The sequence below is a fragment of the Channa argus genome, chromosome 1, assembly GCF_033026475.1.
Source record: "Channa argus isolate prfri chromosome 1, Channa argus male v1.0, whole genome shotgun sequence".
Lineage (NCBI taxonomy): Eukaryota > Metazoa > Chordata > Actinopteri > Anabantiformes > Channidae > Channa > Channa argus.
The window spans coordinates 26,792,269-26,936,447 of NC_090197.1; the positions used below are offsets into that span (position 1 = coordinate 26,792,269).

Sequence of the window (144,179 nt, forward strand, 5' to 3'; positions counted from 1 at the left end):
TTGACGTATAATATCCAATACCTTAATTAAAGATGTTTTATTTGAAGGCATTCTTGTCTTAGTTATTCATCACTTGGAAACACAAATGTCAGTGTCATTGCAATACTGTACATGTTTGATAATTCATATGAGGACCGGTGAAGTTTTACTCACATTTATCCAATACCTGTGGATAAATTTAACTTACTATAAAATAAATGTCAAACTGATGGGGGCACTACATGTCTGAGGATACCAGCCATTATGAGTCATGATGTGGGGTTTACAAATATACATTTATGTGGATGCGTCCAGTAGTTAGGACCTTTAAAGTAATTAGAGAAGTTAAACGTGAGCTTTTCACTTAGAAATATCAAATAGATATCAACATTGTGATGCACTGATAGTGCCTTACATACAGTAAACCTAAACTTCCTGCTTTCAAGATGTGTGTTGGGGAACACTGAAAAGCTCATTTAAAAAAAAAAAATCTAAATAGAAACTAAAGTAGGAAAAATGCCTTAAATACAGCAGAAAGATCCTCATCTGTAGATTAGGAGAAATAAACTCATCACATGATAAAGGCATCAAAGTGTAAACACAAGAAAACACAAGGAAATTATTTCATTAATATTACTAGATATAACAGGATTTACATAGATGACAGTGATACTGCCCGACTGAGAGCAGACATTAAAACAAAGCAGCACTACCCAAATTGAACGATAAAAGACTTGTAAACGTGCAGTTTAAATACAGAATCTGTGAAACAGCTGTGCTTGATACAGTTAGAAGTGTTTGCACTACATTTGCAGCCCCAGCATCATCAAGCACACCCTCACACATGTTCTGTGATGGTGCAGACGTAATGTGGACAACATGAACACATATGACCATTGTTTCCTTTGTTGCTGTGAGAGCTGGTTGTTAAGCACCGCTCTTGCTCGCTGTATTATTCTCATCATCAGGAGCTGTTTAGTATGCTGCGGGCATAAATGGAAGATTGGCGGGGCACTGGGTGGCAGAGCAGGCCACTCTATCATTAATGTGCCCATCGCTGTTATCATACGCCTAATGACATCGCTCTCAGATGGCATGCTGGGAGCTCGACCGCAGGGAGCCTGGCTCAAACGTCTGCAGGCACCAATGCCTCCCATCATCAATTCTACATGTCTCTTCACCAAAATCTGAGGCCTCCACATAATGTCTTTCACGGTTCAGCAGTCTTACAGGGCTTTCCCTCCTGCCTGGCCCTGAAATGGGCAAATTAATAGTTCCTTTGAAACAAATTGGAATTACACCCCTCGATGCCTTAATGTCAGAATGCGAGAGAGTTGACGTCCCAGGTCTGACCGCTGATGGAATATGAAGATCTGAGAAACACTGGAGGGGAGGACAACGTGAGGGGGTGTAAAGATATTCAGAACCCCTCCATACACAAATGTTACTCGTTCCCTGCTCAGCATGAACCTGTACAGTAGTGTATAGCCCATGTCAGTGGAAAGCTGGAAGTGTTTAAACCTCAGAATAAAAAGGGGAAACCCTTCAGCCTGTGAGACTGAGTAATCTCAGGACAAATTAAGACAGTACATTAAGTCTGCATGGCTTTTGCTCTCATTAGTAGCTCTCATTTATATCGCAACAAAGCAGTTAAAAATATAGCAAAGTTTCACTCTTTTGTTTAGGCATTTTGACAGGCCGTTAGTCAACTGGGATGACTCGTTTTAGTTAATAAGCATTTTGGAAGCATAAAGCATTTTAGGCTGTATTTCCTGTCCTGTTGCAATTCCTGTAGGGTGGCTGTAGCTCAGTTGGTAAGGCATTCATCCATGGATCAAAGGGTCAGTGGTTTGACTCCCAATCCCTCCCGGGTATATGTCCAAGTGTCATTGGGCCAGATGTTAAAACCCCACTTGCTCCTGGTGGGTCAAGTGAGCGCCTTGCATGGGAGCCACCATTATCGGTGTGTGAGTGTTTGTGTGTGATTGAATAAATTATAAGCAACATTGTATAGGCAGAGCATTTTCCATTTCCATTTGATATTTACCTGTAGCCGTTGCTACACAAGCTTAATGCTGAGAGTGGATGTTACTGTTTGATTAGTCATGTCTTTTTCATTTACATGTGGATGTGGTGCAGGAGGTAGAGCAGTCATCCAGCCAACCCCAGGGGTGTTGTTGGTTTGATCCTCAGCTCCCCCATGGGTGTGTGTGTGATTGTGAGTGTGAGTGTGAATGAGAAGCAGTGTAAAGTGTTTTGGGTACCAATACGTAGAAAATAGCAATATTAGTGCAGAGCGTTTATCTAAAATATATTCAAAATATATTTTTCATCCAAACACAATGTATAGAAACCTATCATTTATAGAAATTTATAGAAACCTTAATGAATCTTACTCAAATGGTGTTGTTTGTTTGGAGATCAGATTCCCAAGGCCATGGCTGTCAGCACTCTTTTCATTTGAAACATAGGAACATCTTTCGAATCAAACCTACAGGGACAAGATTAATGTGTAGGGGCGACTGTTGTGCAGGAAGGTAGAGCAGTCATCAACCAATCCCACAGTTGTTGGTTTGATCACTGGTGCCTCCGGTCACATGTTGAAGTGTCCTTGCATAAGACACTGAACCCAAAGTTGCTCCCAGTGAGTGTTGGCCAGCTGCATAGCAGCTACCCCATCGGTGTGTGTGAGATTGTTGTGATGACTTTGCTATATAAATAAAGTTGACTTGAATTGTGAGTGCAAATGGATGAATAGTGTAAAGAACTTTTCAATTCAATTCAATTCAACTTTATTTATATAGCGCCAATTCACAACAAAGTCATCTCAGGGCACTTTACAGAATAAAGTCAAGATTATAAAGATATATAAAGAGAACCCAACAATTCCCCCTGGAGCAAGCCATAGGCAACAGTGGAGAGGAAAAACTCCCTTTAACGGAAGAAACCTCCAGCAGAACCAGGCTCAGGGTGGACGGCCATCTACCTCGACCGGTTGGGGTGAGTGGAAAGGGGAGAGAGAAAAGAACAGAGCAACAAAAGCAACAACAAAACATCGGGCAGATTGGTAGGATCAGTAGCTTCACGCTGGAAGACACACAGCTTCAAAGCCGGGGGACACCTGCAGAAAGGGACAGAGAGAGGGGGACAGAGGAGGACAAAGACAACTACGGGAGAGAACACACAGAGTTAATGACATAGTTAATGACATTTGAGTGCCAATAGGTAGAAAATGCAGACAGTTTACCATTTACTGGACCTTGATTGTTGTAAGCCTGTATAAGACATGAACTCTATAGAATGTCAGGAGGATCAGGTCGTGACACTGTCAGTTTCCATTTCACACTTGTAGACAACATTGGCCTTGTAATCCGTTCGTATACCATAGAATCTCGCGCTGTTCCGTGTATTTCTTTGATGATTTTCAGGTCTGCTCTTACTGACAGAAGTTCACGAATTTCACTTGACATTGTTGTGTTCGTCTGAATGAATGAATTTGCCCAGTTTTGCAGCAGTCACAGTAAATGGACGTCATCAACCTTTAAAATGAACCGGATGATCTTCAGGCTTCTGTTTTTTGGCCTGTAGAAGAAGTGTGCTTGAGAGCTCCTCTTCTCTCAGCTGTTGGCTCCCACACTTGTATGGAGACAAAATAAAAAATCCTGCAGCTTGTCTTGACTTTCTAAATAGTACTAGACCACATGAATCAAATTGATAAAAAATCAATTTGCAAGATTTTTGATTCTCAGAAAAATCTATTTAGCGTATCATAGCTGCTTCTTTTCTAGCGATTCTCTGGAAAAAAAATCCTTTTTGAGCCTGTGTGTGTCATGTGATCAAATGAGTGCATTACCACCGCTGGCCACTGCGGCTAAATAGTTTCACAGCCCAGCACTGATCCTATGGCTTTGGTCTGTCAAGGCACAAAAGGACTTGGTTAGGTTTACTGAGAGGACGTGGTTTAAGATCTTCACTGAGAAGATGGTCCACAAGTCAAATGGTTTGTATGTAAAGTCACCAACTAAAGTTGTAGAGGAAGGCTTTTGCTCGTGTCCAGAGGTCCAAAAATCATCCATTCCATAAATCGCTGTAAGACAAAACTGAACATAAGACAGAACAAAAAATAGATTTTTTTCCGTCCCACGTTAAAATTGAGCGAACAACAAAGTAATTTCACAGAAAACATTTCTTAAATAATTCCACAGAACATGATAAGAAACCATGTACCTCATGTACCTCAACTTTCCATTACTACCTTGTTCCGCTCCCCCACTACCTTGTACTTCGTTCTTTTGCTTAAGTAACTGTAAACAAACTTTGTTTCCTTAACAACTGGTTAGGCAAACTTCTAAGGCAAATACTTTAAAGACAACCATGTGATGTCATTGATGACATCACAGCATACTTAGACATACACTTCTTAATCTAAATAACCTTTTTCAGACACAATGACCTTAAAAACAAACAAAACAGAACAAACAAAGAGAAAACTCCTGTTGGCTCATACAACAGTAGTATGAACTGTGGGGCAGAAGTATATTGTAGCATCAAAGGGACATTAGCAAGTGAAGTGCCAAAATATAAAACTGCCACCAAGGGACCAATCTCCCTATGGCTTGACTGAGCATTGTTTATTACTTTAAGCCTTTCTGTTAAAGCTAAGCCAGTGTCAGTCTTTATAAAAGTTATTCCTAAAATGCCTACTGTACCTAATTTACCACATTAAAAAGCTTTCTGTACATTGTATACAAAATATATATTTAAAATAGTTACTACAGGCCAATTTGTCTCTAGATTCAGACAACTCCCTTACTGAGTGAATCCAAACATTTCCTTTGCATTGAGTGTCAGTAATAGTGAAGCAATATTTTGTCCAGTTAAGATTTATTGGCACTTGAAGGGACAATTCCAGATTTACTGTGAGAGTCTGACAGAGCTCTGGCCTAACAGTAGTGTCTGTTTACACTGACTGACCTGTTAGCACTCTAATAACACTGAGAGGTCAAATGTTTAGCAAGTATTATATTTAGCAAAGGACATATAGAATTTGACTTGAGCTAATTGGATGATCAAAAATTTGCTGCCTATCAATGGGTTCAAATATTCTTCAGTTGCTAAACTTTGCTGACAAGTGAGAGATGATTTCCCGTGAGCTTAGAGATACGGTCTGGACCAAGGATTACAAGCAGGTCAAACAACCATCTGGTTAAGAGACAGAAAAAAGAAAAACCCAAGACCCCCAAACTAATTCTACTTTACAAATTATGTACATAGAACCTCTGAGTAGACTCATTTCCTAAACATGGAAGATTTTATTACAAATCCAAAGGCAAAATACATTGGTATGTAGCACTTAAAGATACTGAAATTTAAAGATAAAAACTTTAAACATACAAACAAAACTTAATACTTCATATAAGTGTAAACAGGTGAGAAAATATGTAGGTTATATTTTAATGAGGGAAGTAGAAGATATGCAGAAAATATCAAACTTCTTCAGTCAAATGTCAAGTGAAATGCATTTGAATGTGATAGAGAGCACATGACTGCTCCTGTCAGACTGCTGGGAGCTCACTTCACAGGGGAAGAATTGGGACTTCCTGTGGCTCAAAGAGAAAAGCTCAGCCCCACTTGTAAACGGGACACTGGGGACACTGAGAATCACACTATGATGATCGTCAGTTTGTGAAAACAGACTGCATGGAAAGTGTCATCAGTACATCAGAAGGCTGGGTGTTAACAGTCACACACACATTTTTATGCTGTAGAAGCACAGTGGTGTGTGTGCCCCTGTGGCTCAATGCTCTACTGTCCTGTTTCATAAAGATGTCCAAAATTTGCCAGTCTCTCCAGGCCTGTCAGTAAAAAGAATAAAGTCTACTCTGGGATTTAAAGTTTTCACCACTGAATTAGTGTTTTCTAAAAGACCTCTGCCGGCTGTCTATAAACTTTGGAAGGCTAGTAGAAAGTTTAATGTGCTAAAGACTAAAGGTTTAGTCCTAGTGGTGTGTTTGTGTCCTCGGGCAGGTTCAGTTTGGAATCTCCAGCTCTGCTGTTTCCTCTTTAACAGAGTCATCTTCTTCTGGCTTCTCCTCCTCCTCCTAAAAGAAGAAGACACATCACACTGTCATTAAACACTGGTGATTGCAAAGATGCATAGACACAATAAATGTAAGCAGCACATATAGTAAAGTAGTGTCTCTGACACTTAAAGTGGCTCAAGCAGTGGAAACCTAAATTACTTCCCATACTCTTGTGGGCCAAGAAAAGACAGCCAGAAGACTCCTTTGTTTAGAATCTTTAAAACACTGAATTAGAAGATCAAGAAAATCCCCACCCAAATTATTAACTTTTATTGGAATAAACACTTTGGACTCTGAGCTTAAAAAGTTCTTGAATTACTTTTTAAGAAGGACCTTGCAGCAGCAGAGTAACCTGATTTCTCCTCCACCTTGGAATTATTTGGAAAGCCTGGCTCACAGATTTTAACCGTATAATCACAGAAAACACTGCTTTCTGACTTTTATTTTGTGTGTGTTTGTGTGTATTTGTGTCTCATCAGGGTGACAGTGCAGAGGGAGAACAATAAAAAAAAGGAGACACTCACACATTTGATTCACAACACGAAAATCCACAGTGATTTAGATGAAGCACTTTGTGTTAGTAAAATTTTCTGTGAGACTTAGCAGAGCTTAAAAATGGGGTGGCATCTCCCTGTTCAAAATTGTAGCTATTAGAGAACGAATTCACCAGATCCTCCCCCCAAAAATTACAGATAGATCTTCATGTACAGCAGTGCTAGAGTCATCGATAAGGCCCCAATCCCTGTTAGACTGCTTTTTACCCATAGATCTCTCTGAGCTAACTTCAATTATTACCTCATCTAAACCAACAACCTGTCTGCTAGACCCTATTCCAACTAAGCTGCTCAAGGAAGCTTTACCCTTAATAGATACATTCATATTAGATATCATAAATCTATCTTTAGAAACAGGCTATGTACCACAGGCCTATAAGGTAGCTGTAATTAAACCATTACTTAAAAAACCCTGTCTTGACCCAGGTGTTTTAGCCAATTACAGACCAATATCTAATCTCCCCTTTATTTCTAAAATAATTGAAAAAGTAGTCGCAAAACAATTATGTGATCACCTTCATAGGAATAATTTGTATGAAGACTTTCAGTCAGGATTTAGAGTTCATCATAGTACAGAAACAGCACTGGTAAAAGTCACCAACCATCTTCTCATGGCCTCAGATACTGGACTCATCTCTATACTTGTTCTGTTAGATCTTAGTGCTGCATTTGATACCATTGATCATAACATTTTATTGCAGAGACTGGAACATGAAATTGGAATTACAGGAACTGCACTAGGTTGGTTTAAATCTTATCTATCTGATAGATTTCAATTTGTTCATGTTAATGATGAATCCTCCATGCACACAAAGGTTAGCTATGGAGTTCCACAAGGCTCTGTGTTAGGACCAATACTTTTTACTTTATATATGTCTCCTTTAGGCAACATTATTAGAAAACACTCCATACATTTCCACTGTTATGCTGATGATACCCAGCTATATTTATCTATGGAACCAGATGAAAATAATCAGTTAATAAAGCTTCAAGCATGCCTACAAGACATAAAGGCCTGGATGTCCCACAATTTTTTACTTTTAAACTCAGACAAAACTGAAGTCATAGTATTTGGGCCCAAAAATCTCAGAGATATGATGTCCAACCATATTGTTACACTAGATGGCATAAGTCTGGCCTCCAGTACTACTGCAAGGAACCTTGGAGTTATGTTTGATCAGGATCTGTCCTTTAACTCACATATAAAACAAATCTCTAGAACAGCCTTCTTCCACCTACGGAACATTGCCAAAATTAGGAGCATCCTGTCTCAAAGTGATGCCGAAAAACTGGTCCATGCATTTGTTACCTCTAGGTTGGACTACTGTAATTCCCTACTTTCAGGATGCCCCAGTAACTCCCTAAAGAGCCTGCAATTAATCCAAAATGCTGCAGCAAGAGTGCTGACTGGAACTAGCAAGAGAGATCATATTTCACCTTCACTAGCTTCTCTCCATTGGCTTCCAATTAAATGTAGAATAGAATTTAAAACCCTGCTTCTTACATATAAAGCTCTGAATGGTCAGGCTCCATCATATATAGAAGACCTCATAGCACCATATCATCCCAGTAGACCACTCCGCTCTCAGAATGCAGGCCTACTTGTGGTTCCCAGAATTTCCAAAAGTAGAATGGGAGGTAGAGCCTTTAGCTATCAAGCTCCTCTCTTGTGGAACCAGCTCCCAGTTCACATTCGGGAAACAGACACCCTCTCTACTTTTAAGTCTAGGCTTAAAACCTTCCTTTTTAATAAAGCATATAGTTAGTTATAGTTATGCTGCCATAGGCTTAGACTGCTGGGGGACCCACCCCCCAATGCACTGAGCTCCTTTCCTCCTCTTGACCTCTCTCCTCTCCTCTCATCCCGCAATTCTCACCACTGTATGTCATTAACTCTGTGTGTTCTCTCCCGTAGTTGTCTTTGTCCTCCTCTGTCCCCTTCTCTCTGTCCCTTTCTGCAGGTGTCCCCCGGCTTTGAAGCTGTGTGTCTTCCAGCGTGAAGCTACTGGTCCTACCAATCTGCCCGATGTTTTGTTGATGCTTTTTGTTGCTCTGTTCTTTTCTCTCTCCCCTTTCCACTCACCCCAACCGGTCGAGGCAGATGGCCGTCCACCCTGAGCCTGGTTCTGCTGGAGGTTTCTTCCGTTAAAGGGAGTTTTTCCTCTCCACTGTTGCCTATGGCTTGCTCCAGGGGGAATTGTTGGGTTCTCTTTATATATCTTTATAATCTTGACTTTATTCTGTAAAGTGCCCTGAGATGACTTTGTTGTGAATTGGCGCTATATAAATAAAGTTGAATTGAAAATTGAATTGAATTGAATGATCTCTGCTTTTATTCATTCTTTCACAGAGCTGCATCCTGGTTACTTAAGTCCATGTAAAGCAGTCCTGGCAGTGCTCAGACTAAGCAAAACTTGATTTGCTAATGAGAATCATATTTTTAAGACAATATGCAAATGTTTTTAATGAAACTACTTTTCTTGGAGTTAGGATCTAGTTTAAAGACACCTTTAAACTACATAAATGTAAGCATCAGCTCAGCTGGACGCATCAAAATTCAAAGACTAAACAAAGGAGCAGAGAATGATGGTTTGACTGCACAGCTATAAATACACTGTTTAATGGAAAGCCATACATTTTCATTTAATACGTTTCTAACGGAAGCCCTTCCAGTAAGCCCCACATTCCCTCTTAGCTGCTGTAACTTCTTTTTTACGGGAGTTTGTAACTTTAGCAGTTTCTTGGTTTTCCTGAAACATGAAATTGTATGTACATTTTAACACAAATGGGCTGTATTGAAAATAAAATTAAACATTCTATAAATGATTACATTTTTTAGTCCACAAAAGTCCATCTGGAAAGTTATGTTGTTTATCAATTTCTAAAATTTATGACATAAAAAGTAACTTTACAATAATATGTGCTTTAAATATTGTTTTATTTTCCATATCTGGAGAGGCTGCAGTTGCAACTATTTGCTAAAAACCTAAACAAAAAAAGCTATTTGTGGTATTTTCCAAGGTTGCCTAAACTTGCATAGAGCTGTATACATTTACAGTGAATTAGTCTTAATTTAAAAAAGGTCCACAGTGTTTGATTACATTTAATCAAATTGAGGCTGATGATTTTCAATATATAATAACTGAAAATGTAATGCTCTCCTTTTATTAATGGACCAAACAGGTTTTAACCATTCTTCCGGTCTTTGAAATTACTTAGACAGACTTAACAGCACTAAGTAAAACACAGGGAGTAGGGAAGCTCAGCCAGGAGCTGTTTGATTTAGTAAAGCAGACACAGTGAAAGTGTCAGAGGTGAGAGCTGCAGTGGTGATTAAACAATTCTGACTGATACAATTATCGTCCCTCCAGAGGTTAATAAACACATCTTCACACCAGAATGTGTGAGTACCAGGTTAGATCTGGTGCTTTAATCTTCATTTATATTCATGTGTCAAATCTAAGCCTTAAAAATGCTGCGTACTCACAGAAACTACACAAACTTCTATACTGTAACCTGACGTGCACGTCCCCAGAAATGTAGCTACATGTTATGGCAATGTACTCACAATACCATAGGTTACTTGCATAGACTCTGTATAGATGCAACCCCTCATGAATCCACACTCTGCAGCTGGCTGAGAGTAGACATTAGTCAAACTACATTTCATTCCCAAGTTTTAACTACTTCTATTATACAATTATGATTGATGCTCTTTAAGGACAGGGGCCTACTGGCTTAGTGGAACAGCATTGGGTTGGAATGCAGAAGGTTGTGGGTTTGAATCCCACCCAACCAGGTGTGGCACCACCCAGCCACCATGAGCCACCCTGGTGCCAGTCCTGAGCGAAAAAAAAAACAAAAAACGAGAGGGCTGAGGCTTGAACGGAACGGTAAAAATTAATGCTAAATCAACGTGCGGAAAATGTTTCACTGTGATGATCACAAAAGGGACAAGTCGAAAAGCATTGATCTTGTTCCTGTTTAAGGAACAAATGACTATACATCATTTTTAAAACAAAGATTTATAGAATTATAATAAGTGAAACTTTTGTTGCAAAGATTTTTAAAGTTGTAATAAAATTACAACTAGAAAACTATCTTTAATGCAAATGTTTAATAAGTGTACAACAACATCAGCAGCTTTGGTGATGTGGTTTTAGAACTGTTTCTGTAGATGTGGTTTCTTAATAACAACGAACATTTTTAACCAAACATACAGATTCTTTGCAGATACGCTTGTTGTGCTTTGCTGTCTTAGTTTTGTGTCCTAGTCTGATAATGTTTGCTCAGCAGCAATACAGGATCAAGTCAAGAGATCCCCAAAGTTATTACAAAATCACGAATGCCCATATTTCGTTTCATGTTGAAATATTTTCTACTGGCTTAGTTATCCAGTTACATTTCTATTCAGAAGCCCAATGAAGCTTTGTTATTCAAGCCCTTCATCAGTCTGTTAAAGTGATGGTTTTCTGCCATTCTGACACTGATCACTTTTGTGTTCACAGTCCTCACGCCTTCTTTCAGAATTGTCCATGACTGCGATGGAGAGAGACACAGTATGTGTGCAATATCTGCCATAAAAGCAAAATTATATTAGTTTCTGTTTTAGTTTTAGTCATTTAAGTTAAGGATAAAGGTTCATGGCTGATCATGGAGATTCAATATTTTAACACTAAACGTGATTAACAATACATTGGTTTCAGAGTGGCAAAGCCTCTTGTTACAAAGACTGAAAAAACACAGTGATTGAATACTGAAACAGTTTGCTTCAGGGCAGGTATCAACATTATACAACATTTTAAACTCAATTCTTATTTCTATGTCACATACTCTGAAGCACTATAGTAAGAAACAGACAGATATGTGGTCCAAGCTAAACTGAAAACACTTTTTTTCTGATTAATGATTTTGCCTCAGTTTTACTATTAGTTTTTTTTTTGTTGTTGTTGTACCATATGCCAATAAGGTGCCTATCTATTAATACGGCTGTGTGCAGTGCAAATTTACTATGTGTTACAAATGACAACCTACTGCTATCAAAAAATGACCATTGAGACATGAATCTGACATGTTCAGATCCCACTTTGTAAGAAATCCGGTCTATTGCAGCCTTAAGCCTGAAAGTGGATCCCTGCTCTACATACAGCACCATCAGATCTGTAACACCTTATAGAGTAACACTCCAGGCACATTTTGTAGAGTGATGATGAACAATGATACCAGAGTGTTGCTATGAGTCATCACAGAGTTATAAAGTTTCTGATGCCTTATATACTGTGTGCTTTCTGCTGCATGAAGATGGGACAAATGTATAGTTTGTTGCACATAGATATATGCAGCCTATAATCTGCTGTTATCAAATGATATTTTTAGCATTTATACATGTTGTGTATTCAAACAGCCACAATTCAATCGGTAAATGGATCTCTGATGTGAACCACTATTTGATAATTGTGTTGTAAATTACTGAGTATTGTGTAGGGCTATTTGCAGCACTTGTTAAGGCATGAGAAGAAGCAGTGAATTAAGGTTAGTGTTAATGTGAAGGACGGAGCATGCATCATCTCTTTGCTAACAGGAACCTTGTCAGAGCTTCTGGAGCAATCCTGATATGCTGTCTCCCCTGGAGAAATATTAGGTACTTTTTCCTGAACTCTGGATCTTTCTAATGCTAGTCCATAGAGCTCATATAAATCTAGCTGTGGGGTGACACCTCATGAACTCCACCACCGTATGCACAGTGACATCCACCAAATCTCCCTGACAAACCTGCCAATTTTCCAATTACCTGTGGCACCATTCGTTATTGGCAGACCAGTCAGCTCTTAAATGGGAAAGGAGGGAAGGAGGGGCCACCACATGCTAAATATCTCGTAAAGCCAGATATGCACCTCCATCTCCACTCATTTAGCATGTGTCCCTGAGGAAAGTGGTGACACCAGTCATCCTCTCAGGGCCTCTCCGGGCCTTCACAGGATTTCTCATGCGCTCTTCAAAGACCCCCCCCTCCCAACTGCAACCCCTCAGCTACCTGTCACTCTATCTCTGCCTGAGGGGAAGCAAACAGGTGAAAGTGCCCCATAGCGCCTCCTGTGTGACTGCAGAGCCTCCTTCTCCAGCCTGGATAAAACGGCAGCAGAGAAAAACATGGCCCAATATTAATTTGAATTAATGTTTCTTTGAATTTCAGTTAAATGCTATGCTGGAAGTGATACTACACTCGAAGAGTGCCTTCACCTAGAGCTTGCTACCCATTTATCTGCTCTTACAATTAAGTTTGTGCAGAGAGTCTACAGAAATAGCCTCTGAACTGTCAAGACAGATGCAGAAGATGTGCTGTTAATCATATTTTAAATGCACCTATCACCTGAGAGGTATCTAGTGAGTTGTTTGGGGAGGGGTGTAATTGCTACAGAGCATGCACCTGACAGTTATGCCCTAATTGTTTCAGCTCCTTGGATGTATGTGTCATTGAATTCTTGAGCTGCACTGAAATATATTCTGAAATACTTTTGATATAATTTTGGCATCTGATTTTGATTTAGTTATATTTTTTTAAATAAAATAAAGTACTCAATAATTTTGAAAATATATTTTATATTAATACATTTGTCTAGAATCTGTGAGACTTCAGAATACATTTCTCTGTAATGTTTGAAGCTTTATATTTCTGTTATATTTACATAGTATTTTTGAGCTGTCATCATCGTGTTATATACAGTTATCATGACTGCCAGTATTAATCTTATCTATCACAACATTAATGAAAAATACAGTTTATTTGTTCACACAGCCTCTGTAAAACACTGAATTAGAAGATCAAGAATATCCCCACACAAATTATTAACTTTTATTGGAATAAACACTAAAAAGTTCTTGGTCTCACATTTGGATTAAATGGTCTGCACTTATATAGCACTTTTCTACCTATTGGCAACGCAAAGCGCTTCGTGACCGGAGGAGCTGGGGATTGAACCAACAGCTGCGAGATTGGTGGACGACCGCTCTACCTTCCTGAACCACAGTCGCTCCAGATTAAAACAATGGATTTAACTTGAAGGGGCAAGCTACATTGTTTGGTTGAGATGTATAAATTTATTAATAATAATCATAATACATTTTATTTCTACAGTGCTTTTAAAGAACCTCAAAGATACTTTTTAGAGATAAATTATTAATATGGTTTTAACACACAAACCAGTACATGCACATTTAAGTCACATCGGATTAAATAAAAGCAAGAATATGATAAGGAACAAAATTATTATTATTTCTTTGTCCGTTTGGCTAACCCAATGAGTTCAGGGTCACCACAGCTGATCATTGTCTGCATGTTGATTTGGCACAATTTTTACCCCAGATGCCCTTCTTTGCACAACCCTCCCCAGTCCTCCCCAATGTCTACCGGGCTTGGTACCAGCACTTCGCTGCTTGGGATGGGAAAGGGCCATTGGGGGTTCAGTGTCTTGGCCAGAGACACTTTGACATATAGCTGGGACCTGGGATTGAACCACTGATTCTGTAGTCCGTGGACGACTGCCTTACATGAGCTACAGTCGCCCCCTGATGATAAGGAACAAAATACAGTACGTAAAAGAAACAAAAAAACCCATGAAAAATTAAAAGCAGTTTCAAATATATGAGTTTCGAGTGTTTTGTTAAAGCTGTGGAGGGGGGCAGAATGTTCATGGGGACAGAGTTCCAGAGGGTGGAGCCAACAATGGAGAAATCTTTGTCAGCCTAGGTTTGATACGTAGTCCTATGGTAGATAGAAAGTAGGTCAGCATCAGCACATCAAAGTGAAAGAGTTCGAAAAGGTAAGGAGGAGACATATTGCGGAGGGCTTTGTATGTGATGAGGAGGGTCTTGAATTGGATGTGTTGAGCATAGGAAGCCAGTGAAGGCCATGAGTGGTGTGCTTGAATCAATTGAAACTCAACAGAGTGAAAAGATATGGGGCAAACTTTTGGACATAGTGGAATTTACTGGGAAGATTTGAAGGCAAGACAGTGAGGATGCTGTTGCACTTAATGAGCCATGGATAAGTGTTTCTGCAGCTAAAAAAGACAGAGAAGGTACAAGATGAACAATATTTAGTAAATGTAAAAAAGCAGATTTGAAGATTTGCAAATTGTGATTTGTGGACATTATGCATTTAGTGGTTATGCAAAGTCATCATCAGCATAGCAGAAGAGGCTAAGACCTTGTTGTGGGGGACGAATTAGAGGGGGTCCATAAACCAAACCTTAAGGATGGCTCGTTTGAGAGGTGCAGTCGATGAATTACAGCCGTTGATACATATGTGTTGAAGTCAGTCCAAGCGATATGATGTGAATGAGGAGAGGGCAAATGTCCATGATGTTCAGTGGGGATTCCAGGCAAGAAAATTAGTGATGAAGTGGTGGATGTTATCAAATGCAAAGATGAGTTTGAGGTTGGGGTATCAGGGGATACTGAGGTGTCCAGCATCAGGAGAAAGCAGGAGGCTATTTGTAACTGTTTCAGTACAGTGGTTTTTGGTTTGAGATGGATCTGAAATTGACGGATGTTTCAGGGTTTAGCACAAGATTTTTGAGGATAGGGGTTAAAAAGGCAAGTCTGAGGGCAGAGGGGACTCGGCCAGAACAGAGAGAGATGTCCAGGGGGCTAATGGTAATCTTTATTATAGTTAAAATGTGAGAAAGTTCAGCAAATATAGTGTAAACTATTCTAGCTAAATGCTAAATTATCTTTCATGTTAATTTTCATATTTTTAAATGTGGCCATGCTGCTGTATTTTGTCTGAGCTCTTTTTTGCCTTGTTAAGTCTAATTCTGGATTAGTTTCGTTCACAGATAAGTCACAATTTACTAAAATTAAGAAGCCTATTTTAACAGTAGTCAATCCCTCCAGAAATTTCTGAAATAATTTAGAAATTTAAGAGACATTTTTTTCAGAAATCATAAGGCAGTACAATCACTGGAGGGAAGTAAATGTCCAATTGTAGTAGTATGGTGAGTACGGTCCTTCAACACCCGTCTTTTGTACTTTTTTCCCAGCCCAGATCAACATGAGGCTTAAAAATCAGACGACTCACTCTATTACTCTCCTGTCTGGTTTCCTAGGTTACTCTACTACTACTATTACTCCTACTCTGACTCATTACTTCCACCTCATAAATTAATTTTCTGCTCTGGGAAAAATGCTCATGAGTTTTTATGTATTTATTTTTTATTTTCCTGGCAACTCTTCTATTCTCAAAGCCATAGCTCTCATAGCTGTTGTAAAAATATATATATATATTATTTAGAGTATTCGAAATTTTGAATTGGTAAGAATAAAAATTGCATCTGTTGCAGGTGTACAAGACGGGATATTCAAGTGCAACAAAGAACATTTGGGTAGTCAAAATGAGTTATAATGTTGAGTGTTTGTATTGTTGTGAGAAGGACCACTGGCCGTTCTTACATTTGACTGAATGTTCAGAATACCAGTCTGCCTATGCTAAGACTTAAAGCCATGTGCTGCATCTTCTCATTCTGTCACTGTTGACTACAGAGGCTGAGATATGCAAAGCTGTGCATTACTGGCCTGCTAGAGACATTTGCTTTGTGCCGAGTGATGGTCCCCCCTCCCCCAACTGGACAGCAGGAGCTGATGGGCTCTGGTATGGTGGGATATCTCCATCAATTCCCTCTGGGGAGACGAGAGAGGAGAGAGGAGGGAGGATTTGTTCCCCCACTCACTTTCCGTAGGCTGGCAGGCCCTTTGGCAATAACATATACATATATGTTAATGAAATGCCACATTTTTCATTCAAGTGGAGGTCGACATTTTAAAGGGCAGGAGTAGAGTGTCTTCTCTGTCATGTGATGTAGAGAAACAGGAGAGCTCAGGTTGAGCCCTAGGTGGCAACAAAGACCAATCCAGCTTTAATGCTGTTTAGCGTTGCAGCCCTGCTTGCTTCTCACACTAGTAATTGAAACACACACACATACACAGAAAGATATCTGTCAATCACACACACATCTAATCAACCTTAAACATTTGGGTTAAATTCCACTTTAAAGGACTCTTACTGTACAGGACAAAGCTTTAAGAAGCTCTGTCTTTCTTTATCAGGCACATAAGGTCCTCAAAAGATCCAGGGCAGGAGTAGCTGTTAGTTTTACTTAAATAAGTGGTTTCTTCGCACAAGAATTAATACTTAGTCGTAACATACGCTTGTATTACACAAGCACCTGCTTTTGCAAAACATAACCAGCTAAAGTTTACAAATTCCACATTTCACTTATATTAGCTTCGTTAGCTTAGCGGTTATCCATTAGCAATGGCTTCTCTGTCTCCCTCTGTTTCTCCTTCTCTCACTTGCTCGGTGTGTCTCATGTTCAGTTTTTCCTCTGCCTCCTTTAGTGATAATGGTATATGTAATAAGTGTAAGGTTTTTGCAGCTTTGGAGGCGAGGCTCACGGAATTGGAAGCACGGCTCCGCACCATGGAAAACAACTCAGCTAGTCAGGCCCCGGTAGCTGGTGCGGGCCGACCTAGCGTAGCCCCTGCTAGCTGTCCCCCGGCAGTTCCCGAGCAGCCGGGAAGCCAGTCCGGCTGGGTGACGGTTCGTAAGAGATCTAATGCTAAACAGACGCCCGAGGTTCACCACCAGTCGGTTCACGTTTCTAACCGATTTTCCCCACTCAGCGACACACCCGCTGAGAAATCAACTCTGGTAATTGGCAGCTCCATAGTCAGAAACGTGAAGTTAGAGACTCCAGCGGCCGTAGTCAAATGTCTTCCTGGGGCCAGAGCGGGCGACGTTGAATCATATTTGAAACTCCTGGCTAAGGATAAACGTAAATACAGTAATATTATTATTCACGTGGGAGTTAATGACGCCCGATTACGCAAATCGGAGGTCACTAAAATGAACGTTGAATCGGTGTGTAACTTTGCCAAAACAATGTCGGACTCCGTAATTTTCTCTGGCCCCCTGCCAAATCTGACCAGTGACGACATGTACACCCGCATGTCGTCATTCAACCGCTGGCTGTCTAGGTGGTGTCCAGCAAACGATGTGGGCTACATAGACAATTGGAAACGTTTTTGGGGAAAACCTAGGCTGATTAGGAGAGATGGCATCCATCCTACTTTAGATGGTGCAGCTTTCTTATCCAGAAATATGGCTGGTTTTATTAAACAACCAAAAGTATGACAATCCAGAGTTGAGCCTAGGATGCAGAGATCCAGTCCTTCACGCCTCTCTGCAGTGTCCTTACAACCGTCACCCCCCCACAACTCCCACATACCTATAGAGACTGTGTCTGTTCCCCGACCTAAATTACATAAAGTAAATATGACAACAAGAGGAGTTAATCATAATAACCTAATAAAAGTTAAGACTACTCCTCTTACAGAACAAAACCCCAAAACTATTAAATGTGGATTATTAAATATCAGATCTCTCTCTTCTAAATCTCTGTTAGTAAATGACTTAATAAGTGATCATCAATTCGATTTATTTTGTCTCACTGAAACTTGGTTGCAGCAGGAAGAATATGTCAGTTTAAATGAGTCAACCCCCCCAAGTCATATTAATTATCATGTTCCTAGAAGCACAGGCCGAAGTGGAGGTGTTGCAGCAATCTTCCATTGTAGCTTATCAATAAACCTTAGACCTAAACATAGTTATAACTCATTTGAGAGCCTTACTCTTAGCCTTTCACACCCAAACTGGAAAACTCAAAAACCACTATTATTTGTTATCGTGTACCGTCCTCCAGTCCCTTATTCAGAGTTTTTGATTGAATTTTCTGATTTTCTATCTGATTTAGTGCTTAGTACAGATAAAGTCATTATAGTGGGTGACTTTAACATTCATGTAGATGCTGACACTAACTGCCTGAGCACTGCGTTTAATTCATTATTAGATTCAATTGGTTTTTCCCAAAATGTAAATAAACCCACTCACTGTTTTAGTCACACGTTAGACCTTGTCCTTACCTATGGAATTGAAGCGGATAATTTAAACATATTTCCTCACAACTCTCTTCTGTCTGACCATTTTCTAATAACATTTGAATTTACAATGACAGACTATATAGCAGTTAGGGAAAAATTCCACTATAGCAGATGCTTAAGTGAAAAAGCTGTCAACAAATTTAAAGAAATTATTTCTTCATCATTTGCTTCACCATATGTTAATACAATGGAAAGTAGTCTCCTTAATGTTACTCCTGCACAAGTAGATTATCTTGTTGACAATTCTGCAGCCTCACTACGTACAATACTCGATAGTGTTGCCCCTCTAAAAAAGAAGGCAGTAAACCAGCAGAGGCGATCTCCATGGTATAGTTCACAAACACGCAACTTAAAACAGGAAACACGAAAGTTAGAAAGGAAGTGGCGTTCCAGAAAGTTAGAAGAATCTCATTTAGCCTGGAAAAATAGTTTAAAAATGTACAAAAAAGCTCTCAGTGATGCCAGAACAGCATATTATTCATCATTAATAGAAGAAAACAAGAACAACCCCCGGTTTCTGTTCAGCACTGTAGCCAGGCTGACTAAGAGCCATAGTTCTGTTGAGCCTACTATTCCCTTAACTTTGAGCAGCAATGACTTCATGAACTTCTATATGAATAAAATTGTAGCTATTAGAGAACGAATTCACCAGATCCTCCCCCCAAAAATTACAGATAGATCTTCATGTACAGCAGTGCTAGAGTCATCGATAAGGCCCCAATCCCTGTTAGACTGCTTTTTACCCATAGATCTCTCTGAGCTAACTTCAATTATTACCTCATCTAAACCAACAACCTGTCTGCTAGACCCTATTCCAACTAAGCTGCTCAAGGAAGTTTTACCCTTAATAGATACATTCATATTAGATATCATAAATCTATCTTTAGAAACAGGCTATGTACCACAGGCCTATAAGGTAGCTGTAATTAAACCATTACTTAAAAAACCCTGTCTTGACCCAGGTGTTTTAGCCAATTACAGACCAATATCTAATCTCCCCTTTATTTCTAAAATAATTGAAAAAGTAGTCGCAAAACAATTATGTGATCACCTTCATAGGAATAATTTGTATGAAGACTTTCAGTCAGGATTTAGAGTTCATCATAGTACAGAAACAGCACTGGTAAAAGTCACCAACCATCTTCTCATGGCCTCAGATACTGGACTCATCTCTATACTTGTTCTGTTAGATCTTAGTGCTGCATTTGATACCATTGATCATAACATTTTATTGCAGAGACTGGAACATGAAATTGGAATTACAGGAACTGCACTAGGTTGGTTTAAATCTTATCTATCTGATAGATTTCAATTTGTTCATGTTAATGATGAATCCTCCATGCACACAAAGGTTAGCTATGGTGTTCCACAAGGCTCTGTGTTAGGACCAATACTTTTTACTTTATATATGTCTCCTTTAGGCAACATTATTAGAAAACACTCCATACATTTCCACTGTTATGCTGATGATACCCAGCTATATTTATCTATGGAACCAGATGAAAATAATCAGTTAATAAAGCTTCAAGCATGCCTACAAGACATAAAGGCCTGGATGTCCCACAATTTTTTACTTTTAAACTCAGACAAAACTGAAGTCATAGTATTTGGGCCCAAAAATCTCAGAGATATGATGTCCAACCATATTGTTACACTAGATGGCATAAGTCTGGCCTCCAGTGCTACTGCAAGGAACCTTGGAGTTATTTTTGATCAGGATCTATCCTTTAACTCACATATAACACAAATCTCTAGAACAGCCTTCTTCCACCTACGGAACATTGCCAAAATTAGGAGCATCCTGTCTCAAAGTGATGCCGAAAAACTGGTCCATGCATTTGTTACCTCTAGGTTGGACTACTGTAATTCCCTACTTTCAGGATGCCCCAGTAACTCCCTAAAGAGCCTGCAATTAATCCAAAATGCTGCAGCAAGAGTGCTGACTGGAACTAGCAAGAGAGATCATATTTCATCTTCATTAGCTTCTCTCCATTGGCTTCCCATTAAATGTAGAATAGAATTTAAACCCTGCTTCTTACATATAAAGCTCTGAATGGTCAGGCTCCATCATATATAGAAGACCTCATAGCACCATATCATCCCAGTAGACCACTTCGCTCTCAGAATGCAGGCCTACTTGTGGTTCCCAGAATTTCCAAAAGTAGAATGGGAGGTAGAGCCTTTAGCTATCAAGCTCCTCTCTTGTGGAACCAGCTCCCAGTTCAGATTCGGGAAGCAGACACCCTCTCTACTTTTAAGTCTAGGCTTAAAACCTTCCTTTTTAATAAAGCATATAGTTAGTTATAGTTATGCTGCCATAGGCTTAGACTGCTGGGGGACCCACCCCCCAATGCACTGAGCTCCTTTCCTCCTCTTGACCATCTCTCCTCTCCTCTCATCCCGCAATTGTCACCACTGTATGTCATTAACTCTGTGTTCTCTCCCGTAGTTGTCTTTGTCCTCCTCTGTCCCCCTCTCTCTGTCCCTTTCTGCAGGTGTCCCCCAGCTTTGAAGCTGTGTGTCTTCCAGCGTGAAGCTACTGATCCTACCAATCTGCCTGATGTTTTGTTGTTGCTTTTGTTGCTCTGTTCTTTTCTCTCTCCCCTTTCCACTCACCCCAACCGGTCGAGGCAGATGGCCGTCCACCCTGAGCCTGGTTCTGCTGGAGGTTTCTTCCGTTAAAGGGAGTTTTTCCTCTCCACTGTTGCCTATGGCTTGCTCCAGGGGGAATTCTTGGGTTCTCTTTATATATCTTTATAATCTTGACTTTATTCTGTAAAGTGCCCTGAGATGACTTTGTTGTGAATTGGCGCTATATAAATAAAGTTGAATTGAATTGAATTGAATATGTTAATGAAATGCCACATTTTTCATTCAAGTGGAGGTCGACATTTTAAAGGGCAGGAGTAGAGTGTCTTCTCTGTCATGTGATGTAGAGAAACAGGAGAGCTCAGGCTGAGCCCTAGGTGGCAACAAAGACCAATCCAGCTTTAATGCTGTTTAGCGTTGCAGCCCTGCTTGCTTCTCACACTAGTAATTGAAACACACACACATACACAGAAAGATATCTGTCAATCACACACACATCTAATCAACCTTAAACATTTGGATTAAATTCCACTTTAAAGGACTCTTACTGTGCAGGACAAAGCTTTAAGAAGCTCTGTCTTTCTTTATCAGACACATAAGGTCCTCAAAAGAATTAGCAGGTAATTAGCATGACTGATTTTCTCATCATCTTTTCTGCTTTCACAGTATTTGTTTATGCGTGTCATACACACACTGATGGGGGAGCTGGGCAAGGATCACTGGTAGCAACTAAGTTGGGGTTCAGTGTCTTGCTCAAGGACACTTCAACACATGACCGGAGGAGCCGGGGATTGAACCAACAACTGCGAGATTGGTGGATAACTGCTCTACCTTCCTGCACCAACAATAAGGATAAGTCAACAACAATAAAGATAAGAGAAACTGTGAAGCAGTGCTTAACTGATCCCAATTTTAATTAAATATCAATTTAAATGCTATTGTTATTTTAGAAATGAATTCATTACAATTATTTTACTTAAAAAGGTGTAATAGTGAAGTGTTATACTTATATGCATTGTTGGATATTTGAATAGTTTTTTATTTTCTTTTGTGTATTTCCTTCAATTTATGTAAAGTTATTAGGATCTGATACAGTACTATATCTTGCTGTACAGTAATGAGTTGTACGGTAACATACTGCATGTATGTGGCCTCTTCACTGAAAATGAATGTCACCCATTTTCCTTCTAAAGCATTAAGACAATAATAAAATGTCTAAAGACATTCAGTGGGTAGAAACACATTGTGGAGTGTGTGTGTAGGTATGTGTGTTTCAGTGCTTCTATTTGTGCACATCTTGTTGCCATTCAAGAGATGACACAATTGCAGTGGGTCATAAACAGCAGCTTCATTAGCCTGTTCAGGCAGTGTGTGTTACTCGCTACATTTAACCACCTCTGCCCCCAGCGCTTCTCCTATACTTCTGCTCCTCAGCACCCACAAACCAGTCACCAGAGAGCACAATTAAATTTCATGACTGCACATATTTGCAATTTCCATTTCATTTATTACAAAGGGCATTCTTTAATGTCCAAATTTTTTCCAAGAAACGTACTTCCATTTTAGTGAGGCATGACTGATATGGAGGTGAACTTACCAGTACCTAATTTAATCAGAGGTAAAATACACAAGCAGGTTTTCCCCTTTATCACCTTGTCAGATAACTACAGGTGCTTCCAACCTGGGGATATATAGTCAGAAACGAATTTACTTTATCCCTGTTTCATATTTAAATGCGTTTAGAACAAAGCAAAGAATCAACAAATAGGTGCCAATCTTTAGGCATCTTGAAGAAATGAATTGTGTACTGGCCTTAATTTTGGACAAAGCTGAGAACACACAAGATATCAATGAGAAAATGGCAAAGTGACAACAAAAAGAGGATATTTCTGACCAAGTAGGAAATGTGTTTTTACTGTATATTGTATAATGACAATGACAATGATGAGCTTCTGTGTAATCCATTCACTGTTCTCTGTGTCTGTAACCCTCACTTAATCTGGCACATTGTAATTTGACACATAATATCCATGAAGATACATGTATAAGCTTAAGCCAGCCACAGCTGGAGATCATACAGAAGCTAGGGTGGTATTTTTTTAATTAGGATTTTAATAATCATCACATTAAAGCTTTAATACTAAATAATACAATTGATTAAAGACTTTATTATCATCTATCAGTTACAATAAAATGCTTTCTCTGCATTTACCCTATCGCCCTGGGGGAGCAGTAGGCTGCCACAGGAAGCTGCCAGGGAGGTAATGCTGTGTGTCTTGCTCAAGGACACACCTGGTGCGTCAGCTGGGATTTGATCCCAGAGACGTCCACATCCTTGTCTGATGCGCTACCCATTTAGTCACCAGCCAGTTAAAACTAATGTCAGGCCACTAAATATAATGTTTACATTTACCATTAGTTACCTTTAACCTTTAGGTGACTGCTAATGGTGACTCAACATTGTCAGTTTATTTTAAATGTGTTTACTGCAGCCTTCGGTATATGTGCAACACATTAATCAGCTGGTAGATTCTTCTAAAACAGAGGTATAGAGTGGATGCACAGTTCAAGCCCACAAACAGTTATGTCTATATATATGTGATTAGTGTGTGATTTAAACAGATGAGATAAAACATTTAAATAGTATGTTTCAGATTTCTGAAACTTTGGAAGGTGTTTATACTGCTACAGAACGTATCCCAACCGTGATAGTGGCTGTGATCTTAGTGGAACCTTTTTTTTCCAACACCAAAAAATAAATAAATAACTTCTTTTCACATATAAATCGTTAAACTTAAATTAAGACTGTGGTGCAGCTGGTTTTGCATCTGTTGAGCTCCACAGGGGGCACAGGTAGAAATGTGTTGAGATAGTATTTTAGCAAAACTGAATTCTTTAATTGAGCATTTAAGATCCTTCACATTGCAATACCTAAATATATATTTACGCCATTTTGTGTAATAAACAATTATTATAAAATAAATTATTAATAACATCAATCATTGGTCATTTTGTTTGTAACCAATCTGCCAATCAGCCTAACAATGACACAGGACATTGTGGTCAGCTGTTGTAGGGCTTTTCTGGGTGTGTAAGACCACATACTGCTCTGTGACATTCAACTGCCCTGTACTGACTCATCCTGTTCTGCACTGGGGTTCTCTGCTGCAGCTAATAAACACAGTGAAGTAATCATTATTCTACTTTATGATTTGCCAAAAATATTTTAGCTGCAAAATGCTCCTAACATACTGTACACAGCAATACACACCACTACAGGAAATTTAAATTATGAGCACACACAAATAGTTTTAGCAAATAAAAATCTCTTTTGTGCCCAATAAATGTATTAGAATGTTTGCATTTATCAGTAAAAGTACATATTAGTTAACGTTTTTTACACCTAAAACTATTTACATTTCAAGTAAAATGCTTGAAAATAAATGGTAAAATAAAACAATAATAAAATCTACTTTCATATAGTAAAGGGAATAAATGTAATGTTACTTGACCCTTGATATATACAGTATATTCTAGAATTCTGGGGATAGCACATGTAAGAATCCTGAAACTCCCAGGCCTCTGCTAGAGGGCCCGTGATTGAAGAAGATGCACATATCCACAGCTGTAAGAATGTAAATTATACATAAAATATCTTTGACATCTTAACTTAAAAAATCTTTATCTCCACAGACGTCCTTCTTACACGAATGCTTCTTGGCATTTGCAAAGGACATAACTGTGTTATTGTTAGGGACCTCATTCAAATATATTAGAGTTTAAATAAAATCACAAAAATTTCAAGTCACAAATTTTCAGCTTTTCCAAGATCAAATAATCTGCATTCACATACTTTTGAAAAGTTCATTTTAAGACAAAGTGATGAAAAATGATCCAAGTATAGGTTCTTTTAATGGGGCAGCAGAATGAAGGAGTTGTTCAGCACCCAACAATGAAATACATACAGTACAGCAGCAATAAGAGCCAAACTGGTAGCAGTGGAAAGGAGACATTAGCAGGTTGTAGTCAATGAAGCCTTTCTGTTATAAACAGTCTTTCTGTGCATCCCCATTAGTGTGATTTATAGCACTGATGAGACTGTCCTGCACAGCAGCATTTTGTTAAATGTATGTGTCTGTACAGTACGAACTGGGATCAACACATAATTGTATGAACATGGCAATCCAAGCTATTCCAAATACATATTTATACATTTGCTCTTATTTAAAACAAGTGCCTCTGTAAGACAAAAATTTTAAGAAATTGGTATTTAATATTAATTCATATTTTGTATTACAGAAACAATGAAACAAACAATAAAATAAGTAATGTGGTTTGTTTCTTGTAGCTTATAAGGTAAAGAGCTGAATTAGCACAATGCTACACAGGGGCTAACTACTTTTTACTTCAGTTGTCCATGAAAATGATCAATGGCTTTTGGCTTGTCCCTTCAGGGGTCACCACATGCATTAGCTGATAATGATAGAGTTAAAAGCTGAGCCAAGATCAACTTTTTTTGCTGGACAATCCTGTGATTTTGCCATTTTGGATTTGCACTTGGATTTATTAGGCCCCAAAATCAATAAAGCGGTGACTAAACATTTTAGATGTTTCGCAATGCAAGACATTTTGGGAACAATAGCTGAATTGTTCCTTTCAGCTATCTTTGCTGTTTGCATTTACTGGTTTACAAAAAAAGAACAAAAGAAAATTTAACCACTTAGAATACCAGTATCAGTACCAATATCATTAAATAAACTGAGAAGGGGTGTGCATACAGGGCCCCCCCGTGCAGGGATCAAATAGACAGGTGCAAACAAGTCCTTAACAACAATAAGCCTCTCACAAACAAAACCAGAGGGCTCACTTTCTGGGAGCATAAAGGGAATCTGAACAGGTAAGGAAATAACAGACATTTAGGTTACCAGGGGAACAGATCAAAGAAATCAGAACTAACGACGTGAGTAAGCTGTAGGGATAAACCATGAAAACAGGAAGTGGAGCTAAAAGGCTACAAAATAAAAATCCAGGTCAGGAAGTAAAGTTAATGAAACAAAAAGAAACAAACTGGAGTCCATGATACACATGTTCTGTATTTCTGCCACCAACTTATGAGATTTAGGTAGAATGTTTCATTAATGTCTGTGAATAAAAATTTTCCACAAACAAAAAAATTGCTTTTACATGACACTTTTATGGTCACAAATTATTTTAATTATCAAATCTCATGAATGCACAGTGCCCGTCATGAGTCTGAAATTAGCAACTTACAACAAGTCTGTGCAACTAAGTTTGGTCCCTCTGACATGGAACATGGCATTAACAAACCACACAAAGAAAAGTCAGAGAAATATGTTTTTGTATGAGGCCCATGAAGGTGTACTGTATGGAATTCCCTAACATTCATTAAAGCCAAACATATATCCAATGTACAATTATATTCAACTCTGGTGGGATCACAAAAGGAAATTGTAAATGTTCTGCACTTATATAGCGCTTCTCTACCTATTGGCACTCAAAGTGCTTTACACTGCTTCTTATTCACCCATTCACACTCACAATCACACACACACTCATACACCGATGGGGGAGGTGCTATGCAGCTGGCCAACTCTCACCGGGAGCAACTAAGTTGGGGTTCAGTGTCTTGCTCAGAGACACCTCAACACAGTCGAATGGTAAACTTAAGTTTATTATGTATATTTACAGAAAGAAAGTGTTGTTTCTACATCCAGAATATCATTAGAAAAAAACCTTCTGCCCACACAGCAGGAGTCATAGACTTGTAACCATGTTATCTTAACAAAGATTGGCAGTATAGCTACTCAGTTTCTGGTAAACTGCTTAAGGCCATAAAATAGTAAGGGTGGCCTCATGTAAGCTCTTGCTAAGAGGGTTATTAGAATGGAGCCAGATCCAGAGAAATAGACTGCCCAGGCCCCTGGGGAAGAGGACAGCAATCACACACTCCTGTTTACTGCACAAATTGGCCCCTGCGAGGGGCATGGATGTCTTTAGCGCCCTAGTTATAGTGATTGAGGTGACTCCTAGCCATTGATTTTCCCTTCGTCTTCAGTGTCCCGCCTGGCCACCCTTGACCATGTCTCGTGCTCCCCGCAGGCTAGTTTAGCTGCCCCTGCTTGCCTTTAAATCACATTAAACTGTAGTTAAACTTTGGCCATGTCTAAAAGACAACCATCATTGATGAGGTTATCATACTTTAAGCACCTAATACGCTTGAGTAAGAGCTTTAAGCGTTGGGCTTATTGATCACACACTGCTCACAGCAGTAAGACTCAACTTGAAAACAAAAAAGGGAATGTACATAGCCACAAATTCAAATTACGCTGAAAGATATATCAGTCTATAAAGGTACTATTGAGACTGATTCAACATATCAGACTACACAGGTAAAAGCTTCGTTGAGAAAATAAAAACAGACTAAAGGTTAGATTTTTCCACTAAGATACACACCTACAGGATAAGGAGTTGATAAACATGCATTTCCTGTGCCTCATTCTAAATACTAGGCCTTGTGATGAGTAATGATGCCTAATTTCTATTCAATTTACTCTATTTAGTAAAGTCAGCCAAGTGTGACATTTCATTAACTTAATTAGGCTAACTTAATTAAAGCCTTTCACAGGTCAAGTGATGACAATTCTGATTGATGGCACAGCATGTAATAGTAATCTTTCTCTGAACTGAGAATGACATAAAGTATGGCTCCTACAAACCAAATCAAATGTTACAAACATTTGCTCTTATAGAGATATACTACACTTAAACGATAACTGGCATACTGTGCCTAAACAGAGTTGAATACTCAGTGATCAGAACTTCAAATACAAACTATTTGCTGAGTAGGAGTGGGCCTATGGCACTGAAAGAAGTGAAGAAAATGAAACTTTTACAAACTGTAATTTCAACAGTTGCAATACTTTTGATGACAACAAGTCTGAGTGCAGCTAAAGTAGTGCATCCCACACAAGTTCACAGCTGAGTGCTTTAAACGCTGCCTGAGCAACTTTAAGAGCTTTTGGCATTTCAAACCTTTTATCCAAATCTTCTGGTCTGATTCACCATGGAGCCCCAGTGTGCCAGGCAGTGCTGCAAGGGTGTAAATAAAGCCTTAAACAAGCCCCCCTTGGCACAGTAACAGGCTTGAAATAAAGGCCATCCATATATTACGGCAAGAATGTCACTTTATTACGGAAATCAATTCAGTGAGGGCCGGGGGCGACAGCGGGAGGAATGTGGCCTTGGTCAGAGTGAGGTTTATCTAAGCTGAGCAGGCTGAGAGAAACACAGCATCTATAATGAACTCAAGCCTGTCTAATAAAGCTTTTTACTGCCCTTTTGTACAACAGAAACACGTGCAGCAGCAGCAAATGTTCAGCTCCTGCATTTTCACACCACACTGTAAATCAGCAACTCCTCTGTAATTACTACTGCTCTACGAATACCTCAACAATACAAGCAAATTAAAGAGACAAAGCATCATCAAAAACATATTTTGTTATGAGTTGGGTCCTCGCTGACATAATCCTATTTACTGTGACCTTTTACAGGAGGCAATAGGAGAAATACCACAGTGACAAAAAGACAAAAACTATAGCAAGAATATTACCTTTGTTGTGTATTTGTACTTGATCTGGTCACAGAGCCAGCCAAATATACCAGGACTCTGGATTGCAATTAAGGCGTTTTGTAAATCTTTGACCAATAATTCAACATGTGATGACAGAATTTCGTAAAAAGTGTCTGGGATATGCCAGAAATGTTGTGATCATTAATGCATTGGTTCGAACCTGTGAATTTTACAGCTTAAACATTCCATAACTTACACAGATCTTATGTTGTGCTCAGTGACTCATGGTTGTGTCAGCAAGAGAAACCATCCACCTATCAGGTATTCGTAGGTGGATTTAGGAATGGGGATGTTATCTTTTTAGGTTACTTAGCTAGCTATCTTGGTGCATCAAAATGTTGGACAAACGTCCACAAAAAAAAAAAGGAAAAGTGGATCATCACTGCAGCGCAAATGTTTGTCTTAATTAACTTACATAACACTTACTAAACTGTACAATAAGTGAATTGTTCCTTGCTGACTGCTCAGATCTAACCCAACACATGAGAATATGCATTTACCAACCAAGTTACAACTTTACACCAGCTGTGGGTTTTAATGTTGTGGTGAATAGGGGGCAACATAACATAAAAAAAAAAAAAAAAACTGTGCTGATCACGATAGACAGCTGTCAGATCACACAAAGCATCACAGTTTTTTGTGTTTGAGGCTGCAATGCCACAGACATGTCAGAGTGCTCATGATTATCCCTGTCACCAAAACAATAAATCACCAGCTGGTGTTTATAATGCCCGATGCTATGACTGAGACCTTAATATAAAGTATGCCTTTCATACTACTTATACTTCAAGCAAACCTTTGGAATCTTTCGTGCAAAACAGGCACATGCTGTCTTTCAAACAAGCTTGAAGATATTCTGTGCTGCTTCCTGCCTACCTTTTCTTCAGATATACATCTTGCTCTCAGATAAGAGCAGTGGCTGTAGGGAGCTCTGACAAATCACTTCCTGTAACAGTCTTTGTAGCAGACTGTCAGGCTGAGGGGTCGACCGCCCACTATCTCTGCCAGCAGCTGAATTTCACTTGCAACGATCAGGTAATATTCTGCACTTAATGCTGGCATTTAAGAAACATACTCCCCCCACAGGTAAAAATGGTGCATGATTTGGCATTTGAAAGCAGATAATAAAACTTTCCTTAAATACAGCTCTCATCTCCGAGTGCTTTTTAGATGCCCTTAGTGGAGTCAATTATCTCCCCACACTCTGAGCACCTTGCGCTTAAAAGGTGTGTACACCATACTTTCTCAAAAATGTCACATTCTTAACTGCCTCTCTAAATGTAGACCTTGGAGTATTAGAAATAACATGTCTGCACTGGCTTCCTTTATCCATTTGTTGCTTAAACTTGCCTCTTCAATGTTCTTTATGAACTCCAAACGAATAATAAAAATCCTTTAGAATAAGAAAGCATTCACCTCTCATGTATATCTATGAAATACTTTCCAAAGAAAAACATAAACAAATTGGCTTAACCAGTACTTCAAACAGCCTTAGAGATGCTAAATGTGTGGGATCTTTGCTTGCCAAAGGAATAGGGAAAAAAAAAAAAATAAAGAACGAATTCATTTGACATGTCAAGACAGCAGATGCTATTCTCATCAGTCAAATGTTGCTCTGCTCTGGGGGAGAGAAAGCGAAAGTGTGAAGGTTTTCTCTTTTCATATAAACAAGTGGGAAGAGCTTGGGCGCAATTTCATAGGGACAAGATACTCCAGAGGGAATGAGTTACAATGTGGCCGTATAGATGATAGTGATTTTGGCTTTTTACGCCATAAACATGGATTTGAAATGAAACAATTAATGTATGTTTAAAATATTGACTGTCAGCTTTCCTTTAAGGAGTTTGGTAGAAATTATTGTATAAACTATGGGAATTACAGCCATTATTTTTGGCAGCTCATAAATGTTTAAACACACAAACAAAATTATGCATTTGTTTTGTTTTTTAATATGATATATGTCCTCTAAAAGTGGGTATGGTGTTTTCAATGCCATTGTATAGATTTGGGAGCTAATTATTTCATTGACTAATTACGTCAACAGCTGCCTGAGTTAGCCACTGGAGCTAATGGCAGAGAAAAAACACATACTTCCAAAAGTACCGATGATTTTCGATGATTTGAATAAAATCATCTGTTTGTGTGTGTGTGTGTGTGTGTGTGTGTGTGTGAAAAATGACATTTTGTAAAATTACTTCTTTTGCACTTACTTCCCACCACAATAGATATTAAAAAACATTGATATTTACGTCTGATAGAGGACCATGCCACCTGAACACATGCTTATATTGAGCTATTTGTCTGAATGTTATTCAGTGATCTCAATAACATGAGGCCAAATATGGCAAAGAGCCCAGATACAGTATGACCTTCTGTTTCTGAATCTGTTTCTTAACATATCACTAGATATGTGTTTTCTGGTTGTCTACTCTACTAAACATCAAAGACAAATAGAGAGCACTCAAAGTGAACATGCACACTAGTTCAAATGTAAAACTTATTTGGTTCTATTATGTTTTTATATGACAACTGATTAACATTTGAAGGGGAGTTTAACTTAATTGCTTTCTTCAAAACTGAATGCTTTGTTCCTGTGATTCAGGATATAGTTAGTTATAGTCATGCTTCTATAGGCTTAGACTGCTGGGGGAACCACCCCCCCAATGCACTGAGCTCCTTTCCTCGTCTTGATCCTCTCTCCTCTCCTCTAACCCCACGATTGTCACCACTGTATGACATTAACTTTATGTGTTTTCTTCTGTATTTGTCCTTCTCCTTCTCTGTCCCTTTCTGCAGGTGTCCCCAGCTTTGGAGCTGTGTGTTTTCCAGCTACTGGTCCTACCAACCTGCCCGATGTTTTGTTGTTGCTTTTTGTTCCTCTTTTCTTTTCTCTCTTCACTTTCCACTCACCCCAACCGATCAAGGCAGATGGCTGCCCACCCTGAGCCTGGGTCTGCTGGAAGTTTCTTCCATTAGAGGGAGTTTTTCCTCTCCACTGTTGCCTAGAGCTTGTTTAAGTGGGAATTGTTGGGTTTACTTTATTCTGAAAAGTGCTCTGATATAACTTTGTTGTGAATTGGCGCTATATAAATAAAGTTGAATTGAATTCAATATTTTATTCACAAAACAACATAAACTACATATCAGATGTTGAAAATTAGACATCTGCTGACATCAGCTGATTTTGAATTTGATGGCAGCAACACATCTCAAAAAAGTTGGAACAAGGTGATGTTTATCATTGTGTAGCATCCCCTCTTCTTTTAACAACTGTCTGTAAATGTTTTGGGTGTAAGGAGACCAGTTGCTGGAGTCTTAGGAGAGGAATGTTATCCCATTCTTAGCTGATGCAAGATTCTAGCTGCTCAACAGTCCTACGCCTTTGTTGCCGGATTTTTTGTTTTATAATGCACCAAATGTTTTCTATTGGTGAAAGGTCTGGACTGCAGGCAGGCCACTTCAGCACCTTGACTCTTCTGCTGTGAAGCAATGCTGTTGTGATGGATTAAGTGTGTGGTTTAGGATTGTCTTACTGAAATATGCAAGGTCACTGAAAGAGATGTTGTCTGGATGGGAGCATCGTTGATTTAAATCCTCTATATACGTTTCAGCATTGATGGAGCCTTTCCAGATGTGTAAGCTGCCCACACCATAGGCACTAATGCAGCCCCATTCCATCAGCGATGGAGGCTTCTGAACTGTCCACTGGTAACAAGCAGGATGGTCCGTCTCCTCTTTAGTTCACAGGGCACTGTCTCCATGGTTTCCAGAAAGAATTTCAATTTTTGATTTTCCCTCTGACCATTTTAAATGAGCTTTGGCCCAGAGAACATGGCTTCTGGATCATGTGCACATATGGCTTCTTTTTTGCATGATACAGCTCTATCTTACATTTGTGGATTGCACGGTGAACTGTGTTCATAGGCAGTGACTTCTGGAAGTGTTTCTGAGCCCATGCAGTGATGTCCAGTAGAGAATTCTGCCTGTTTTTAATGTAGTGCCGAAGATCACACACGTCCAGTTTTGACCTTACTGTATTTACTCTAGATGGCGTGCTCTTCAAAGTCTTCACAATTTTGTAATGAGGAACATTTGTCTGAAATTGTTCCACAATTTCTAGACAGAGTTTGTCACTGATTGGGGAACCTCTGCCCATTTTTACATTCAAGAGACTCCGCCTCTATGAAATGCTCATGGTACTGACCTGTTGCTAATTAACCTAATTAGTTGTCAAATGCTCCTCCATTTGCTTTTGATTTGCGGCAATTACTTTTCCAGCCTTCTGTTGCACCTGTTCTGACTTTTTTGAGATGTCTTGGTGCCATTAAATTCAAAATGAGCTAATATTTTCCAACAGTAAAATGTCTCACTTTCAACAGCTGATATGTTGTTTATGTTTTATGGTGAATATAATATGGGTTGATAAGATTTGCAAATCATTGCATTCTGTTTTTATTTAAGTTTTACATATGGCCCCAACTTCTTTGGAATCGGGGTTATATTTCTTGACAAGAGTCCACTTTGGGCCTCACACAAAATCATAACCATTTTACCTGTTTTCATAATCAGAAAGATGCACTTTGAAGTGTGATTAGATTAATAAATTTTTAACATAAACACATGGTGTTTTAGGAGAATTCTTGAGGCCTGGAAAGTATGTTATGAGCCACTTAGTGTAATTTCAATGCACCTCAATGCTCACGTTCACAGTTGTCTTTGTGCACAATCAAAAAGCTTAGTAAAAAGTCAAAAAACATGTGCATCCCTGTGTGTATTATTCAGCACAAGATACTGTACACAGCCCTTAGACCCACTGGACACAACACTGCACTGAAAAAACAGACAATACATTTAAAATGATGCCTAGATTGCATTTACGTTAGTGATATGCAAGGTGAATCACTTCCTGTGTGGACACAATGTTAGAATAACAGGAGACTCTCTTGTTCTTTAATTTCTGCACACACTCTGTAAGGCTGGAGTCACAGAACCCCAGGGTCAGGTGACAACATGCAGCCAAACGATGGGTACGAATGGGTAAATGAGAAGCAATATTTTACAGCACTTTGGAAAAAGCTGCTATATAAGCAGAACATTTATAAAAACACCAAGGTAGAGAGAGCTATTTTTCTTTATTTTTAATTGCAATTGTAACAAAATAATTACACCACAATTCTGATAGGAAGAGATGTCGAAACAGGTGGGGACTAAAATTATTTTCTTTTACATTCTGGGACTTAACATAAACACTAAGCACATACTCACCTTGGAGGAAGATGTGTCACACTCCTGGCAGATCCAACCATATCCTGTCTGCTTGGGAGATTTCTTCAATGGTGGGTCTAGACACCCAAAGTGATAGCAGAGCTGGCACTCGTCACACCTGAGGTACAGACAGGAAGGACGCATGTTATGTGTCGCATGCTATAAATATGTCAAAAGCCAACATCTTCCAACATTGATGCCAGTTCCTGTGTGATGGTGGATGGCGACGAAGCAGCTAGTTGTTAGTCATGAGACGTTGTTAATGCATTCCAATGTCCCACCAATCAGTTCACTGCCTTGACCTGATACAGCGACTGACTGTCCAATGGTTTGGGGCAGCAACCAGATAGTACAGGTCTTAGTGTTGGTTATTTTGTGTCGAGTCTCGTGAGGCTGCACTCCGAAAGAAACAATAATGGCCAGACCTCACCCCTGAAAGAAAATTCAGTTTAAAAGATAACAGATAACAGTTTGTTTTGAAATTAGAGGACTGTTAATTCATAAACCCCCAATTTTGTTGGCTCATAAATATCGGCACAGTTGGCTGGTCAGCTGTTTAATGATTAAATCAAAGAGCTCATGAATTAAAGTTTTGTTTTTCCTTTATTTGTTTTGCTTTGTGTATTTAGTTTACAATCCAAATTATACATTGATCTGAAAACACAGTTTTAGAAAACCAAACTCATCTTTCCAATTTTCTTTTGTTTAATAAAGTGTGATATCAACCATCTCTCTGACACTTATACAGTTGTTATTATGGTATTGCATTTCTCTTACTGTCTTCAAGTCTGTCTTCCGGTCAATATTTTGCCAGTAATGGAGATGAAGACAAGGTTCAGGTTGACCTCCCTGGCTGTTATCACTGTTATCAGATTTTCACTGAAGAATGTGAATCTCCTTCATTGATCTGGACATAATTGGGTGTAATTGTGCAGTGTGTTTGTGTGTGTGTGTTTCTCAGGCAGAGGAAGATTGTTGAAGGGCAGCCAGCCTCATAAATGATTAAAAGAAAAGTCTGCTAGAGTCACAGGTCAAACTCTTCTTTTTCAGATAAACAAATGCTTTAAATGCATTTTATTCTGTGTCAACAGAATTTAGCCAACATCCTGTTAAAGTCTGTTTTTTGAAATATGTCTCCAACTGCCTTGTTTTGTCAAATGAACAATAATGAAGAGCTGTAAATGACTTATCATTTATTTACATGGATAACAGTTATCTGTCAGTCAACTAATCATTCAAGTCCTTTGTTGTTTCAGCACAATCTAAGTGTGTTGCTACAATAATAATGTATTGTAGAGTTTTTTGGTAGCTTAAATCATCACTATGGGCGACTGTGGTCGTCCACCAATCCCGCAGTTGTTGGTTCGCTCAGTTCCTCTGGTCACATGTCAAAATGACCTTGAGCAAGACACTGAACACCAAATTAGTTACTCCTGGTAACCTCCTTCGATCCCCGGCTTCCCGGGTCACATGTGGTTGTGTGTTCGAATGGGTGAATAAAAAGCAGTGCATAGTCCTTTGAGTGCCAATAGGTAGAAAAGCGCTATATAAGTGCAGACGATCACACAACTTGATCTGATTAATAAAACTATGATGCTAAAATTTAAATTCCTAGTGGCATAATATCAGTGGAAATTTAAATGTATTTTAGTCAAATGTTTCTGTATTACATACAACCCCCTACCCAAAAGTAAATGCTTTCATGTTAGCATCAATGCGTACAATTTTCCATTTGCACTCACAATCACACACCGATGGGGGAGATGCTATGCAGCTGGCTAACATTCACCGGGAGTGGTTCAGTGTCTTGCTCAAGGACACATCAACATATGACCCAAGGAGCCGGGGATCAAACAACTCTGGGATTGATTGACATCAAGTCTAACTCCCAGACCATTTTTAATCATGAGTAATTGCAGACTGTCTATAGTTAATTGTGATTCATTACAAAATAAGCACACATTTTGTCTACTCAGAATTTAGTGTAAAGTTTTATGATTTAACACTCATATTGGATGGGACACTTGGTACTGATGCTACTGACTTGGTTAAGCTAACGAACTAACAACTGAGTGAAAATTCATTTATAATTTTTAACAAACAGCAAATTTGCATATAATATCTCCCTTATTATTCAATCTACATAAAATAAAAATGTGCTTATATTAATGACCAAACAAGGTTTAAAATGATGCTTTTTATCGTCTGGATCTGGTACAGCTGGAGTTAAGTTGTGTGGCAAATAAGGTTAGCAGAACATACAGACAGCTATTTTAGTTTTAGCATATCCATCACAACTAGAGATTAGACAAAGTCGCTGTATTTAACTCAAACATAAACACCACAGGCAGAGCTGACACTACTGTTTTGCATTTACGTATGTTTGGTAACGCTTGCATTTATCTGTTTTAATGAACTACTGTTATTGTCTTTTTATTCATGGATATGTATATGTAACAATAGAGTATAGATTTGTCCACCTGAGTGTGAAACTGCATCAGAAACACTACGACTTGACATCTGTTAATTACTCTCAGTGTACTTTTAAGACTATGTCAGCATTCCTACTTTAATACTCTTGCACTGTAGAGTTCTGCACAGGTGAGGCAACAACATATAATGAGTTGAGAAAAAGTAAAAAAAAGTAGTTGCATTAAAAGGAAATGACACATTATTGTCACATCAACAGCTACTATAGCATAAAGACCTAATAAAACCATCAGGTGGTTATTATGTTATGGCTGTTCAGTGCATGCCCAAAACTTACATTAGTAGTGGAACATTTTATTTCTATGCTTTTGAGTTTTAATTGTTTAATGCAAGAATATGCACTTATAACTTTGATCATGTCTCTTATTACAGCACTAAACAATATAAAAAAAAAACTTTTAAAATCAGCAATACTAGTAGAAGTGTACCCCCCTTGAGTATTGATGTGGTTTCATATAAAAAATATAATCAAAGCAAAAACTCCAAAAGGAGTTTCAGACAATTTGAGGTAACCTGTTAGATGTTGTGCAAACAGCTAATTTATTGACCTAGAGGTTACCGGATGTAAAAAATGCGAATTTATTTTTCCCCTTCTATGTCTGTGATAATGCCAATAGATCCATATATCAATTTATATATAATGTGGGCTCATCAGGGACAGTGTTTTTATATGAATTTGTCAAAGGGAATAATATCTTGCCTGTGTTCCTTTTAGGATGAATTCATGTGTCTTTGGGAAATAGTGTGATATAAACGTTGTTTTGAGAAAAAAAATGAAAGTATCTGCACGGAACATACCACTCAAAACCAAATACCAAAAAAGAGGATATTTTTTCTTCTGTAATTTGGGTGAAAAAACCCTGGAAAAGATAATACACATTGCTGCTCCTGATATACAGACTTAAGAAACTGTGTAGAGGCGAAGAACACAAAAGAGCAGCTTAAGTCATCATTTTTTAAATGGGGACACTTACTGTAGGCTAAATTAGTTTTACCTGTAACCATAAACTTGGTGGAAAGCATTACTGTAGTGCTGTTGCTATAGTTACCTGCTCTAACCATACATATACATATACACACACACATTTATATATATATATATATATATATATGTGTGTGTGTGTGTGTGTGTGTGTATGTATATACATACATTTATATATAGATTCAAGGTTTGAACTGAAAATACCTGAACACGCATAAGAGAGTAAACTGTATATACCTCACACAAATGTGGATGTACAATTGCACCTAAATTGTTTAAGAAAGTTAAATTTAAAATTACAGATATTCTAATTTTAAAGAAGCCAAATGTACCTCTTCTTAACACACATGGGACGCACTGATCCCCCTTCTCCTCTCTGGAGTCAATAAGGTGAACAGGATTTATTGAGAAATGAGTGAATGATGATTGGGCCTCAACAATGAATCTGATTCATCTTGTAGGGATTGTTTGGCCTTTTTTATGCTGTGGTTTTAGCACGAATATCAGGAAATCACATTGAAAATCACTTTGTCTTAGAAGCTGTCTGTTCATGATTTATAGCAGGCTGGGTTTGGAGATCTGTTGGTAGTCTTTAACAGTGAAGCCAACTTGGAAAGCATTGGATATGTTTGCTGAAAGAAATTAGGCAGTTTAATAGTATCCGACCTGATGTGCAATTGATGGATTGCAACAGTGTTGTTTTTGACTGAAGAAAAACATAAAGAGAAACTGATGTTCTGCACTAATAAAAAATACATATGTCAATAGCTTGTTGATGGTAGTTCTGCATTCTTTATTTGGATGAAATCAGTATCAGAGCAGGTAATGAGACTGAGCAATCCTCCATACACATTGACTTTGTCATGTCAACGTTTAAGAATTAACAACTAAAATATATGTATGTTCATTTATGCGTGTTTAGGTATTTTTTAATTTTAAGGACTTCTGATCTAATATTACTTTTCAACTTTCCCTTACTCGACCCTGTTCTTTTCAGCATTTGTAAAAAAGGAAAAACTTTCAGGAATGTGCAGCACCTTTGCGCATGATACACACTGCAAAAAAGTTTGAACTAGATCCAACTTTTTATTGAAATAAAGCTGAATCGGTTTGACAGATCCCCCTGTAGTGCTGGTCCCAGTTACATTAAATATTTTTCATCATTCATATTAATAAGAAAGGCTTCATTTCTTCACACTGTCAACCTCTGGACAGAGCCTCACAATTGGTGTTCTAATGGAAGTAATATGTATAAGAATGTTATAGACAACTGTAGGATCCAGTGTATTCACTCAGTCATAAGATTCATTTTCAAAATTATCAATGATTCTGTGCAGTTAGGTGAAAACTCATGAAAAGTTAGTAGGTATGTATTCAGGTTTATTGGTCTGATTTGTGGGGGCAAAACTGAAGTGAGCCACCTTATAAATATATAAAAATCTCTCATTGCACAAAAACCCTGTTCATGCTGCTTTCCATAGCAGGCATCCTGATCCAAGACCTCACTAATTAACTTAGTGGCTACCTGAACACTAATAAGGTTGGAGTTATGGAATGCCGCTCTCTGTCACTGGACTAAATATCTATGAAATAGTTGTAATAATACACCTGTAGTGTTTAAACGTTTAGCATGACAGATTTACTAAAATCATAGTTGAAGTTTAATTGGCATAAACAGCTCTTATGAGTTGTAGGGGCATAAGCTAACAGCTGCTGCACATTATCGCAAATATGCCAAAGCAGGTGGATCTCTCTCACTCACATTTACACACACATGCATGCACGCACACACGCACACACACACACAAATCCTGGATAGGCTGAGCATGCATATCTGCCTGGTAACAAGCAGAATTTAAAATACCCCCTGGCCACCTAGTGAACAGAAGACAAATGACCAATGTGTGTGCTGCACTAATGAGCACACTTCTATTGTTGAACAAACTGCCAATTGATTTTACATGAATCTCCAACTAAGGCAAACTGGAAAGAAAAAGCTCTTCTGTTCCACTGCTGGAACCTCTTGAAGACCTTCCAAACTCACCGGAGGGCTCTTTTCATTTAGCAAGACTGTGACAACAGCACATGTGCTTCCCTAATGAACCCTTTGTAATGTGTATCATGGGAAGATCTTTGAATTAAACCACTGCCCACTGATGCAGACGCAGGGTTTTCTGTGCATATGAGATAATGTGGTGTTTAATCTTCATTTATCTATAAATAGTGGACTACACTCCATCTTCGGTTTTGGGAAAATGCTTCTTTATGTTTTGGATGCTTCCCCACATTTATCAATCAAACAATTACTACTCTGTGACAGTTTAAACTTTACATTTGTAAAAGGAGCGGACTGAAATCAACTGTTTTTTTATCAGAGCACAAAGGAAAATATAGAGTATTCAATTTGGTAAACTTGAACATGCTAATTTGCATTTGCATGAGTTAAGTATAACTAAATATTCTTTTTTTCAAACCCGTCAAACCTATAGTGAAAGGATCAACATCAATTCATCTTCATATTTTCTGTACACTGACACATACAGGACACATTCGCTTTTGAGCAACCACAAATTAGTTACATTTTTTAGTGACAATGTTAAGATATTGATCTTTCAGGATGCTAGCATGCGAGGCAGCCTCTCAGCCTTTTCACATTTTGAGATACCTAAAATTTGAATAAAGATTATTAGGATATAAAATTCTAACTACAAAAGCTGTAAATCCTGTCATTGCAGTAGGATATTATGGGCTTTAGGGGGGCAGCACTGTCCCTGGATTGTCTGAACACCTCTCACAGAACCTCTTTCTGATGAAACACAGAGGACCTACGCTTTGTAGTGTTCGGCATAAACTAAACAATGCTTCTTTAATGCAAACACCATGTCCAATAGGAGATATTCCAGTTACAGTCCAGTTACAGGAAGAGAGGACATGTCCACTGTAACTATCATCCTAAGTTTAAGGTTCAGTGAAGAATTGAACCAGCTGTTTGATTAGCTTGCTGAATCTGTCACACAACATTCAACTTATAAGGTGCTCAGCATAGTGTCAGAAAAAAAGTCATCAAAGTCATGTCCCTGTTTTGTGCCATAAGTGGATTTAGGAGGCCTTAGGTCAATGGGTAGAGCAGCAGGAAAGGATGCAGAATTCAGCAAGATCAAAACCTAGCGTGTCCCTGAGCGGGACAGTCACTGGACACTGCTCCCCGCAAGGGGATGAGTTAAATGCAGAAAAAGAATTTCATTGTGACATAGATGAGCTCAATGACAATAAAGGTTGTTTTTCTAATTTTGTTACACCTTTTCTTTGCCACCACATATCTCCTCTGGGTTACATCTCCACCATATTCTTTACAGGGACATCTCATTTGCAGTGGTGTGTGTCACCAGTCGCTAGCATAGAAGCGCAAAGCAATCGACCAATCAGTAAACTCTGCTAGTAGTGCTCATTGTATTTATATTGTCATAGTTTCATTTAAATTATTTAAGTATTTATATAAAATTCAACCTGTAAAGTGGTATGTGGGAGTGACTGTGTTAAAGATGGTGGTAATTCCAAGCCCTAGTTGGCAACAGAATACACAATGATGGAAATATCATTAGCATCTATCCCTTAGCGTTCAAGACCCATTTTAAGTGACTTCAGAAGAAATGTAAAAGGATCACTAAGGTCTATAAGATAAACTGACCAATAAAATGTTCCACAGAATGTGTCAAAAGCCATTCAGCAGATTTTGAGCTATTTCCCAAGACAAATGAACACCAGCAGGACCACCAAGTCAGGGATTACCCAAAGTCATTTGGCATTCTTCTCTGGCGACTGCGAATGCCTGTGCATAATCTTATTGCAATCCATCTCCTGACTGTTGAGATATTACACTATAGATCAAAGGGGTGGACCGAGCAAGATTATCTTTTCTAGAGTGCAGTGTGGCTCTAGTGTGCGTAAAAATTAGGATTTCAAGAGAGTTTTTTTTTTAGGTGATTTTCGTTTATAATAAAAAAATAAAATAAAATATATATATTTCTTGGCCCAACATTCAATAATGTGGTGGGTGTTTCTTGTTTGTACCACATAAATTAATTTAATGCTCAAATTTGGACTAAATTTAGAAAGCAATTTTTAAGTAACTGCCAAGACTATGGTGCAAGATTGTAGAGCGGTCGTCCACCAATCCCACAGTTGTTGGTCCAACCCCCGGCTCCTCCGGTCACATGTGGTAGTGTGTTCGAATGTGTGAATGAGAAGCAGTGTAAAGTACTTTGAGTGCCAGTAAGTAGAACAGCACTATATAAGTGCAGGGCGTTTACTATTACAACCAGAATCTCATCAAACGTTCAAAATCCCAGTGGACTGGTGATCTTAAACACACATTGCCCATGTCAGAGGTTTAGTTAGCATCAAGACTGTTATCTACCCACATAGTAAGGAAATGTTCAACTTTAAAAAAAATAATTTTTCCATACCATACAGGATATTGAATTTGTTCTCTAGTGTACATACATATTGTTCTTCATCTTTGTTCTTAACTGTCCGTGTCACCTAATACCACAAGCTACCTCTATCTTCCACACCTCGCCCTTACACACCCAGCCACAGCAAGGTCCTTGATGTTATCAAAGGTATTCTGCTCTGCTTTAATCATTGGGAAAATTGAGCTGCGCCTCCTCCCGCCCCTTTGTACTTTAGAAGGAGACAAATTCCAATCACTCATAGAAGAGCATATTGATTGATGTAATCTTATTGGAGGTAAGGTGGTAGAGGGGACATGATTGATTGCTTTTGTCTGCTACATGTGTAGCTCTCAGTTGGCAATTCGTGTCCACTTTCATCTACTGTTTAATCTCTGTGTAAAGTTCTTAGATCCCCTCCCTCTCCCATAAGCGTCACCCCGGCCCCTATCCTGCCGGAGTGGGGTTGATGGACCACAAATCTAAACTGGGTTCGTTTGATCTGATTCACCTGTTCAAAATCACTGTCTTTTGACTCATTGCTTGAAGAACCCCAAAACCTCGATTAATTCACACAACCTGCAGAAATATTCGCTGACATAAATACTCAAGTAAATCATACTGATGAGGGCAAAGATGGCAATATATTAGATTGAAGCAGTTGCATAGAATTTAAAATTGTGTGCCTACATGTGTTCACTTTAGACCTGACAATGTAATAAAATAATTCAAACTAAGTGAACCATGCCGAAGTTATGAAACCAACAAATCTTGCTTGATTACTTTTACAAGTAGATTTTACAAGTACAAGTTGGAACTGACTTTTTTTCACAAATCTTGGGCGAAAATATTAAAATTACATCAATATTTTAACTTTAGGGTTATAGGGGTATGTCCCCAGCATGCTATAGTGGTCATCATGGCTTTATTTTGGTTTCGTTTGGCTTAAGTCAGAAAACACAGACTCCAGTTCACCAACAGACAAGCAGGGGAATCATCACAACATGGTGCATGAAAACAAAAATTCACAGTGTCATCAACTTCACATTCTCTATAGTAAAACCCTTATATATGAAAAACAGAATAACTATTTTGTTGACACATTGAACAAAAAGAGAGGACACGCTCACTTTTTGTATAAAGTATATGTATATAGTATAAAACAGTGGTCAACCAATTGATTGGTTGGCTGATTAATCAAGACGATCCTTGACATTTTCAATTAATCAGTGTCAGCAGATGTCTATTCTCATGCATTATTATTTGAGTGGATCAGTGCAAGTAAATCAACCATATGCATTTTATTGGCACTTGAAGTGAGCAGTGAGTGAGATTAGCAGACCTGAAAATATAGTTGTGTTAAGGGTGCAGTCTTTCCTCTCTGTCCACACTCTGTGACAGAGGGCAGAGCTGAGCTGTTCACATACACAGAGAAAGAAAGACAGAGGGAGCCTAGGTGAGGTGACTTCACTAACTTTAGTTTACAACTGTATGTTGCCATAAATGCAATAGAAGCAAGTAAATAGTTTATTAATGCACATGTTGAACAAGTAAAACCCTCACAATAATGGTAATATCAGTTCTGTCCGCCATCTTCCATTCACAATTGGGTTAATCACACCGAGCTTGATGGCTTCATTTCTAACATGCAAAGTGAAAGCTGACTGGATGTAGGATATTGTACAGTAACCATTTAGCCCACCTTACAAATAATTTTACAGCTAAGCAAGTTCTGGATGTTCTGGAAGTTCAGCAGACTGGGAGTGTGGGCTGCCCAGGCTATACAAGCTTTGTGGTGCCACCCCACCCACTCAGAACCTCTCAGTGTGATGTTTGCATATTCTCCCCATGCTAGCATGTCTCCAGGTACTCTACTTACATCACACAGTCCAAAGTAGGTTAAATAATTCCTGCCCTACCTACCAGGAGTGTGCCTGAGCGAGACACTCAGCTCTTCTGGTTCTAGTTCCTGTCATCTACGTACCAGTTATGCTGTAAAAATGGACTGGTGTTTACTGGACTCACCAGAAGTTGTGGTCCTCTGTTGTCTGCACACACCTTCGCTGAAGCATTTATGTTGCTAAACTTTTATATGAATGAGTCATCAACAGTCCACTGCTGCCTCATTGTAAATTGATACAAAAACATAACCAACATGTCTGTGGGTGGAGCCACAGGACTTATTCATGAACTGAATGGACTACGTGGAACCTGATCAGTTCTATATACATTTCTATCTTCCTTTCTGCCTCTTTCTATCTCTGTGAATATCTTTGACAATCTATTTTTATAGTGACTGGCCCAATTTGATGCCCCTGTAAGGCACTTTGCGCCTTATAGGCAGTGTAGGACTGGCCTGATGTAAAGAGGGTGTGGAGTAGATTTGAAGTTCTGTCAGTGATTCAGTATTTGTTATTCTTTCCACAACTGATCCCGTCACCTTTTGCACTGTAAGAGCAACCACAATAACATTAACATATTCCTAAGTCTGTCTTAAACCAGGTGTCTTACTCTGATTAAGCAATTCTCATGTCTTGCTGTCCATGACAGCAGGCCTTTTCAATACAACCACAAACACTGTGTGTTATATGTCAGCAACATGTCTGTTGACAGACACTAGAGATAGGAGTTCAACTTCAGAACCCGTCTGTTATTTAAACACGCATTGTGTTTGAAGGCAATGTTATTTTTTTCTTTGTTTCTTTGTTTATCCTACTGAATGGAGTACAAGCTTAAACAAAACCAGGAAAAAGTTAAACACAAGATCCGGGTTCTGGGAACATTTTACTGATGTAATCAGCATGAAGCATATTTGTAATTTAAATTTTTTTAAACTTTAACTACAACAAGTATCCTGATAATCTTAAATGTAAACCAAACTAAAGTCACATTCTTTACTAAAGAAATTTGTGTTCTTATAGAAACATAATTTCTGCAAGTGTTTTTGCTACTGAATGGAGTACAAGCTTAAACAAAACCAGGAAAAAGTTAAGCACAAGATCCGGGTTCTGGGAACATTTGACTGATGTATTCAGCATTAACATATTTCTAATTAAAATTTTTTAAAACTTTAACTACAACAAGTATCCTGATAATTTTAAATGTAAACCAAACTAAAGTCACATGCTTTACTAAAGAAATTTGTGGTCTTATAGAAACATAATTTCTGCAAGTGTTTTTGCTACCTGGTCAGGTGGGATTTGATCCCGTGGCCTTCTACATCCCAACCTGATTCTCTACCAATTGAGAACCAATTTCCAATTTCTTTTTAAACCTTATTAAGAGAAGGTCTTTCTTCTGTAATAAGTTGGAATTCATTTTAAAATATTCAGATAGTAATACACAACACTGTTTCATTTTTTGAGCAGAATAATTTTGCTTGCTTGAGTCCAAATTAAACACTATATATTGATGCATCCTTCCCCACTATTTTGTACCCAAAGTCTGGGGTTCATGTATTGATAGTAGGTTTGTGGCTTAAAAAACTTCCTTTCCCTCCAGCAGCCCTAGTGTCAGATCCCAAGTGGCTGAAAAAGGCATTGAATTTATCACAAGTGGCTAATGCAATTACCTTGGGAGTGTGGCCATGTGACAGAAATCAATATGACACAAAGCACTCAGCCATTGACTCTTATCCATGACAAAGTGTGCTGGTCTCTTTCAATAGAAAGGAGTGGATTATTGGACTTTGTTAGCTCCTTAGTTTTTGATTTAGTGTTGGGTGACTGCAACATTATAAAAGAACCATTGTTTTACAAGAGGTGGAAGTAATGAATGGACTGCTGAAGTTGCACCTATGGAAAAATGGAGAAGGGAAAGACAGTGACTGCTTTTATTAACTCATCTGGACACAACTCATTCAGATTCAAGATTGAGGAAAAGGGAGGGAAGGGGAACGATGTGTTCAACTCTCACTTGGTGCCTTGCCTGACAATCCACCTGTTTTCCAAAAGGGGGCTCCAGTTAACTGGGTAAAACACTGCAGAACAGTTGATTTTAGCAGCATGTCTGTCCCCTCACCTCTGTGGAGGCAAACACAAGCTTTGACCTGGCCAGAAATTCAGTTTACTCTCAGGTACTTTGCTACAGAGACACATCTTAGCACACTGCACTTCATAATCATTTTGGGAGTTACTGCTGCTGTTGAACTGTACTGCATTATCCAGAGATGTATCTCTATCGCTGTGTTGTATTGTCTAGCGCCCTTGAGGGTAGACTAAATAATCAAAACACATTAAGAACACTCCTGTTCTGTGTATTTAACTACATATGGAATGAGAGGCAGAAAGCAGAAAAAAGTGAATATGACAGAAGGGAGGGAAAAGCAGGAAGAGCGTGTACCTCCAGAACTATTTGAGCTCACAGTGTGGTAAAATAAGTGGGATAAAAAGACAGGGGAAGAAGCTGGGGAGTAATAGATTTTAGATGCTTGGCCACACTTCCCACATAGCCACAACCCCAGCTCTTGTGTTTTCTGTTTTAATAGGGGGAAAAGAGTGAAGTCAGCAAAAACAAAATGCCGCCATTAAATCATCTCTGCGGATCCTGTGTCAGAGCAGTAATGGGAAATGCACTCATCATCGGAAAGGTTACTGCTTTCCAGAACCTCCTTGCTAGCATTTCTCTTTTTATGCCTTACCCCCTCCTCTTTCTGCACCTCTTGGCCTAAGTCTCATCCCCTAACTGGAAACCAGCTGTATCTGAGTGGATCTTTGGTTTGCCAGCTGCTGCTCGGTCCCCAAAGACTTTGTGGTCAAGGATGAGGGATTAGGGCAGCTACAGTTTTCCACAGCCAGTCGCTTCAATCTCGCAGAGGTGTCAGTATGTTGAAAACCAAAACGTCTTTCTTTTTGTATTCTCCCACAATTGTTTGAAGAATAAAGGTTGGCCATCCATCTGCACACAATATGTCTAGCGTGTTAACCGTATTTGCTGTTGCTCTTTACATGACAAGGAATTACTACTCTGGCTCTTAAAACCTGAATTTCCAAAAATTTAAACTTAAACTGAAACGTATTATTAGGTGGAAAAGAATATTAGTAAAATAGGCAAGGACAGTAATGGAACTGCTGTGACGAAATTAGTCATAATCTTTGGTAAATTAAGAGAAATGAAAAAAAAAAAAAACAAGGATATAAAGATTTTAAGCTGACTAAAACATTATTTTTAAGTTTTAGTATCTGCTAAAGGGATTACTATGACTCTACTAAGGGTGCCCAAATTTCACCACATGCCACTCTTCTTACACACAATTGTGTAGTTATTCTATAACTACATGCTCTAAATCTAATTTTCAAAAATATTGTTATTCTTAAATCAATTCAAATTGAATCTATTGTAAATTCTGAAGTGTTTGTGCAGTGTGGCATAAAAATGACAAATGGAAATACTGATAATCATAGCTTTCCATATACTCACTTTTTTAATGTATCCTGACAAAACCTTATGAGTGACTGCAGCATGACACTCCAGCAGATCGATTCAGAGAATCCCCACACCCCCACTTCTCTGGTGATAAATCACAGATGACAGAGGGCATTACACGCACAAATGGACCACTGCTGCTGCACCTTTACAACAATTAATTAGCTGACTGACACTCATTTATCACTGCGGCAATAAGGTGAAAAAGTCAAGAGTTTATTAAAGCTCTGCTTAATTTTCAAGAGCTTTAGGCCAGAGTTTGAGACTTCACACACACAACAGCAGCAACATTCACATTCTTACTTCACACAGTATCACAGTACACAAATTGTAAGGAATATTCCCTTAAAAGCTTGTCTGTAAACAAATGTTGGACAATTAAAGGAAATACAGTAGTCACTTAAAGACTACATCACACAAGCTTATGATATATAATCAGGTATTTAGGCACAAAAAGAAAAAAACATGTTTGGCCTTTTCAGTGAATGATGTACACATTATCAAACTACATAGCTACCTGGTATTCCAATTCTACAAGACCACATCACTTATTTTCAGCTTTAAATTATTGTACAGATCTGAGTAAATAGATACAACCATGCACTGTAAAACTGACACACAGTGTTTGAGACTGAGTATGAGTGATCAAGAACTGGTCAGGAGTCAGCAAGTCATTCTGCACGCAAGATGCAAGAAGATCTTATCTCTAAGGAAGAACCCATTGCATTGTATTTGTGGACATGCTCCAGAGATGCCAAAAGCAGTGAATTATGTGGATTTGACTGTTCCCAAAAGCATGCATAAAGGGCACTGAATAAGAAACAGAGTGACATATAAGGGCAGAATATGACACTTCTTCACTTTTGAGCCTTGGCAGAGCAGCAAGCAGCTATTGTTTTGACAGCACTGACTATGGGCCACCAGGGACATGGAGACAGAGATGGGTTCTTTCTGAAGATGTGTCAGTTCAACTGTCACTTCAAGACATATGGAGACAGAGGAAGACATAAATGCTTAAAAACATTTGGATTTAATTACTAAGTGCTATCACCACTAACTACACTAGCTTGATTCAACTACAGATGCTTCACGGTAGTAGTATTTTGACCTACTGCTAGACAATTTTACCAGAAAGTGTTGGCTTTTCAATTTACAATACTGACTTTTCTTAATACTGCTGGTCCTCCACTAATTAAAAATACAAAATCACACTCACATCTGAGACAGACTGGGTTCAAGTGCCTGCAATTATTCACACTAGATTTTTCAGAGTGATGACTTCAATCAATAGCTCTGATTGGTACTGATGACAAGTCATGGAGGGAGGTCAAAAGTACAGAGCACCAGCCTAGACACTACAAATGACAAGAAAAAAAAGATTATGTAGATTTCAAATATACATAATCTTTTTTTTTTTTTTTTTTTTTTTTTTACAAGGGATGCAGGTGAGCACCTAAAGGCACAGAGAGGATTTATTCAGGCATCCAGAGTCAGAAGAAGCCTAAATCAGTTGGTTCCGAGGGTTTAATGGGTTGAGCACTTTTATAGCTCCTTGAACTTTTTTTCTGTCCTTCCACACTGTAAGCAACATGATCAACAAGCAAATAGTTTTTCACCCATTTCCTATACAGTGCAGCAGCCAAAGAAGGTATGTGAGCTTTCTAGATGCATGTCAGCTTTGGAGCTAAATGTGAATGCAGTCTTAAAGATTCCATGAAATGGCCACAGGGGCTTCCTAAGAAAATGGGACTAGATGAAAACCAGTCCCTCTTCAGCAGTGAAATATATGCAGCTGGGTTGATGCCTACCTTATCAGATTATACTATCAGCAAACTGACTTCATTCCATAGTTAAAACCAATACTTTATGCTTGACATTGATTCCCAACACCCCATTTTAAAACAAATACATAGGAAATAGTGATACCATTGGTAACTTAACAGTAAAATAACCGTTGCATCTATCAGGTTTACTGGCCAAACTGTTTTAGCACATAAACTGTGTAAATAGTTAACACTTCTTTCTTGGTCACAAATCTGTAGATGCTGACCTTTGCATAGATGCAAGTGGAGCTACAAATATCTAAAACACACACACACTCACACACAAAAAAACATCTACTAAGTTACTCATAGTGTGTTTAAGAATCCAACATTAACCAAAGATTAGTTCCATTTATGTTTTTGGACAGTTGTTGGTCCAGTTTGGATCAGAGGTGGTTGTAGAGCGGTGTGATGGTCTCGTTCTTCGGCCTGATTCGAGTGCCTTTTCTTCAAATGCCTCAATTTGCCTCTCTCTGTCTCTAAGCCAACGGTCATCTGTCCCAAGTTTTTATGGAAGGTTGAGGTGGCTGCCCCGGTTCTCACAACCTGTGCAATGCAAAGATAGAAAGAGTCAGGGCAGCACACCTCACACCCCAACCACCAACCCTCACAACTTCAACGCTGCTTCAAGACCAAGACAAGTAATACACAAATACTTTGGTATTCAAGAGTTCAGCTTTTTCTACGATATACTGCTATGACACTGGTCTTGCTCTGGATATAGTATCTTAAAAAAAAAAACAAAAAAAAAACAGAAGCTGTCACTTTATAAAATAAAATTAAATTTATCTTAAGTATTAATGTTTTTGTGCATGTCTGCATTTACCTTTTCCTTCATTTTTCTGTATAGAATTGCAAAATAAAATAAAAAATTAGTAAATAAAACAGATTTTTATGCCACTCAAAATCAAGGTTATAAAGCACTTTCATATGTGTTTCTTATATAACAGCAGTATTTGAAAATAACTACGAAAAAATATATAGTTAATGTATGTAATGTATGTAATTAATGTAATGTGGCAATGTAATGTACAGTTAATGTCAATGGCCAGGTAAACTGACTAAGGTTAAGTAAATCAGATCATACTCAAGTGCTGAGTAGTTTATGACGTAACTCTGATGTTGCAATAGATTAGTGCTGGAAAATGTACATTTTGAGAAATATATGAAGACTGGCATGCAATGAATAACAAGAAGTAAACAAGAAATGCTTGTTTTTAATAAACTGGGTATATTTAAAACTTTATACATTATACTTAAGCAAACAGCAAAATGGAAAAAGGTGCGCAAAAATATATAACACTCAAAATGGTTAGATTTGTTCAGCTAAAAATTAGCCAGTGACAGATTCAGGGAGACAATATTCACAAAGGGAATTCTGTTCACTCAAAGGTATGAAGAGAATGGAGAAATGTTTTATGTAGGAGATTCATCATGACAATGTGCTGAAAAGGTGCCTGCTCTAATCCAGATTTTTTTTTCTTCAGCAAAATTCCAATGTCAAGCAAGAATCCTGTTTATTAGATGCCTGACACCTGAAACCCCAAGAAAAAGAGCAGAATAAATTGTGCTATTCATTATGCCTTAATGAACTGTGCAAATGTATGTGGCAGGTCAATATAGGGGGCCTATGGAGAAGATACCCTCAGCCACCTCATTCTGCAGAGCCCAGGCGGCCAAAGCGTAATGAAGACTGAACTTTAATCATCAGGAGGATATCGCTGCCTCAAGAGACACACACACACACACACACACACACAGCATTTCTAATAACCTCAAACCTGTGTGTTCCATAAGACACACACACACACGCAAACACAGTAGTTCCCTCACCTCACTAGGTTTTCGTTATCACCTGGTCCTTTGCAGGTTGTACACTCAGTCCTTGTGTCATCAGCTTTGGGCTTTTTCTGCATAGCAGACTGTCGTTGTCGGCGTTCCCGTAGCAGTGGTTCCTATGGAAACAAGGCTGATTAGACTCTGTGGTGCTTATGATGTAAAAAGGAATTAAACGTTAACCTGGAAAAAGAAGGACAGTACACTGGAGCAGTATTTCTAAATAAAATTCATCAAGGTGCCTATTGAAATTAAATGTAAACATTTAAAGTGAATGATTCATAGGCAATTTTTCTGGACTTAACATGACCATGTAGATAAAGATTTGTATGTTATTTTAGTACTAATGGATTTAATTTGCTAGTAATCAGTTTATGCATCCATTGTCTGGGCTCTCCTTGGCAACATTCATGTAACCCTATGTAAGTGCAGGAATATACAATCACAGGATGAATCTGTCAGATTCATATCGTGGTTGTTGCACATCACGTTCTGTGGACATACTGCAAAATGTCTTTCATATTAGCTATGGGAATTTGAATACAATTAATTGATTTCAAAGGGTCACACATTACACATTTTAATACTTAAACTGAGACAGAAACTATGTTACAAAAGTCCACTGCACTAGTAAATGGAACCATGATATTCAACTCACATTCAAGTCAGCAGTATGGGAACATTTTGGTCATCCTGGAATGTAAGGGGTTAGTAAGTGTGTCTTTGTGACTATGTTTTATATTATTCTCTAGAAAATAATGTTGGAGTTGAGAGTGTAGCTGTTTCGGGGAGCCTTGCTTGGTGACTTAAGTATACTATTGATGCATTGATGTGTGTTCGTGGCAGTTTGAATTTTTACATCCATATTGCTTTTTATTGATTCCTGCTTTGGTCTTGATCTTTACTTGGCTCTAATTGCTTAAAGCCTTGGTCTCTAAATATACTTTGTTCTTAGTAAGGACTTTGTCTCTCCAAAACTGTCAGGGCTGTATGCTTTGAGAGGGGAACCTTAGTCTCAGGTCAAACACACACATTAGGCTTTCCTACATTCATCTCCATATTCCAAGCTGGGTGTCATAGCGTTGTTGAAATCACTCCATTCCAACAGTTGAAGCGAACTAAATTCAGTATTTATTTATTCAATTAGGTTGTCATGATCCTTGTCCTGGACTTTTGTTTATGGTGTGATCCCCTTCATTTTCTAAGGTCTGATTATAGTCTCATACATGGACATCCCTACTGCCATTCTGCCTCTCCTACACACACTCACTCTCATTAAGCTTCAGCCTGCTCCTTGGTTCTCACCTGAGTACCACATACCTGTTCTTAGCTGTATATAACAACACTGCCTGCAGTCACCAATGAGTCACTCATTAGTATTTAACCTCTGGATTTTTTTTCAAGGACTTTCCCTGTTCTCTACATTTTACCAATGTTTATTTAGGCTATTAACACTTATTTCAAATGATGTCCTAATTTTTAAGCAAGTATATGGGGGCATATAAGCAAGTATATGGTGGCATATGCCATATGCAAGGAATGCAAAAAAAAAGTGATATACTGCAGCAACACTACATACCTGCACCTCTACCTTACATGACCTCCAGTCAGCAACAGGTAGCCAGCAGGCAACTTCACAGTAAACACTGACAGATGCTTTCCACAGCAGTTACCCCCAAAATCACAACAGGCTCAGAAGATTACTCAAGCACTCTCATGCTTTTTATGTAAAGACTTCGAAAAATTCCAAAAACTGCTCCACGAGTGTGACCCACGCTACACAATACCCACACGCAGTTTAATCACAGAAAATGCTGATGTGAAGCAAAAAGTCACGGAGGCCATAGCATCTGCAAACAGAGTGGACATCACATGCGATGCCTGGACTACACGTGGACCTCAGTCCTATATCACTGTAACCTGCCACTGTATTTCTGCGGATTGGGAAATTCTTTCACATGTTCTGCAAACAAGAGCCAAGGTGGAATAACGTGTATTATATGCTGGGAGTCCTTGTGCCCTTGATGATCTGTTTGGAGAGACCTTTTGGCAACCAAAGCATCAGCCTCCATCCCAGAATGCCTGAGGATGAATACAGAAACTACAAGGAGAAAGTACCACTGACTCTTAGTGGAGATCAACTCAGTTAATGTAAAGAGAATAAATCTCTTTTCCCATTACTCTCCATTTTAGCTAAAAGCATTCTCTGCATCATAGTAACAACTGTAGCTGCAGAAAGAGTGTTTTCTACTGCTGATATAGTTACAGCCTAAGGGACTGCTCTCAAACCTGGCATGTTGATCAGCTTCTTGTTTTTACACAAAAATTTGAAAACAGAACACCGCTATCGTATTGTGATACGCATCATGATATGCATCATATTATGATACGCATTGTGTCGTGGGGTATGTGTTGTCATATGTAACGTATTGTGAAGTTATTGGCAATACCCGGCCCTAGGCCAGCTGCATAGGTACAACAGCTCTATATAAGTGCAGATAATTTACACAATTTTTGACTACACATTTTAGTAGGGTGTCAGGCTGATGTATTTTAAATAGTTATTGGACAAAAATGAATGTTTATGGCAGAGATGAGCAAGCTAATTCAGACTGTAGGCTGACAAGTGACCAAAAGTCAGTGAAGTAGGAAAGCTATCCTTTAAACAGTTTTTTCCTCAGTGTCTAGACTGTGTTCAGCTGAGCTCTTTTTGTTTGCTCCTTTCGTTATGTAGCTCCATGTTAGCAGTCGAGCTTGTCTTTTAGAGTTGCTACTAAATTAACTGTCCTGTGCTTCTGTGTTTAAATTTAACAGGCCACCTGCAGAATATTATCCACTTCACTTGTTATTTTTTGTCCCTGCCTTCATTATCGTTACTGGAAAGTTCAGACTTTACTGCAGCATGTTAGTGACCTTGCTAGTACTGAGATTAGGCTTGAGCTAAGCTTGATTTATATACTTGTGCACTGAATTTACACAGAAGCTAAGCTAAGCAAGGCAGGAAAGAGAACAAACCTAGGAGAAAATGGTACATTTGACCTCGGAACCGATTGAGGCAGAAGAAACTCTTTAGTTACTGACAACTACATTTTTATTTTTGTGTCTTTCTGTACTGAAATGAATTGGAAATAATAATACACACTGTAATAGAACAGGCTGAAGAAAATTCTATGAAGAGATGGAAACTCTTTACACATGACTGTCACTGCACTACTGCTCACACTGTTTTTATTCTTTATAATGTTTATTTGGTGATATTTTAAATTATCTATTTATGACCAGTTTTCTCTTTTTTAGGCATCTCAAGCGCTGCTAATCCCATGTTATTTTGTTATTTTGGACTTGGACCTTCGATCTTTTAACTTCAAGTTTCATTTCCAAAACAACTGAAATAAACATAAAAAAACCCATCTTAGTTAGTCCATGGTCTAGCAAGATCTGATTTGTCTATGGACAGTCCTGTTAAACTGGTAGGGCTTTTTTGTTATCTGTCCACCAACAATATGGGAGGATGAACAGATAAAAAGAGGCCGAAAGAAGGCAGTTCTAAACCCATAGGCAATCCTGCATGGTGGTCCAAACCCTGATGGAAAAAGATTTGTTACCCTTCAGTTGCAAAGCTCCAGCAACTAGTGTGTCACCTTCCTCTGCTGTTGCTCTACTGCCCAACCACTTCCATCTGGCAGTAAGGGTCAAGCAATTGCATTTAAGGTTCAAAGCCTCTTTTTTATAAACAGACCAGGCCATTATTGGAAAGACATTTATTGAAAGCCCAGCAGCATATGCTAAGGTTGTAGGAGAGACTGTTATGATTTTTTTTTGCCTCAGCAATGAGAGAGGCTTCCAATGTGGACTCAAATTCACCTCTGCAAAGCCTCACATACTAAATGTGTGTGAATACTACTACATACATGGCTCTCTTATGATGCTTAATGCCTTCATGTAGGTGCCTCTTTGTGTTCAAGAAATAGCTGCTGCTACCAACAATCTCATGTGCTGTTAGAGGGAAATCAATACATTCTTCTTGACATTCAATTTTTAAAGCCACTTGAGGTCTCAGAACTCAGAATATAACCACCCAATGTTTCATTTTATAAATATATACTTGTACTGAGAAACTTAGATTAAATGCTCCTCTCTTCTTAACTTTTTAAACTTGTTTTCACAATCCCTACCATCCCTACCGCTTGACACAAGAAATTACTTTTGATTCACTGAACGTAATTTTTCCTCCACAACTCTACCTCTTGATTTTAAAATGTCCTAATCTGTTTTTTTACTACAGCTGATACTCTCATTCACGCTGCGCAACTTATTGTACTGAATATGCTGTTGATTTTTATGTTGTGCAAAAGTGTGGTTTCCTTCCTGGCACCTTACCACAGGCTTGTTATTCATTTGCCATTGTCCATGACAAAGTACCAGTTTCCTCATTTCCTCCCTCTTATGTGGGTATTATCACCTGCTAAGTTCACATTGGTGGTTTGGATTTTGTTTCTCTAGAAAATAACATAACTGATAAAGCAGCCGAACTGTTTTCTCTTTTCTATTTTTTCTTTCGGCTTATTCCGTAAGTTCAGGGTTGCCACAGCTGATCATCATAATTTCTCTTTTCCCCGCTCCTGGTTCAATTACGTTAAAAAAAAAACTTTTCTTATACAATGACAATTATGATTTGGCATACACACACTGATGCTGAAAGACAGCTGTACTGATCTTAACGTCTCTCGTCTGACATCACTGGATTGTGGTCTCACCCAAGGACAAGCTCTGAATTTGTTTTCCAATTTGTAATTACTTGTTTTGAAATGACTGCTACCCATAATTTATCTAGGTTAGAGGAGGGATAGTTAAAAATAATATACCCATTTCACAGTGAAAATGATCAGTTGTTTTGTGTATTAATGATTTGCTGGTAAAAGTATATCCCTTGCCATCCAAAATCTTGTGGTCAGATCACAAATATAAACTTGATTTTGAAGCACGGCTTACCAACACATGCTAACATACAAGATGCTTCTGGCTAAACAATGCTACTGGCCTTCCAGATTTTGGTGTGCAGACCGATAAACAAACAAATACTGCAACCCACCACTTAATATGTACTGCCTTAATTTCCTGTCCCACCCCTGAGCTAAGGCTAAGGATGATTTGTGTGCAAACTTTAACATGCAATAACACATATAGAGGTACAAAAAAATCACCTAATGAGGTGGGAAACCTAACCTTGTCTGCTTTGTACTCTTTTTTTTTTAAACTTCCCATTTTCTACTGTGTACTGTGTACCACTGTGTATAGTAGAAATGACAATAAAAGCCACTTGACTTGACTTGATTTTGTTAGATTTTGTCAAAACAATGTCTATGTAACAAGAAACATATTAAAATGCATTCATTTCACTAGTTAAAACACATTTAGTGTGACCAGGGGAAGCTTACAGTATGACATTTAGATAAGGACTTTTTTACATTAGGGTCAACTCAGGTTTAGGCAGGTTGGTTATAAATTATGTAGGATTAAAGGTAAATTTCTTCTACAAAATCTGCAGTAACTACTGAGTCTATATTAAAAATGTTGGTTGTATAGATAAAATTGATAGATGAAAAACATTAATATATAAAAGGCACATTTTTGCAAGATATTTATAAATATTTAATTAGATAAGTTACAGAAATATGTAATTCTAAAGTAAAGGGGTCTAAAAAGCAAACATCAGTAAAAAACTGATTTGGGAGTGCCAATGACAAACCTCAATTCTATCCTCTCTGTCTTCACAGATGGGAACTCTCTTCCTCTTCTGTCCTCTGGTTCTCTGTAAAACAGAAATGTTTCACTTTTAAGTAGGGGTCAACATAATTGCGCTTAATACTTTATACTAACATGCACGCACACAGACACACACACACACACAACTAATAACAAAAGTGCTCCTTTTGTGTTCACTAACCTCCCTACTTCAACACTTGAAGGCAGCCTGACTTGCAGCACGACTTATCAACCACTTAGTCACTAGTCATGCGATAGCACCAACTATGATTACTGAACATGCCAGAACACCAAATGCATTCTTTCTGTGCAAGTAAAACAGCACTGGATGGACGCCTAGCTACTCTACCATGTACAGTACACACAGGTCTAACGTGTGCTTTCTCCTTGCAAGGGACTGAACAAAGTATGAAGGGAAATAAATCAAACATCTCCTTATTGTTGTTAGCAAGTGAGTGCTGGAGCTGCTGGGAGGGTTTAAACGGAGAAGAAAAATCTACAACATATTTAAACAGATTGTGAAAACAATTCCATCTGTCGCCCTTGGCTCGCCACCACTTGCCAGATGGAGCACTTATCATTAAAAATGCAAACTGCAAGAATGCTGCCAATTGGCTCCTTCAGACCATTTCTCCTGTGACTGCTGCACTAAACAAAAGACCTGACATTATTTAATAATTTCTACTTTAAAGTGGTGTAGTTTAAAGTAATCTATAAGGCCATGGAGCAAAGAGCAGTTAAGTAGCTGATATAGCTGAAAGCAGCTCGGCCACACAGCACATCTTAGCTTAGGCACTGCTCAGGTGAGGAAATTCAAACTGCAGGCAATTTATTAGTACCAGGCAAAATCAATCTTTTAATTAGGTACATCAGTGCATCTTTAACAAGCATGAATCATTTCACACGGGATTAGAGAAATTAACAGTGCAGTGAAAGTAGGAAGTAGGAGGAAGTAATTGTAACTTGATATATTTACTTAATTCTGCTAATTTCTAACTGATTAATAGCATATGTCCATATGGGAGATTTAATGTTGCACTGTGATGGGTTGCAGCAGCAGTAAATCATGCGCCATTAGGAGGAGATTTATGCCACCTTAGTTACTCACTTTCAACCCTAATTTGCTCAACATTAGAAAATGAAATGAAATTAAATCAATACAGAGTCCTTAATATGAGGCATTTAATGAATAAATAGAAATAATTATAAATGTTGGACATCAAAATCAAAGCCAAGACAAAATATCATCAATTCCATCATTCTCCACCTTATCTAAAAGTGGAATGCGTTTTTTGCTGTCATGTGTTTTTTTCCCCCATTTTAAATCTTTAATGTTGTACTGTTCTGTGGCCACCTGCTGCAACAAGTGGGTGGGTTTGTCAGAAAGTTACCATGAAAGTCTATCAACCTTTTCTCTACCTTTATTTACAGCACAGTCATGGCAAGTGTAAGGATGATATAAATCTTTATTTTTAGACGTATGACACTAAGAAAACACATCTGAAATTTCATAGGATTTTTCATCGGTTAGAATTTTTCCTACAAAATATTGTTGGCCCATAACATTCAGCAATAGGTTATATGAATGGACATGACAGAGTGTCAGTAAATTCTTGCCCACAGAGAAGACATGGTATGGACAGTTTGGCAGGAGAACAGCAGCAACAGCTCGAGTGCTCCATTTGTGTCTACAAAGGTGTTCAGGTATAGGATGGAGTAGTAAATGACCTGCATTACGTAAGATGCAGGAAAATAGATTGAAACTTAAAAATGTATATTTGATCACGTTATTCAACCCTTACATGGCTCGAGTATAAAGCTGTATTGATTAAATAAAAATGCTTCCATTTCATCAGAGACACAACACAAAGGAATGGAGAAAATGGCTGAAACAGTTTCAGGAAAGCCATGCAGTAAAATCTACGGACATTTGATCATTATCACATGCAATATGGTTATATGATTTTTAAGTGGATGCTTATCAATCATAGATATGGACCCTATGGCCAGTGACACTGCTATTATAAGCAAGCATGTGTTTTGCTGTATGCAATATATGCAGAGGGATTGAGTTTTAAGGAAACAACAAGAAATAATTTTCTCTCAAAATTGCAAACATCAATTCTTGGGGAGAAAAAAAGGCTATGATTCTTCTTCTGTACTGAAGAACAAGAAGCCCAGACTGAGATGGTCACTTTCTTTAGTGAGCCGGTGTAAAATCAAACAGAGAGCTATGGTGCATTAATTTTACAGCTGCGACATTACATACATACTAAATAAAACTCAGCTCACTGGTAGGCCTGACAGAATAACAACCACGAGACCCTGCCTTATTAAACTAGCCTTTTGCCATGTTAGACTAAATATGTTCGACTGTGCATGTGTATGTGTTTACACAGGCATATGTTTGTCCGCAAACACACACTCCTGATATGCAAACGTCCTGACACGCAAAACCCAGCCTTGGAGGGCAACAGGGGGTCGATTAGCCAGTTCTGATAAATTGAAACATGGCTTTAGAGAAGTGCCAGCACATGGCTACCCTGGTAAAAGCATTAAAAAATGCAAAGCAGGGCCCTTTTAGTGCCTGCCATTGCTCGCATTGCATTTGAAGATAAATACTGCACTGAAGTGCCTCGACCGAGTGGCTGTGACTCCGAGAAAAATCAGAAAGCTTCTTAATCCCCAAGAGCTCCAGCAGGGTCGTCGACATGTCTGGACCTGCATTTTCAAAACCTGAACAGAAAAACACATTAAGCTAGACTGCCACTGTGCTACAACACTCAGTTATTTCCTCTATAAGACAGATAGAGTACAGACTGCAAATAAGTGGCAGAGACAATCCCCCTTTGTAGATTTCTCTATTTGTAGCAGAGACCACAGTAAGGAGCAGTGTCAGTGGCATTGGCTTTGCTGTGAGCATCAACAGTCACAAGAGGAAAGTTTCACCAACTCCCAGGTGACTGTCACTGGGTCACATATTGACATTGTAAAAACAAAAAAGAAAAAATATAGAAGTGAAAGACAACCCACACCCATTACTCACTACCAAACTGTTATCTGATATCAATCTGAACATCTTGGTGAGGCAGCTCAGTATCGCGGAATCAGAGCATGGCTGGTATAGATAAGTAGGATCCAGTGACCGGGGAGGGCTCTGCTCTCACATACAGCTGACAACAATGTTTTACTACAATATCAAACAGTCCAAATTATGAGTAAAATAAATCGTTCGGGAAGAGCATGACTTATGGCATTAACACAATCTTAGCCTTTGCCAATTTCAAAACAGTCAACAACTGTTTTCAGCATAAGAACATAAGGAACAGAAACTCTTAAAAAAAAGTATTTTGTAAAGATTCATATGACCTGGATACATGTTATAATAATATAATATATAATAATATAATTACAATATATAAATATTTGTATAATAGAGCGCAGGGGACAAACTGTCACACTGAGCCACGACAACCTTAAATTGAGCATGAGACCAGAGTTACAGTTGTACAAAAAATTATTCAACTTTCTTTGCAAATTAGGTGCTTCAAATTTACAAACTCTCAGCTATTTACAATAATCACATCAAACAAGAAAATTTTAAATAGCTCAACAAACCTAACATTACAAATGGTTCTTCCAACTTCAACATAAAATGCTAATTTTAATAACAACTACAGCATAAAAAATGTGCAACAACAACAATGGTCAGTTTAAACCTGGTGCAAATGTGATGCATAACAAGACAGCACCGTCTGGCTGTGTTCCTGAGAAATCTTAGGCTATTAACTATTGGCAATGGCCTCCAGTTCACTTAAACGCATGGGTTTGTGATCTTCAACCACCTTCTTCAAATCCCACCAGAGATTTTCTATCAGGTACAAGTCTGGTGACAAAACAGAGTGTTCCAGAACTTCTTCTTTCACCAAGCCTTGGTGGAAAGTCCAATGACGCCTAAAAGTTTCAGCTTCCTCATAGTATAGTGTTTTCTCATAGGATGTCCGGATACTTGAAAAATCGTAATTCCTTTTCACATGCGGAACCAAGGCAGCTGCAGTGCATCACCAAGCCACCACCATGCTTCACTGTAGGTGTCTCTTTCAAAGTGCAGTCATGGTCAAAAATATCGGCATCTTTACAATTGCAACCCGTCTCTCAGAAGATTGTTCCAATTGCAAATGTTTTGGTGTTCAAAAAAATGATTATTGTTTTTGTTTGCACTGGAACAACACAAAAAAAGAGAGAAAAAAGTAAAACTTAAATAAAAACAATTCACACAGAACTCAAAAATGGACTGGACAAAATTATTGGCACCTTGTCAAAATTGTAAGAAATAATTGCTTTTCAAGCATGTGATGCTCCTGTAATTAGTATTTAGACACACCTGTGGCAAGTAACAGGTGTGAGCAATATAGTAATCACACTTGCATCCAGTTATAAAGGAGAACAGTTGACTCAACCTTTGTGTTGTGTGTCACACTGAGCATGGAGTAAAGAAAGAAGTGTAAAGAGGTGTCTGTGGATTTGAGAGAACAAATTACGGAAAAACACGGACAATCTCAGAGCTACGGGTCCATCTGCAGAGATCTAAATGTTCCTGTGTCCAAATGTGCAATATCATCAAGAGGTTTACAGCCCATGGCACTGTAGCTAACATCCCTGGACGTGGACGGAAGAGCAAAATTAATGATAAAATGACAAAGGATTGTTCGAATGTTGGATAAAGAACCCGATTAACTTCCAAACAAATTCAAGCTGATCTGCAGACACAGGGTACAACAGTGTCAGGTCGCACTATCCGTTGCCATCTAAATGTAAAGGGAAGCTATGGTAGGAGACCCACGAGGACACCACTGCTGACACAAACGCATAAAAAAGCAAGACTGGAGTTTGCCAAAACTTATATGACAAAACCACAATCCTTCTGGGAGAACGTACTGTGGACAGATGATACAAAAGTAAATCTTTTTGGACATCATGGCACTGTTTACAGAAAAAAAAAGAGGTCTTCAAATAAAAGAACACAGTCCCTACAGTTAAACATTGTGGAAGTTCACAGATGTTTTGATGTTGCTTTGCTGCTTCTGGCACTGGATGCCTCGACTTTCTGTGTGGAATTGTATCAAATTTGACAATTCTTCCCTGTTTTATTGTGATTTTCCAATGCAATCAAAAAAATAAAAAATAAATGTGAGTACCAAAACATTTGCAACTGCAACAATTTTTTGAGAGAAGGGTAGCATTTTTGACAGAATCACAAGGGTGCCGATATTTTTGGCCATGACTGTATGCTTCATTTACCATTGATTCATACAGATGTCGGCATTCAAAGTGACATTGTTTATCACTACGATATGATGCTCTCTGCGCCAGCAGGCATGCAATTGCTTGCGGCCCCAGGGCAGTAGGGGCCCCCCAAGGGCTGACAAAAGTTATTGTATGTACAGCACTAACTAAAGTTTGCAATGACGCTACCAGTGCCAGACTCTCACTTCGTTGAAAGTAGCGCACGGTTCAGTGTAAACAAACAGGTCTAATGAAACAAGGAAAACCAGCTGGTGAAAATGAAGAGGAGTTAATCCTTCTGGGAGTGAAAAATGAGGAACAAGAGAAAAAGCAAGACGAGAAGTAAGTTATTGTGCTATGTGCGCTTTGGTGTGGTGTGTATCTTATTGTATTTACCATATCTCAAGTATAATGGTTTTATGGTGCATGCATTTTTGCCTAGCGCACCAACAGGCTCTAGGATCACCACTGACATTATGTTCATGGTCGATAAGGTAGCACTGCATCAGGGATGCAATGTTTTTTGTCTTAAATTTCCAACCTGCAGTTCTCCTTTTACTCACCAGACATTGTAAAGTTTCTTCCACGTTTTCGGTCCACAGTACAGAATTATGTGGTGCATTAATAGCTTCTTGGTGAACTTTAGGTTTAAATCTGATTCATCACACAGCTGCTGTCATAATCCTGTGTTCATGTTGAGGGACATAAGAAATCCCATGGATCATGTCTGTCTCTTGTTTGTCATGATAAGATAACATTACTTTTTCATAAATGTTTAGTCACCCTGTCCCTTAAAAAGTTCCCAAGCAACTAAAGGGTACATTTGATGTTTGAGTTATAGACGACTGCAACTTGTTTTTGAATAATTCAATACATTTCACTACAGACATGTAGACAGGTGTATCACAGTAGTGTAGGGGCAAGCCTGCAGAGTGCAGTGCTTTAATACCAGAAATTTAATCGTGACTCCGGTGGTGTTCCATGAGGCACTGAAGTGTTTCGCTGCTAAGCCATAACCATCAATTGTTCAGCTTAAGTATTTAGTAGTTTCATTATTTATTTGATTAGTTATCCTCTCCTTTTCTAGCTGAGACAACAGGCCTACAGTTAATTAGTGTCTTGTTTGACAAACTACACAGATGCTCACAGGTGGAAATTGTGACATTGTGTGTAAATATTGTTAAATGTTATGTAAAATTCTTGGACTCATTGATTTTGAAGTTTTTAAAGTTAGTTTTTATTAATCATCCTGGCATGTTTTGTGCATCTAATTACTGTGCATGGTTTTGGTGTGCAATGACACATTTTTATAATACAAATTAATTATGCAGTTATTTTCCCTATAGCCTAATATTAGAATCCACTTAAAAAAGGTCTCACTTATGTCTCTAAAACTGCAGGCCTGACCTAAACGTGCTTTAAGTTTGAGTTGAGCTGTTTATCCAAACCAAGTCTATAATTTTGACCCAATGATTTGTTTTACAAAGTTTTTATATTTTGTCACAGAGAAAGTCCCCAATTAGATTTCGGAAAAATGGTCACTTATCCAGATTTATAAATTTGATCCAGTTCTCACAATGCAGATCTCCCCACTCTGTTAGAGAACGAACGTCCGATGTCCACCCTCAGTCCTAAGAGGGTCAAACATACTTATTTCGGCAGTTTTATCCAACATCAAACTCACATTCATACCATTTCAAATAATAATTTGAAAGTAACTGTATTTAGAAGACAAAAGCTTGTGTCACAGAAGAAAATGCTGCAATTCACTATAATACCTCACCCCCTACCACTGCTGTCAATGAACTTAGCATTCTCACACTATTTATAATTTGCACTGATTGGATGCACAACCCATCTCTGTATCTGCTGAATCATTTAATCATTATAAACTGGGCGATTGTGTGTAGGATGTATATATCACCTATTAGTAAACCAATCACCATTTTGCAAGAGCACAAAGAGTGGTAACATGAAAAAGACAATCACCATGAAGTGATGCCTGCTTGTTCTTTTTCTGCCCACATCTAACTAAAAGTGAAACTAACGCACAGTAAGAGCCTGTATTGTGTATTGTGTACAGCTGGAATCAGTTGAGAGTGGGTATGTGCCGATGCCAATACCAAGCATGATCCTGCCTTTGTGTATTTCTCCAATACTGCATCCAATACTACTATAGCCTCCACAAGAGGTGGTCTGTAGTTTAGAGCTATTTAAACTGACAAGGACAGAAGTAAAGCTGAATACAAACTCTGCTTGCTAAGCTGGTTACTAACAATCATACCCATGTTCGTCAAGAATTTTTTTTTTATGTTTATTTGCTACTGATATTGGCAACGAGGGCTATGTATAGCAACTAGAATATTACCTGTCTTGTGTAGTTTAGTGTACAACTGAGCGGCACCCTTTGTCACCCTTTTAGTGCACATTGGCATTGCATAGCATTGTTTCTTTGATTGACCAACCGACTTATTCACAAAAGATGGCGTAATGTGAACTATCTTTAGTATATTAAAAGACAGTTTACACTAGTGTAGTCTCTAAAAACAGGGATACAGACATGCAGTTGTTACACCTCCTTTATCATTTAAGATGGGATAAAAACAGTTTTTATGTGTTTGATGGGTCAGAAATTACTATAACTGTGATTCCACCCAGTCTCAATAAAGTCAAGACTATAAAGATGTAGTCTTTATAGTCTTTATAAACTTTGAATGCCCTGTAGGCCTGAAAAGGTCCTGTCTTGTTTTCATTTCTCCTCAGAACAGATTTTATGATTTTAAGCATATTGGAGGCTATTTTTCTTGTGCTTTTGGGTCAGTAGTTGTGTACATCTTGGAGTTCTGGCATCGAAACCTTCAGTATTAAGGTGCTGTGCAAACTGACTATTGTCACCAAATTTTGCTGTAGGTCTTTTTCACTGTAACTCTCACTTAAGGGTTTTTTTATACTCAATAGGATGAAAGCTATTTGGTCTATGCCACTAAAGAAAGTTTGATACCCAGCCCTAACTTCCTGTAGTCAATACCAAATCAGTTAAAAATCACATAAATTCCATATGTTTTCCAGTGTGTAAATACACACCGTGCCTCTCACTTGATGTTTCTTGGGCTCTGGTGACATCTCCTGTGGGATGAATTTGATTGGTCCTTTAATTTGTCTCCTGGACCTCTTAGTCCCATCAGGTAGCGTCTCCATGGCAATATCAGCTTCATCACTGCTGGCCTGGTCACACTCAGAGCATTGCCTGAAAAGAAGGAAAAGAGCTCATTTCACAGGTCCAAAGACATATGTGTTAGGTTAACTGGTGATGTTTAATGTTAATTGACAGGCATGAGTTGAGACTAATGCCTAAACAAAACAGCTAATTTTATCAATGCTAGATACATTTCAGTTTGACATTGCAAGCCAAAACTGAAGCATATTGACAGATATTGAATGGACTGGACAGAAAAAATGTTCTTTATAGCGTGATTTGTCTTAACTGTTACCTCACTATGCTGAAATAATCCCACTGATAACATTATACCAGAGAGGTTAATTTGCAAACAGTACTTTTGTTCAAATTTACAAAACTATTTTACCACATGCCACACATTGACAGACATCTGTTTTAAAGATTTAAAGATGTGCTAGAAATATCACTTTGAGATTATGGCTCAAATTGATATGATAGCATTACGCAGATCTTACATATTTGTTGGCTACACAGTCATGATATGAATGTCCTATTCCACAACACTCCAAAGATGCTCTATTGCATTGGGACTGACTGTGGAGGCCATTTGAGTACAGTCATGTTCAAGAAACTTGTTCAGGATTATTTTAGCTTTGTGACATGGTGCATTATACAGCTACAAGTAGTTATCAGAAGATGGGTACACTGTGGTTATAAAGGAACATGGTCAATACACAGGGAAGCAGTGGCATTTAAACGTTGCTCAACTTTGTACTAAGGGGCTCAAAGTGTGCCAAGAAAATATCCCCCACAACATTATACCACCATCACCAGTCTGAAATGTTGATGCAAGGCAGGATGGATCCATAATATTAATATTTTATGCATTAATTTCTAACCATACCATCCAGGTGTTGCAGCAGAAATCAAGACTCATCAGACCAGGCAAAGCTTTTCCAATCTTTTATTGTCCAAGCTCTTGCTAATTGCAGCCTCAGTTTCCTGTTCTTCGCTGACAGGAGGTGCATCCAGTGTCGTCTTTTACTGCTGCAGCCCACCTGCTTTAATATTCGAGGTGTTACGCATTCAGACATGCTTTTCTGCATATCTCAATTGTAACAAGTGGTTATTTAAGCTCCAACCAGTCAGGCCATTCTCCCCTGACCGCTTGCCAAAACAAGGCATTTTTCCCCAGAAAACTGCAGCTCACTGGATATTTTCTGTCTTTTAGACCATTCTCTGTGAATCCTAAAGCTGGTTGTACGAGAAAATCCCAGTATCAGCAGTTTCTGAAATACTCCTACCAGCCCATCTGGCACAGCCATGCAATGTTCAAAGGTGCTTAAATCACATCTTCCCAATTGTAAAGCTTGCTTTGAACTTTAGCAGACCATCTTGGCCAAGTCTACATCTCTAACTGCAGTAAGTTGTCATCATGTGATTTGTTGATTTTTTTTGTAAACGAGCCCTTCAGGTGTAAATAATAAAGTGGCTGGTGAGGGAGTATTTTCAAGATTTTTTCAAAGTTTTGAACACATCTGCTATTTAAAAGGTATATACACAGATCAGCCACAACATTAATACCACCTGGTGGTTTTAATATACTAACAACATACTGATTTTTTAAATAAAAAAAATTATGAACTAATAAATGCTGAGGTATCATTAAGGGTTCACCACATGTCAGCACACAAAATGGTTAAAATCAGCTCCACCTTTACCATCGATGATCTTTGCCCTTTATTTTTCATTAATCTATCTACAATTTGCCATAATTACCATTATCATTCTTTAAAACACAGTTTTTAGGGAGTCCTTTCACTTTTGTATTGTAAAGTAGATCTTCTGAAAAATCTTTGTGGTGTGTTCAAGTGTGCTTTTTTTTGTTCAGTTGCCGTATGTCACAGTAAGTTCTTTGATATTGGCTTTGTGTATCTACACTAAAATGGGGCAACTTAACCTCACAACTACTAAACTTGGAGTGGAGATGGAGGTCAAACTATGATTTTGTACAAATGATAGATCATCCATAAGTCACAGATCATATATTAGTTAGTATTTCAACCACAAGATGACAGGGGAAAAAAATCCTCTCAGCATCAGAAAAAGTTTAACCCTAACGTTATCAGCGGCCCTTGGCAATCCACAAACCTATCAGATAATAGTGATATCAATGTAGGACCTTTCAGTTTCAGCTTCTGCCTTGTTTGTTTTATTTTTTCATGTTAGAGCAAGGCCACTAAGCTGTGTGGCTGTTTGTGTAAACTACTTCCGAGCACTTTTACCCTCAAATGGTTTACATTTTGACTCAATGAAGCAAAAGATGTACATGCTCATTCTTTTATATTTGAGAATTTTAATAATTCCTATATCCACAGACATATTGTGCTTTACAAACACATCTCTAAATTTAACACGACATGCACAACATTTCTCCATTTCAATCCCCCTTGATTTAAAATTATCTTTTTGGCAAATATGACTTCTGTGTTGTGCTGTTCGTTAAGGGGATTTCTCTGCTGAGTTTTAGTCACCTTAAGAATAAAAAGTACTGGCCCTAAAAATGATATCCACATAAGAACAGGAAACATCACAAATATTTGGGAAGCTAATCCCAGTCAAAATAAAGTGTGATGTACATCCTTATACCTTAAGATTGGTTCTACTTATTCTACAATTGTGGATCCTGATATGGGCATGTTCCACGTATGCTCACTACAAACCATTGTATCCCTGGACAGTAGCAATAGTGAGAAGAAGCACTACTCTCTGTGTGTTTCAGTTTATTGAACAAGATGAAACAACGATTGAAAAAACATTATAAATACACACGAGGATGCAGAGAGTATTAATTGGTCCTTACAGCACCATACCATGAGAATGTGTATCATTGTCAAGTAGGCAATACCGTAATGTGAACAGGTAAACTATAAATATATACTGGTAGATATTGTTGATTTTTAAAGATGCTGAAGTTATCAATAAGAATGGGAAAAGTTGAAGTGCTGTCAAGAGTTTGCCTCTTGCGGAAAAAGCATATGAGAGTTAATTAACGATGAGAAATTTTTAATCTCTGAATGCTTGCCTAAAGGAGACCTTCAATTTAGAAGAGGAAAAAACTTGTAGAAAATACTAAGAGAATATCTTAGAATGGAAAAGCAGTTGCACCCTACTTCCATGAGTGATAACGAGCTACAGTAGTTAAGAAGAGAGCCTGAGATTTCCACCATCTCAGCATCTGTGATTTGATATTCTGCCTGGCCTCGAATGGCCTTAAATGTCAGGACTAATGTGATTAAACAAACTCTGGATTTTAATGTGCTACTGCAAGACTGAAAGAATATAAAAAGCAATACTGTTAATATTCACTAAATTAAGATGTTTTAAAATCATAAATTCAGCTACTTTATCTTTAGTTTAATTTCAGTATTTATGTGTGATACAGATCATACCAACATAGCCCCACTGTATTCCAGACGCTATCCTACCCTCATCTTTTAATTACTCAGCACAAAGGTCTTTTACCTGTGGGCACCTGTGTAAAAGGATGACTCTCTCTGTTTCCACAGCATACAATAGTTATTTTGAAGAAATCAGTGAATTGTTCGAAAAAAATATTTTTTCTTTTTTTACCAGGTCCAATATGCACCATAATTAACTTACAAAAGCATTAAATATTCTTGCTTATTTCTGTACTAATGACAATCACTGTTTGCAGGGTACTGACTTCCAGCAGAAAAGCTTAGCCAGCTTGGTATGAGCTCATCTTTCTGCAAATGGACATTGAACTAGACCACAGTCTGTTAGGTTAGACAACCCCTTATCTTCTGTTTTACCACCACATTATCAGGAGCATCATCACCAACTATCTTAGTGTTGTAATGCAACTTTCAGCAGGAGGTTAAAAGTGAGCAATCATCAGCACCTTTTTGCCTACCACTGAACATATTCATCAATCACAAGGTGAAGGGGGCTTTATCCTATTCATGGACTTTATTACTTCCATCTGGAAAGTATTAAAGCAGCCCGAGTTCTCACACCAGCAGCCAGAGGAAAAGCTTCTTTCTGAGGCTGTGACCCTGCTTAACAATATGTGGGGTGACTGTGGCTCAGGAAGGTAGAGTGGTCGTCCACCAATCTCGCAGTTGTTGGTTCGATCCCCAGCTCTTCCGGTCACATGTCTAAGTGTCCTTGAGCAAGACACAACTTAGTTGTTCTTGGTGAGCGTTGGCCAGCTCCCCCATCGGTGAGTGAGTGTGTGTGTGTGATTGTGAGTGTGAATGAGTGAATAAGAAGCAGTGTGAACCCAATAGGTAGAAAAGCGCTATATAAGTGCAGACTGTTACTTTAATCAGAGTGTAATTTGCACTGCTTTTAACACTGACTGAACCCCTCATGCTGTTTTTGTTATTTACTACATAATTATTTTTTAATTCTACTGTTTATTTACAGTCATTTTGGAGGCTCTCCCTCATTAGCAGGAATACCCTGATCACAAATTACACACTTACACACATTTACAAGTGGAAACAGCATGTAATAACCACCATCTAAATTGTTGAACACTGAGCACCTCTACTGGAGCAGTTGGGATAAAGGTTCTTGCTCTAGGTCACCACAGAGGCATTGATGTGGCTATGCAAGTGCTGCTTTTTCACTTGTCCCAACCAGATTCAATCTTTCACAGATTTGCCTCTCTAACCATTAGGTCATCACTGACCCATAAGTCGCTCTCCTCAACAGGGATCTGAACCCTGAGCTAATGTGCAACAGAAGGAGAAACAGTACTTTTCCCAGTACTTCTAGCTCCCTATGCATCAATCTATGTGAATAGAAGCTAAATAAACAGATGCTAAATGCCTATCTCATGATAGGTGACCACCCAGCTGACTAAGAAAGCACAACAGCGGTTGTACTTCCTTAGGAGACTGTTTGGCATGTCGCCTAATATCCTCAGCAACATCTATACCTGGACTGTTGAGAGCATCTTGACCAGTTGCATCACGATGTGGTATGGCTGCACTACTGTGATGGACCACAAAGGTGAAGATTGCTGAAAAGATCACTGCCCACTCTGCAGGCTATCTACCACACTCCACATGACAGCTGCATCAAGGACCCCACCCACCTCCAACATAAACTGTTCACACTCCTACCCTCAGACCGAAGGTACAGGAGTGTGAAATGCAGGACCTCCAAATTAAGGAACTCCTTCTCCTCAGCTATTAGATTCCTAAACAGTTAGCCAGAGGACACATGCTGGCCTCATCCATCCCACAGAACAGCTGGACTGAATGCTCTATCTCAATTTGCACATTTGACTCATTGCTTCATTTCAATTCGCACATCTGTTAATGTTACTGCTGCTATTATTATAATTATCATATGGTTTCTTTTTTTAATCAACTTGCACACTTGTAACTGTTGTTTTTTCTGCCACTAATTTACCGTTAACATGTGATCCCATTTCATTTGCAAGTCTTACAATTTGCACTGTAGTTAGAAGATTCATGTCTGTTGCCATTACTGCACACTTACTTTGGACATACTGTTGTACATAGTCCATATTTCTATTTCTGTTACTAATAGTATTATCTAGTTTATACTTAACGGCTTGGATTTGGCATTCACTGTGGATAGCAAAGGAAGAATTTCATTGTACAGGGAAACACGTTTTCCTCACTGTGTACATGAATGCTTTGATTGACTGATTGAATAACAACAAATATTTATCCATAGGTACTGTGGAGGTACACCATTCTTACTAATAAGTAAAAACGGTGAGTAAGTTCGGTGAGTAAGTACAGTAAGTTCGCTGTACTTACCCTGTAAGATTCTAATAGCATGCATAAAAGCATAATCTAATGTAGCAAATCGAAACGTGAAAATTGTAGCTTTACGCACCTCCTTCTCCGCCAAATTAAAAACATTGACAAGCAAGACAAAAGAAAAAGTATGCAGGTAACAACAATAGCAGACACAGATATCACAAGATGGCACCCACACTGCAGCCATTAATACAGCATTACTAATTTCACATTCTTTATTAAATATTAGTTTTTGCCTGGTTTATGCCTGTTTTACAACTGTTTACAGAGTTGATTCAAGACAATAGAGAGGTATTAAGACTTATACTGGAAAATTCTTAGCTACAAACAACTTTCACTTTCACGACATATATACTAGCACTGCACACTGGCATACTAGCGTCAATACTCTATTTGTCTTTTGGTAACAGATACTTAATTTTCCACTGCAGATATAGTACTACCTCAGTGGATCAAGTTGATATAGTGATGCCACATGAAACCGCTGTGACCTTAACTTCAATGGAACACACACAGGAACACTGGATAGTAAGGATATTAAGAATATTAAGGATTCTTGATTTTTGGTATGTGGTTATTGTCAAAGCAAGTAGGTAGCCAATTTAGTTTTAAAATAGGCTGAAGGCTAGATAAAATACTACTGATAATAATCAGGAGATATCAGGAAATAAGATAATGAGATGAAACTCAGCACACACAATCACCAATCAGTGCCATAATTGTATGGAACCTCCGCAAAAGTAATAAAATAACAAGTAATATCCATACATTTTGCCCAATGGAAAATCAAAAAAGGTGACAGTTGACTTTTCCCATCCCCGCATTTTTTTTCTCTTACCAGTAGCTGTTCTTGGTCTTCTTAGGCATGCGTGTTAGTGGAGGTTCCAGGCAACCCAGATGGTAGTAGAGCTTGCAGGTGTCACATAACACCAGCAGATGCTGGTCCTGATTCTTCTTACAAATGCCACAGCTGGAGGAAGAATACAGTCTTTTTTATTAACAGCATTAGTAATAATATTAATTATGAATGTTTCTGGTATAGAGATTATAAATGATGATAATTCAAACACTTGACCCCAAATGGTCTCAAAACAATAAAAATCGTGCAGAAAAGGGCACTGTCACCTGTAGAGGATTGCCGGCAGGCTGGATGACTTCCCTGGGGTTCCTCCCTCTTTCTTGCTGGGTTTCCTCTCTTTTGGGGCTTTCAGAACAGCTGGAGTATTTAGCTTCTACCATAACAAAAAAGAAATACTTTTTTCATGTAACAACCAACTCCTTCAATGTAGTTCTCCAGAAACAGTGGCACTGGTAGTGTGGCCAGCATCATCTACAGGGTATTACAAAGTTTTCATGGAAAATACATTTCTTTAAAAGAAACTATTGTGTTGAGTAATCAGGATGCTGTCTGTAAACATTTCTGTTGAAAGTTTTAGAATGCATTTTCTCAATGTTCTGAGTGAAAGCAACGTAATGTAATTAACCTCTATTGACTTCATTGACACAGCACGGTAGTTTTCTCATAAAAGTTAATTTCTTTATGTGGAGACTGGGTAAACTATCACTGCCAAGTGACATATAGGATCCACCAATATTACATCGCGACTGTGGTGCAGGAAGGTTGAGCAGTCGTCCACCAATCTCACTGTTGTTGGTTCGATCCCCGGCTCCTCTGGTCACATGTCTAAGTGTCCTTGAGCAAGAAACTGAACCCCAACTTAGTTGCTCCCTGCGAGCGTTGGCCAGCTGCTCCCCCATAGTTGTATGAGTGTGTGTGTGATTGTGAGTGCGAATGGGTGAATAAGAAGCAAAATGTTATACACCGTGTGCTAAAACTCAATACTCAGGTAAAAATATTGGCCTAAAAAGTTCTTCACTACAGGTACCACTTCAAATCAATTACACAAGTAAAAAATTGTACTCAAGTAAAAGATCTGAAGACAATGTTGATCATGGTAATTATGGCAAAACATGTACATTAATTTTAAAAAGGATTTAACCATATATATGTCCGTATTTGTTTTATAATAAAAAGGTGCATAATAAACACATAGAAAACCAGCATGCATCTTTATTCCACTACTTCCCACTACATCTTACAACTAAGCATGATCAATGACTGGTCTACCATTTGTCAAGCCAGCTACACACGACATATTGCAGTCATTCACAAACTGGGAGACGCATTGATTTAGAGCTCTGGAACATGGGTCCTTCGGCTCCCAATAAAACAGATTCCGGAAATTTAGCAGATGACCTCAAAACTGCGGATCTCCATGATCTTCATGTCCTCCATGTCCTCTGAACGCACAGAAATTGAGTGGATTTTCACACGTAAGGATGTTTCTTACTCGGGGATCTTCCTCTGTGTGTTACATCTCATTTGGCATGTCTAAAACACCACAATTTCAGAGAATCAATTCTCCTAATTTTGTCCAGAGTTCATATATATGAACTCCAGACACAACATACTTTATACCCAGTTAACCAGAACTTATGAACCCTTCCAAATGAGAGGTGAAACATGTTCTGTTACCACTGAACAACTCTTCTTTGATGATCTGTCAAAGAAAAAACTGTAACCCTACAGCTCCAAATATCTAGTTTAAAAGTTGACTTTAAAGTCCAAATGTCAGTGAAACCAGCTCTGAATAAGTCATTGCTCCACAGATCAGACAGATAATCATCTTGCACAAATTGGTGTTCCACTAATTGTGACATAGATAACAATGCATGTAACCATGGTATCTATATGCAACACAGATAACATTTGTTGGCACAGAAAGCCTAGACATTTATTTTATATAACTAGATAAATGTTAAGTATGGGTATTATTTTGTTAGCGTTGAATAACCTAGTCAATTGCTTGATTATTAGTGATTTTATCACCATCATATAGAATTAACATGAGAGTGTAGATTAAACAAATCATTTTTCATTGTGAAGCTTCTTTTTGCTTCTAAAGCTTAACATTTTCATGCAATAATGTAAATGACATGATGCTGGTAGAACCATGGAAAAATAACTTTATCCCATCTAATGAGCACTAAACTTTGCTGTCCCACTCTGGCTACCACCATACTTGGTTTCAAATATTTGTTGAGTCTGCGAACATAAACTACAGACAAATATAATTTTAAATTTTGTCCGTGATCTACGACTAAAACTAAATCAAAAATAAGGTTGCAAAAAAAGCTTGCTTTAGAATAGCTTGGGAGAAATGAATCAGAACCAGCTGACATTCTTTTTAAAAGGTAAAAATCAATCACAGCTCAGGAAATATTTTGCTTGTCAAGCAGTGTAAGGAAAAGTTGCTGAAATAACAAATCCGTTGACAATGTTGTCTCAAACTGAATACTGTACATCCATGGGTACCACACTGGATAGAAAAGTGAAATTGTAGGCTGGTGTTGCTAAGGTCAGAGTTAATCTTAGTTTTTCTATGCAACCAACAAGATAACAGGTGACCCTCGAAAATCCTTTGTGTTACCTGAGATTGAACACTGTTAGCCAAAGTAAAGCTGGAAAAGTTCCCTAACAGCATAGTTGTGAGGGTGCTGGTCCTCACAACTCTTCTGTTAGGGAACATGTTGTATGTGTCAGGTCAAAAGCAACAGCAGATATTCAGTTTATTCTCTGTGCATTTCAGGTACGCTGCTGCCATGGGGGTTAATTAGAAAACTTATCTTGTAGGGACCAAGTCTGACACTAAACAGACAAGGTTTTCCCTGAGGAAGCTCTAATCTAAGCACTTTTACTTTGCCTGCAGTGCAAAGGTAGCATCCCCAGTAGGGGCTGCTGATCTCTTCAACCTGGACTCTGGTCCTACATATGACCAAAGTTGTAGTGTTTATGTTGCTGATATGGAGAAGTTTCAACATTTTGTGACATGCTTTGTCAGACAGATGAAGTTAAAATGTGAAGACAGATAAAGATTATAGTAAATTGTAGTGAATAGAAACAGTCACAACACAAACCTTAGGCTGGCTTCTTGCAACACATTTGTTTCCTCACAGAACAAAATTTACATTTCTGTGCTGGAGCAAACTGCTGTGGCTAAGAGTATTGGCATCATATTCAACAAAGTACAATAATAATTATCAAGAGGTGGCACATAACATCACTCTTGAACTGTACGAATGCAATAGACTCCTTCATAGCCATCTCTGCAAGATTAACTTATGTGCTTCAGCAAAACAAATCCTCAGATTGGGTCCCAAAGCCTCTTGAATCTGAAACTCTCTTATCTAATATGATACGAAAATTTCTCTTGCCTCCTGAGGACACCTGTCTGGCAGTGGTACACAAGCCTTACATTTTTCTTTTATCTCTGACTTCTCTCAATTTCAAGGCTGCTTTGACTCCTATTATTTTGGTACTTTGGAAGATATTCATCACAGTTTTTTTTATATTTCTATATGAGCTAGTCAATAATAAAAATAAGACAAATTCATTAAAACTGAAAACAGCTGTTAATGTAACCACAAGCCAGTGTCTTCTTGTGCTAATCCCAAGTCTGGATAAATGCAAAGGGTTGTGTCAGGAAGGTCATCCGACGAAAAACACATGCCAAATTAAACATGCGAATCGTGACTTCCACACCAAATCGGACATCTATACTGGATCGATCAGGGCCCGGGTTAACAACAACCGCCAGAGAGTTAGTTGGCATGATGCAGAGAAAGAAGGTGGATATACTGTGTGTCCAGGAGACCAGGTGGAAAGGTAGCAAAGCTTGAAGCTTAGGAGCAGGGTTCAAATTGTTTTACCATAGGTCAGATAGGAAGAGAAATGGAGTAAGAGTTCGTTCCTGAAAGAGGAGTTTGTGAGGAACGTTCTGGAGGTGAAAAGAGTGTCAGACAGGTTGATGAGTCTGAAGCTGGAAATTGAAGGTGTGATGTTCAATGATGTTAGTGGTTATGCCCCACAGGTAGGATGTGAGTTAGAAGACAATGAGAAATTCTGGAGTGAGTTAGATGCAGAGCATCCCCAGAGGTGAGAGAGTTGTGATTGGTGCAGATTTCAATGGACATGTTGGTGAAGGGAACAGAGGTGATGAGAATGTGATGGGCAGGTTTGGTCTTCAGGACAGGAATGCAGAAGGACAGATGGTGGTAGACTTTGCAAAGTAGTGAACACTTTCTTCCAGAAGAGGCAGGAACATAGGGTGAAATATAAGAGTGGAGGAAGAGGCACTCAGGTGGACTACATTTTATGCTGATGTAGTCTGAAAGAGATCAGTGACTGTAAAGTATTGGTAGGGGAGAGTGTAGCCAGACAACACAGGATGGTCATGTGTAAAATGACTCTGGTGGTGAGGAAAATGACGAGGACTAACGCAGAGCAGATGACAAAGTGGTGGAAGTTAAGAAAGGAAGAATGTTGTGTACTTTTCAGGGAAGAGCTGAGACAGACTATTGGGGGTCAGGAGATGCTTCCAGACGACTGGCTCACTACAGCTAATGTGATCAGGGAGACAGGTAGGAGGGTACTCGGTGTGTCATCTGGAAAGATGAAAGTAGACAAGGAGACTTGGTGGTGGAACGAGGAAGTTCAGAAAAGTATACAGAGTAAGAGGTTAGCTAAGAAGAAGTGGGACACAGTAGGACTGAAAGAGAGTAGACAGGAGTACAGGGAGATACAGCGTAAGGTGAAGGTAGAGGTGGCAAAGGCCAAACAAAGAGCATATGACAACTTGTATGCTAAGTTGGACACTAAAGACGGAGAGATGGATTTGTACAGGTTGGCCAAAGAGATAGAGATGGGAAGGATGTGCAGCAGGTTAGTGTGATTAAAGATTGGAAGATGGAAGAAGTACTTTGAAGAGTTGATGAATGAAGAAAATGAAAGGGAAACATCAGCAAAGATTAGAAAGAGTGAAGTGAGGAGGACGTATGGAAGGTATGGAAGTTTCTGACTAGTTTGTTTAACAAGATCTTGGAGAGTGAGAGGATGCCCGAAGACTGGAGGAGAAGTGTACTGGTGCCCATTTTTAAGAACAAGGGAGATGTGCAGAGCTGTGGCAACTACAGAGGAATAAAGTTGATGAGCCACACAATGAAGTTGTGGGAAAGATTAGTGGAAGCTAGGCTAAGGGGAGGAGAGCATTTGTGAGCAGGAATTTGGTTTCATGCCTGGAAAGAGTACAAAAGATGCAGTATTTGCTTTGAGGATGCTAATGGAGAAGTACAGAGAAGGTCAAAAGGAGTTGGATTGTGTCCCTGTAGATTTAGAGAAAGTGTATGACAGGGTGTTGAAGGGGACCTGTGGTATTGTATGGGGAAGTCTGGAGTGGCACAGAAGTATATTAGAGTGGTGCAGGACATGTATGAGAGCTGTAAGACTGTGGTGAGGTGTGCTGTAGGTTTGACAGAGCGGAGTTCAATGTGGAGGTGGGTCTGCACCAAGAATCGGCTCTGAGACCCTTCTTGTTTGCTCTGGTGATGGACAGGCTGACAGATGAGGTTAGAAAGGAAACCCCATGGACTATGATGTTTACAGATGACTGGGAGCAGATAGAGGAAAATCTAGAGAGGTGGAGGTCTGCTCTGGAAAACAGGGGAATGAAGCTTAGCTGCAGTAAGACAGAATAGATGTGTGTGAATGAGAGGGAACCAAGTCGAACCGTGAGGTTACAGGGAGCAGAGGCGAAGAAGGTGCAGGACTTCAATTACTTAGGGTCAACGGTTCAGAGCAATGGAGAGTGTGGAAAAGAGGTGAAGAGGCGGGTGTAGGCAGGTTGGAACAGGTGGAGAAAAGTGTTGGGTGTGTTTTGTGATAAAAGAGTTCAGGAAGAAAGAAAGGAAAGGTGTTCAAGACCGTGGTGAGACCAGAGTTGTTGTTCGGCTTAGAGACAGTGGCACTGAAGAAAAGACAGGTGACAGAGCTGGAGGTAGCAGAGCTTAAGATGTTGAGGTTCTCTTTGGGAGTGACGAGGATGGACAGGATCAGGAATGAGGACATCAGAGGGGCAGCTCATGTTAGATGTTTCAGAGATAAAGTCAGAGGCCAGATTGAGGTGCTTTGGACATGTTCAGACTGTGAATATATCGCTAGAATGATGCTGAGGGTGGAGCTGCCAGGCAGTAGGTGTAGAGAAAGACCAAAGAGGAGATCTATGGATGTAGTGAAAAAGGACATGAAGTTAGTTGGTGTGAGAGAAGAGGATGCAGAGGACAGGGTTAGATGGAGGCACATCATTCACTGTGGCGACCCCCGAAAGGAAAAGAAGAACACTGAAAACAGCTGTTTAGCTGCACCCAAAGTGAAGTCCTTTTTCAAAATATCCAATACTGTGCTTTGTTATTTCTGCTGTTAGGAAAAGATTATTTTAATCAGGACATTAAATGGGAGTGGATTTCAGCAGTGGGTAGCACAGCTACTCCCACTAGCCACTTTTGTAAGTTGAATTATGTCTCAGAATTACATCTGAGATAACTGCAATGTGACACTATGACACCACAACTCTCATAAGTACTACCTGGACATAGTGTTTCCTCAGCAGTCCACTGTGAAGCCTATTGCCTTGCGATTCCACGCAGATGCTGAAAATACAAGACACAATCTTTACCTTAAACATGGGATGTTTTTTTCTCTTCTTCGTGGAACAGGATTGTGACTGGATCATCTCCCATTGTTTATGGGGTTTACATTAAAGAAACACTGTGTAGTGTCTGCCTCGGTTAAAAGCTGCGGGTCTACAGACGAAGTGCATTCAGGGAAACTATAAAGTGTAATGTCATGTGTCACCTTGCTCTTTGTTAAGGTGTTTGGGCTGTTCAGACATTAACCGCTCTTCCAATAATATCGTACTGCACCAATTGTAGGATGAGCGGTTGTGATCAGGTAAAGGGGGTCTTTTTTGGGGTTGGAATTTATTATCCTATTAATCTCTATCCAATTTTCAAACGTATCTGTGCCCAGTTAAAATGCTGAGTGGGTTGTACACTCGAAAAGTATTACCCACACTGGCTGATGAGCAAAAATGTTGATGTCATGCCCCGACTGTATGTTCCACGATTCTTCAGATTCACTATTATTTAATCTGCCGACTCAACTCAAATAATGGACTAATCAAATGCAACAAAATACAGCAAACAACTAGACCCTGGTCCACACATGACTTAGGTCCAATTTACTAAAACAGGCTTTAATGCAAGTACTGCAGTATCTCTATCATTCCTGTAACTCAAGACCAAGCAAATTTTGGTAGTATGCAGGAGGTAGTCTCAACCAAACAGTCAACTGTTTAAGCCACATCCAGAGATGGTCCTTCCTTCAATACTGAGTTGCATCAGATGCATGGACTCTTGCTTATGTGCTTACAGGTCTATCTGGCAATTTTTTTTTTGTCAACAGACACTAAAATGCACTGTAAGACATATGCCTGTTATAGTGTATGCTACCTTGAGCTTCAGGAACAAAACCATTGCCTGTGTACTTGAAGAGTGATGAGAGTTCCAAGTAGAGACATCAATAATTTCACAAAATGCAAAGGCAGGATGACAATTTTTAGATGAAAATAAGATAGCTAGATGACTCAAAAGGATGCATCACTGTGACTATTATTGCTAGTTAAACCGTGTATGTTCATAATTAGGGGATTTATGGTGGTCATTGCAGATATACTGCCACTCTCCTTTGCAGTCCTGTCGCTTTGCTGCTTCTCTATTATATTAACATCACTGAAACAAATGTACAATAATGCTCTTTCTTGATATAGCTGGTAAAACCATGCATAATAATAGTACAGTATATTCACAGCAATTGAAATAATATCAATTTTCATTAAATATTTTTTTATAAAGGCCAGAATTAGAAGCATATTCAGCAGCATGTCTTTAAAATTAAGACACAAGCAACTAGAAGGAAAACAAAATTATTGTTGCAAACTTGCAATTAAGATTAGCTGTCAGAAAAATTTGTTTTAACCTGTAACACCCCCAAACTAGTCAGTAAAATCTTGGAGGAACTAAACAATATTAAGGATGAAAAAAAAAAAAGAAATCTTATATTTGGCACTGTTTAGGTAAATCAATCATTTGCAGCAATTTTGTTATACATACAGCAGTGTCTCAAATCTCCAGCAATACAATGCTGACTCATTGTCATAATGGAGCATCTGAACTAAAGAAGCAGAGACAAAACTGTCCATCATGGATAGACAGTACATGCCAGTTTATGATAATAACCTAAGCATTAAGATCAGAACAGCTGAAAATGACAGGAAAGGGGGAGATGGTTTGTAAAGAGTCAGTGAGGAAGGAGATACCTGTCCAAGAATGCCACCCAGCAGAGTCCACATGGTCTGGCCTTCACTCCGCAACTTCCCATTCACATTTAGCAGGTCCTCCAGTGACTCACAGAGCTGTAGCAGGAGAAATAAGACATCGTCAGAGATGTGTGCCAACTTTGAAGCTTATATGTTAAATGTATATTTCTATTTACTGTGTAATGCTCTGGCATGTTTTATTAACTTTTATTAAGTTATCTATTTGCAAAGGTTTCTTCTTTTGTATCCTAATATCTCAAAATTATTCAAATAGGTTAGATTTTATATTACGTCACTAATATAATTCCTTTAAAAAAATAAAAGTGCACTGCAAGAAAATGTGGTTCTAGTGGCCAAAACATTATATCCACCTCTTATTATGACTCCATTACCCACTTTTAACTCAATAATAAACACATAGTAGAATTAACACCTTTCTGACAGCTTCAACCTAAAAACTGAGAAATTCTAACCTTGTTAAAGTAGAATTCATGGCACAGACACTGTATTGGATTGCATTAAATTGCAAAGGTGGTCATAGTGTTGTGTGCAAAGTCATTTGAATATGCACAATTGCAATTCCAATGCAGCAGGTGTCAGTGTGAGTGTTAAATGTTGACACTTCATTTGATGACAAGAAGTTAAGCCTCGTGTCATGAGAAAACCTTGTACTAGGCTCTAACACTACATATCAGTCACAGCCAGGATTGTAATGACATTCCTTCACTGGCATTTTCTCCAAGGCTACAGGAACATAAGAGCAGCTCAAGTGGTGTAATTAGCAACATACACTCCATTAATAACATTTAACATGCAGGGCACAAAACTGAACGCAACATTAACTCTCGTGAGTTTCACTCCAATATATTGGAGTGACACTTCCAATATATTCCCTTCTTCATGTTGACAAATGGGAGTGACAGTATCTTCACAGAGGTCACATCTGAGGAAGAGTGAGGAAGATACTGGCACAGGATTTGGTTTTTATCATGGACCAGAGTAAGGCTATATTTTATGTTAAGAAACAAGGTAAACTCAACCATCCGTAACATCTGATACTAAAACAAATTACATTACATTATAATTACAAAACATTAAAAGAAATGAAGACAGAAGGCAAGACTGTCCACTACTTAAATCATAAATGTAGTTTTATCTTAAAAACATTTGGCCAGTTGTTCAGTTTTTTAGACTTATCATCATCATTGAGGTGGTAACATCAGTGTGCTAACATGCTCACTGAAAATGTTAACATACTGATACTTGTATATAGTGTGTCAGCATGCTAACGTTTCTTGGGTAGCATAAAGACAAAGTATAGCAACAATTTGTTCAAATTTTCACTTTGTGTCATATTCTCATTTTGTAAATTTTCATTCTAACAAGTTAAATTAAAAGTAAAACATTATACCATGTAAACATCAAAACAAATTTTTGTAATGAGAATATAAGTACTGTGATTTCAGCATTTAGTTCAAAGCATTCACGACTAAGGCCTGTGACACAAGAAGATAGCTTAAATGACCTCACAGCACCAATAGCTAACTGTTAGGTCAGCTAATGTTGAGTTTTGTCTGGGCCAATAACTTGAACCCCCTGAAAAAATACATTCAGCAGCCAAATAGGATGAATGATCGGCACTTGCCTGAGATAAACAGCAACTAGAAGACCTGGACCTACGGATCTACAAACAATTTTTTTTCTATAACAGAAAAAAAGCTAAAATTTTCAGCTCACTCAGACAGTTAATGACCAATTCTAATTGGGGACATGCCTGACAATAAGTTACAATTGTACTGGGATTAATAATAGACAGGTATGTCTTCATACACTTATTTGCTAAGCTGAACATCCAATAAGAGTAACCTGTCTCACCAACAGGTCTAATACAGATTCAACATGCTTAAATGGCTGAAAATGGAGGCCAACAGAGGTCCAGCAACGCCAGCAGAGTGGGACACATCTTAAAAACTAGGACAACAGACACTCACAGTCGACACTGACACTGTGCATTGGCATCACAGCAGGGCTGGGTAATCTAGACAAATACTTATCTCTCTGTATTTTTACGCAGAATGGTGACAAACAATACATACATATATCAGCAACAATTAATAATGTTATGGAGGACAAGGGTCACCATGGCCACAGTCTGTGGCAACACAGTCCCATATGTAGTAAAATGTGAAACACTGTATGCAGAGGTGGTTGAAGTAAACAAACTCAGTACGCAAGTAAAATTGCAAGTATTGCCCTAAAAATGTCAACAATATCAAAACTTTAAACTAGTCAAAGTATTAAGCAGATTTTTTTTACCTACAGTACCAGGTCATTTTAATTGGCTGGTAAGTAAAAGCAACTTGTCAGATGTCACTAACACTTTTCTTAAACTGAATGCGATCCAGCTTTCATTTTGGCACCTGAATTTTGTTTCATTTTTGTCCTCAACTAAAATGTATAGCCTACTTTTCGTCAAATTCTTGTTATTTTAATTTTTCCAATAATAATCAGTGACCATTCATTCCTTTTTATTTTATTTTATATTTGTGTGAAATAGTTTAGATGAAAAGAATAATGGAGAGGCAACAGCTTTACCAAATTTGCTGTATAGTTTAACCATGGTTACAGGTGTTCTTATCTATTATCTCTTCTTAAATGTTTGCATTTACGTACATAGAATTTGTTAGAATTTAAATAAATAATATTAAATGTCTTTTATAAAAATAAGTAACTGAAAGTTATTGTTGACCATAAGTAATATATAACTTTTTTATTGCTTGATTCATGAATGACACACCTGTACCCGGTGTTTTCATTTTAAAGGAAAACTCTATTAATGTAGCTTGTTTTATGTTTGATTGTGACTGTTTAAATGTATCATAATATTAACACAATTGATTACCAACACAGTTCATCAGAATTTTCATGTAAGCAAGTTGTTACTCGGTTAAAGCTTGCATTGTTAAATGAACCAGGCCAAGGCTGGGAAACATGCACTTACCAGCGGGATCGGATTCTGGTGCTCACCTTGTTGTACTCCACGTGGAGTTTTTCTTGCTCACTCTCCAGCTTATCTTTTAAGTTCTTCTGTTCAGAGATGTTGTCCTGGATCTGGATCATTCGCATGTTTCGCTCTGAATATCAATGGGATAAAAATCAATAGCATGATCACAATCTATAAACAGGAAAATACACATGAGAGAGTGCACTGATGGCAGATAGCCCCTCTGCTGCAGACTAATGGATAATGCTCTCAAGGTTATTGCCACAGCATCTCCTCCATATCTAACATGATTATTTATTTGGGAAAAAATAAAAAGTAAGTTACTCACAGTAACTTAAAATACATACATTTTGCTTCCTTCAATTTATAGCCATAATTTAGTCATCATTCCTGTGCTTTGGGTCTACTAAATTTAAGGACTACAAGTTTCGTATAGACAACCATAAAAATGGCAGGCAATAACATGTAAATACATAAGCATCACAATTTTGGCTCAGTGATTTGTGATTAGTATAACTTCATTAGTTTTACAAGTGGACAATGACATAAATACACATCCAGGTTGGGAACGGATAATTCACTAATGAGGACAGTCAAAGACTGCTGTATTAGATGAACTGGTCTCCACAATGAACCAACCTAAACCCAGCTGAGATGGTTTAAGATTAGTTGGACCACAGTTAAGGAAAAGCAGTCAACAAGTTCCTAATGTGTGGAAACTCCTTCAATACTAGATAAAGTGATTAATAAGCTGCTAGATAAATTGCAGAGAAGCTGCTATCCCAGCAAAAGCTAGATCTCTAAATGTTTAAATAATAATAATTTTCTTTGCTTACTACATAATGTGCTTTATAGTCGGTCATGTCCTAAATATCAAACTACATTGTAGAAATAAAATTTAAATATAGAATTATTGAATGGACAAGCCAAAAGCTGTTGAGCTATAATCATCAAGTGAGAAAGTGTGTCCAAATGTTTGAGTGGTACGGTACATAGATGTCTATAAACACTGCTTATAAAGGATGATTTAAATATTTTAAATTAGTTCATAAACAGTTCAGTGTTTCCCCAATAATAACACAGGCATGGCAGGTAGACTCTGGTAAGAAAAACAAAAAAAAACGTATTGTATGAAAACATGAAAGTGCGATGATGAGACCCTATTAAAGTTATTTCGTTTCTATTAACGCTAACATGAGCATAGTACCACCTAAAAAGATTAAACTAGGGGAAAACACAGCTAAATAAATTAATTCTGGGGACGAATAAAGAGTTTAGAGTTACAAAGACAAGATGTGAAAGGGAAAGAAGAGCAGAGGGGCTCCAGAGTTCAAATAAATATCTGTGGCACTGCAGCTTATGTGTCAAACCCAAGCTGCAGGTGAACCAGCAGATAGAAGCACACATATTGAACTGGGACCCAGAAGAGTTACTAAGTTTTAAAGCATTCACTAAACAAAAACAAGGTGAAAATGGACCTTGAGAACAGGATGCACTTAGGATAGCGAGCACTTAGGATATTATAGGAGAATATCAATAAATGGGCATTTTGTTGGAGACTTTTTACAAAGTGATGCTATGGTAAACAAAAGAAAAAATAAGTACAGCAATGAGTCACGCACACTGTGTTCATTGTGAAAAAAAGAACAGTTTGTTTCAATGTGCTAAGGAGTTGAAATTGCAGTGTACACCAACTCAAGAGCTTCAGAGTTTTATTTTAAACATATTTCATTTTTGGGATATTTATCTTTTTATATTTTTTATAAATTTTTCCTTTTATTGTTTTAACTTCATTTATTGTGAAGTAATTGGTTTTACTTGACCTTTACATAGTAATTAACAGCTAATGTCTGTTGTAGGAGAAATAAATAACCGAATATTTTAGCGCATACAAACAAAGCCTTTATCATCCTCTTGCCACGGTGCTTGAACGTCTTTCTAGTTAGTGGTTAGTGCTGCTGTTTAAAGTCCCCGTTTGAGGAGGCTGGCATCCCCAGTTCTAGGCTGGATAGCAGGGACTTGCATGTTCTCCCTGTATTTGCAAAGGTTTTCTTTGGGATCTTCGATTTCTAAAGATACACAGTTCAGTTAATTGGGGTCACTAAAATCTGCAAGTTGGTTTGACCATGAATGGTTGTCAACCCTGTGCTAGACTGGTAACCTTTGCAGGCTGTACCCAGTATCTTTGTCTTCATTAAACAGGTATGAAAATCAAAACTACTTACATAAATACAGTTTGATTTTTAGGTAGTCAAAATGGCTTTTTTATAACTGCATAGGTTCACTACTACTAAATGTCCTCTACACTGTGCCTTCAGTTCAGCTATTAATTTCCACAGATTTTTAATATTTTCACCAATCTACACAAATCAATTTCTATACTAAAACCTTGTCTACTAGTTATCTTTATGTGCTCCAATTACCTTCTTGTTAAATTACAGACATCGAAGGCATTGAATACAATTTTCATTCATGGCAAGCAGTAAGTTTGGAAAGACTCCTGTTATTATTTCCAAGATGGAGGCATCTCTAACCACATTACACAAGAATAATTGTTCTTAAAAAACAAAAACGACTGAAAAATGTGCAAATAGGTTTTAGCTTACATTAACAATATCTGTAGACTTTGGGGATTATTTTTGTCATCCTAAAAAAAAAACATGAATTTACTCCTTGGGGTCTTTCAGGAATCTGTAAATTGACTTGAATATGAGCTTCCTCACCCAGGTAGTAATTGACAAAGTCTGCTGTGAGGGCAGGCTGCTTGTGTTTCCTGCGTCCATCCATGCTGGCATTGGCATCAGATGTGTCCACAGGGAAAATGTCAGTGCTGATGCCCATCAGCTCAGCCTTCCTCATCAGCTTGCGGATGGCTGAGGCACTAGAAGTGAGAGGTCGTGGCAGCTTCTCCCGGGGCACCCAAGCCTGCGGCCGGGTGTTCCTGGAAAGTTCGGCTTTTGCCCGATACTGCTGTAAGCGGGTTGTGATTCGGGCCTGTAGGTGGCACAAATACTTTAGACATACTTTCAATTCATAGTGTTAAAAAAACTTGATTAAAAATTGATATATTGTCACTTCGAAGCTAGAAGTAAAATATGATGCACAACAATGTTTCTTGAAGAACAGTTCTCAATCCCAGTGGATGCAACATATCCTGTATATTCCTAGAGATAATGTTTACATCTAGACATAACTAATAATCCAACAATCTAACAATAAAATAGTTTTTGATAAACTTTTCCATGAATATTTTTGGAAGAAGTTTTGAGATGTCTTTGAGAATGTTGAGCTATACTGCAATATATTGGTGATTTTATTATTAATTATCTAAACCCATTTACAACACAACTGTTTAGAGGTCTGGCTGGTGCATTTGGTAAGAATGAACATTACCTGGGCTTCAGGAGTAAGCTGTTTCTCTCTTTCTTGCAGAGAGACCTTACAATAGGACTGCAAGGCCAAATAATTCTTCCGTTTCCACTTCCTGTCAAAGCGGTCTGCATGTTGTTTGCAGTATGCAAAAAATGGATCTGCAATATCCTAAGACAGGAAAAAGTATAAACATGATAGTAAAACAATACAGAAAACCAGGACATAAGGTTGTGAAAGATGTATAAGAATAACATCTTACAATTCACATGTATGACTTATTTGGAAAAAAAAAATGAATTTCACCTTAAGGTGAAAGGTTTGCATGGCTGGGTTTCTACACTGATTTTTTTTTTATGATAAACAGTGATTGACTTTGGTGTATTTGGGCACCATTAAAGTTAATTTGCTTGCAGAAGTGGAGGAATCACACAAACTCTATACTCAACTAAAAGGGCAAGTACCTGCCTAAAATGTAATTCTATACAAGTAGATCTTACACAGTCTTACACAAATTATTTAATCTAGTAAATGTAAATGTAACATTTGATACAAATCACAAGTGTAGTAAAGTCCTTTCTCTGCTGTACTTTTTACCTTTAAAACATTTGTTGAACATATGAGAGTAATTAAGAAGAAACAAGTCAATCTCTAAAAGCCCTAAAGCAACTTGGTGTAGAACTAAACCAGAAGCCGGTAAAAGTGGAGCTCATTTTAACCCCCTTATGTGCTGGCAAGTGCTTTTTAGGTAACAATTGTACAGAATCTATTACTTCATTGTTCTTGATAAGAATCTGCAAAAACGGAGTAGCAAAAACTGTCAAATAAATAATGTACAATACCCGTAGTTCAAGTAAAAGTAATACAAAATAAAAAATATTTCAGTAAAGTACCTCAAAAGTGTGCATTACTTGTGTTAATGCATTTGCCTGTATTGCCTCTGCTTTTCGCTGTGCCCAAATTAATTTTTCAACATTAACACACAAATGTTTCGGGTAAACTTGAATATTTGATTTTTTAGATATTCATTCATTGGGTAGGTATGCAGTTTTCAACTTATATTTGTGTATTGGTTTTATTTGTTGCCAGTGAACAGTAACATTCTCTTTCCTTCTAGTGCACACATATAACGTATACACACGTACAAACACACGCGCACACACACACGCACACGCACACACACACATACACACTTGGCTCCCACTTTACTGTGAGGTAAGATGCTGCTTCCTGACAATTTGTTTCTTGTTCTGTGTGTAGTAGACAAATGACTGTGGGGTGAGGAAAATGTAGGCTGGTAGACACAACAATAACTCTTTACAACACAAACAGCCTTCAGTTTTAGTCACACATAGCACAAACTGATTAAAAAATTAGAAGTATTGCTATGTGTTATGTGTTATATCTCTCCTTTCATTCAGCCACTCTACTTCACTGCAGCCTTTTGTCATGCATGTTGCCTTGATATCCCCTGTGTGTCTTTGTTAAAGTGTCTAAGTAAAACAAAAGGACTAATTTGGGCTTTGAGTAATGTCAGTAACAAATGCATTGTTTGTTACACATAATGTTGTTCTAGGTTGATCCGCTACCTCCTCTGCAGCAGCCTCAGATAGAAGTCCTTCCCGTTGTGCACAGGTGACATGGAAGTAGGATCGACACATTCCTGCATCACAGCTAATGCATACACCAGTCCTTGCAAAGCGGGCATCTTCACAGAAGCTGCATTCCTACATCCAACACAATACAACAAGGAGAATTCAAGTTATAGGTGCAACATTAAGACAAAGGACAGTCACTTCTGCAAATATTTGCTTGTATTGTTTCTAATAAAGTAGTGGCAGAAGGCATAGATCCACTCCAAAGCAATGCATTTTCTTACTTCTATATAAAGACAGGTTTTTTTTGGTCACGTATTAAGTACAACAAATGTGTGTGGTCCAATCTCAGGAAGAACCACAATACAAAAATAATACACATCATACAGTAACATACAGGAGCCACTTTATTGGGTACACCTGTTAAATATTTTATTCACATGCATATCTAATCAGCCAATCGTATGACAGCAACTCAAAGCATTTTAGTATTTAGACATGCTCAAGACAATCTGCTGAAGTTCAAACTAAGGATCAGAACCCGGAAGAAAGGTCATTTAAGTGACACAGAATGTGGCATGGTTGTTGGTGTCAAGCAAGTTGGGCTGAGTATTTCAGCAATTGCTCTCTACTGGAGTTGTCACACGGGAATTGTGGTAACCTGACCTATATATCTGCCTACAGCAATGAAACCACCAAGTAGTGTTAATGATGTTTTGGACAGGGGTCAACATGGGAAAAATGTAATGTTGCAAAGTGCCAGAACACCGGGTTGTGAAATTTAATGGTTTTCCTTCTTGTCATTTTACTGCTGCTGTTTTTGTTCTCTAAATTCTCTAGATTAACAACAATCTTATTATTATTCTTTAGTCCTTAGTTTGTCATAATTTTCATACATACTTATAAAAGGTGAAATAAGTTAACAAAACAATGAGCTCTTCTTTTATAACATAGTTACTCTTGTGTGTAGCCCACATATGGTTTTTATTGCTACAAATGAAAAGGTCAATTTGGAAATAAAAGAACTAACTTTATTGTTGATTAATATATTTTAAATGAAATTCTTAGGATGTGAACGTGTCAAATCATTGAGTCAATAGTCAATCAAATAAAAGAAGCAAGCTAATAGTTTCCTCTAATCTATTCATAAACCTTAATGTTGCAAAAGTTGCGTTTTACCACAGAGGATATCGGCCAAGCTCCCATGCTAAGACTAAATAAAGGATGGTTACCCAAACTAAGACTGACAATACACAAAGGTTTCATTGGTAGTCAGAGAGAAATTTAGAAATTACATTAAGGTTTGGTCATGCAGGTTAAGATAAACCTGCATGACCAAATTTTTAAAAAGACTTTTTTGAACAATAAAACACACTGCTCAGAGAAGCACTATGTAAGTGCAGACCATTTACCATTTGCTACATAAATCCATGTTTTTTTCTTAGATATTCTAGCTTTCTCTTCTACTTTAAAGTGCTACTAAACACTAGAATGATGAGCTTATAGTGGTTATGTTCATTCTTTACATTTACCATTCTGGTTAAGTCTATATACTAGAATAAATTAACAGCACAAATCTAGCTGTGTTGAGCTCAGTCATGTTCAGGCATAAAATTTAATGTGCTTGTCAGGCCCAGGTTGGGTTCAGCCACCCGACACTTAGTAACACACCCACTGAGAAACAGATTCTGGTAACTGGCAGCTTCTGGTCAGAAACGTCGTAGTCGAGCAGCCATAGGCAAACGTATTCGTGGGGCCAAAGCAGGCTACAGAGAATCCCATTCGAGATTCCCTGCTAAGGATAAATGTAAATACAGTAAGATTAATATTCACAAGCTACACATATGATGGCAACATGTGGACATGCTGCGGCTTCTCTCTGTCCTGGCAGAAAGGTGTATCCATGTTTTATGTATTGTCATTCACTTTGTTTTTGTGCATTCCAGTCATAAAGATGACTTTGACTTTATGAAGCAAAATTACACAAATTGAAGATCACTAAAACTAATGTTGAATCTGTGCATAACTCCAACACAATGTCAGACTCAGAGCAGGGTTTTTCTGAACCCCTCCCAAAACTGATGATCTATAGACACATGTCACTGGCTATCACAAAACCCACCACCATACTTCCCACCTCCTCCCTTTCTGACTGCTTGTTGGAACTTAAAGATTGGTTATCACATTATTTTCTTAAGCTAAATAGCAAAAACTGAATTTCTTCTTCTAGTAACTAAATCCATACTCTCCAAAAACCAATAGTTTCTCTGTATACATTGAGTGCTCCTTCATCCCACCGTCCCCTCAGGTTAAGAGTCTGGGTGTCATCCTGGATTTTACCCTCTCATTCTCTGCCCATATCAGTAATATAACAGTCTGCCTAGTTCCATCTTCATAATATCAACCGTCTCCAACCATCAATCAGTCCCGCACAGTACAGCCACTCTCATCCATATTTTAGTATGTCCCGTTTAAATAACTGTAATTCTATCTTGTATGGTTTGCCCCAAAAATCCTTCCATAAAGTTCACCTGGTTCACAATTCAGCTGCTCATGTCGTCACGAAAACCCCGTTCACATTTCACCACATCCTCAGACAACTTTGGTCCATTTCCCCATTAACTATAAGATTTTACTCCTCTCATTCAAAGCCCTGCATAACCTTGCAATGGAAATGTTTGTGGGGAAAACCTAGTCTAACTAGGAGAGAAGGCATCCATCCTACTTTAGTTGGTGCAGCTCTCTTATGATTAAGTTTATTAGATAACCCAAAGCATGACAATCACCCCTAAAACCCCCAAATCCCCACTGAGATACATGTGTCATTGGGCATGAGTTTTTCCATAGCCAGTACTTTGTTATCTTGGCTGTGTGCTAAGGGTTATTGTCCTGTTGAAAGATGAACCAGTCTGAGGTCCAGAGCAATGTGGAACAGGTTTTCATCAAGGATGTCACTGTACATTGCTCGATCCTGATTAGTCTCAGTTCCTGCCGCTGAAAAACATCCCCACAGCATAACACTGCCACCACCATGCTTTGGATGGTATTGGCCAGGTGGTGAGTGGTGCCTGGTTTCCTCCAGACATGACATTTGGCATTCAGGCCAAAGAGTTAAATCTTTGTTTCATCAGACCAGAGAATTTTGTTTCTTATTGTCTGAGTCCTTCAGGCGGGCTGTCATGTGTCTTTTGCTGAGGAGTGGCTTCACTCAGAATTCAATCAGTGCAATATAAGGACTGCACTTCCCAAATATCCCAGCATGCCAGACACTGCCCTCCATAGTTCCCTCTCCCACGTGGAAGATAAGGACAACTACATCAGGATGCTGTTTAGCAACTATAGCTCCTCATTCAACACAGTCATTCCCCATGAACTTACATTTGGGTCACATCCCACACTCTGAGACACCTTCTGAGACTTCCTAACTAGCAGGGTGCAGTCTGTCAGGATTGGAAAAAGGACCTCAACAATCACCATTACAAGATTGGCAGCCCCATCCTCTACACACTGTTCACTCATGACTCCCATCAGGACAACAACATCCTGAAGTTTGACGGATTCTGGCGGGTATGAAGCAGCTAACAGGAGGGAGGTGCCCAGTCTGATGACATAGTGTAAGTGTCACCAACCTCACCCTCTCCTCAAGGAGAGGACAGTTTTAAGAAGAAGAGGAGAACTCATCAGCCACTGTTTCTCAGAGAGCTTAAAGCTGAGAGAGTGAGTAGGTTCAAATACCAGGGGGTCCACATTGGTGAGGACCTCACCCTGGACGCCCAGCTGATTAAAAAAGCACAACAACGGCTGAACTTCCTGAGGAGACTAAGGAAGTGTGGCATCTTGACCAGCTGCAACACCGTGTGGTACGGCTGCACTACAGTGATGGAGCGCAAACGTCTGCAGAGAGTGGCGAAGACTGGTGAAGACCAGGACTCCACTTCCCTCTCTTGCCAATTCAATCATCATTATCTAGTTTATACTTTATTTAACTGCTTGTAGTTGGCATTCACTGTGGATGGCAAAAGAGGAATTTCATTGTATGGGGAAATTTTCCTAACTGTGTACATGACAATAAATGCTTTAAATTGATTGACTAATTTTTAACAGGATGTTCCACAGGATTTTCTATCTGATTTAGTGCTTAAATAAAGATAAAATCATTATAGTAGATGACTAACGGTCATGTACTGTAGGTGTTGAGAGTAACTGCCTCAACACTGCATTTAATTCATTATTAGATCCAAATTATTACAGTATGTAAATAAACCCATTAATTGTTTCCATCACACCCTAGACCTAGACACCCTTGTCCTGACATACAGCATTAAAACTGAAAATGTAAAAGGATTTCCCCATAATTTTCCCTTGTTTGACCATTTAAAAGTTAAGATAATGTTAAAATAATAATTCATACAGCATTCAGAATGAAATTCCATTTCCGTAAGTGTGTTTGCAAAAATGCTGTTATCAAATTTATGGAAAAGATTAATTTATCATTTATTTCAAAACCCAGTGTCAATACAATGGAGACCAGCCATCTTAACTTTACTCCAATACAAGTGGATTATCTTGTTGATAATGCTGAAGCCTCACTGAATACAATACTTTATACTGTTGTTCCTCTAAAAAAGAAGAAGGCAGGGAATCATGAGGAGACAAGGTCTATGGTACAATTTACAAACCCACAGCTTAAAGCGGGCATCACAAAAACATCTCACCCTTACCTCTGTCAGAAACCCTCTCTCAGAAGATTGTTCCAATTGCAAATGTTTTGATATTCCAAAAATGTTTATTTAAAAGCAGAGAAGAAAAGTAAAACTTCATAGAAACTAAAAAATGGACTAGATAAAATTATTGGCACCTTGTCAAAATTGTAAGAAATAATTGATTTTCAAGCATGTGATGCTCCTGTAATTAGTATTTAGACACACCTGTGGCAAGTAACAGGTGTACTACTCCTGTAGTTCTGTAAGGCAACACTGCGACGTCACTTCCGTAGTTTCGAAATGGCGGTCTGTTCAAACTGTGTACATGTTTTCACGCAGTTCCAAGAAACCATCAAACTTTTGGAAAACGAACTAAGCACTGTTGCTTCCGCTGGAAACGTGATGCCAACCCGCGGCCTTCTGGCCCTGTCGGATGACCAGCGGCCTATCCCGACACGGGCCTGCTCCTTGCCACTGACACAGGAGGCCTGGATCCCGGCTAAAAGGAGACATCGGACGACACCTGCTGCAGCTAATCTTGTCAACCAATCCATTGGACCACCTTCCCCGGTCCAGATGGAGAACCTTTCCACTGTTCTTAAAGAGCTGGAAAGTCCGACTTCCCCGGCGGCGGTTCCCTGTGACTCCCTGCCCCGTGAGATACCACACGGCTCCACCTCCCGCGGGCAGCGCGGTCGGGGCCTGCTGCCGGGGCCTCGCCAGAACAGACGTGCCACCGCCACCAACACCATGCCTCCAGAGAGAAATCCACATGCTCCTCCTCGGCGCACCTCTCCACCGCACCATCCTCCCGGTCCGACCATGCTAATTATTGGCGACTCCATCGTTAGAGAAGTCCGCTTAAAATCAGCTAAAACGTTTTGCTTTCCTAGAGCCACAGTCACTGACATAGCGGAGAAAATTCCAAACCTGATTGAAAGACATCCTACAGCAACAATGTAATACACGTTGGCACAAATGACACCAAACGCCAACAGTCTGAGTTGCTGAAACGTGACTTTGTGTCATTTTTCAACTCACTGGAGAGTTTCCACGACAGACAGTTCTTCATTTCTGGCCACGCTGGGTCGCGGTGTTGGCTGGTTCTCCAGACTCCTCAGCCTGCACACATGGCTTCAACCACAAGTCTCCGCACACGGACTCTTTTACATAGACAATTTCAATCTTTTCTGGGATCGTCCTCAGTACTTCAAGCAATATGGACTGCACCCAAACTTTCTGGGATCACGGATGTTGACTGAGAACATTGTCCACAGCATTTCAGTCTTCGGAGACTGACTCACCATTGAAAACACCTGTGGCTCTGATGTGCTCACCTCTCCTGCATCCTCCGCTCCAACACCCGACAACATCCACAAGTATAAACAGTTCGAGATATTTATAGAATCTGACGTTACCAACAGACAAAATGCAGCTCTTATGGATTCTAGTTTTTCACCCAGGGAATATTATTATTTTGTTGAATGTTATGATCTTAACCACACTGCTCTTTGCCCCATAGAGACTATGTCTGCTCCACGACCACCTAAACTTTTTAAACCAAAAATGAACACAAGGGGAGGTAATCATAAAAATCTAATACAAGTTAAGACTACTGCTCATACTGAACCAAAACCCAAAACTTTCAAATGTGGATTATTAAATATCAGATCTCTCTCTTAGTAAATGACTTGATAAATGATCATCAAATTGATTTATTTTGTCTCACTGAAACCTGGTTGCAGCAGGAAGAATATGTCAGTTTAAATGAGTCAACCCCCCAATTCATATTAATTATCATGTTCCTAGATGCACAGGCCGAGGTGGAGGAGTAGCAGCAATATTTCACTCTAGCTTATCAATAATTCCTAGACCTAAACATAGTTATAACTCATTTGAGAGCCTTACTCTTAGCCTTTCACACGCAAACTGGAAAACTCAAAAACCACTATTATTTGTTATCGTGTACAGTCCTCCAGTCCCTTATTCAGAGTTTTTGATAGAATTTTCTGATTTTCTATCGGATTTAGTGCTTAGTACAGATAAAGTCATTATAGTGGGTGACTTTAACATTCATGTAGATGCTGACAGTAACTGCCTGAGCATTACATTTAATTCATTACTAGATTCAATTTGTTATTCCCAAAATGTAAATAAACCCACTCACTGTTTTAGTCACACCTTGGACCTTGTATGGCATTGAAACTGATAATTTAATAGAATTTAGTCATAATTCTCTTCTGTCTGACCATTTTCTAATAAAATTTGAATTTACAATAACGGACTATACAGCAGTTAGGAAAAAATTCCACTACAGCAGAAAATGCTGTGAATACATTTAAAGAAATTATTTCTTCATCTTTTTCACCACCATGTGTCAATACTATGGTGAGTAGCCATCTTACTCCTGTACAAATTGATTACTTAGTTGACGATTCTGCAGCCTCACTGCGTATGATACTAGATACAGTTGCCCCTCTGAAAAAGAAGGCAGTGGATCAGAGGAGCCGACCTCCATGGTACAATTCACAAATGCACAGCTTAAAGCAGGCGTCACGAAAGTTAGAGAGGAAGTGGCGTTCCACTAATTTAGAAGAATCCCGGTTAGCCTGGAAAAACAGTTTAAAAATGTACAAAAAAGCTCTCCGGGATGCCAGAACAGCATATTATTCCGCACTAATAGAGGAAAACAAGAACAACCCCCAGTTTCTGTTCAGCACTGTAGCCAGGCTGACTAAGAGCCATAGTTCTGTTGAGCCTAGTATACCCTTAACTTTGAGCAGCAATGACTTGCTTTACTGATAAAATTGTAGTCATTAGGGAAAAGAATCACCAGATACTCCCTACAAATATTACAGATAGATCTTCATGTACAACAGCTCTAGAATCCTCAATAAGGCCCCAATCCATCTTAGACTGTATTTCACCCAACTATCGCCTCCTCAAAACTAACAACATGTCTTTTAGACCCTGTCCCAACCAAATTGCTTAAAGATGTTCTACCTTTAATAGACACGTTCATATTAGATTTGATTAACCTATCTTTAGAAACTGGCTATGTACCAAAGTCCTATAAAGCTGCTGTAATCAAACCATTACTTAAAAGACCTTGTCTTGATCCAGGTGATTTAGCCAACTATAGACCAATATCAAATCTCCCGTTTATTTCTAAAATCCTTGAAAAAGTAGTTGCAAAACAATTATGTGATCACCTTTACAGTCAGGATTTAGAGCTCATCACAGTACAGAAACAGCACTGGTAAAAGTCTCCAATGATCTTCTCCTGGCTTCAGATAATGGACTTGTGTCTGTACTCGTCTTACTAGACCTTAGTGCCGCATTTGACACCATTGACCACAACATTTTATTACAGAGACTAGAACATGGATTTGGGATTAAAGGAACCACATTACATTGGTTTAAATCTTATCTGTCAGACAGATTCCAACTTGTTCATGTTAATGATGACGCTTCTTTATGCACCAAAGTTAGCTATGGAGTTCCACAGGGCTCTGTGTTAGGACCAATACTTTTTAATCTGTATATGTCACCTTTAGGCAAAATTATTAGGAAACATTCCATAAACTTCCACTGCTATGCAGATGATACCCAGCTCTATTTATCTGTGAAACCAGAAGATACTAACCAATTAGTCAAACTTGAAGCATGTCTAAAAGCCATAAAGACCTGGATGTCCTACAATTTCCTACTTCTAAATTCAGACAAAACTGATCCTCTTTGGGCCTAAAAACATGAGAAATATGCTGTCTAACAATATAGTTACTTTAGATGACATAACTTTGGCCTCCAGTACTGCGTTGAGGAACCTTGGAGTTATTTTTTAACAGGATTTGGCGTTTACTTCACATATAAGACAAATCTCTAGAACAGCCTTCTTCCACATACGGAACATTGCTAAAATTAGAAGCATCCTGTCTCAAAGTGATGCCGAAAAACTGGTCCATGCATTTGTTACTTCTAGGTTGGACTACTGTAATTCCCTACTTCTGGGGTGTCCTAATAACACCCTAAAAAGCCTTCAATTAATCCAAAATGCTGCAGCAAGAGTGCTGACAGGATTAGGAAAGAGAGATCATATTTCACCTTCACCAGTGGCGTCCCATAAAATCTAGAAAAGAGTTCAAAACCCTCCTCCTTACATACAAAGCACTTAATGGTCAAAGTCCATCATATTTAAAAGATCTCATAGTTCTGTATCGCCCGATTAGACCACTTCGATCCCAAAATACAGGCCTACTTGTGGTTCCCGGAGTTTGCAAAAGTAGAATGGGAGGCAGAGCCTTTAGCTATCAAGCTCCTCTCCTGTGGAACCAGCTTCCAATCCAAATTCGGGGAGCAGACACCCTCTCTACTTTTAAGACTAGGCTTAAAACGTTCCTTTTTTATAAACCTTATAGTTAAAACAGCTCACTCAACCTGAACTAGCTTTTCTCTATACATTTACTTGTCACCACTGTATGCCATTAATTCTGTGTCCTACAACCTGTACAATGCTTTGTTGTTGATTTTTTGTTGTTTTGTTGTTGCTTTTCTTGTTGTTTTGTTGTTGCTTTTTGTTGTTGTTTTGTTGTTGCTTTTCATTGCTCTTTTCTTTTCTTTCTCCACTTTCCACTCACCCCAACCGGTCAAGGCAGATGGTCGCCCACCCTGAGCCTGGTTCTGCTGGAGGTTTCTCCCATTAAAGGGAGTTTTTCCTCTCCACTGTTGCCTAGGGCTTGCTCAAGGGGGATTTGTTGGGTTCCTTCTACATACTTGTGTAGTCTGGACTTTATTCTGTAAAGTGCCTTGAGATGACTTTGTTGTAAATTGGCGCTATATAAATAAAGTTGAATAGAAAAAAAAAATGAATTGAGCAATATAGTAATCACACTTGCAACCAGTTATAAAGGAGAAAAGTTGACTCAACCTTTGTGTTGTGTGTCACACTGAGCATGGGGAAAAGAAATAAGTGTCTGTGGATTTGTGGAAAAACATGAACAATCTCAGAGCTGCGGATCCATCTCCAGAGATCTTAATGTTCCTGTGTGCAATATCATCAAGAGGTTTACAGCCCATGACCCTGTAACTAACCTCCCTAGACGTGGACGGAAGAGCAAAATTTAAAAATGAACTTCCAAACAAATTCAAGCAGATCTGCAGACATAGGATAGAACGGTGTCAGCTCGCAATATCTGTCAACATCTAAATGAAAAGGGACGCTATGGTAGAAGACCCAAGAGGACACCACTGCTGACAAAGGCATAAAAAAAGCAAGACTGTTTGCCAAAACTTATATGACAAAACCACAATCCTTCTGGGAGAACGTACTGTGGACAGATGAGACAGAAGTAGATCTTTTTGGTAAAGGCCATCATGGCGCTGTTTACAGAAAAAAAAGAGGCCTTCAAAGAAAAGAACACAGTCCCTACAGTCAAACATTGTGGAGGTTCAAAGATGTTATGGGGTTGCTTTGCTGATTCTGGCACTGGATGCCTTGACTTTGTGAACAGTATCATGAAATCTTATAATTACAAAGTAATTTTGGGGCGCAATGTAGTGGCTTCTCAGAAAGCTGCGTCTCCACCAGAGGTCATGGGTCTTCCAGCAGGACAATGACCCAAAAGCGCTCAGAAATGGTTACAAACAAAGCGCTGGAGAGTTCTGAAATGACCAGCAATGAGTCCAGATCTGAATTACCTAGAACACCTATGAAGAGATCTCAAAACAGCATTTGGGAGAAGGCATCGTTCAAATCTGAATGACCTGGAGCAGTTTGGAAAAGAAAAGTGATCCAAAATTCCAGTAGAGAGGTGTAAAAAACTCATTAATGGTTACAGGATTGATTTCAGTTATTTCCAAAGTGGGTGCTACCAAATATTAAGTTGAGGGTGCCAATAACTTTCTAGTACATTTTGGGGGGTTCTGTGTGGAATTGTATGAGATTTGACTTTCTTCTCTGTTTTCTTTTTTTTTGTGTGTTGATCCGGTGCAAACAAAAACAATAACCACATGAATATGAAAACATTTGCGATAGGAGCATTTTGTTTTTGTGAGAAGAATTGCAAGGGTGCCCATCTTGTTTGTACGACTGTATCATTACTAAAAGAGCATAAGATTAACCCCAGATTTCTTTTCAGCACTGTAGCCAGGCTGACAAACTGTTTACCTGTTGAGCCTAGTATTTCCTTGACTCTCAGCAGCAATAACTTTTTTCACAAATAAAATTGTAACTATTAGAGTACACAATCATTGGCTCCTCCCCACAACTATCACAGAGTACAGACCCGAATCCCACTTGGACCACTTCTTCCCTATAAATCTTATTGCGCCAACTTCAACAATTGCCTCATCTAAACAATCAACTTGAATATTAGACTTTATGCTGACTAGACTTATAGACTAGACGTATACCCTTAATGGGTATAACATTTTTAAGAATGTAATATAACATATTTATATATAACATATTACATTTCATCAATCTATATTATTTAACAGGCTTTTATAACTGCTGTAATCAAACTCCTACTTAAAGAACCTTGTCTTGACCAGGTTTCTTAGACAATTACAGACAGACATCCAATCCCCTTTATTTCTTAAATCCTTGAAAAGGTAGTTGCAAAGGAATCTTATGACCACCTGAGCATGAATAACTTGGTTGAAGATTTCCATTCAGGATTTAGAGTACTTCCTGGTACAGTTCAGACATAATTAAGGTTACTGTATTTAGGGCAAAAAATAACAATATATTTACTTCAGATGACATGCACTGGAATCCTAATATTCTACTGACTTTGTCCAGAAAAACGTGAAAAGTCGCAAAAGTCCAAGTCAAATGCCAATCAAACTTTATCCTTTGAGCCCACTACTGCAATGATTTCTCCTGACATTGTTCAAAGTATGAGAAAACACCTCATAGTATCATATTATCCCTACAAATCACTTTGATCTCAGAATGCAGGCCTACTTGTGATTCCCAGAGGTTCCAAAAGAAGAATGGGAGGCAGAGTCTTTAGCTAGCAAGCTCCTCTCCACACATTCTGTACTTTTAAGAGTCGGCTTAAAACTTTTGTTTTTGATAAAGCTTATAGTTACAGCTGGCATTGCATTTATTTGAAAATGTTCATGCTTTTTTGATTTCAAATATGTGGTCAAGAACCGTCTAACTACCAAAACTGTATTTTTTTTTTTTACCGTCTTTACATTTAAATTAATAAACATCTCCAGGTCAAGTTATGTCTGAAGAATAAACCAAAAAGGAATTTGAGTAAAAAAAAATCTAAAAAAAATCAACTGACAAAAATTAAATGTTTGCAGCCATTTTTTTTTTCATTTTGGTTTTGGAATTTTTAAAAAATGAAAGAATGACTCATTAATTCAAATACTTACTAGTAGTACAATACTAGTTTTGGAAATAACTATTGAAAAAACATTGTTCACTGGACTGCATTCAGTGGGAATTGTGGGAACTTGTGTACACATTCTTGTACCTTTTTCAAATATCTCAAATGTATTTGACACAGATGTACTGTATTCAAATTGTAGAACCTTTAAGTGAAAAATAAACAAAATAAAACACAAGGAAACAGGATGGAAGTGGATGTAAAGGGTGTGAATCATTTTGTAAAACTATGCTTTGACTTTGTATTTCTGGGTTTCGTTTTTTAGATTTATGGGTAAAAATTGATTTTTATATCAAATACAGTTTAAGACCAAAAACAATGACAGAAATTGAAGACATATAAATGAAAATCATTTGAATGTTTGCATGCATACTTGAGATTTAGCCTGTAGTGGTTTTTCCTGTATATGGAAAGGCAACATAAAGGCAACAAACTTTGGACAGTGTTAGTTAAATTGTAAAATTTAGAATAAAAATATGTTATATGAACTGAAAATTCAACTTTTCATTTAGATGTCATAACATAACAAATGTTTTTTTTTGTATGTTAGCACTACAGCTCATGCATGATACCATAAAGCCTTTAACTTACATTTTAATTGTTATTTAACTGACACTTCAAAGAATCCATACATTAAGCTCTAACTACAAATGAACACAATACCCCATGAGCAATAATTAATAAGAGATTTAAGAAAGAAAATATTTAGCAATTGTTTTTCCCCCCATTAAAAGTCTTTTTGGGGTAAGATTTTACTCTGATTCTCCATTGGATTGCATATGTTTGAGATAAATTTGTGATTTGTGGGTGACACTGGGCTATATACAGTAAATAGATTGATTTATCACTTGATTTAGTTGATGAAAATACAATCAACACTATAATATAGAATCAAAATACACCAATTAGATATATCATCCAAAACTGGATGTTTAACATACCAAATATTGCATCAAACCAAAAATGAAAATTTAACAGAGTACTTGCCTTGGCCCCGTATTTTGAGTAATTCATTTCTGTGAGTGTCACCGGTCGTAGTTTATCAATGTCTCCAAATGCTACTCCAGGAACGTAAAGTGCACAAACCACATGTACCCATCTGAAAACAAAGAAAAAACAATTATATTATTAAAAAAAGCACAAAATATAGCACAAGTATGAAAATCATGACCTAAAAATGTTTCAACATTAAAAATTGTTTTCACAGATTGTTTTATCAATTTCTGCATGCTAATTTCAAAGGCATCAAGTTGATTAAAATCAATCAATATGGTTAATTTCTGCATTTTGTGTTGTGAATTACAGCAGACAAAGGAAAAACTTAATATCCTGGAACTGGCTGAAGTGAGTTTCTTAAAGACTTCAAAAAGAAATGGATTCATAGATTTATGTAGCCCCAGACTCCAGCAACAGTTTGGTGTGACACTATTTCAAATGTGGACTTTAGGGAAGAGAATCCAAAGTCCAATATAAAGATATCCATCTCTAGCAAGCAACGGCTTCACAGTTTAATTTGCTGTGTTTTTCATGCTCTAGTGAAGTAGTAAATTCGGGTGCAGCCTGGCTGCGAAGCACTATCAGCGATAACGTGGCTGAAGTCTCCACGCTTCACATAACACACTCTTTTCTCTCACTCCTTTTCTTTCTCTATCTTTTCTCCTTCCTCCATCCTCCTCTCTCAATCCTCTCCAAGCTCTCTCTCACCTACTTAAACCAAATTTCTTTTTCTACACAGTACTGAATATAAGTACAATTTAGGCAGCTTTTCACTGCCTTCAGGATTTCAACCAGCTAAGATTATTAGGCAATATTTGTTTCTGAACACGTTGTCCTCACTACCTATCGTAAATTGTAACTGAACACCAGGTCACCATGGTATTGTATCCCACCTTCCAGCATCAGTCTCTTTAAAGATGCCATCCTGGTTGGGGCAGAGCTCACAGCTGGGTGTCACTCCATTCTTACAGGCATCACAGAACCAAGGCTCTGTTGAGTTCTCTGAGGCTGAGCTCATGATTGAGTCACTTTCACCATCTACACCATAACACCCTGGAAACACAGAGAGAAATTTTTGGTATGGCAGTAGCAATGAAAATATTCATTAAAGAGCAATTAGATGCAAATCTCACATTTTGTTAATGTTTTTAGATATATAAACATATTGGCTTTGTGAAATGATTCCTAATGGATAATTGGCTGTCTGAAACCTCGGGGTTGAACACCTTTCCCTGTACAGTTCACATAGTCCCACCATAGCTCCAACTATGGTCGGAGGGCTACTGTGCAAAGCAAGCACGAAACTGGGTAGCAACATGTCAAAGCTAACAGCTACGCATGGGAAGGGCTGTGTCTTTCGCTGGATGACCAGGACAAATATTTAAACCAGTCCCCATTCTTATGTAGTTCCATTATGTAGTTCCATTTATGTTACTTTTACCCCAATACTTTTAACAGCTTTATTTAGTAATTTGCAGCTACAGATTCTTAATACTAAATATAATAAACTTTAAAAAATGCCAATGTATTATTGTAGCTAAACCAGCTGACAGCACAAGTTGTTACATCATTGTTTACAGATGAATAGAGCAATCAATAAATCCAAAGCCATTCTCTAATCATTTGTCACTTATAATTTAAAAAAAATATTGCAGGACTTTTACTTAAAACAGATTATTTATGAAATGTTGCACTGAGACATCTTAACAGTATTCTTACTGTTAAGTGAAATTAGTGCTGAAATCCCCACTATATCCTGGAAAATCAATGGTTCACAATGAATCTCTCATGTTTTACTGATTACTTGATGAAGCTCTGGGCTGATGAGATATTCCTGGGATTCACCAGACTCTCCTCACATTATGAAAGACCACCAGAAAGGTATCATTGGGTGAGTGTCTGTCTATAGTCAAGCAATGGCCTGATGATAACAGCAACCAGTAGCATTAGGAAGATCGCCCGCAAGGAGATACATCAAGATGACCAATCACACTTCTCGGAGCCACGAAATGAGCTGACCCAACATCACCCCAATAGAGAACATGAGTTGGACTGTTTACCAAAAAGTTATGGCTTTGATATTTAAAAAAGTGCAAAAACCTTGTTCCCTTAACATCATTGCTTGGAAAATTATAAAACAAACATCACCTCATCTCTCTCCAGTGAATCACAGACTATAAAACCAAATTCCTTGCAAATGCCATTTGAAGTGCCCTGGCCTATGGTATATCTTAAAACTAATGAAAAGTTTGTCGGTTTTCCTCTCATTGAATTTATTTAGATGCTAAGAGAAATGCAATATGACAGTAAAAATACCCTCATGACAATAGTAAAATTGTGAGGAGTGAATAAGAAGAATGCTTTGGTCTAGTCCCTTAAGAAATTTTTATGGATAGCTACTAGAATTCACGGGCAATGCCTAAGTCAATTAGCTTCAATACATTTGCAAACAGTGGCACTGCTTTTTAGTGTGTTTGATTAATTCAAATTTTCAATCCTAACAAGTGTAAATAATCTTTGTTGTCCACTAAAGTATGTGTAACCATGTGGTTGGCTGTTCCATCCCCCCTAATGGAAATGGTTCTCTGGTCCAAGGCTTCAATCCTCTGCAAAAATATAGAGCCACAAATTGAACATTTGATAAAAAATGAAGCCTGGGAGTAGCTAGGAGAAGCACTTTAAAAAAGCATTTTAATATTGTCCTCTTAATTTTCTGAGGTTGCCTAAACAATTACTTGGCTGATGTGGTTTCTATGGCAGCTATTACACCAGGCAAACGTGCTGTTCACTACCAATGAGGGCAGCAATCAGTACTCTGCCTTCTTTAGGGAGATAACACTCTAACTCCTAATTCAGTCAACCAGCCTTCAGGCTTTTTGAGCAATGGGAAAGACTAACAAATCAAAAGCTCAATGTTCTGCATGCCCGCCACCATGTGCCACACTGGGGAGTCAGACAGCCCATCGAAGGCAAACACTGAGGCAGACAGAGTTGTTTATTTAGTTCTGCACTTTGTTTGGTGGGCTCAAGTCCTTTTTTGATTGAGAGACAATATGCAGTGTGTCATGGTGAATCACTAATATTAAACTCCTCAGAGGCTATGAGAGTGTATTTCAGTTTTACAAGCTTCTGGTTTCTTGAAATAAACAGGCAACACACACCACTCAAGCTACTAATTTTTCCCCGGCTAAAATAGATCACATGTGAATTTCATCCTGACCCACAAACAAAAAAAATTATTCAAAATGTAACTACTCAAAATTTGGAGATACTGCCTAATTTCAACCTTGATTTTTCTTAACAGTATGTGGGAAGGGCATATGGCTAGCTTGAATATATAACAAACAAGATTTATTTGCTTGAAAAAAGCCATCACTGGAATACCTCTGGGAGTTGGGCATCTAAATCTTTCCTAACTGCACTATGAACTGAGGAACTGTAGGTTGTCAATAACCACCAATGTTGGCTTAGTAGCCTTATAGCTGAACTGTGGTACGAATCTTCGATGTCCTATTTGAACCGAGATACAAAGCCATGGATTGCTGGCTAATATGGGGCTAAGCTGACAAAAAGTGATGACTACAGGATAGCTTGATAATCCCTAAAGGGAAGATTATCCTTGTCAGAAATGACAAGCTTGGCAGGAAAAAAAGGACAAGGTAGAGTTGACTGAAGTACATTTAACAGTATAGAGATTTAACACAAAGAACTCTTTGCTTATTGCTTAACTTCAACAAATGCTTATCAACTAGGTCAAGCGAGAAATCTGGTCAACCATATGCAAACTGTCTCTGTAAAATAGACAATTCAGGTGGGCAACAGACATTGAAACTGTGGTCAAAATTGGTTTAAACAATGAAGAAACATCTGACACTCAAGCAAGCTAGAATGAAGGCATCGGTCAAGTCCATATTACTATTGCAGTCATGCAATGTCCATTAAAAATGAAAAGTAATAGTGAGTTAATGGATATTCTTTGGGGCAAATCAATTATTTATTGATAATTGTCTAAGTGAAGTTTGGTCACAAGTTGAAACTAATTTCTGTTACCTATTAGCTAATTAGCTGATATTAGCTTATGCAAGGCTTTTGTCTCCTGTATGAGCATGTGGCACAATTTAAACAAAATATTATGACAAAACAAACAAAAATAAACAATTAATGTTTAAGTATATTTGAGCAAAGAATAATGGTCAAATCAAATTTGCATGTTAAAAGTAGACCACTGTTTATTAAACATTTAGCCTAGTGTTAGTGGAGGCAGCAGTTCAGTGATAGTTAAACTGATTTCTATATTCTTAATCAACTTTCCCCAGCTTTTAATGTCAGGACTATTATTTATTTAATGAAAATTATAGTTACTTTAAGTAAGTAAGTAACTATTACTTTAAGTAATTAAGGTTTTGTTGTTGGGTGTATTCTGTGTTGCAGAAATGAATTAATTTTCACTCCTTTGTCAGGGAAACCTACTACTAAAAGTTAGTCCGTTTAATCCGTTAATGAACTGTGTCATACAAAGAGGTGTTTCTGTACTTTAGCATTCTAGCATGTAGCTTTGTTATTACAGAAACTCCTGTTGGTATAACGTGACACGAAAGCAACAAACATTAAAGTTTTGAAAAGGGGTTACAAAAACTGAATTTCGCACTGTTCAAGAAGCGAGAATTTATCAGGGTGCATTCGTTTCAGCTGTGTGTACCAACTGAGTGTGTGTGTGCATTCTGAGTTTTAAAAATACAGTAAAGTAGTTTAAATAGATATTATAGTTGCTGCTCTACAAATAATTTTGTTTAAATAGCAATTAATTTTAAATCGGTTCTAAATTCATTTAGTTTTATCAGTGCAAATTGTGTTTTTTTAAATTACTTGAAATGATTCAGATATTTGTTCAATATTTCTTAAATGTTCATTCATTAAATGTTAATTTAAGTTGAGCATATTTGTCTCTCATTTGTTATTTTTTATTTTATGTGATAAAAAGAAAGCGAGAAAACATTTTGGCCTTCCGACTGTCTCAAGTTCAGAATCAGACATTGACAAACAAATATTTTTCACTCCTTTTTTATGTATTGGGAAATATGAATGCAACAGTGATGATTTTTGATTATTTGCATGAGACAGTCCTATTTTTACACATTACAAACTACCAGGGTGGTGGTCTAAAGACTTTGCAGTTCAGAGGTTTGTAAATTATATTGTTTTAAATTAGTTTAGGACAGATAATGTGAGTGACTTGAATAGTTATATTCAGAAAATTATGCAATACCAAGAAAAAGCAGCACACTTTAAAATTGCAACATTTGTAGAAGAAAATAAAAATCTATTGAAGGTCTAACAATCAATCTAATAATATTTTGCATAATCAGTGTTTATATTTTGGTTATATTTTAAAAAGATATTATCTGATTCAAAGTTTGACATAGATGCTAATTTTGAAAATGTTGTAACCGTATGTATGTTTGTAATAAACAAGATGCTCCAACTTTAAATTAAGAGGAACCTCTAGACAAACTATTTTTTTCCCAAAGGTGCAAAAGAAGTGAAAATGTCCATCAGCCTTTAAAATAGCTAGAAAGACATCTGAACATAAGTTTCAATTTGCTTGAAACCTTAATCAAAACTACCAAAATGTAACCCTGCAATCTTAGTAATACAATATATCTTATTTCCTTTCACTATCCAATCACGTTTCTATGATACTTTTTGTGCTGAACAACATTATCAATCCCAAACTGTTTACTCTTATCTGTGTAGTATTTCAATCACCTGCATTTATCTTTGTAGTTAGATCAATATATATTCATTTACAGACAACTTTAGATGCGTTGTTAATTTAGTGATGGAAGATAGATCAATTATGTAAAGTTGAGCCCCCCCCCCCTTTTTTTGATATGGGACTGATTAAATAATTTTTTTTGGTTAATCCATGACTAAATGATTTTAACAGAGTGATCATCTCTTAAAAGTGATGTCATTCTCTATAACAAGGTTGAAGAAGTTATTGATAATGTGTATGTTTGCAACATTAATTTGATGCCCAGTGCCAGGACTTCTACCAATAGCCAAGACCAAGTGCTCTTGCAATATTTTTTACCTCATTCCACCTGTGCTCTTATTTTACAGCAAAAAGAACACAGGACAAATGAAAAAGAAAAAAGAAAAAGTAAGAAAGCGACATTTAATCTCACTATGCAGTTAAAATTTGTGAACTGTACTTCCAAAATAAGTCAGAGATGGAGGAAAAATCTGATTACTACTGCATGAGTAGTATGTGGATTTCTAGTAAACAGGGTTCTAAAATGCATGTAAACTGTGCTGCCCGATTACCTGAGAAAGCTGGTTTCTCTGAATAACCTGGTTACTTTAGTGCATATAAGCACAGTCCTTGATAGAGAAGAATGAGATTTAATTCTTCTTGGAATCAGAACCGCAATAATTCTTACTTACTTAATAATTTCGTAAAGAAAAAAAAAAGAAAAATCACAATAATATAGTTACAACAGCTACAAATAATCCCCAACAAATCTACAATTTCTTTGTTTAATGAAGAATAAATAAGTGCCTTCTTTGACATTTACAGTCCAAAACAAGAAAAGCACAGGGAGATCTTGCGGTATTGAAATGATGTCCGCCCATATATCTGGCAAGAGTCTGATGATCAAAAAGCAAACCAGTAAGAACACGACTCCTATTTGTGTCCTGTGTCTTGCTTTATGGACTCATTCTAGCTTTGATCTCTTATCAAGGTCCTCTGTGTCTACCATTCATGTATGCCTCCTTTTCCTTCTCCTCTGAGAGGGTGTGATGGGTTTCGGACAGTGGTGTGAGCATTAGGAACAAAGACAAGCAGTGGACTTGCACTGCAAAACAGACTCTTTTATAAGTTACAGATATTAATAAAAATATATAAAAAATCTCATATATTTCCCTTCTATGTGGTACCTAAACCTTGAACATACTTAATAAAATGAGCACGTTTTTAAAAAATAAACCTGTGCAGCAGAGGCACGTGATATAGCCTTAGGACTATAAAGCTCACAATCACTCATATATTACTTCTATATATGAGATATATAGAACTATCAGTGGCTTTCGGCTTGTTCCTCCATGTGTTCCGCATGTTGATTTTGGCATGACATTTTTACGTCAAATCCCTTTTGGCATCTCTATTTTACGCCAGGGTGCCCTTCCTGCCTCAGCCCTCCCATTTTATCCTGGCTCAGGACTGGCACCAATGTCCTTGGTGGTTGGGTTGGGCCATACCTGTCTTCTGCTTCCCAATACAGTGCTCTAATACTGAACCACCAGGGCCCAATAAGAGCTATATTGAACTATATTTAAAAATATATATTTATAACTAAGCCATTAAGTTAAAAATCCAATAGCAGAACAATTATGTAAATGGCAAATGGTCTGCCCTTATATAGCACTTTTCTACCTATTGGCACTCAAAGCGCTTTACACTACTTCTTATTCACCCATTCACACTCAAAATCAAACACACACTCTCACACCAATGGGGGAGCTGCTATGCAGCTGGCCAACACTAACCGGGAGCAACTTCAGTGTCTTGCTCAATGACACTTCGACATGTGACCAGAGGAGCCGGGGACTGAACCAACAACTGCGAGGTTGGTGGACAACTGCTCTACCTTCCTACGCCACAGTCTCCCACATGTCTATTTCTATTGTTAGCACAAGCACACAGGAATGCTAAACTTGTTGCTGGAATTTGTTAAACAGTTTCATTTTAGTGGTCCAGCAAAAATTAACACTAATCATTTCTATGGAGAACTGGCCACAAGTGCTGCCACTGCATACTCTTTCTCGAGCTTCCACTGCAAAACCACTTAGCCTTCCCTCTGTGTCTTTTCAGGGAGATTAAACATGTCTCAGAGGAAGAAAATGTCAACCAACCAAATGAACAAGATAAATTTAAGACCTGCTCCTAATATCTCCTGTCTGCCTACGGAGAATTGGTGATTAGGACAGTTCCCACCGTTCACATGTGTGTGTGTGTGCAGGCCTGTGTGTCAAAGGATTTTGAGAAAGACTGCCTGAGATAATCATAACATCCTGCATCTGAAACCTCAAATGTATTCTAAGAGATGATGGACTGTGTCAGTGCAATGCAGCTTGTGAGTTTGTTTGATAATATGTGATCACAGACATACAGTCAGGCAAATAAGCAATTTGGATTTCCCCCACATTAACAGTTAAATGCAACTGAGTGATGGGAGCCATTCAAAGTCAGTAAGAGACAGCTGTATATGTTACAAGATTTCAATTGCAATTTATTTAAATTGCTACATTTCATGCTACCATATGGATTTGTCGTGAGTGATAACACAGGCAATACATGTGTATTTCTGTTTGCATCAAGCTCATGGTTTAAATTTCATTTCAAACAAAAACAATGCAAAGCCTAAAAAACAAATGTAGCATTTAACATGCTCTAAGAATGAGAGTTTGTGAAAACATGAATTGCGAACTGCAGCTTGTATAATATACAGTATACCATGACAAGAAATATGATCTGATCTTCACCAAAGTCACAAAATATAAACAAACAATTACAATAAATATTTTAAGACTAGCTTTGACCTTGTGTTTTTTGTACCACACTGAGCATTCTGCAGCGTGTTGTTGCAGTGCTCTTGGCAACAAAGAGAAGCCACAGTACCAAATGGTCTCAATAATTTGTCTAACTCTGGACTTATGAATATCTAAACTAGAGCTGTCAATCAATTAAAACTATTTAAAATTATAGGACATGTATAAGAGCTGTAAGACCGTGGTGAGGTGTGCTGTAGGTGTGACAGAGGAGTTCAAGGTGGAGGTGGGTCTGCATCAAGGATCGGCTCTGAGCCCCTTCTTGTTTGCTCTGGTGATGGACAGGCTGACAGATGAGGTAGGACAGGAATCTCCATGGACTATGATGTTTGCAGATGACATTGTGATCTGTAGCGAGAGCAGGGAGCAGGTGGAGGAAAATCTAAAGAGGTGGTGGTCTGCTCTAGAAAGCAGAGGAATGAAGCTTAGCCGCAGCAAGACAGAATAGATGTGTGTGAATGAGAGGGACCCAAGTGGAACGGTGAGGTTACAGGGAGCAGAGGTGAAGAAGGTGCAGGACTTCAAGTACTCAGGGTCAATGGTTCAGAGCAATGCAGAGTGTGGAAAAGAGGTGAAGAGGCAAGTACAAGCAGGTTGGAACGAGTGGAGGAAAGTGTCAGGTGTGTTATATGATAAGAATATCAGCAAGAATGAAAGGAAAGGTGTTTAAGACGGTGGTGAGACCAGCGATGTTGTTCGGCTTAGAGACAGTGGCACTGAAGAAAAGACAGGAAGCAGAGCTGGAGGTAGCAGAGCTTAAGATGTTGAGGTTCTCTTTGGGAGTGACGAGGATGGACAGGATCAGGAATGAATACATCAGAGGGACAGCTCATGTTACATGTTTCGGAGATAAAGAGAGGCCAGATTAAGGTGGTGTGGACATGTTCAGAGGAGAGATTGAGAATAGATCGGTAGAAGGATGCTGAGGTTGGAGCTGCCAGGCAGAAAGTCAAAAGGAAGACCAAAGATACAAATGTCTGAATAACATGTCATGTGCTGCATAGTCGTAGCCAACTGACCCAGCAACTGTTGCCCAGGTGACAATGAGTGAGAAACCTTTTATCAGGCTTTTTATGGTTACCAAATAACTGTCTACCTGAAAGACTTGTGGCAAACCTTGGATAATAAGCAAATCTTATCAACATCCTTAAGGTGGAATTATACTTCTCTGTTGATACACATAAACTTTGACCCTGGACCTACACTCTGTTTATCGTGTTTAAAACCTCATCTGCTGAAAATGAAGAAACAATCCAGAAACAGTAATTGTTGTTTGTGTAAATAATTCACAACAATAAGCGTCTGTGAAGGTAAATGCAGATTTCAACAGTAAAATGTATAGGACTCGATGCACTTTTTATAGACCACTACAGAAATGGAAGTTGAGAGTCACAATACCAAAAAGCCACTGGAGATAAATTGTTTTCCGCAGTCATTGCTCAGACTAAGATGTGAAGTATTTGATAGAAATACAATGTCCTTTCCTTTGTTGTTATTGAATAAACCTATGAATATTTTGAGTGATAATAGGAGTGGTCATTCCAAGACCAAATGGCAAATTGTGAAATTATCATTAACCAAATAGTTTGTGTCCCATGTGAAGTATAGTATGCTATCAAACCCAGCTTTTCTAGTGATCCATGAGTCTGCTGTAATATTATCTGAAGCGATCTTCTAGCAACATAGTAGTTTTATTGCCTTTGTGCCTTTGTTATTCCACAGAACATTAGTAATGGATAGTTGTGGTTTTAATATAATTGTAATTAAATGTAAATGCTGATAATTTTATTATGTTTTCTATTTGATCATATTGATAGTGATCATATTATTTATACATTTTAATTTCAATTTGTGCAGTTAATCATAACACTGACATCAATGAGACTAATTTTTATCTGAACACCTGAAGATAATATTCTCTTTTCATTCACTTATGACATAAGTGAAGCATAAAACTGCAATAAATCACAATCAAAGTAACTACAGTGGGCCTACTTGATGATGCCAAGAGGACAGTGTAGGTTACTGTAAAATTACTGTCGCAATATACAAACAACAACAGAAAAATGTCATTTTGATGACATGCTCAGAAAATTACCAACTCAAACTTTCTCACCTTGAGTTTATTGTAGAGATCTGAATGTCTTTCTGTGAGATGTTTTGCTAAGTTTAGTGATTATGACAGCTGCTATGGTAATTCCAGTATCATAGGTACTGCAGCTTACCTTCATGCACAGTTACCCCACAGTTGTCACACTGAATGATCTCGTCTGCATCCTCGCTGTTGTCTCCCAGACAGACACAGCAGATGAGGATGTGCTGAGTGCTCCAGGTCTGGGATCGGTCCAGCAAGGCATCCTTGGGAATTAAGAAACAGAACCATAGTAAAGCCACGTATCACACCCAATCTTTTTGATCTGACCATAGATCCAGTAAATGGCCACTAGTAAATCCAATATATAACCTCTTTTCTATGTTGCCTCCAACAAAGGCAGAAGTGCTTCCCTGGAATCTCTCTGATACCATCTAAACTACTCATTTGATTATATGGCGACTTTGCGACTCATCCTGTAGTTTTGTATAATGGAATACTGTACAAGATTGTACATACAATGAGAGGTATCACTCTATAACAACAAGAGAGATTTCTCTTTGTGGTCCCAAAAACTTCCAAAACAGAGAGAGCCCTTTTCTTTAGTAAAAACACCACTTAATGTTGCATCAGTATCATCTCCCAGTTTAAATGTTCATGTCATGTCAAAAATGCATCAAAACCTTAAACAGTCTATTTGAAAGAAGCAGCTGACGTTGCCGTGGCGTGCATCTGCCACTCCTACCCCCAACCCCAGTCTGCCACCACTGCAAGTATAATCAAATTCTGGATCTTCTGGGATAGTAACACAAAGTATCCCACATTTCTATAGCTGATTTAAACTAAATCTTTCTAGATCAAGTGCTTTGTACTTCATAAACTTTCTCAAATCTATTCTTCCAACTACGCTGAGAAGTATTTTATGTTTGTTGCCCTGGCTTTGTGTCAATAATGTTGTTTCCCAGCCTGTGAGCAGGTGTAGAGGGTGTGTGGAAAATATAGGTGTTTTATTATGAGACCTCAGAAAGGCACAGCTGTCAGCTCCAACCTTCTGTGAGATGTTGAAAGCCATGGTTTCAAACATATTAAACCTCTAATATGAAAAATAAAATACTGAAAGCAAAATCTTTAACAAAAAAAAACTTTAACCTCTTCAACAACGCCTTCGTGCTCTAGCTTTAGTGCTTTGTCACAGATAACAAGCAGAACAGAATGCTTGTTTAGAGCAATGGCATCCATTTAAAAATGTGCCACAATAGAGACATTGTTTGACCACTACAATCAAGGATTTGAAACCCTTTTATAAATATTATAACAAAAAGAAATGCTAGATCTTATTTTGGAACGTTAGCTGGATTTTAGCATAAAGCAGCAACTGGTAAACATTCTATAGTCAACCTTTGTTCCTGTGTCACCTACACAACGTAAATAACAGAGCCACAACAGGCTAGCTTCCATTTGAGTAGGCTGGAGTTTGCAGAGCACAAAACCAAAACAATGAGCTGCAGGGAATTGCAGAGTTGAGTGAAAGTTAGCAGTTATACTATCTAATAGTTTGTCACAACAATAACCTACACCTAGCATGCTACACATCATAATTTTGACTAAACTGTCTAATAAAAACATTGATTATTGAACTGTTAAATCTGCCTTTAAGTATAATGTCAATATAGTATGGCCGTGAGACAAGAATTGTACTAACCTCATTGCCCTTTCCCTGCAACATGCTGTCATTAGTAAGCTCTTCATCAAATGTGTTGTTACTCTTGGCCTTCTTCTTGGGCTTCTTCACCTCTTTATCACTTTCACTGCTACTGTTGTTGTCGTCATCGCCATCATCTTTGTCATCATCGTCGTCATCATCATCATCGTCGTCATCGTCATCATCATCATCATCAGACGCGCTGCCACCCTCCTCTTCCTCATTGCCTCCTTTCTGGGTGGCTGCTTTGCTTTTCTTCTTACCTGCGGTGGGTCTCCAGTCATTATCATCCTCACTGTCATAGTCATCCATCTCATTCAGCTCCTCCATAGTAGTGAAATCCAGGAGTGGACGGTTCCTGCGGAAATTCCATTTCTTGGGCTCGGCCTGAGAGTCTTCAGTGTTTATGCTGTTAGGCCCAGATGTTAAGGTTGACCCAGAACCAGCATCTGGAGCAGGCTCGGGGTCCAATGTTTTCTTGCTTTTGCGTCGACCTTTGGGTGGGGAAACAGCAGGAGTGTCTTTGGTGGAGCTGTCAGAGGAGGGTTGCTGTTTGGTCTTATCGTCATCTTCTGTTAAGTTGTCTTCAGCAACCAGGTCTTTTGCCTCCTCCTCATCTATACCATTGTCTGCAGAACCAGCATTGTCTGAGTCACTTTCCGAACCTGCAGCACTAGGTTTAGAGCCTTCTTCATCACTGCCATTTCCTGTACCATCTGATCCTATTAGACAACAAATCAATGTCAAGTGAATCAATAGAGTAACAGTAACATCATTCACAAAGTCTTGGTTGGTACTTCAGCATGTGTAGTTTCTACCCAAAAGTAGACAGTACATATTTATATTATTATTTAGTTTATTTCTTATAGGTTTTCAGGGACTGGCTATTTTGAAGGCCATACATACCTGAGGCATCACCAACTTCAAAGTCACTGTCATCTGAACTGTCATAATCCAAGGCATCTAAGAGAGAGGCTGCAAGTGGCTTCACCTGCCGGCGCTTCAAACTGCGGTCCACTAACAAATCAAAATTACAAAAAACAAAGAATAAACAAAACAAAGAAGAAAAAACAAAGCATGACAAAACAAAGAATATACTATAATATCAGCAGAATAACAAATATAGATTATTACAGTGACAAGCAGCACGCTATATAAAAAAGATAATTACATAAATTGCATTGTTCTGTATCATGTAAAACATGTAATAAAATCTCACTTATTAAAAAAAAACTTGTCTATATATACAGGTTATTTATAAAAGCACTAGGTTTTGGTAATGTTGGCTGCTATATTTTATCAGGGTTCCTTTAATAGTTTAATAGTCAATTTAAAGCGATGACTAAACTTCTTAACTTTGTTTTAATATATCAATGGGATTGGGGGTGTTGATGTCATCGGCATAAATTTATAAATGTGCATTCTGGCCTGGATTTTAACTCTTTCCATTCCAGATCAATGAAACTTGTTAGCGAGTGTATTTCTGCCAAACAGCATGCTTTTATCAATCTTTGCTGCCTTTGCTGACTGTGCAGACTCTATTCAAACGAAAGCAAGAGAGCAGAGTAGAGAGCACAATATGATGTGGCTCGTCTGGCTTATTGACTCAGAGGTACAGACTAGTATCCTACACGGTAATGGAACATTTTTTAATGGAATACTTATTATAATGATTCTGCTCCTTTTATTTGTTTGCATTGTTTTGTTCATTTACTGGGCATTCATGCCTGGATTTTCAGCTTTTTGCTGTCCCACATATAATTTACCCTAGAAAATGTCAGGTAGCATTGGCTCATAAGAGTAGAATAAAACAAGAACAGTTCTTACTCTGGTATTTTCCTGCTGCATTTTAAATGTGTGAAATGCTACTTTGGACAATGTCTGAGGCTGAATTCTCCTAACATTGTCCGGAGTTCATATGTGAAACATGCTTTAGTGTTAGAGCTGCTTAAAGTGTCTCATGACTCTATACGGTCATGTCTCATGACCTCTTTTATATATTACTTATAAACCACAAATGTACATTTTCATTTTTATGCTGATGACAAGGTTATATATCCACAAAGAGAACCAATTGTCTGTTCCTTTAAGTATGTTGAGGTTTTAATTGATGATTTTCTTTCTTTTAAACCTCATATGGACAACCTCAATAAAAAACTGAGATTGAAACTTGGATATTACTTTACAAGCATTGCTTCTGCTTTGACGCAAGAAAAAAGTTGGTTCTTTATTAGTTTAAAATGGTAAATGGTTTGCATTTATATAGTGTTTTTCAAACTATTAGCACTCAAACTGCTTTACACTGATGCTTATTCACCCATTCGCACTCACAATCACAGACCAATAGGGGAGCTGCTATGCAGCTGGCCAACACTCACTGGGAGCAACAAAGTTGGGGTTCAGTGTCTTGCTCAAGGACACTTTGACATGTGAATAGAAGAGCCGGGGATCAAACCAACGACTGCGGGAAGGGTGGATGATCGCTCTACCTTCCTGCACCACAATCGCCCCTTTAGCCATGACTTGCTGTACACATTGGCTATTGTTTGTATTCAGGGCCATCCTAAAGATTGTGCCTTAATATTCCGGGGTCCTTATGAGTTTTTTTGTTCTTTGGGTTATAATCTGAGATTTTTTCTGCTCCTGCCACTTGAAAATGACTTGAAATTGAAGGAGAAAGGAACAATCAATGAAGTTAAAGAGATTTTGGATACTAGAAAATGTAGCTCTATTGGGAAGTGTATCGGTGTCTTTTAACGTATTGGAACAGATTTTACAGTTAAAATGTAAAACACAGTTTTACTAAAAATCATTGAGAATTGTAAGAATATATGATTGTGTTTTGTAGTGATTTGTGGCTGTATGTTGCTAATGCTGCGATCTTGGTCAGGTCTCTCCTGAAAATCAGATTTGAAATCTCAATGAGTTTGTTAACTTAAATAAAGTATCTGTTTATTTATGAATGGGACTAATTTCCAACATACAACCTGCTTTTACAAACAAATGTATGCACCCCTAACTGTAGTAGGCCACTGCTTTCTTCTACTTTATTGGACCTTGGGCTTAACCATTAACCACCGTTTCTGACCTTCATAAATCACTTAAGACTGTTACTTTTGTTTCAGCAAGATATGTTGATTCTTGGTACTGTGTCACAAATTGTTAGCTAAAATTGTAATAACGTTTGACAATCAATAGAAATGTAAGGCTTTAATTCCCAGTATGTTGAGTATTTCATACATAACACTATTCCCAATCAAACAATCATGGTCTGCAGGACTGACATTTCAATTGTGCAAAATGTATTTTTAAGTATAGTAATCATATTTAAATGCAAAGCACATACAAATGTAGATATTTCTTTAATGTGGCTTTTAAAAGGTTGGGTAATAAAATACACCTTTCCCAGAATTCACCTCAGAAAAGGGTGAACGCAAAAATATAAATGAGATATTGGAATATCTAGTTCTGTCTATAAGTACATGGATATTAAAAAGTATTAGGTAAACCTAACCTTAAGAGAAAAATAAGCACTTTGAACTGCCCTGCGAATTGAATGTGCTATATTAATAATGCAGACTTGCCTTGTTTATAACCAATGTTGATGCTCTTAGCAATGTAATTTTGGTGATTATCCTGTTGAGGAACCCACAACCTGTGACTGAGAGCAAGTTTTGTGACACTGAGCAGTATGCTTCACTCCAGTATTACTTCTTAGCCTTGAGATTTCATATTGTCTGATTGAAGATTCAAGGCATCCAGCACCAGAGCAGCAAAGCAGCCTAAAAACATAACCAAGCCTCCTTCAAGATTCACATTGGGTATGTTGTTCTTTTCTTTGAAAGCTTAATAACATATTTTAACATGTGACCACACAACTATTTAATCAATATCATATGAAAATTTATGATATAATATAAATAATGCTGATAGATTCTGTATGACAGAAAAGCACATTCCTACCTTAAACTTTATAATACTCAAAATATTACACTTATCATGCCTGTCTAGAATTTTCATTCTGACCTCTCTGCTATGCTTTATGTAGTCCCTGTTCAGTGTATTGCACACAAAGATACCAAACACCAGTGATTGCGTTTCTGCTATAAAACATGTGATGCCAATTAGAGGAAGCACTTATATATAACACAATTTCTTCAAGATACTGTGTCACTTTAATAAGACAGTTATACAATAGACAGCATTTCACACAAAATAATAACTAAAAGTTCTGGAAACTGAAACACTGTTTTTTTAGGGATGTAAAGATTAACCAATATGGATGGGAAAATCAAAACAAGAGTCAGAGATACAGCTGGACTAGTTAAGTGTTACAGATTCAAACTGAATTTGGTTGAAAATCAGTCTAAGTTTCACCATACTTCTCTTTGTGCTCAGCTTTGTCTGTGTCCAAGATGCTGCTATCCCATGTAAGCAACCAATCAAAAACCAACTTCCACGCTGACCACACTCCTAGTGTTGCAATGGATCAAAGTTGATCGATCATCCGTGTTATGAATCCCACCCCCCACCCCCCTAAGATTTAGCATGCATGGACAACAAAGGTACAAGGTGAAACTTAAAGCTAGCGGTAGTGCGAGACTCTACACCAGACATCCCTCTTCCACTGCAGCTCTGCTTTGCTCTCTACCACAATCTGCACATCTCTTCAGGTATGCATCATAATCAACTTAAATAAATTTGTATGCTACAAACCATTATTAACCTTACATTGCCACAATTGACAGATGCTACATCCCTATGCCTGACACACCCCTCCTTCAGTTCAGAGAGAAGGTGATCTCATGAAAGTGGACACTGTCAGAAAAGAGGTGTGCTTTCTTTTTCCAGTGTGACAGTGTAGCAGAGTCACAGGACAGGTAGAGAGGAAGAAAGAAAGGGGGAGACACACACACAGCTAATCCTCAATAGAACCTGTATAACTAAAACATCCAGGGTGGAAAAGTGACTCATTTGGACCTCTACAAGGCACTTAGATACATTTCTGTCAGACTTTAGGCAGACTTTGCTTTAAAAATCATTAAAGGCATCAAACTGTTAATGACCTCTCCTGTCATTCTTCCTTTCAATCAGCTGCATGTTTCTGTCTGCAGCCTTTTGTTACACACATGCACAGTTTGAGAAAGCAGATTAGAAACCTGGTTACATGTATACATGACAAAGAAATCTGCATTCTCTGACAGAAATCTAGCTGGGGAAACCAGGTTTTCCTAATCCCTTACCTCGATTCCAGTAACCAGCTTTCCCTATTACTTAACATTTAAGATATCTGTATCTATACATTCAAGATTTTAATTCTGAAGAAAAAAATGCTAACGTTATACACAACATCTAGAGCAACACTAAACTCATGAAACTGCTCTGTTTGGATTGCAGCATACAGTATTAATTTATGCAGGAAAACATATCCAGGTTTTCTGTCTGTTCCTTGCTGTAGGTAGTATAGCAGGCCCCGCTACTGGTGTTTTTTTACATTTTGCAAAACTGTAATATCAGAAGCACTACACGAGTGTTTGTTAGGGATGCATCTCGCGTGCACACTTTGTTTAGTACTGACAAACTGTTAAGTTAGCAAACAATGACCCTCGCTGCATCTTTTCGGCGTTCAAAATTAGCACAGTGGTTAATACTGCTGGCAAAGTGTAGGGAAGCGTAAACGACACGTTTACAGTTTCGGACGTGAAACCTTCAGCTTACACAAGGAGCCCGACACCGTTAAACTACCTCTCTGACACATTTACTGCAGTTGCTTCTCTTAGGCTCACTCGTCCTACAAGCAACACAGCTAATTGTAGCTAGCATTAGCTGGAACATTAGCTTCAGTCATTCACTTAAAACTACAGCCTCGGTGTGTCCATCCACAGCTAAGCGTCACACAGATACGAACATTAGAACAGCATTAAAGGTAGCACCAAACGTTAAATATAACTATCATTATTGGCAATATTGGCAGCGCCAAGCGCTAACGTTAGCTAACGTTAGTTACAAATCATGGCTGGGCTAGCATAGCCGGCTAGTTGCTAAATAGCATTAGTACGAGAAGGCTAATACTTTTAATTGGTGAAAATTTAACTAAATAGCACTTAGTCTTTATGGAAATGGCAGCATATGGAAAACAAAACTCACTCTGTTGTTCGTTTTTACTGCAAGGAAGAAAACGAGTCGCCCTTTAGAAGCATGATATGTAGACAAAAGAAAACACAGCAGTGACGTAATGACGGTGGGTGTTGTTGTCATAGGGACAAATGAATAAACTGAAACTACAGGATGGTTACATTGAAATTTAATTGAAAGAAAGAACAATGATAATTAAATCTAAATGTGTAAATTAATATTTGTGCTTAAATAGCTTGTTTAAAATTAAACACTGTATTAGTACATACTTAGACATATTCCTTTCTAATTTTGAAACCACAGCATAACCGACCTAGAAAAGAAAACTTGTATCACCTGCTACGGGGTACACAACAATTAAATACAACGTTTGTCGCTGCATTCACATACAAAAGTAACAATCATGCGTCCAGATCCAGAAACACCAGAAATGTCTCTGAGTTAATATAAATGTGGAATTCCTTTTGGAAATCCCAGAATCTGCATCCTCCATGTTAAAGAGAAGAGAGACCATCTGACTTTTTTCATGTTCTTGGTTCAAAAGCTGGTATTTGTACTATTGTGGTGGCGCATTACTGTACCCAATATGGATATTATGCATATCCATTAAGGCACTTTTATAAAGCATTATGAAGCTACTCACCCACCTCATGGACTCCTGGGAGCAGGCTACCGACCAGGAGAGGCATAGCCAAGGCCCTGGTTGTGCAGCCTGCCTGGCGTGCCTGAGTTGTTGGAGATGCTAGCCAACAAAAACCTGATTAAATATGAACAAGCAGAAAGGACATAATGAGAAAACTCAGAGATCAATGGCAGGACAGAACCCCTTGTAGGGGTGGCTGTAGCTCAGATGGTAAGGCAGCCGTCCTCAGATCACAGGATCAGTGAAAGATTCCAGGTCATGTGTCGAAGTGTCCTTGGGCAAGACGCTGAACCCAAAGTTGCTACCGGTGGACCATGTGTGTGTGTGTTTGTGTGTGTGTGTGTAAATGGATGAAGGAGAAGCAACATTATAAAGCGCTTTGGATAAAAGCAGCCATTTAACATACAGTATCTTAACCAGTGGTGGAAGAAACAATCATAACACAAATCATGCACATTAACACTTTAAAACACAAACAGAACTATCCACATGGCTTTTACCCACAATTACCCGGGGCTCACTGTTCCAGCCCCAACACTAATCCACTAGCTGGGCCGTTACAATATCTATACTTTTTACTCAACTACATTTCTAAGTTTTGCTAAAGGTTACAATTACAACACTTTACAAATTTTATAATATAATAATATACCACTTGTCTGTTTTTTTTTTTTTTTTTATGAAAGCAAACAAAGAGTGAGATAAAAATCACTTAACTAAACCAGGCGCAAATAGACATAGCGTTATTCCTTCCTTTAATGGCAGTATTTTAGCAGTACTCATAACCGACATTACACAGTACTTTTACTCTTTGACGTACCACACTTCTCACGGGGTGCCGGACTTGTTTTTTGAGTATGGTCAATTTTTAAATTAAAACCTACTGAATTCATGGTAAAATGTGGCTTTAAATGGGGATCATTTGGAGACCCAGGCTTTGACCCAAACAGTGTGAAGTCTCTCAAAGAAGTCTATCCCTGAATAAATAAAAGTAAGAAAAAAAAACACTAATGTAAAAGAATGATTTCAGAAACAGAACCCAAAAACAGTTTGAAATGTGCATATGTTGGCTTATTTTCAAAATGAGCTTTGTTTCTATTGTCCTCCTTTGACTTTGTCAGTTTGGCAAATAAGAGACAATTAAAATAAATGAGCCTAGATTGATTCTGATACATGGTAAGGGGAAGACTGATGGGGCAGGCAAGCAAAAGGGATGATTACAACTGTTCTTGCTTGATGACAAATGGCCCTGTATTGTGCTGGAAAGTTCTTTTTTTTTTTTTTTATCAGGTGCTATCAAAACACTTTAGGGATATCACAGTACCCATCATTGTCATATCAGCATTTTCATCGCTTTCTGTAATGCCCTTGGTTCTATCAACATGCAATTGGAGGGAATATGACAAGTATTGTGTCTAACATGGCAGCCAGGGAGGCCAGGTTTAAAAGAGCAACACTTAGATCAAAGTTAATTGATACAAAGCAATAAAATTAAGAATTTTTTAAAAACAATTTATCAAGTGACTTTCCAGTATTCCTTTCCAGTATTCCTTTCAGTGTTTTGTAGTTTTTGGCCCGGATACAGATTAACCAATAGCTGGACCTTAAAGATGGAGATATATTTATTCTACAATCCTTTAAACACATCTAACAGGACATGTTGTTCACAAAAAACAACAGCTCCTCCACCCTACACTTTTATTGATGAGCTTGACACACTGCTATCCACTGCATTCTGGGGCACATGAACATGCAGCTGGACCAACCTCAGGCTGCTGATGTTTTTTAACTTCTGAGCACATTTGATCTGAAACTGGTTTCCACTCCCCGAACCCACAAAGCTACCAATCACCACACCTACATCTCCAGGACCTGCATATTCACTTTGTACAAAAAAGCTCTAGCGCTGACTCCTGAATATCCAAGCCAACTTCTTGTGTTTGTTAATATCTTTCTTTGACTATTGCAGTGCCTGCTGATAGTGCTACCAATATGCACAGTCAAACCCCGCAAGATGACCCAAAATACAGCAGCACATCTCAGTTTTGATGAGGTAGAAAGACACACGTCCCACCATTGTTCAGATCTCTGCAGTGGCTTCCAGTAGCTTCTCACATCCATTTCAAAGCTCTGACTTTTGCGTACAGATTGGTCAAATAAATAGCATCTTCCTACCTGAACTGCCTCATTCAAGTGCCCAACAACGAAAACCAGCTGATTAAAATGAAGAGGAGGTATCCTGGAAGTGAAAAAAGATACCCAGAAAGAAAAAGCAAAACAATTAGTGTTAGCTAAATGCTGCTATTGTAGCTGTAATTGTGGTGAAGGGACAGTTGAAAAACAGATCCTCCACTTATATCACATTGTTTCTTTTGTTTACTTTGACATTTAGTTAGTATTTTGTAGTATTTTACTTTAGCAGGAAAGAGGAGTTTTTGTTTTTATAAAATATCCTTTGCCTCAAAATGTTATAAAATATTAAAAGGTGAAAACTTCCAAATGAAGGGAATACTATTTACAGGCCCTGTATATATCTTATATTATATCTTGAATGAATAATATGGATATTGGCACATTGTGATGTTGTGAGGCACACAAAGTGCTTGAGTCATTAAAATGAGGTGCACAAGCATAGACTAAACATTAAGCTAAAAAAGAAATTCAGCTCAACCCCTCTTTAAGGGTTTGAATAAAATGCGTCATGCGATAAAAGTTGATATGGTGACTCTAGTGAAATTTGATTTAAGGGGAGCTTTAGAAAAGGCTGTGCACTTGGTGCAGAGAGCTGAGATCTTGAGAAAGTGTCCAACCACAGATATCAGTCAGCTTGATGAACCAGAGGACAGAAGCAATCACATCGAGACCAAGAATAACACAGAGTTTAGGAAATAAAAACATTACTATAAGGATGCGCCATGACACATAAGGTTTAAAACCTAATTTGAAGAGGAGTAATTGGATTGGATTTTATTTATGATTCTCTAGGTAAATGTACCAAAATGTCTGTATTGATCTACAGCATCTCTCAACCTCAAGATTTTACATTTAAATTGGAATATTTATCCAGTCATGTTGTAAATCATGTGACACCATGTGCTGCATTTATCTTTGAAAAGACCGCTGTTTCATTTCATTCTGCATTCTGGAGAAGGTGAATTGTACTGCTACCCAACCTGCTGTGCCTCATGATGCATCACTTTGTATAGTTCTTTAAGGTTACATGCTGACCCATGATGGACCCATGGGAATCACTGAGCCTAAATGCAAGGAGCACTTTAAAAGTAAATTTAATTAAACCAAAAATCTCTTCCTTTCTTAATAAATCTCACTCTCACAAGTAATCAATAAACCAAACTCTCCTAACTGTACCATATTGGCATTTACACATGTATGTCCACAATAAACTAAAAATGTTTAAAGGTTAAACTTTCTATTTACTTTCTATTTACTATTATTAGCTAGCTATTGTTTTAGCAATAGTATTTTCCAGTTGCATCATGAAATCATCATGCTCCTAAATCTACCTCTAGCTGTGCTCATGCAGATACAGGCAACAGAGATGGGACTGCTGCCACAGAGGATGGCTGTAGCCCTTCAATGGCTATACAAACTAAAAGTGGATTTTAATTAACAACAGCAGCTATAACATACAACAAAGAACTAACAAAGCTTGTGGCTACATATATGCGATGTATTTAATGTGGCCCGTTTCCACTACTGACTTTCCATATGTCTTTCTTTAACCTTTTGTAAAAGTAATATAATGAGTAATGCAATTAGTTACTTTGTTTAATTAAGAAGCCTAACATTGGTCCCCACAGCACTGCGTCTGTTAATTGCATCATTCTTCTCTAGAGTCTCCATCCTTATACTCTATACTCAACTTGGGTCTAGTTTGCTTCTGCACTGTTGTGAGATTTTAAATGTTCTGATAATGTTAAAGATTGGTTTCTGCTTAAATTTCTCCTTCATCTGCAAAGAATAACTCAACAAAATACCCAACAAAAAAAATTAACTTGTCATTTTAAAGTGTATTTAAAGAGCCTGATTCCAAAATTACGTGATTTGCTACTGCTGACATCTGTACTCGCATTTTTTTCAGTGAACCTGTATTAAAGCCTCTCTTTTAGTGAGCTTCCTGTCTAGTGTTTCAGAGACAAACATTAGCAGACATTTTGGACACAAGTCACACCAGACTATAATAAGGCCTCTTCTTTTCAGCTGTTTCCTTTCAGGGGTTGCCACAGCAAATCTTTTGCCTCCATCTAACCCTGTTTTCTGCATCCTCTTCTCTCACACTAACTAACTTCATGTCCTCTCTCACTACATCCATAAATCTCCTCTTTGGTCTTCCTCTAGACCTCCTGCCTGGCAGCTCCAACCTCAGCATCCTTCTACCAATATATTCACAGTCTCTCCTCTGAACATGGCCAAACCACCTCAATCTGGCCTCTCTGACTTTATCTCCAAAACATCTAACATGAGCTGTCCCTCTGATGTCCTCATTCCTGATCCTGTCCATCCTCGTCACTCCCAAAGAAAACCTCAACATCTTAAGCTCTGCTACCTCAAGCTCTGCCTCCTGTCTTTTCTTCAGTGCCACTATCTCTAAACCGAACAACATCGCTGGTCTCACCACCGTCTTGAACACCTTTCCTTTCATTCTCGCTGATACTCTTTTATCACACAACACTCCTGACACTTTGCTCCACCCATTCCAACCTGCTTGCAGATGCCTCTTCACTTCATTTCCACACTCTCCATTGCTCTGAACCTCTACTCTTTCATTTTCCTCATTCATCAACTCTACAAAGTTCTCCTCCCATCTTCCCATCACACTCATGGCACCTGTTTATACATTTCCATGCTTGTCTTTATTCACCCTAGCCTGCTGCACATTCTTCCTATCTCTATCTCTCTGCCTCGCCAACCTGTACGAATCCACCTCCCCCTCCTTACTGTCCGACCTAGCATACAAGTCTCAAGTACCTCATATGCTCATATGCTCTTTGTTCGGCCTTTGACACCTCTACCTTCACCTTCACCTAAGTAGAAAAGCGCTATATAAGTGCAGACCATTTACCTTACGCTGCATCTCCCTGTACTCCTGTCTACTCTCTTCAGTCCTCTCAGTGTCCCACTTTTTCTTAGCTAACATCTTTCCCTGTATACACTCCTTTATTTCTTTGTTCCACTTTCCTCTTTCACGATTAAACACCGAGTACATTACCTGTCTCCCTGATCACATTAACTGTAGTTGTCCTGTAATCTGAAAGCACCTCCTGACCACCCAGATTTTCATGAGATTTGGGTGAGATTTCTAGGCAGGTATAATTTGATGATACCATAGATACCTTTCCTGCAAGAAAGTCCAGATGTGTACAATTCTACACTTCTACAATTCTATAAGATTAGACAGTTCTACATTATAGTGTTATGTTGTCTTGTTTGCACATTCTGCTTCTATAAAGCTCATTGCTTATAAGGCCAATTGTTACCAAATACAAGTACAAAGTATTTACCGACCATTTAAATTCCATTTTTATATCATATTGCACTGTTTTGTATGGTTTGAACATAGCACCTTTTTAGTATTCACATTGTGGGAGCTGTCAGGACTTTGTAAATATTTGCTCAAAACCTGAACAGCAACTCTGGGTTTATCAATGTTATTTAACTATTTTTTTACATTTATGTTTTAGTGTTTTTTAACAATTAAATCTTTAAAGTCTGTCATATGGCTGTTGTCCATTGTTTGGGGTGGCATGTGCACACAGAGGGGTGGGGGTTGAGGGGGCACCACACCACAATCTCGCCTACGGCACCAAATTGGCTAGAGCTGGCTCTGATGACAAGCAATACAGTATTTCCAGATTTACAGAAGTAAAGATTTGGTTTTATCAGTTATGTCAGGCTGTACATACTTCCTGTTGGAAGAAGTCCAAAGCCCTCTTTGTAGTGAGTCCAAGACTACAGAGCAATTCATGCTGATAAGGGTGGTTACGTTTCTGTAGTCATCCATAAAGTGTCTAGAAAAGTATAGTATTTACTGAAAAATACTGTAAATAGTGTTTACTGCCTCAGAAGAGAAAAAACACAAATAAAGTTCCTGTTTATTCAGTGTTACAATATATATATATATATATATATATATATAATATAACAGTGTTCCTTTACCCTGTTTAATGACACAGTTGGTCTGCATTGTTACGAGCTTAGGCCAGATGTAACACCACTCTCTTTGGTCTGTTCAAACCTCACATGAAACCTGCACTATGCACAAAATGTGAGTAGAGGCAATTTATTTCTGGTTTTAGGTTTGGTATGGGGATTGCTGAAAATACCATTAATTTAGAAAATGACTGAATTTATCCTTTAAACCTCAAGTCCTTAGGCTGCATATCCCCAAAATCCACCTTTAGAGGGCTTTTCCCAGCTGTTGTTTAAAACATACATGTTCAGAACACATACATTTGATCATACACATGCAAACACATACTCAAGTGTGTAAGCATAAGCAACTTAGACCTACGCTCTTGCGCTAAGTACAGAATGTGCTTATACATGGAAACTCTATTCATTAGCTGTGGCACCTTGACACTGTGTTACAGAGCTGTGAATAGACTCCTCTTAGTGCAGCAGGAGATCCAATCGTTTGCAGATAGGCTTTCAGCTCTGCCACTTTGTATGTTATGTTGTTTCAGTCATGTTCAAAGAGTGCTTCTATTGGAGATATTCTCAAAAAATGCAGATGGCATGTGTCTGACAACTTCCAATTTCCTTTAAAAGGTACATCTATTTATAAAACTTACAGGCACTCTCCTTGGCACTTTAGACACAACTTCTATTTCTCTGATGGATTGGCTGTCATATTTCTACAGTGCAGTGCTTCTTTCACTTTATAGACATCTCTGTGCTCCCGACTATGCACTGCAAAGTGTAGTTTTTCTTCCTTATCTTTATGCAGTTGTTTCTGCCTTCCCCAAAAATCATACTGCACAACTACAATCAGTAATCATGGCATTGTGAAGGTTCAGCACTGGCCATGGGTAAGGGCAGATATCACCTATGATATCGACCACATTTGGATTCACAAAGCAGAGAACTTGGTCATTTTAAATTTGTATCTTGAAATTTTAATAATAGGTAAATAAAAATTTGCACCTGTTACAAAAGTTTCAGTGTTATGCATATAAAAAAAGATTAATTTGCAGGACCATGGCTCTAAGAAGATTTAAATTAAAACTGTCTCAGTTTTCTTTTGACATACACTGATCAACCACAACATCTGGTGGTGTTCATTTAAACATATGATATGGTTTTTATAAAAATATTATGAATATATCCTAATGTATCATTATGGGTTACCCACCTGGTAGCACAAGTGCTTAAAATCAGTGCCATCTTTATTAACAGTGACCCTTGACCCTGATTTCAAAATTTACTTCTGTACATTTTGCCACCATAAGCATTGTTTAAAATACATAGATTTCTTAGTCTACAATTTACTTTTGTGCTGTAAATGTAGATAATCTGTTTAGTACTTTTATATTAGCAAAATATTTGAAGTTGTCCTTTTAGTGGAGTATAGAGTTTGCGTATAGAGTACACATTAGAGTATAGAGTACTCTACCACCTCTGCACACAGTGCACCACATTCTGATGCCTATTGGGCTGTATAGCTGCAGACTGCTCAGAGTGGCCATGCTGACCCTCGTTCTCCATCACATTACTAAGACCACCAGTGTTAACGTTGTAGCTGATCTGTGTATAGACAAAGCACACCACAGTGTCGGAATAAAGTGCTACAGAAATGAGTCCTAAAATGCAGAAATGTGTAATTTTGCTCTTCCAGTTCCCCTGTCTTGAAATCTATGGATTCTTAGAAAGGGTTTTGGTTAAAAGCCTTGAATGGGGTCTGTAATTAATACAAGGTCAAGAGATTTTCTCAGTTTTATTCAGGTACGTGCACTAAAATGTGTAGGTGTGTTGACATTTAAGTCATGTGACTGTGATGGAGTCTGTTAATAGCCTAACATTATGTTGTACTTCTGGTGATTCTGTTTAAGCTTCAAAAACCATAAAAGTGGTGTTCATCTGTAAATTATCTCACTGAGCAAAATGTGTGTCATAAACTTCTGTTTCTCGCAACATTTGTTTACTTTATATTCCAGAAGCCAATGGAAAAATCCAGGTCCAGGAAAATGCCTCCAAAAAGTTGGCCTACAAAAAAGGTCATAGCTACAAGCACTGTATTTCTGACAATAACAAATCAAGAAATTAACAGCACCCACTGCTGGGAAGGGTAAAATGAGATTCTGCATCTTAATAAAAGTAAAAACATGGGAGATGTACCCAATCACTCTCATTCTCCCATGGAGTAATGTATGTCAGTAATGTCACTGTGCTGTTGAAACTGAAACAGGCCACAGTGAAAAGCTGCAACTTTGTCCACTTTCTATCATTGTCATCAAAACCTTAGTCATAGTTTACATCAAAAAGTGCACTGGTATATTCACAGCATGACTCAGCATTTTTAACTTTTTGTAAAGAATGACAGTAGTACAGATTCAGTATCTTAATTTTTCACAGTTGTAAGTTTGGTGATGTTGCATCTGTAATGCAGTGTGTTTAAACCCAGAACCAGGCTCATAAAATCCAATGTGCAGTTTTCCTTTCTCCCACCAGGTATCTCAAAGTCACTTAATAATGCCCAGTCTACAGTACTGAATCCTACTGTAGATAAACAATTTACAATACTCGATATTCTGACGGCTCCTCAGAAGCTTAACTGCAATAATAAATTGAATTGATTGAATGTATTTAATTTTTGGTTTATATACTGCAGCAACATGTTTTTGAAATGAATGTAGAGCTATATTTAAAAACAGACACGTAGACATGCGGATGGCAATGTGGCCACTCTAATGTTATGCCAGAGGGAACGGAAGTTTTTTCAATACTAAAGAAAAATCCGTGCTTGTTTTATCAGCTTTAAAGTATTCTTAACATGGGATTGCTTCTTTCCTTTCTATTACTGTAACCATCCAGATTATCAATGTCTTGTTGGATAAAATACACATATGCTTGCAACAGGAAATTCTGTGCATTGGAGTTATAAGTCTAAACATCCCGTTGTTAGAAATTACATAATTAAGCTGGATTTACTGACTAAGAGAGATTAGTTATCTTACTCAGTTTGTATTTATCATGACCTGCTATAATGATGTTTAATTGTTCTATGTCAGATCAACTGGAGCACACGTCTGCAGCGTCTCTCATCTAGACAAATACCATAGTGATATCATGGCCTCTGGACTACTGTGTGTAGATCTAGTGTTAGATCAGTTGCTAAGAAAGCAGTCAGCTTTTTACAAGACCTGCAGATCTGGGTTAAACACAGATAATCACCTGTGTTTGTAAGTGATGCATTTTCATTTATTATATCCCAGTCCACCATAAGAGACTAAATAAGTTGTTTTCTTCTGCAGTTTCTATTTATTTTCTTATTTTCTGACAGTTAGCAGTGTTTCTTTTTCTCTCTCTCTGTTCTACTGGTACTGTGCCTCCGTAATATAGTTCAGTGTGTTTTAATATGGTTTATTCTGAACAAATCAAGTAATGAAAAATACTTAAACTAGTTAATTATAGCCTACAATAGATCATAATCACCATGTGCCTACTTGTTTTATTTATCGTGGTGTGTGTTTAAAATATTTAATAATTAATAAAGTTGGGGCTGTGTGTGAGTCTTTTTTGTTGTTTCCCCAAAACAAACATTTTTGCAAACAACAAGTGTGTTGGGCAGGAGAAAGGGGAGGTAACCATGGACACAGCACTACAATAGATACGACTCAGGTATATGGCCTTTTGTTTTAAAATGCGCCTTACTAGTGAGGTACAAGGCAAGAAAAAATCTAAGTCAAGGAGAAAACAGCAAAGCAAAGAACTATCAGAAGAAGTGTTTGTATTGTATTAGATGCAACTAAAAGAAAGAGCAAAAAGGAAGTTTTTGTTGTATTTCTGTTTTCAGCTGTTTATTGAATATTGAGTCAGGCAGAAATGTGTAATGAGACAGTGGAGTCATCCGATGGAAAGGACAGGAAGAGCTGTGTGTTGTCAGCCTAGCAGTAATAGGAAAAGCCATGTGAGGAAAAAAAAGGACCAAGAACTGAGCCCTGCAGCACACCAATAGAGAGTCCATGAGAGTTAGAAACATGCCCCTGCCACGATATTTTGAAGGTTCTTCCTGAAAAGTAAGATCAAAGCCAGGCTAGACCTCATCTAGAGATGCCTTTCAGAGAGTGTGGACAGGAGGATCTGATGGTTCACAGTGTCAAAGGCTGCAGATAGATTGAGTAGGACTAAGACAGAGGATTGACCAATGACTTTTGCAACCTGCAGAGATTCCATGACCGTGGAAGGAGTCCCGTTTCTGTGGAGTGACCACTCTTGAAGCTAGACTGGTGGGGTTTTTAGTTGGATGGGTAAGAGATTAACGTACTCAGTCTCTTAAAAAAATGACATTACTGTACAAATGACAACTGCAAATAAAATTTGCAGAGACAAAAAATAATTTAATCTTAGTCTAGTCTGTATATTTTATGTTAATGTATATCATGTTTTTTGTAATGATAATCTTAGTCATGTGCATTGATTTGGTCTCACATTAACTGGAGGACTCCTCTGCAGCCCGTCTCACTTTATCATTTACTATAATGACTTTTCCATGCAATGAAAAATGATTCAGAAAACAAATGAGTTATGAAATTCTTTTCTCATAGCCTAATATTAGAGGCTAAAGAAAGTCTCTCTCTCCTCTCCTGAAGTATTCCACTGACACATGTGGTAACAGGTCACCTCTTGACACTGCAAACAACAAGCTAAATGTTTCAGTACATTGCTATGCATGGCTATAGTACCCTAAACCCTTACCACTACTGCCAAAGTGCTGATCATTATCAGGTTATTTATGTTTAACATTAATTGAAAGCGTGATCCACCTATGTATGTGCTGAATTGTTTGATTTATATGCCACTGTGTGTACATTTGCTGTTGACTCAGCTATTTGCAAACCAGCCAGCTTTCTACAAGAGTGCAGTGGTGGGTTAAAGGGAGATAGTGGCCATGGAGTGATGTCTTCTGAAACAAAGTCTATCCAAAGCCAAGCTAAAACAAATTCTAATACAAACTGGTTTGTAGAACTCTAATAATATTGCTTGTCACCTCAAAGGTTTGAGGAAAGATACTCTGGCATGTTTTTCTCCCAGTTTATTTGCTTTTTAATTGTTTGTCCTTTGTGCTTATCCTGTGAGTATAGGGTTGCCATACCAGGTCATTTGTTAATTTGGCATAGTTTTTTTTGTGTCTGATGCCCTCCCTGACTCAAGCCTCCCCAATATCTACCGGGCTTGGGACCGGCCCTGGAGATGGGGATGGGCTGTTGGGGGTTCAGTGTCTTGTCCAGAGACACCTTGACACGTGGTCAGGAAGAGCAGGGCGAGAACTTCCGATCCCATGGTGGTTAGGTGGCTACTCTACCAACTGAGCCACTGCCACACCTTGGTGTGTTTTTCTCCATGTAAGGAGAAAGAATTTGTATCAGGAGACAGAGAGACCAGGGTGGTTGCGGTTAAGAAGTGGAGGACAAAAATGCCAGAATTTATAATTTTTCAATATACTCATAATTAGGTGTCAGTAGACTATAGCTAATGTCTATAGAGTAGAGCAGTAGAGCAAAAGATTATTTTCTATACAGACGTCATTCTCACACAGCTATACTGTCAGTTGAATCGAAGCAGAGCTGGACATTTATATCGCACCACCAGCTCTGTCTCTTCAAACACATGATACTGCCATACGTTTGCTTTCAGACAGTCTCACAATGACCAAATAAAGAGAGAATGTAGCTCCTATCTATAAAATATAGATAGGTATACACACTTCTGTCTCCTCCCTCCCTGATTTCCTTCAATTTACAGTATCTTCTTATAGGATACAAGTACCCCTCTGTTTTTTCCAAGACCCAGTAAAAAAACTGCAGTATTATTGCTTGAACATAAAGGTTAGGGATTACAGTACAAATGTTGCTTTGTGTGTGTGTCTCTGTGTGTGTTTCAGCATGTATGCATCTGACCTAGTGGACATTGTCTTCTTCCTAAATCTGGTCCCTCCAGCGCGCCTGCGTGCGAGCAGCAGCTTATCAGCTTCAACCAGAGTTGCCCTCACTCCGAACCACCTTCATTGCCTGAGAGGAAAATAAATTGCACCCAAGCAGTTAACAAGAATAAAAAATATATTGCGACAGAGTGTCACACAGTTATTACAAATACTGCATAGAGAAGTAGCTTGTGGGAAGAAGAAGAGGAGGAGGAGAGAGAGAGAGAGAGAGAGAGAGAGAGAGAGAGAGAGAGTGGGTAAAACTCATTGCCAAGGTAAGACATCTCCCAGTATCAGACAGGGGTTCGACCTGGTTCTCGTGCTGAACAACTGAGCTGGTTCTTACCCTCTTCTATAAAACCAAACATTGATTTCACCACAGCACCAGTGTCACAGGTGCATATTAAATTCCTGAAAACTCGGTAGCGATGTCTATGTAGGGTAATTACAAATTGAATATTCTTTTTCTACATTCAGCTCCTAGAAGCGAAAATACATCTGTTGCACTATATAGAGAAATCATATTTCCCGAAGCCCTCAAACATAGTCATTTACATTGATATCAAAACAGGTAAAGCAGTGCAGGATATCTGTGCCACGGTAAATTACCTTCTGCCAACACTGCATGTGATACATTGCCTGTGTCATAAGGAAGATGTTCTATTACACAGTGCTGTAAAAAGGAAATACCCCGTTTATTTTACACATATGACTCAATAGCATATGTTGTTAGGTTACAGTAAATGTTCAGAGAGCAAGCATTAGGAATACCCACAAAAACACCAATGAGAAGACACTACCTACGTGGAGAAAGACTATGCTGAGTATAAGCTTACAATCATGGGTTGTTTTAACACTTTGTTTAAGGTTTAGAAACCGGGGAGAGGAGAGGAGGTCAGATAAAAAGAAAGGTCCCCCCTGCAGTCTAAATCTACAGCAGTATAACTAAGGACTGGATCAGGGTCACCTGACTCCGTAACTATCTTTATCAAAAAGAAAATGTAGAGTGGGTGTCTACCTTAGGAATCTCTTCCAGTATACTTTGTCACTTTAGGAACAGTGAACCAAAACTCCATCTGTGTGTAATGAACTACAATTAACTGTGATTTATGCAAATTAGACACTAAATGATTTTAAAACGAAATTAATGAGCAAATTCTACTTTGGCAGGTTAATAAATATTTTACATGCTGAAGTAGCATTTGCTTATATGTGTATTATGTGTGTTGTGTGTGTATATATATTATTACACAGTAAAAGTGAACCCTTTACCTGCATTGTTGAAACAATTTGTTTAAAAGAGCCAGTATTACATGTATTATGACTCTAGCCATCCATGATCTTTTACCACTTATCCTCTGCAGGGTCATGGGGGCTGTCATTGGGTAAGAGACAGCTATTGCCATCCCAGCTGTCATTGGGTAAGAGATGGGGTCCACTCTGGACAGGTCTCCAGTCTATCTCAGGGCTAATACGGAGACATCCACAGACAGGCAACCATTCACACTTACATTCACACCTCACTGGCATTTTAGAGTCATCAATTAAACTAGCATACATGTCTTTGGACTGTGGTAGGAAACTGGAGTAACTGGAGGAAACCATGCAAGCATGTGTGGAACAGAAAGGCTGTGGTTGGCTAGGGATTTAAACAGGGAACCTTCTAACTGTGAGGCAGGAGCACCAACCACTCCACTACTGTGCTGCCCCCCATTTGATATCATTACTCACTTCTGTATTTTAAGCCAGACTACCGTCTTTTGCTGACCTAGACTCAAACCCAAACCCAGACCTAAGCCCCAGGATATGTGTGTATTTTGTGCTGAAACCATGGCTGTGTTAAATTATATGATAATGACCTTCTGGCTCTGCCAGCAGGTGGAGCAGGTCCTCACTGGCCCATAGCTATGATGTAACTACAGATAATGGTCACTGAATAACATGATCTGAAGAATTCCACCTAATCCTCAGCAAAGGTTCTTTTATTGTTCTCCCCAATATCATCTGTTAAAAGTTACCGGATCTACAGCTAATAAAAACAAAACAAAACAAAACAGTTTACTATAGGAATAATAGGTACAACAGCAAATGTCTAAGCGGTGTGTTAGATCAAGATCAGATCACATCTCATGACCAATTCATACAGAAAATCAGGTCATTCTAAAGGATTAAATGGTAAATGGTCTGCACCTACTGGTCTGTACTTTTTTACCTTATCACTACCTAGAGCACTCACAATCTCACACACACACACCAACCAACCAAAGAGCTGCCTTGCAGATAGCTTGACCCAAAAGGAGGCACTAACTTATGGTTCAGTACCATGCTCAAGGACATTTAAACATATGACAAGAGTAGCTGGATATCATCAGTGATCATAATTATTAGTATGTTGTTTCGTTAAGTAGGGTGCAGTTATTTTTGGCCACACAGGTCTGTAACTGTTATGTGTAAATGTGTACATTCTAACGACCCTTTGTGATAACCAGTGTGTATTGGCTAATTGAAATGTATCGTAATGATGACCTCAGGGTTCATTTATTGAATCACTGTCCAATAGCACCCTGTTTAGGAAATTCAATAGAGCTCCCTCTTACAAATAACACTTCATTCAGTTGTGATTGCTCTTTTATGAAATTGAGGAACCCTATTTATATCTGTGTCAGCTATTCACTGTTCAAACAGCAGTTCTCTCACAGAGCACCAAAGGCAGAGACCACACGTTTGCCTGCTGCCAGAAACGATGCATTTGTAACACACACCTTCACACCAATCCAACACACAACACTGAGTGTCAAAATGTGCTGCGGCTATGTTCATATTCATTTCCTCCTAATTATTTCTTTCTTGTGTCTGTGATTACTTGAAGACAGCGCACTGGGCCTGCTCATTTCAGACTACATCATAAACAATTTACACGTCATTAGTTTTGTTTTGATCATATTTGTTTGACAAAATGTCTCACTGCATGGAGAGTGCTGGGGTTATTTAGCCCATTTAGAGGCCCATGGAACACCATGCAGGGTGTGTTATGTTGCATTGTGTGATTAATTGTCATGGCTCTGTTCAAAACTTTGAATGAGACTAACTAAGAGAGGGAAAGTATAATATGTGTATATTTAAGTGAGTATGTGCCTGTGTTGATTGGTTTAATAATCCCTACCAGTAAGGGGATCAGCAGCATCAAATGCTAATGCAGGTGATTTAATGGATTTAATCTGTTATCCAACTGCAATTTCTCAACAGAGGATGCAGATCTACTGTACCACCAGCAAGGACCTTGTGTATGTGTATGTGTGTGTGTGTGTGTGAGAGATGGAAATGTGTCCTGTGCAGCGTCCCGCAGATTCAAGATTCAAACAACTTTGTTGATCCCATAGGAAAATTGTGTTGCCTTGTTACAACCGCTCTCCATGTGAAAAGTTGAAAAAGAAAGGAAAAACCTTCCACCAAACCACGAAAACAACAAGTACTAGTACAAACTACTGATCAAGAACTACAAAAAAATCCCAGCCAGAGCAAAAATAATAAATTGAATTAAAACAATACTATTTGTCAATTTTGACCATTTAGACCCCTTACTTTTTACAGAAGGGGGATAAGTTGAACAGTTTAATGGCCACTGGGAGAATAGACCTCCTCTGTTGTTCTGTGGAGCTCTTGACTGTGATCAGTCTCTGGCTGAAATTGCTCCTCTGTGCAGCCAACGCATAGTAGAGTGGTTGGGAGGGATTGTCCAGGATTGAGAGGAGTTTGGACAACATCCTCTCAACGTGCAGAGGCTTCAGCTTCTCCCCCAGAACAAAACCACCCCTCCTAATTAGTTTGTTCAGTCTGTTACTGTCTGCCACTCTCATATTGCTGCCCCAGCAAACCAAAGCATAGAAGATGGAGCTGGCTACCACGGACACATTAATCATCCACAGCATGGTGCTGCAGATGTTGAAGGACCTTAGTCTCCTTAGAAAATACAGCCTGCTCTGTGATTTTCTGTAGATTGATGCTGTATTAACTGACCAGTCCAGTTTATTGTATTCAAGTATTATAATCAAGTTCTTCCAACCCCTCTCCCCATATAGAGATAGGATTGACAGGAGTCCACCACCAGTTCCTTTGTTTAGCTGATGTTAAGCTGGAGATGACTGTGCTCACACCAGTTAACAAAACTGTACACCACTGTTGATACTCCGTGACATCTCCACCCTTGGTACATCCAACACCCGCAGAGTCATCAGAAAACTTCTGAAGGGGGCAGGACTCTGAGTTGTTCCTGGAGCCAGAGGTATACAGGGTGAAGAGAAAGGGAGACATAACTGTCCCTTGGGGAGCACCTGTGCTGTAGGTCCCCCAGTAGAACAGGCTGCATTGTGTTAAAAGCACTGGAGAAGTCAAAGAACATTATCCTACAGACCGCCCTTGGATTGTCAAGTCAAGTCAAGTCAAGTCAAGTGGCTTTTATTGTCATTTCTACTATACACAGTGGTACACAGTACACAGTAGAAACGAGATAGCGTTCCTCCAAGAACCAAGGTGCTACAAACAACACAAGCTATAGTAAAGTGCATCGAGTGCAACCAAGTGCAAACAGTGCAGACGAAAAACAGTACAGACAGACAGTGTAGACAGACAACACAAGTAACACAGGACAGGACACAAGACCCAAGACAGTGCCAACCAGTAAACCTACTGTATACTGTCTATGTGGGTGTAGATGTGGTGTAGCAGGTGGATGAAAGCGTCCTTTACTGCCAGTTCAGGCTGATAAGCAAACCGGGGGTTCAGAGATCGTTTAACCAGGGGCTTGAGAAAGTCCAGGACCAGTCACTCCAACACTTTCATGATGTAGGAGGTTAGAGCCACAGGTCTATAGTCACTGGGGACACTGTGGCGGGTGCTTTCGGTACACCAAGCATGATATTTACCACCGCACAGGCACCTTCTCCAGCTGCTAGCTCAGGTTGAAGATGTGCTGAAGGATGTCACATAGCTGTGGGGCATAGGCTTTCAGTGCCCTGGGGCTGAGTCCATCAGGACCTGCAGCCTTTGTGGGGTGAAACCTGCATAGCTCTCTCCTCACCTGCTCTGCTGAGATGGTCATTGCGGCAGAAACAGCAGTGGTGTCCAAGTCCTGCAGGGGTGAGATAGGGGCACCTGTGGTGAAGGCTCTTGAGGGGGTGGGTGAGAGGCACATCAAATCTTTTGAAAAAGATGTTAAAATAATTAGCTCTATCCACACTCATCTCTGTCCTCTGGCTGCTGGTCTTATATCCAGTGATGCTTTTTATGCCACTCCAAACTGCTCTGGTAACCTTTTGTTGGAGCCTCTGCTCAAGCTTCCTCCTGTAAAACTCCTTTCTCTCTAAGATATTTAGCAACTACCATCTCTGGATCTCTCTCACTGTTTCCCTGTTGCCTTACCTGAATGCTGCCTTCTTCTCATTCAGGATTATGTCTCTTCTGACCCATGGCTTGTTGTTTGGGAAGCAGCGGACAGTGTTTGTTGCTATAAAGATGTCAAAACAGAAGTTGATGTAATCTGTAATGCAGCCTGTCAGTCAATCAATGTCCTCACCATGTGTCTCACAGAGTGTTTTCCAATCTGTGGCCTCAAAACAACCCTGCAGGGCTTTTGTGGCCCCCTCAGACAATCTTTTCACTGTTTTGGTGGTGGGAGGCTGCCTTTGAATTAGGGGCTTGTAAACAGGCAGGAGGTGGATCAGGTTGTGGTCAGACCTGCCAGGGGCAAAAGGGCAAAAGAGCTTTAGGCCTGTTATCATTTTAGTACATCAGATCCAGTGTCTTCTCCCCCCTGGTGTGACAATCTACATACTGTGTGAAGGCAAGGAGAGTCTTGGAGAGGGTTGCATTACTAAAGTCAACTGAGATAATATTGAGGGCATCGGGATGTCGGATCTGGAGTCTGGCTGTGACCGAGTGTATGTCACATTCGCCGTCTGAGGGGGGAGGAATATAGACGACGATCAATTTGGCGTGTGAGCACTCTGGTCATATAGTATGGAGGGAGGCCCACTGCCAACAGTTCGATATCCGGGCAACAGATTCTTTTTTTCACAAGACCAGTATGACGCCACCTGTTGCTGATATACATAACCAAGCCCCCTCCTTTCCACTTTTTGCTTTCCTCTCACTTGTGATCCGCCCGCACTGTGCTGAAGCCGTCAATATTGATGCACGTGTCGGGCATTCTTTTCTGCAGCCAGGTGTCTGTGAAAAAAATTAGACTATACTCTCGAAACAAATTTTCCTTCTTCACCAGTGCAGTTAACACTTCCACCTTGTCCTCCAGAGCCCTCCCATTGCCCATAATAAGAAATGGGAGATGCTGCTTGAATCTTCTCTCCCTAGCTCGACTGTTTTCTTTTACACACCTTCATTTTTTACCAGCTCTGTGACCTCGGAAATGTTCAAAGTCCTGGCAGTAACCCTAACATGCTGTTGTAACCATCAACCAGATTTCATATTAGCATGTCAATACTTACAAAGAAGGGATGATCCTACATGAAGACACAACATTCTGCAAAAAGCAGGTTGGGTAATTTTACATGTGTGATGTGTGTATAGGCAGCTAGGTGGAAGAGTGGTTAACGCTGCTTCACTGCTAGAAGGTCACTGGTTTGACTACACTTGCTAGATGCACTCTCATTGTGTGGGGTCTGCATGTTCTCCCCGTGCTTGCGTGGGTTTCTTCTGGATTGTGTAAGGCTGTTTTAGTTTATCAGGCACTGCTAAATGCCAGTTCTGCAACCTCCATCAACCCCACCCACCTAAATCAAATTAAATCATCCTCAATCAAGAAATCTGTGGCATCAGAACAACCTATACAGCTAATCTTTGATAAATGTATGTTACTTTGTGGTTATACAGAATAGAAAACAATGGATACCCAATCAAAAGATAATAGAATCCACACTGTTAGCCAAGGTGCCATAATCCTGGCAATGTTTGGATGTGTCATTTGCTTTCTAAACAGCTTTGGAGGGACAGTTTGTGATTTGCAGAGAGAGAGACTGCAGCACAAACAGATACCACAGATGCAAAATGAGCTGCCAATGGCAGGGATTTTTTCTGGGGGATTATGCATGACTCTTCAGCTGTACTATCACTTTACCTGACTGCCTTCACCAGCAGCAGCATTCCACCAGGTTCACTCATAGATGTGTGAACAGACTTTTTAAACAATCAGTGAGACTTTGAAAAAAGGAAACAATGTAATTTCTAATACTTTCAGATGCAAGTCCATGAAGGTTAGTACTGCACTAAACTGCTGAATATGTAATGTGAAGTTGTTTTCTTCTCTGTTTGCAATGTATAAGATTATATATATATTGTTGTCTACATATCCATCCACACAAGACTTAATCTATAACTTTACTATAACTTTAATGGATGGAAATACTGTAAATTAATTTATCATATTGCAATGTAATGTAACATCAATGAATGACTGTATGACTGCATAAACAATAGGTTCACCCTTCTAACCAGTCAGAAAATTGCAATGGGTTCTGCTTAAGGAGTACATTTTGTGGGATTTTTAATGAGTAACTAACATATGAAGGGCTGCACAGAACTTAGTGAATGTCGCAGACAGTAGGAGTGCATAGCGGAGCAGCGAGAAGGAGGGCTGGCCAGTGCAGAGTGCATAGATTGTTAACTTAAAGCTACAGTATGCAACCTTATAAAATATCTTTTTTAATTTAAATATAGTTTATTTTATAGTGAAGAGGTGCTGTCAGAGACACAGACTAATTGCACAGTACTGGCAACAGTGCAGATAATCTGAACATGTTTAAAGGAGGTTCAACCTTAGAAAGGAAAAGTAAAATGAGAAAGTTACAATTAATCAGTTAACTTTCTATTGTGCAGGATAGAGAAGAACCTAAATGATATAGCACTTACATAGTGCCCTTCTACCCATTGGTACTCAAAGCACTTTACACTGCTCATTCACCGATTCGCCAGTGCGGGAGCTGCTACGTAGCTGGCCAACACTCAACTAAGTTGGGGTTAAGTGTCTTGCACTGCCAGGGATCGAAACCAAAAACTGTGGGATTGGTGGTTGACCGCTCTACCTCCTGGGCCACAGTACCCTGCTGTGCATGATGATAATAAGCACTTAACAAAATGGTTCAAGCTACTGAAAATCACATTACTTTTGTGTAATTTTGCCATTTGGTCATAAACTTCTGGACAAATTAAAAAAACATTGTTGATGGTGCTGGATGTGTATATCACAATGCAAGCAAACGTTTTTTTAAATAGTGTCATTATTTTTTAGCCTTAAATGCTTCACCACCTTCATAGGCTAAGTAATGCCAACCATAATTATTTACTACCTATATAAAACAGGATGGGTGGGAAAAAACCCACTGTGTTAAAAATAGTAGTTTTTCCCAAAGAGTTAACCTGACTCTGTTATTAGCATAATTTTATTTTACTTAATGCAGATCTCCAGGACAGGAAAGAAAGATTACTACATAACATATTATTTATCTTGCGTGTGTTTGTTTTCCTCTGCAGTTTTTCTGTATGATACACAACATGTGCATGATAGTGTGGTTGATGTGCCTGTTCGTCTGATGAATGAATACTAACTGCACTAGCCAACTATCAGCAGCCCATCAACTATTACTTTAAAGCCGAGGTGTGAGCTCGGCAGGCTGAAGGTCTCTGCTCTGGTGTCTGATTTAGGAGATCATCCCAAACAGCCCAGAGTCAATTACCAGGCTTAGCTGGGATATGAGCTAAAGCAGCTGAGATGTCAACCAAAATAAAGGAAAGAGAAAGACTGAGAAGGCAGGAGGGAGAGTGAGAGAAGATATTGAGAGAAAAACCTTGGAGGCCATTTCAGTACTTTCTCCAATTTATCTCCCTCGTCTCTCTTCCCTCCCTCCAAATGCCCACAGGCATGAACAGACTTCCACTGAGGAAATATATATATATATATATATATATATATATATATATATATATATATATAGAGAGAGAGAGAGAGAGAGAGAGAGAGAGAAAGAGAGAGAGAGAGAGAGAGAGAGAGCGAGAGAAAGAGATGTATGGATGTATGTATATTCAGGGAAATGGGGATTATGCCTGAATGGTAATAAGTCTTTTGCGTCTGTTTTTTCCCCCTTTTTTCATTGTGGTTCACATGAACAGAATCAGGAAAAAGTAACACAGCTTCAAAGACTAGTACATTTAACCAGGCACCAAGCAACTAAAAGTTTAATGTGATATTTGCTATTAACAATAAAGTGTTTAGTTTTAGGTTATTTAAAAAGTAATGAACACAGACTCTAGCAAATAATAAACAAACAAGGTTCAATGTGTTGTTTTGCTGCCTTAAAATGTTTTCTTTGTAAAAATTGATCAGATGATTAATGTGGGGCACATTTAACCGAAATGTAAAAAGTGGTGTCACTAGTGATAACATACCAATAGGGAATTATTGCCTGACCAAGCATAAAATTTCAACAGGTCATTTGTCCCTGCCTTATCATACCACCCACAGAACCATTTGTTAAAAGAGTGTCCCACACCTTTTTCCTTTTAAACATTCAATGGAATACAACTTCTTCATTTCCTTTTGGCTGTTCCCTTTCAGCGAATCATGTGCCTCCATCTAACCCTAACCTCTACATCCTCTTCTCTCACAACTACTAAGTTCATGTCCTCTCTCAATACATCCATATAACTCCTCTTTGGTCTTCCTGTAGACCTCCTGCCTGGCAGCTCCAACCTCAGCATCCTTCTACCAATATATTTGCATGTCTCTCCTCCAAACAAGTCCAAACCACCTCAATCTGGCCTGTCTAACTTCAACTCTGAAACATCTAACGTGTAACACGCCTTCCTCGACTCCTTATTTGACCCACAGTAGCTAGGATTAGGTTAGGATCAGAGGAAGCTCAAGGGCTGGTTTTATACAGGATATAACGTATTTTGTTTGCTACAAAAAGGTAATCGAGTTTGCAGAATATTTGTGTGGGAAAATAATTTTTAGGAGAGAGGGTTGGGACCAAAGCAACTTTTTTAGCCTAGTTTGCAGTAGCTTCTTGTTGTGGTAATCCAGTGTGCAAAGGGTGTCTTTTATAAAGTTTCTAACAATAGGCAACTTTTAGCAAATAATAATAATAATTGCTTGGATCCAAAAAAAAGAAAGTTACATAATAGAGCATTAAATAGCCAAAGAAGAGTGGGTGGAGATCAAAAGTGAGCAATAAGCACAAACACACCTTTAAATGAATTCTGATGTTGTTCTGGGTTTGCTGAGTGTATTATTTACTTACATGGATGCTATAGCTTTTACATGGACTTAAGTAACCAGGTTTTAGTTGAGGAAAGCTGGTTTCTGATATAGGTAGGAAATGAGGTGAACCTGGTTTGCCCAGGTAGATTTCTCTCAGAGAATGCAGAATTCCTTGCCATGTAGATGAGTAAGGTTTCTAATCATCTCCAACAGTGTATGTATGTAACAAAAGGCTGCAGATGGGAACAAATGACTGAAGAAATGGGGAAGAGATCATTAACGGAGCGATTTTAACAAAAGGCAGTCTGAAGTGTGACAATAAATTCAACTAAAAGTGCCTCATTGTAGTCTCAGTCGTTTTCTCTAGCTGATTTATTTTTACATTCAGTTTGTTTGAGTTGAGGATCAGCTGTGTGTTTCTCCCCTCTCTTTTCCTCTCTTCCCTGGTGCTTTGACTCTTACAAACTGAGGATGGAAATGCATCTACGGGACAGAAAACAAGCAGATAATACATTTTTACAATATCATAAGTAACATAACATAAATGTCACTATTTTTAAATAAATAAGACTAAACCAGTAACAGGTCGGAAACTGCACATTTTCTTGCTCCACTAGTGCTAAAGATCAGTGTTTTTACTACATCTCTATGGAACTCTTATCACTGAGAGGGAGAACTCAACAGTTTTTTTGTAAAAACATGCAGTATCTAAAGGCAAACTGAAAAGAAAGAAAGAAGACTTTATTTAGTAATCTCAGCTGGCATATACTGTATTACACTTGCTACAAATACCTAATAGAATTTCTTGAAATGAACATGATTCTTTGATCGACATGTTGACAGTGAATGATATCTCAACACACTACTTTTCAGCAGTTATTTCTGATTTGATTCTTGCAGACAGTTTTCTCCAGAATCTCAGACTTGCTGAATGGGAGCAAGATTAGGGCACTGTTCAGCATCATAAAACCTGAGATTTATCTGGGAGGGTCAGATTGATCTGTTAGAGGCCCTCTGTTGACATCACATCCACCATGTCCTGT

The 144,179-nt window shown here is 38.4% G+C and overlaps 1 protein-coding gene across 5 annotated transcripts; it reads right to left on the bottom strand.

The window, feature by feature from the left end:
• Positions 1-4,904: 4,904 nt before the first annotated feature.
• Positions 4,905-120,185, bottom strand: phf14 (PHD finger protein 14). 5 transcript variants are annotated; one of them, XM_067510638.1, is made up of 18 exons: positions 120,079-120,185; positions 114,838-114,948; positions 113,932-114,653; positions 112,363-112,495; positions 102,418-102,577; positions 101,516-101,627; positions 88,417-88,554; positions 86,852-86,998; positions 86,182-86,452; positions 83,482-83,588; positions 80,455-80,550; positions 72,308-72,414; positions 72,021-72,152; positions 65,273-65,423; positions 56,874-56,936; positions 51,122-51,243; positions 34,119-34,236; positions 4,905-6,080 (listed from the first exon to the last, which is right to left on the bottom strand). In XM_067510638.1, coding segments are annotated over exons 1-18 (2,763 nt in total). In that variant the 5' UTR covers positions 120,080-120,185; the 3' UTR covers positions 4,905-6,008. The 5 variants fall into 5 exon arrangements, with proteins under 5 accessions (XP_067366739.1, XP_067366732.1, XP_067366757.1 ...); XM_067510631.1 differs by having other exon boundaries at positions 4,907-6,080; positions 65,261-65,423; XM_067510656.1 differs by lacking the exons at positions 4,905-6,080; positions 34,119-34,236 and adding an exon at positions 47,666-49,834 and having other exon boundaries at positions 65,261-65,423.
• Between the last annotated feature and the right edge of the window lie 23,994 nt (positions 120,186-144,179).

Coding starts and splice junctions, on each gene's coding strand:
- phf14 (XM_067510631.1), bottom strand. Junction 102,578..112,362: donor TGGGGTAACTGTGCATGAAG/GTAAGCTGCAGT, acceptor CTGTGTTTCCAG/GGTGTTATGGTGTAGATGGT. Junction 6,081..34,118: donor GTGACACATCTTCCTCCAAG/GTGAGTATGTGC, acceptor TTCTTCTTTTAG/GAGGAGGAGGAGAAGCCAGA.